The sequence below is a fragment of the Oncorhynchus tshawytscha genome, linkage group LG12 (assembly GCF_018296145.1).
Source record: "Oncorhynchus tshawytscha isolate Ot180627B linkage group LG12, Otsh_v2.0, whole genome shotgun sequence".
In the NCBI taxonomy this organism is placed as follows: Eukaryota; Metazoa; Chordata; class Actinopteri; order Salmoniformes; family Salmonidae; genus Oncorhynchus; species Oncorhynchus tshawytscha.
The window spans coordinates 51,617,902-51,762,080 of record NC_056440.1 but is presented as its reverse complement, the minus strand read 5'-3'; the positions used below and the strand labels follow the sequence as shown (position 1 = coordinate 51,762,080).

The following is a 144,179-nucleotide window of genomic DNA, read 5'->3' as shown; positions in this document are numbered from 1 at the left end:
AAGCGGTCTTCTGGTCAGACTCCGGAGACGGGCACATCGTGCACCACTCCCTAGCATTCTTCTTGCCAATGTCCAGTCTCTTGACAACAAGGTTGATGAAATCCGAGCAAGGGTAGCATTCCAGAGGGACATCAGAGACTGTAACGTTCTTTGCTTCACGGAAACATGGCTAACTGGAGAGATGCAATCCGAGCGGTGCAGCCAGCGGGTTTCTCCACGCATCGCGCAGACAGAAACAAACATCTTTCTGGTAAGAAGACGGGCGGGGGCGTATGTCTTATGGCCAACGTGACATGGTGTGATGAAAGAAACATACAGGAACTCAAATCCTTCTGTTCACCTGATTTAGAATTCCTCACAATCAAATGTAGACCGCATTATCTACCAAGAGAATTCTCTTCGATTATAATCACAGCCGTATATATCCACCCCCAAGCAGACACATCGATGGCTCTGAACGAACTTTATTTAACTCTCTGCAAACTGGAAACGATTTATCCGGAGGCTGCATTCATTGTAGCTGGGGATTTTAACAAGGCTAATCTGAAAACAAGACTCCCTAAATTTTATCAGCATATCGATTGCGCAACCAGGGGTGGAAAGACCCTGGATCATTGTTACTCTAACTTCCGCGACGCATATAAGGCCCTGCCCCGCCCCCTTTCGGAAAAGCTGACCACGACTCCATTTTGTTGATCCCTGCCTACAGACAGAAACTAAAACAAGAAGCTCCCACGCTGAGGTCTGTCCAACGCTGGTCCGACCAAGCTGACTCCACACTCCAAGACTGCTTCCATCACGTGGACTGGGAGATGTTTCGTATTGCGTCAGACAACAACATTGACGAATACGCTGATACGGTGTGCGAGTTCATTAGAACGTGCGTTGAAGATGTCGTTCCCATAGCAACGATTAAAACATTCCCTAACCAGAAACCGTGGATTGATGGCAGCATTCGTGTGAAACTGAAGGCACGAACCACTGCTTTTAATCAGGGCAAGGTGTCTGGTAACATGACTGAATACAAACAGTGCAGCTATTCCCTCCGCAAGGCTATCAAACAAGCTAAGCGCCAGTACAGAGACAAAGTAGAATCTCAATTCAACGGCTCAGACACAAGAGGTATGTGGCAGGGTCTACAGTCAATCACGGACTACAGGAAGAAACCCAGCCCAGTCACGGACCAGGATGTCTTGCTCCCAGGCAGACTAAATAACTTTTTTGCCCGCTTTGAGGACAATACAGTGCCACTGACACGGCCTGCAACGGAAACATGCGGTCTCTCCTTCACTGCAGCTGAAGTGAGTAAGACATTTAAACGTGTTAACCCTCGCAAGGCTGCAGGCCCAGACGGCATCCCCAGCCGCGCCCTCAGAGCATGCGCAGACCAGCTGGCCGGTGTGTTTACGGACATATTCAATCAATCCCTATACCAGTCTGCTGTTCCCACATGCTTCAAGAGGGCCACCATTGTTCCTGTTCCCAAGAAAGCTAAGGTAACTGAGCTAAACGACTACCGCCCCGTAGCACTCACATCCGTCATCATGAAGTGCTTTGAGAGACTAGTCAAGGACCATATCACCTCCACCCTACCTGACACCCTTGACCCACTCCAATTTGCTTACCGCCCAAATAGGTCCACAGACGATGCAATCTCAACCACACTGCACACTGCCCTAACCCATCTGGACAAGAGGAATACCTATGTGAGAATGCTGTTCATCGACTACAGCTCGGCATTCAACACCATAGTACCCTCCAAGCTCGTCATCAAGCTCGAGACCCTGGGTCTCGACCCCGCCCTGTGCAACTGGGTACTGGACTTCCTGACGGGCCGCCCCCAGGTGGTGAGGGTAGGCAACAACATCTCCTCCCCGCTGATCCTCAACACTGGGGCCCCACAAGGGTGCGTTCTGAGCCCTCTCCTGTACTCCCTGTTCACCCACGACTGCGTGGCCATGCACGCCTCCAACTCAATCATCAAGTTTGCGGACGACACAACAGTGGTAGGCTTGATTACCAACAACGACGAGACGGCCTACAGGGAGGAGGTGAGGGCCCTCGGAGTGTGGTGTCAGGAAAATAACCTCACACTCAACGTCAACAAAACTAAGGAGATGATTGTGGACTTCAGGAAACAGCAGAGGGAACACCCCCATCCACATCGATGGAACAGTAGTGGAGAGGGTAGCAAGTTTTAAGTTCCTCGGCATACACATCACAGACAAACTGAATTGGTCCACTCACACAGACAGCATCGTGAGGAAGGCGCAGCAGCGCCTCTTCAACCTCAGGAGGCTGAAGAAATTTGGCTTGTCACCAAAAGCACTCACAAACTTCTACAGATGCACAATCGAGAGTATCCTGGCGGGCTGTATCACCGCCTGGTATGGCAACTGCACCGCCCTCAACCGTAAGGCTCTCCAGAGGGTAGTGAGGTCTGCACAACGCATCACCGGGGGCAAACTACCTGCCCTCCAGGACACCTACACCACCCGATGCTACAGGAAGGCCATAAAGATCATCACGGACATCAACCACCCGAGCAACTGCCTGTTCACCCCGCTGCCATCCAGAAGGCGAGGTCAGTACAGGTGCATCAAAGCTGGGACCGAGAGACTGAAAAACAGCTTCTATCTCAAGGCCATCAGACTGTTAAACAGCCACCACTAACATTGAGTGGCTACTGCCAACACACTGTCAATGACACTGACTCTACTCCAGCCACTTTAATCATGGGAATTGATGGGAAATGATGTAAATATATCACTAGCCACTTTAAACAATGCTACCTTATATAATGTTACTTACCCTACATTGTTCATCTCATATGCATACGTTGATACTGTACTCTATATCATCGACTGCATCCTTATGTAATACATGTATCACTAGCCACTTTAACTATGCCACTTGGTTTACATACTTATCTCATATGTATATACTGTACTCGATATCATCTACTGTATCTTGCCTATGCTGCTCTGTACCATCACTCATTCATATATCCTTATGTACATATTCTTTATCCCCTTACAAGGTGTATGACGGTAGTTTTTTTGGAATTGTTAGTTAGATTACTTGCTCGTTATTACTGCATTGTCGGAACTAGAAGCACAAGCATTTCGCTACACTCGCATTAACATCTGCTAACCATGTGTATGTGACAAATAAAATTTGATTTGATTTGATTTGAGGCCTGATCACTGACAACAATGAGACGGCCTATAGGGTGGAGGTCAGAGACCTGGCCGGCTGGTGCCAGAATAACAACCTAACCCTCAACGTAACCAAGACTAAGGAGATGATTGTGGACTACAGGAAAAGGAGGACCAAGCACGCCCCCATTCTCATCGACGGAGCAGGTTGAGAGCTTCAAGTTCCTCGGCGTCCACATCAACAACAAACTAGAATGGTCCAAACACACCAAGATAGTCGTGAAGAGGGCACGACAAAGCCTATTCCCCCTCAGGAAACTAAAAAGATTTGGTATGGGTCCTGAGATCTTCAAATAGGTTCTACAGCTGCAACATCGAGACCATCCTGAGTGGTTGCATCACTGCCTGGTACGGCAAATGCTTGGCCTCTGACCGCAAGGCACTACAGAGGGTAGTGTGTATGGCCCAGTACATCACTGGGGCTAAGCTGCCTGCCATCCAGGACCTCTACACCAGGCGGTCAGAGGAAGGCCCTAAAAACTGTCAATGACCCCAGCCACCCCATTCATAGACTGTTCTCTCTACTACCGCATGGCAAACGGTACTGGAGTGCCAAGTCTAGGACAAAAAGGCTTCTCAACAGTTTTTACCCCCAAGCCATAAGACTCCTGAACAGGTAACCAAATGGCTACCCGGCTTACTTGCATTGAGTGCCACCCCCCCCAAACCCTCTCTTTATGCTGCTGCTACTCTCTCTTTATCATATATGCATAGTCACTTTAACAGTGTCTACATGTACATACGACCTCCAATTGGGTCGACCAACCAGTGCTCCTGCACTGCACTCCTCCTGTGAATTTCTTCTATTATCATCAAATTAGATCTGGGCCCGGTTTCCCAAAGGCATCTTAAGGCTAAATTCCGAGTTAAAACCTTTGTAGGAGTGTTATCTCTGGGCCTGGTTTCCCAAAGGCTTCTTAGATCCATAACGATGAACTTAGCCAAATAGATCCTTTTGGATACCCGGTCCGGAACTGTTGCCTAACACCATTGTCACTAAAGTTGCACTTAAACGCTTGTAAGGTAACGACTGCCTCAGACCAATTTTTGAAGCAGTTAAGTCATTAGATGATAGTTTACCCTCCCATGTTAATTTATAGACATTAGATCTCAACTAAACATTGAGGGTTTGTGGTTTCCCAGACAGTTTAATTTAAATCTGCACTAGGCTAATTCTACTTAAATTAATACAGATTGAAAAAATAGTTTTCAGATACATTGCTTAACTTCAGATTAATTAGTTCTAGACTAGGGAGTCCTAGAACAAGGTAAGTAAGGACTAACCAGTTAATCTTTGTGTATCCTGATTAGACTAACGATGTGCACTTGGTGATGCTTCAAAAACCAATACATAAGTATTGTGTGGAATTGGAGCAAGTCACCTAAACCAAACAATGGATGGAGATAAAAGAAAACGTTCAAAGAATTTCAGCAACTTTGAAAAAAAAACTCCTTGAAGCGAATTGCATCAAACCACCGAATTATCGAGAACAAACAGCATGATTCATCACCAGTAAACAAAAGGATGCTACAACAACTTGAGGTAAGATACTTGTCATGGAAATTACCATCAGGGACACCTGAAGTCAATATTAAATGAATAATTTATCAGCAAGCTGGAGAGGTTCCAACAAACTCATTAACATTTGTTTCATGCATGTGATTGACCAATACCTCACAAGGCTTCTCCAAGCTGAGACCTTGAAACTGAGACACCCCTTTCAGTTCTCAAAAAAATGTTCTGGGTGTACTGCCAAATTGCTAATCTAATATTGAGGATTCCTCTCAGGCACGATGAATCAGTCACTTGCACGAACCCAGTCGAATTGGTTATTAGAAAAGCACAAACATATTTTCCTTCACATTCCCTCTTATCACTGATAATTATCGTTACATTTTAAGGTAAGCATTAGATTATAGCTTCTATTAAAGTAAGCGAAATCAATACATAAAACCAGACACTTCATTCTTTCGAGCCCTTCACTCTGGGTTCTACAATCTAAAATACAGACAAGGGATCTGTAGACTGATTGTTTCCATAGCTCTTACCTATAAAACCATTGCATTAGAAGGTTTTAACTTAACTACATAAGCTAGGTTTAACCTATTTTAGATCTATAATATTGCTGCCACAATTGTAACGGCAATAAGCTATCCAATATCCACAAGTATGTTGAAGATAGAAACATGGTTAACTAAAGTTACTAGTCAAGCAAGTTAGCTAGCTGGTTCGTTTGTAACTGTATCAAGTGCAAGCAAGATAGCTACATTCGATTTGATTAATTTTTTTCTCAGATGAGTTATTTAAATATTTCCAGCCACAGCAGCAAAAGAGAAGGGAAAAGCAGGGACAAGAGTGTCAGGTAACGTTAACTTAGCTATCTAATGTCAAATCAGCCTGAATTAAATGTAACTTTTTTAGTAAGCTAACTCTTTAAATGCTTAAGCTGTCATTTTAACAAGACAGAGAAGAGGCAGAATCCCGGGAGTGAAGTTTGGATGCACGAGGGAGGGAGCCAAGAGGGGAGATGGAAGGAGAAAATGAGAGAGGAGAGCAGATGGAACAAAGGAAAGGATAGAGCCAGGAAGAGAGATGGAGGAGAGAAGGATTAGATAGAGGAGTAAGGCCAAGTGCTCACCAATGTCAATCCGAATGGGATCCTAAGTGGCTTTAAATTGACAGACTGAAGCTGTGGCTATATAATAAGCCACAAATTTCCTTTAATTAGGCTAAGGGCTACAAATGTTTAGTTTGTACTAGTCCACAGCATTGTGTTTATTTCTGAGCCAACTCCACCAGGACCTCGATGATCCAATGGGTCTGGGTGCATTCAACATCAAGGAGGAAAGGGAGATGCCAGGTGGAGAAGACCAAGACAAGGGAGCAGTTCTGGGTTTGGTTCAGAGAGGAGGTAAAAACATTTGCTTTCTAATGCTGTGATGAAACCAATGTTACATCATATGTGTTGGATAAACGAAAACAAACAGCTATTGCTAACTTTCTTTTCATGTAATTAGGTAATGGATCCATATCTTGTTGGCCTCCAGGACAGCCTAGACTGGAGGATCCAACACTTGGAGATTCTGGGGGCCTTCAGTGTGTTGGGACCTGTGTTCTCTAGTGAGAGGATAAACACCTTTAACCTGACCCTCCTCTCCAGCCACTTCTTGCAAGCGCTAGAGGCTGCCAGAGTGGCACTCTTACAAGCAACATGTGCTATTTGGAACATTCAAGGTATGGCATGAGTGTGACAATCTTTTGAAGAGAACATTTTAGGCCAGTGTTGCCCAACCCTTTCCCCTGTTGAACTACCACTCTGCTGACTCTTCTTTAATGTTGTACATCTTTTTCATGTATTTCAGGGGTTGGACCAGGGGACTACAATGACAAAGCTTCCCTCATAGTTTGATGAGTGGGGGCAGTCTACCCCTGCCTTAGCAGGCTGGCATCAATCACACTGACTATACTAGTCTTCTGTTAATTGTGAGGGACTTATCTTCAATGAAATGAGGAAGAACATTTACATGTTAAAGTTGATCCTCTTTGTCCCTCTCCCTTGTCTTATTATTCTTTCTGTTATTGTAGGTCAAAACAGACTTGAGGAACAGACTGTAGGGAGAGCATCAAGCTGCCTGCATACAGCGCTCCATCAACGGCCCTCCCATCAAGAAGCTCAATTACAGGAGGGTGTTGGAAATCTTTTTCCAAAAGCCCAGAAGAATAAAGTGCTCTGACAAAGGCTGTAAACTACAGTTGAAGTTGGAAGTTTACATACACTTATGTTGGAGTCATTAAAACACGTTTTTCAACCATTCCACACATTTCTTGTTAACAAACTATAGTTTTGGCGAGTCGGTTAGGACATCTGCTTTGTGCATGACACAAGTACTTTTTCCAACAATTGTTTACAGCAGATTATTTCACTTATAATTCACTGTATCACAATTCCAGTGGGTCAGAAGTTTACATACACTAAGTTGACAGTGTCACGTCTGCTCCCGCTCATCCCTTCCCCTGGCACTTGAGGGCGCCAGATTACCCTGCATCACAAGCTCCTGCCATCCATCACTCACACCTGCCCTCCCTCTTCACTCGCATCAGTGTTTTTGGACTCACCTGGACTCATTGCAACTGCACATGGAGACAAAGATCATGCTTTTTGGAGAAATGTCATCTGGTCTGATGAAACAAAAATAGAACTGTTTGGCCATAATGACCATCGTTATGTTTGGGGGAAAAAGGGGGAGGCTTGCAAGCCGAAGAACACCATCCCAACCGTGAAGCACGGGTTGGCAGCATCATGTTGTGGGGGTGCTTTGCTGCAGGAGGGACTGGTGCATGTCACAAAATAGAAAATTATGTGGCTATATTGACGCAACATCTCAAAACATCAGTCCGGAAGTTAAAACTTGGTCGCAAATGGGTCTTCCAAATGGACAATGACCCCAAGCATACTTCCAAAGTTGTGACAAAATGGCTTAACCTTAAATTGCATCCTGTATACTATAATCCTTTTACCAATACATTGTTGGACCCCATAACACCCCAAAAAGTTTTCCCCCACAGCTAACACATTTTTCAGAGGAAACACTAGTTTACATATTGCATTTCAATCTCACCCAATGTCTCTAGCCTTTCTAGTAAGGGTGATCAGGCCTCACCAGAAGGTCAGGTTTGAGGTCATTCCACCTCATTGAGTGTTTCTTTCCCCGTACCTTATTTCCACTGAGGAAGCTCAAACTAGGGAGACTGCCTACTTTATGGAGACAGGAGTTTTGATGCGTAAATGGGCAGGTCATAACACAGTTAGTAACTGGAGTGAAGTGTGTCAAATGGTTGTTCCTACACAGTTCTGACAGCAGGTGCTATGACTCGCCCATGACCAGACGTGGTCTGGACATTTGGGGATCATGAAGACTTATAACCTAGTCCTTCAACACCTTCAGCTCTGCCCGATTACCGTGGTCGGGGAACCGTTTGAACGAGTGATAATCGATTGGGTAGTTCCGTTGCCAAAAACCAGGTCAGGTAACCAGTTCTTACTAACAATAATGTGCAGTGCTACTCGATACCCAGAGGCTATCCCTCTCCGTACGATAATGGCTAAGACTGTGGTGAAGGCACTAGTGAAGTTCTTCTCTAAGTTTGAACTCCCTAAAGTAATCCAAACTAATCAGGGAACCAACTTTGTCATAACTGTTCTCAAATGTGTAAAGACACTGTCTTTCCCATCAGGTCTCCAGTCCGTATCATCCGGAGAGTCAAGGGGCTCTCGGACGCTGGCATCAGACGCTAAAGGCAATGCTACGCAAGTATTGCATGGACACCAGTACCGATTGGAATGAGGGGGTGCCCTTTGTCCTATTTGCAATCAGGGAAACAATACAAGAGTCCTTAGGTTTCAGCCCTGCTGACCTTGAGTTTGAACACACCCCACAGGGTCCGCTAAAAGTTTTGAAGGAGCATATCTTATCTCCTACACTCAGTAGCGCCCCTAAAAATGTGTTGGATTATGTCAGTAAAATGCGGGAGAGACTGCACGCCGCATGTGCGTTAGCCCAAAAGTCTCTCTCCTTGTCTCAAATATGCATGAAGTTACATTATGACAAAGAGGCTGTTGGTCGATATTTTGCACCAGGGGGATCAAGTTTTAGTTTCGTTGCCAATCCCTGGCTCCCTGGCTCATCTCTGTCGGCACGTTTTTCTGGGCCATATCTTGTGGAAAAGAAACTCTGTGACACCAATTATGTTATAAAGACCCCAGATCGTGGGCATTCTTCCCGTGTGTGTCATGTTAACATGCTGAAAGCATATTACGTGCGTGATTCTCCAGACAATTCCTCAGGTAAGCCGGTCCATCCCACCGTCTCCAGTGTGGCTGCGGTGGTGCTTGAAGCCTGACTGGGACCTAGAAGAGGATAAGGAGGACGGGTTGTAGTTACGTCATATGATACAGGAGTGTGAACGCTTATGTAATTCAGAGACGCTGAAAAAGTTAACCTCTCAAATGAAACATTTGGATAGGGATCGAGGGAGATTATCAGTGGTCTTGTATGTCTTCCATTTCCTAATAATTGATTTCCACAGTTGATTTCTTCAAACCAAGCTGCTTACCTATTGCAGATTCAGTCTTCCCAGCCTGGTGCAGGTCTACAATGTTGTTTCTGGTGTCCTTTGACAGCTCTTTGGTCTCGACCATAGTGGAGTTTGGAGTGTGACTGTTTGAAGTTGTGGACAGGTGTCTTTTATACTGATAACAAGTTCAAACAGGTGCCATTAATACAGGTAATGAGTGGAGGACAGAGGAGCCTCTTAAAGAAGAAGTTACAGGTCTGTGAGAGCCAGAAATCTTGCTTGTTTGTAGGTGACCAAATACTTATTTTCCACCATAATTTGCAAAGTAATTAATTTAAAATCCTACAATGTGATTTTCTGGATTTTTTTCCTCATTTTGTTTGTCATAGTTGAAGTGTACCTATGATGAAAATTACAGGCCTCATCTTTTTAAGTGGGAGAACTTGCACAATTGGTGGCTGACTAAATACTTTTTTGCCCAACTGTACATGGCACTTTTATACAAAGCATTCACATAAAAATAATACATTACCAAACATAAACTCTTTAATTCCAACCCTTCTCAACCCATCACACCTATCAGCATAGACCACCCTCGTTTGGTTTCCATGTGCCATATATTTTTTAAATTGTGCTGTGATGTTTTACCAAATGTTTTAACCTTTTTAATTGTATAGATCCAGAGATTGTGAGCTAAAGATGAAAACCTTTCCTACGAGTATTGTTATATTATTTATTGACTGACTATGGCTTTCCAAATCACCCAACACTGCTATTTGTAAAGTTCATTTTAAGTGTATGTTGTGATTTTTTTAACCATTCCTGAACCTGTGACCAGAAACAAGCTACATAGGGACAATACCAGAATAAATTATCTATTGATTCTGTCTCTTCACAGCAAAATCTAGAGAGCTGAGATTGTTGTATGCCTCATATACAGTGGGGAGAACAAGTATTTGATACACTGCCGATTTTGCAGGTTTTCCTACTTACAAAGCATGTAGAGGTAATGTAATTTTTATCATAGGTACACTTCAACTGTGAGAGACGGAATCTAAAACGAAAATCCAGAAAATCACATTTGTATGATTTTTAAGTAATTAATTTGCATCAATGATCATGAGGAAGGTGAGGGATCAGCCCAGAACTACACGGCAGGACCTGGTCAGTGACCTGAAGAGAGCTGGGACCACAGTCTCAAAGAAAACCATTAGTAACACACTACGCCGTCATGGATTAAAATCCTGCAGCGCACGCAAGGTCCCCCTGCTCAAGCCAGCGCATGTCCAGGCCCGTCTGAAGTTTGCCAATGACCATCTGGATGATCCAGAGAAGGAATGGGAGAAGGTCATGTGGTCTGTTGAGACAAAAATAGAGCTTTTTCGTCTAAGCTCCACTTGCCATGTTTGGAGGAAGAAGAAGGATGAGTACAACCCCAAGAACACCCTCCCAACCGTGAAGCATGGAGGTGGAAACATCATTATTTGGGGATGCTTTTCTGCAAAGGGGACAGGACGACTGCACCGTATTGAGGGGAGGATGGATGGGGCCATGTATCGCGAGATCTTGGCCAACAACCTCCTTCCCTCAGTAAGAGCATTGAAGATGGGTCGTGGCTGGGTCTTCCAGCATGACAACGACCCGAAACACACAGCCAGGGCAACTAAGGAGTGGCTCCGTAAGAAGCATCTCAAGGTCCTGGAGTGGCTTAGCCAGTCTCCAGACCTGAACCCAATAGAAAATCTTTGGAGGGAGCTGAAAGTCCGTATTGCCCAGCAACAGCCCCGAAACCTGAAGGATCTGGAGAAGGTCTGTATGGAGGAGTGGGCCAAAATCACTGCTGCAGTGCGTGCAAACCATGTCAAGAACTACAGGAAACGTATGATCTCTGTAATTGCAAACAAAGGTTTCTGTACCAAATATTAAGTTCTGCTTTTCTGATGTATCAAATACTTATGTCATGCAATAAAATGCAAATTAATTGCTTAAAAATCATACAATGTGATTTTCTGGATTTTTGTTTTAGATTCCGTCTCTCACAGTTGAAGTGTACCTATGATAACAATTACAGACCTCTACATGCTTTGTAAGTAGGAAACACTGCCAATTTTGCAGGTTATCAAATACTTGTTCTCCCCACTGTACGTACAGTCCCTGTGGGGACGACGTCATTGATGCACTTATTGATGAAGCCGATGACTGAGGTGGTGTATTCTTCAATGTCATTGGATGAATCCCGGAACATATTCCAGTCTGTGCTAGCAAAACAGTCCTGTAGTGTAGCATCCGCGTCATCTGACCACTTCTGTATTGAGCGAGTCACTGGTACTTCCTGCTTTAGCTCTTTCTTGTAAGCAGGAATCAGAAAGATTGAATTGTGATCAGATTTGCCAAATGGAGGACGGGGGGGAGCTTTGTATGCATCTCTGTATATGGAGTAAAGGTGGTCTAGGATTTATTTATTTTTGGTTGCATATGTGACATGCTGGTAAATATTTGGTCAAACTGATTTAAGTTTGCCCGCATTAAAGTTCCTGGCCACTAGGAGCGCCACTTCTGGGTGAGCATTTTCTGCTTTGCTTATGGCCTTATAGAGTTGGTTGAGCGCAGTCTTAGTGCCAGCTTCGCTTTGTGGTGGTAAATAGACGGCTACGAATAATACAGAAGAGAACTCTCTTGGTAGATAGTGTGGTCGACAGCTTATCACAAGGTACTCTACCTCAGGTGAGCAATACCTTGAGACTTCTTTAATATTAGACATTGCGCCCCAGCTGTTATTGACAAATAGACACACACCCCCACCCCTCATCTTACCAAAGGTAGCGTCTCTGTTCTGCCGGTGCATGGAAAATCCCGGCAGCTCTATATTGTCAGTTTCTTTGTTCAGCCATGTCTCGGTGAAACATAAGATGTTCCAGTTTTTAATGTCCCGTTGGTAGGATAATCCTAATAGTAGGTCATCACTTTTATGAAGCAAGGAGAATGGAAGGCATTGGGAGTTTACTCGCTTGCCTCTGGCTTCTCAGCTGAATCCCCTTTTCCGGCGTCTTTTCTTCACGCAGAAGGAGTGGATCTGGGACTGTTCCAGTGAAAGCAGGATATCCTTCTTGTCGGACTCGTTAAAGGAAAAAGTTTCTTCCAGTCCGCGGTGAGTAATCACTTTTCTGATGTCCAGAAGTTTTTTTTCAGTCATAAGAGATAGTAGCAGCAACATTATGTACACAGTAAGTACAAAAATAAGTTACTAGGGGCCAAGTCGACGTTCTTCATCCTCCTGAGTTTGAAGAGGGCCTTCTCCACCACACTGTCTGTGTGGGTGAACCATTTCAGATTGTCAGTGATGTGTAAACTGAGGAACTGAAAGCTTCTTCAGCTTCTCGTCGATGTGGATGAGGGCGTGCTCCCTCTGCTGTTTTCCTGAAGCTCCTTTGTTTTGTTGATGTTGAGGAAGAGGTTATTTTCCTGGCACCACTCCGTCAGGGCTCTCACCTACCTGTATGCGGCCTCATCATTGTTGGTAATCAGGCCTGCTACCGTTGTGTCGTCTGCAAACTTAATGATTAAGTTGGATGCGTGCGTGGCCATGCAGTCATAGGTGAGCAGGGAGTACAGGAGGGGGCTGAGCACGCACCCTTGTGGGGCCCTTGTGTTAAGGGTCAGCGAATTGGTACCTTCACCACCTGGGGGCGGCCAGTCAGGAAGTCCAGGACCCAGTTGCACAGGGCAGGGCTCAGACCCAGGGCAACAACTAAATAATGAGCTTTTAGGTTATTATGGTGTTGAAGGCTGAGGTATAGTCCATGAACAGCATTCTTACGTATTCCTCTTGTCCAGATGGGATAGGGCAGAATGCAGTGGGATTGCATCATCCGTGGGTCTATTGGGGTGGTATGCAAAATACAGTGGGTCTATGGTGTTGGGTAAGGTGGAGGTGACTAGCCTCTCAAAGCACTTCATGATGACAAAAGTGAGTGCTGTGTGGCAATAGTCATTTTATTCAGTTACCTTTGCTTTCATGTGTACAGGAACAATGGTGGGCATATTGAAGCAAATGGGGACAATAGAATAGTATAGGGAGAGATTGAATATGTCCGTAAACACTCCAGCCAGCTGGTCTGCGCATGCTCTGAGGACACGGCTAGCGATGCCATCTGGGCTGGCAGCTTTGCGAGGGTTAACACGCTTAAATGTCTTACTCACGTTGGCCAAGGAGAATGAGAGCCCACAGTCCTTGGGAGCATGCCGCGTCGGTGCCACTGTTTAATCCTCAAAGCAGGCGAAGGTGTTTAGCTTGTCCGGGAGCAAGATGTCGGTGTCCGCGACGTTGCTGGTTTTCCCTTTGTAATCCGTGAATGTCTGTAGACCCTGCCTCATACCCCTCGTGTCTGAGCAGTTGAATTGTGACTCCACTTTGTCTTTGTACTGACGTTTTGCCTGTTTGATTGCCTTACAGAGGAAATAACAACACTATAACAACATGTTTAAATGTGGTGGTTCTTCTTTCAGTTTTGCTCGAATGCTGCCATCTATCCATCTATCCATCTATCCATGCTGCCAACTTCCCCTATACACATCCTGATGAACTCAGTCACCGTGTCCGTGTATACGTCAACGTTATTCTCAGAGACTACCCGGATAATATCCCAGTCAGCGTGATCAAAACAATCTTGAAGTATGGATTCCAATAGGTCAGACCAGCATTGAATAGACCTTAGCACGGGTACTTCCTGTTTGAGTTTCTGCAAGGGAGGAGCAAAATGGTCATTATCAGCCTTGTAGGCGCCCGGGAAGTTGGAGTAGCAGTGGTCGGGTGTTTTAGCAGCGCGCGCAACCACAGTCAATGTGTTGATAGAACTTCGGCAGCGTTCTCCTCAAATATGCTTTGATAAAATCCCCAGATACAATAAATGCGGCCTCACAATGTGTGGTTTCCAGTTTTGCACAATGTCCAGTGTAGCTCTTTGAGGGACGTTGTGGTATTGGCTTGAGGGGGAATATGACTATAACCGAAGAGAATTCTCCTGAAGTAATACGGTCGGCATTTGATTGGGAGGTATTCTAGGTCAGGTGAACAAAAGGACTTGGGTTTCTGTACGTTATCCCAATCACATCTTGAGTAGTTAATCATGAAACATACACCACCTTTTTCCTTCTTCCCATCGAGTTCTTTATTCCTGTCTGTACAATGTACTGAGAACCCAGCTGGCTATATGAACGGGGAAAGTATATCCTGAGAGAGCCATGATTCCGTGAAACAGAGTATGTTACAGTCCCTGATGTCTCTCTGGATGGAGATCCTCACCCTGAGCTCATCTACTTTATTGTCCAGAGACTGAACATTAGCGAGTAATATACTCGGAAGCAGTAGATGGTGTGCACGCCTCCTGAGTCGGACTAGAAGTCCTCTCCGAATACCTGAAGAGGTATTCGGAGAGGACTTCTAGTCCAACTGGTGTCTTGGAGCAGCCTCTGGGAGAAGGTCAACTGCCCTGTAGGGTACGAACAAAGGTTCCAATTCGGAAAAGTCGTATTCCTGGTCGTAATGCTGGTGAGTTACCACCGCTCTGATATCCAAAAGTTATTTCCAACTGGATGTAATAACACAAAAAACGTTCTGGACTAATAATGTAAGAAACAACACACAATTAAAACAAAATACTGAAATGTTGCTTTGGTGCTAGAAACAGAGCTGCCATGTCTGTCATTGTCTGCCTCAACCATGGGAACATCTGGGTCATCCTCATGTTCAACACTAGGATCTGGGCAGCCATGCTGTTTGAGGTAATTGTGAAGCACTGCTGTTGCAATTATGACAATGCAGATCCTCCAGCATGACAATGCCACCAGTCATACTGCTCATTCTGTGCGTGATTTCCTGCAAGAAAGGAATGTCAGTGTTCTGCCATGGCCAGCGAAGAGCCCGGATCTCAATGGCATTGAGCACGTCTGGGACCTGTTGGATCGGAGGGTGAGGGCTTGGGCCATTCCCCCCAGAAATGTCCAGGAATTTGCAGGTGCCTTGGTGGAAGAGTGGGGTAAGATCTCACAGCAAGAACTGTCAAATCTGTTGCATTCCATGAGGAGGAGATGCACTGCAGTACTTAATGCAGCTGGTGGCCACACCAGATACTGACTGTTACTTTTGATTCCCCCCTTTGTTCAGGGACACATTATTCCATTTTTGTTAGTCACATATCTGTGGAACGTGTTCAGTTTATGTCTCAGTTGTTGAATCTTATGTTCATACAAATACCTACACATGTTAAGTTTGCTGAAAATAAACATAGTTGACAGTGAGAGGACATTTATTTTTTATGATGACTGAATTGCACATCGCCAATATTCAACAATGCAAAAACAATGCAAAATATCCAACAATGCAAAAAAAAATCATACGAATAAGAAATCAAAAGTAACAAGTAATTAAAGAGCAGCAGTGAAATAGCAAGACTATATACAGTGGGGTACCGGTATAGAGTCAATGTGCTTGGGCATTGGTTAGTCGAGATAATTGAGGACTATGTACATGTAGGTAGAGTTATTAAAATTACTATGCATAGATGATAACAACAGAGAGTAGCAGTGGTGTAAAGGGGGGGGGGGGCAATGCAAATAGTCTGGGTAGCTATTTGATTAGATGTTCAGGAGTTTTATGACTTGGACCTAGACTTAGCACTCCGGTACCGCTTGCCGTTTGTTTGCCGAGAGAACAGTCTATGACTAGGGTGGCTGGAGTCTTTGACTATTTTTAGGGACTAGCCGTTCCTCAGCTATTGTATGTGTGTTGAAGTCGCCTACCACTATTAGCTGCCAGTGTACAGTATAGCGCATGTGCCATTTTCTGCTATTGCTTGTATACATTTGCTGCTATTTATGTCATATCATAAACATCATATCACATCACAATGCTAGTCCAACAGGTCGAGGCCATGGAGAGGCCCCCCATGAGGATGCTGTCACCCTAGCCAACCAGCCCAATGACAGAGGTGCAGCGACAACGAGTGCCCGAGCCTGCCCTACGACTGCTACCGAGGCCCAAGTCATTCCAGCAGCCGGCCAAGCTCCACACTAGACCCCATAATATAACTTTAATAACAAAAAAGGGGCGTGTTTACCAGAGGAATAAATATAAACAAGACATTTTCTAGAGCCAACTCAAGGTCGGGAATACAGGAGAGGCTGACAGTAGCTAAATCAGAGTAGAACATGGTTTGTAAAAACCATTGAGCAGAAAACATTTTAAAATGTGTCTATTTAATTTAACAGGGATTAGTATTTTGCTATTTTGTATCTCCAATACATACTATGGGACAATGAACACTGAGATCATATGCAAATACTAGACATATTTTTTGTTGTTGTAAGAATTAAATCAGTCAATAAAGAGTTAACAGGATTTTTCACATTTTGCCATGTGGGTTTTGAGATCAATTGAGTCAGATTAAAATCAATGCATATACTCTTAAATTGATTTGAGGCCGGGGATAGCCAATGCAGATTAATATCCCCTAAAATGACCAACTCCGAGGACAGAAAAGGTGTTAAACACTCAAATATTGCACCAATAGCATCCACCATACAGCAGGGGGGTGGTAAATCCAAGCAACAAATAAACGTGTATTCTGGTTTATGGACACATCTACAAACAGGAGCTCAAATTTCTTGGGAACAGAAATATTGAAAGGTTGAGAAGCCATGACATTTGATTTTACATGTATGGCATGGGAGGGAGGTTTTAGGGGGAATTGGGTAGGGGGAAGCGGGTAGTGTGGAGGTCAGTGTGGCCGGCGAAGCTCAACTCTGCGTGAGGCTTCTTTTACTGTGTACAGCTTGGGCATAGCGCAGTGTATCTGCATGTAGTTCTTGGGAGAGGCTGTTCTCCAGTCTCTGTGAAGTGTCTGGGTATAATAATAATTTAAGAATTAGCACTACTAGCTACCATAGCTTGCTAGCTAGCGTTTGTTGAAAGATTCAACATTGTGTGTGCAGCAGTAAGTAGGTAGATAGTTGGTTAGCAGCATGATTTCAGTGACTGGCTCAGCTAACATTAGCATTAATGTTGGACAAATTTATGCTAGCTTTGGTGCCATAGTCAAACGTCAGAAATAGTGTTCATTGAAGCACAAGAATCCTTAGCTAGATGTAAAATGGGGTAACTAAGACTTCCTCGCCAAAAAAGCATAAACATTATTGACATATTTATTGTTTTAGCATAGATTAATTCCGACAGTTGAGGCAGAAATGGGTTTCATCAGACGATAACACCGAGGTCATATTTATGAATGTTAGACTGCACATTGTAGCAGAACTACTTTCGAGCTATCCCGTTACCCTTTGCGAGATACGAGACAGATCAGGACAGGTGGAATCGACGTGCTATCTCACGTAACGGCTGAGATCCTTTTAACACCGGAAATCCACCTAGTGTTACTGTGGTCTTTTTAAAAGTCAATAAACGTACATAGTGTGAAATGTGGTTTCCCTAAAGTTATTACACCCTAAACCTGAATCTGAAATTACCTTTAGGATCTTTCTTTGGGGTTCTAATCTCCCGGTGTACATGCACCGAACATCAATAGGCTGGAGCCACCTGGAAGCTCTGTGCATGTACATATAAAGAGAACTAAATAGGAAACTCAACAGTGTGTTAGGCCGAGAAACATTATTTATATGGCTGTTTTATTGTTGTTGAAAGCTTGAAATGTACACAATGAGAAGGGACCTTGTTTCTAACACACACACACACACACACAATCACCCTCCCAGACATTCCTGCTATTTTGATACATTGTAAAAAATGCAGTATTTTCCCACACTCTACCCCAGCCAGGTGCAAATTGGGGGAGGGACACAACAAATAAATAGCTTTGCATGTATAAATCCTTACTACAATCAATCAGTGGGCAAAAATAATCTCTGCTCAGAGGGCCTTAGAAATAATTTTTGCAGAGAGAGAAGCTGGTGTGGAAGGAGCGTCTTCCACTTTGGAAGGTGAAGAACTTTCTGAATATGAGGATCATGTCTCTGTCAATTCAGAGTCTGACAGTGAGTTGGGAGAAGAGGATGAGATTGACACTCAGCCAGCCCCAGGGCCAGCCCGTCAGCCTGCAGTAGGATAAATATGGATGTCAAAAAATTGTGAAATTGAATGGTCTTCTTTCCCAAGGAATGAGCCACCCTGCATGGCTTCCAATGGGATAAGGATAAAACCAGGGCTGTTGCGGATGGCAGTTACTCATGTGCAGCACATTTAAAAAATATATATATATATTTCACCTTTATTTAACCAGGTAGGCTAGTTGAGAACAAGTTCTCACATAAAGTCTTCTTTTGAACTGTTCATCCCAGACACCATCCAGAAAATCATTCTGGACTGCACTAATTTGGAGGGAAGGTGTGTTTTTGGAGAGAGATTGAAGGAGATGGACCAAACTCATTTACATACATACTGTCACGAATCTCGCCGAAGATGGTGCCTATTCCTGTTCGGACGGCGCTCGGCGGTCGTCGTCGCCGGCCTATTAGCTGCCATCGATTCCCTTTCCGTTTGTTTCTGTTTATTGGGTTTAATTGGGTACACCTGTTTTAAGTTAGTGTTTGTTTGTAGGCTATTTAAGGGCACTAGGCCCGCTGGGTATTTGTGCGGGCTTGTTCTCTGTTATCTGGTGTATGAGTGTTATCTATATTTTTCCGGACAGTTTTAGTCCGTTGTATTTTGGACGGGTTGTTTCATGCACCCTTGTGTTTTGCATGTCCGTGGCTCCACAGTCTTTGGAATAAAATATCCACGTATGGAATTACCTGCTCTCTGCGCTTGACTCCTCCACTCACCATTCATAGAAGATGTAACACATACTTCGGGCTTCTTATCCTTGCTGGTGTTTTCAGATCGAATGGGGAATCCACAGAATCCCTGTGGGATGCAGAAACTGGCAGAACTTTTCCACATTATTTCCAGTATTATCCGCTTCGATAACCGAGACAACAGACCAGCTAGGCGGCAGAAAGACAAGCTAGCGTGTTGACCGCATTCCCATGTTTTACAACTCGGGGTCCAACGTTACTGGTGATGAGCAGCTTATGCCATTTAGGGGCCGCTGCCCCATCAGGCAGTACATACCGTCTAAACCCGCAAAATATGGAATCAAGATCTGGGCTGCCTGTAATGCTGCTTCATCATATGCTTGGAACTTGCGAGTGTATACGGGGAAGCCAGATGGAGGAGCCCCTGAGAAGAACCAAGGGATGCGGGTTGTCCTGGACGTGACACAGGGACTCCGTGGTCACAACTTCACATGTAATAACTTGTTAACTTCGCACAAGCTGGAACAGGTGCTCCTCAAGAGGAAGCTGACGATGGTAGGAACAGTATGAAAAAACAAGCCAGAGCTCCCACCTCAGTTGTTGAATACACAGAACAGGCCTATCAATTCCTCTAAATTTGTGTTCACGACTGACACGTCCCTAGTGTCCTACGTGCCAAAGAAAGCCCCCAAAAATGTGGTACTCATGAGTACTCTGCATAGGGATGAGAGAATCTGGCCAGAAACATCAAAAAACAGAAATCATAACGGATTACAATGCCACAAATGGAGGGGTGGACAATTGAGACAATCTGGGTGACTGGCTACAGCTGCAAAAGAAGAACCCTATGCTGACCACTTGTGATATTCTTCAACATCTTGGACATCTCAGAGTACAACGCGTTTGTCATCTGGGGCCTGTTGCACAAAAGTAGAATTAAGACACCCGGGATAAATGACTCAGCTGAGCTCAATGAAGCCAAAACATGTGCGTCCAGGCTTAGTTGGTTGCACAAAGACCAAGCCAGGATGAGCAGACACGGATTCATTAAGCCAGGTGAAACCAATCCTGGATAGGTGCGCGCTCACGGCTCACTCAAATAGACCCCGCCACAGATCACAGATTAACTGATTTACCATGGCAACTAGAGCCGCGTACTTTTCCCCGTCGGAAGCACAAATCCTCATGGAGGCATACGAGGAGGTAAAAGATATAATTAAGAAGAAAGGCAACACCGCCACAGTGATAAAGCAAAGAGAAAAAGCGTGGCAAAGTATTGCAGACCGCCTGAATGCGTAAGTAGTGCACAATTACACACTCACCGCTCCGCTGAAACATCACAATTACAATTCAAATATTTAATTCACATCTCCAAAAATGCAGTTGTACTGTAATTATGAAACGGTTAAATGTTTTATTGAAATGCACTGCAGATATGAGTGAAATTGTGTAAAGTAACTCCATCACACTGTATAAAGCTATGATAAATTTTTTGATATTTTTACTGAAAACAAGACAAAAATACCAAGTAATTTTTTGCAGTGTGACTCCATTAAGTGTGTGTGTGTGTGTGTGTGTGTGTGTAGATTAAACATGAACGGGCCAAAACGGACATGGCAGCAGGTCAAAATCAAATACAAGAACATTCTGCAGAATGGTATGGTCCCTGACTAATATTTAACAAAGCACAAGCATATATTGTACCCAGAAGGTGCCTGCTCACACATTGTCTGTACTGTTTTAGCAGTGAAAAAGAATACCCACAGACAAGGCACGGGTGGTGGGTCACCAAAGGCTGACCTTACCCCAGCAGAGGACATGGCCTTGGAGCTAAATAAAGGCAGGCCCGTCTTAGAGGGGATCCCTGGGGGAAAGAGATGAGCATAGGTTCCTCCCAAGATGCCACCCGCTTCATTCAAGGTATGTCCTTCCATCTCTACATGGGATACAACCACATTCATATTGAATCAATTTGGACTGTCTGACTTTGGTTTACCTATTGCCTTGCAGTGTCTGGCAGCACTGTGTTCCTGTTAGAGCCACCAGCACAAGCACCAGACGATGCTGATCCAGTGAGTACTCCATCAAAGGCATACTGTAGGCCTGGCATGTCTTGTCTACTAGCTTCAATATGAATCCGATTAAATGTGATAGGGTGAAGGCCCCAGTGCAGCAGCAACAGCACATGATGGAGACGATGATGAGGAGGAGACCATCTCTCTGGATTCCAGAAGGCATGAGGTATCATGTTAAGACTGTGAAAGTACTATTTACTCTACAATGGTGAGGAGTCCTCATCAAAATCAAAAATCTAATTTCTTTTACAGGACCCAGATGCTATACAGTGGGAAAACCAGCCTGGCAACAGTGCGTATTAATAAAAGGACACCACATCCTGCCAAATTCCAGCTGCGCTAATTGTATTGTGTTCACAGAGCTCACAAGCTATCAGAAAGTTGTATGGCAACCACCTCCGGCGCCAAATAGAACTGGCAGACATAGACATTCAGTACAAGAAGAAAAAGATGGAAAATCTTGCACTGGAGTTCGAAATAAAAAAGAGGACAATTAGGAAACTGGACCTTGAAATAAAAAAACTTGAGAGGGAGGTGAGATATGCCTTCAATGTACACTGTATGCTAACTGTAACACAAATGTATTAATCATTATTTTTCTTTCCTCCCCCAGCTCCAAGAAGATGACACAGCTCAAAATAAAAATTAGGTATATTCTCGTAAAGTCAAGTGAGCCATGACATATGAGCTCTTATTGTGAGCACACAGGACGGTGGCATCTTTCTAAGGTTTTTTTTATTTTCCCAGCAATCAGTACAACCAAGTCATCGTTATAAGGCATCGCCCTCTTTTGCCCACCCCCCCAGCACCAGGTGTGGCCACTAGCCTATATGAAGGCCCAAAATTGTGTGTTCCTTTCTGCTCTGACAATGGCATGCCCATTTGTGCGAGATGTGGTGGATGAAGAAGCACTTGTGCTGAGGAGAGCCTTCAGGTGAGAAAGGGTCTTCAGGGACCAGTTGGACCCACTGGCCTTCCCTGATGACCATCTATATGAAAGATACAGGTTTTCTGCAGATGGCATCAGGTATCTATGCAGACTACTGGGTCCCAGGATTAAGCACCGCACTGCACGGAGCCATGCACTGAGTGTGGAGCAAATGGTTTGTGTGGCCTTGTGCTTTTTTGCTAGTGGAGCCTTCCTGTACTCAGTGGGGGATGCTGAACAAGGCCACAATTTGCCGCACAATAAGGAGTGTGTGTCTGGCTATCAAAGCATTAGCAGATGTCTTCATCTCCTTCCCTGGCCACAGAAGACTCTGTGACATCAAAGAGGAGTTCTATAGGATTGCAGGTAAGAGGATCTACAAATTACAGGACAACTGTTAACACATAGTAGGATACTCATTACTTTGTGTGACAGGTTTCCCCAATGTCATTGGTGCAGTGGACTGCACACACATGGATAAAAGCCCCCTCAGGTGCCCATGAGGCCGATTTTTGTGAATAGGAAATCCTTTCACAGCATTAATGTTCAGGTGAACATAACTTTTTGATATTGTCCATTGACGAACACTCTGCATTGCCAGTGATGTGCATTGATTGGTGTAATATTCCTCATCTTATGATTTCAGATGGTCTGCAATGCTGACTGTGTGATCAGCAATGTTGTGGCAAAATGGCCTGGCTCAGTCCATGACTCCAGAATCTTTCGGGCCTCTGAAATCTATCAGTGCCTATCACAAGGTAAGCCACACAACCCCTATTTATAACCATCATGGCTGTGTCAAGAATATCACTGTGTTTATGAGGTAGTAATGATGAGATTTTGTGTTGACAGGTGAATTCTCTGGTGTGTTGCTGGGAGACAGGGGGTATGGCTGCCAGCCTTTTCTCCTGACACCTTTCACAGACCCCCAGGAAGCACCGCAGGCCTACAACCATGCCCATGCCAGGACCAGGGCCAGAGTTGAAATGACCTTTGGCCTCCTGAAGGCACGCTTTCACTGCCTTCACAAATTAAGGGTCAGCCCTGTTAGGGCATGTGATATTACTGTGGCTTGTGCTGTCCTCCACAATGTGGCCTGCCTGAGGAAGGAGAGGGCCCCCAGAGTGCCACCAGCCATGGACTGGGACAATCTGGCAATCTTCCCTGATGACGACAGTGGTCAGCTGCTGAGGGACCAATATGTGTTGAATTATTTTAGTTAGTATGTGTGCTTTCAATTTTGGTTAAATATGTCCTGCGGTGGCAGAGGAATTTGTTTTTTGGGTTCGTTTTTGACGAATTTGGCCTCTTATGATGTTTGTGCGGTATACTGTGTGTAATACAAGGCTGCAGGGAGGCTACTGCATCCATTCATTTGTCTGTTCAGTTGATGTGTATGGATTTGTCCTGCATTTATTTTAGTGTGCAGACATGCAGGGTGTGTTATATACAGACCTTTGAATGTGTATGTATCATTTTGTATAATATGCTTGGATTCTGTGCTTTCCATCTTGTAGAGTCACTGTGACTTCAGTTTCGAAAGGAGCTGATGGTTTACCTGCTTTGTTTTGTCCTTATTCAATAAAGGAACATAATGTTACACATTGTTTTTATATTCATATGGAATGTGTATTTGTTTATATGACAGAGTACTAGGGCCACACTGAAGAAAAAGGATAAAGTCATAAATTTATGAGGCTGGTTCTTTCTGCAGAAAAGCTACATATTGTTTTTACAGTTTTGATACTTATGACAATGTGATACTTAATATTCTGGCACATCAGCATGTCTTTGTTTATGAAACCATACTGAAGTACAATTTCACGAAATGCCCCACATCTGTCATTTTAACAACTGTCCTCCTTTAAAACAACTGGTTACAATATTATGACTTGTGTTTTTTTCCCTCTGTGGCCCTAATATTCTATCATTTTATATATAGCCTTATAGTCTATGGGAAACTGTAAATTATCTAATGATAGCAACATCTAAAAATCATTTTTTATCCAAAATCATTGAAATTAATGATCACAAACATTTAAATAATAGTGGGTCTAGTTATATGTGATAACAATGTATAGTGAGCAGTGAAATAACTATTGGTTTCCATTTGTGGTGACTGCTGACTGACATTAGGGATGAGATTAAATAGATCCTGAATTTAGCCTGGTCTGGAGCAGGCTAGCTCCACAGAATAAATCTCCATGGTAATTTATACCATAACATATCCTCCTGCCCCCTATCCATCTTTAGTGCAACCGGATTACGGATCAATTGAGCCAGGATCACCAAGATATCCTGGCTTAATCCCTTATCCTAGTTTTGTGCAACAGGCCCCTGGATGGCATTGAACCCAGATTGGAACAGAGGGAAGCTCCAGAGGAGACGGAACTTTCTTGAGTAGGGCAAGGCATTAGTACGACCTCAAATCCAGAGTAGGCAACATATCCCAAGGACAACAGTTTATGCAGCCATCGGGAGGAGGATTCAGACTGATGCTGGTGCCCCATCCACCCGACCCACAGAACCAACAACTCCAATACTGGAAGTGTCAGTGATGTTGTTGCATGTGTATATGTCTGACTCTCCTACCTTGGCCTGAGAAATACTGCACCAAACAGCTTTGTTTAATGTGAAAATATATGACTGATTTCTTGATTTATCTTAGATTAATTCGGACGATTTTGAGGAAGTGTATACTGGCTATGTTGTTGCTTCAGCATCTCAAGAGGGACAAACGGTAATAATGCAGTAAAAAAAGGAAGCATGCGAGGCACAGACGTTCGCTTCGGCAAGCTGAGTTGTGCTAAGAGCAACAGAACAAAGTATGCGGTCGCCTTTATGATCAGCGGTGCTTAGCGGAGCCTCCTGAATAGATTTATAGGCATTGGTTAATTTTGTTGAAGCAAAGATCAATTGTTTTACTATGCCTTATAGCACATGTAACATATTGCTGATAAGAAGGCTGAGTCTTTTTGAGCTTACCAGTGATTTTGACTCTGTTCGAGTGACATTGGCTGTGGGTGGAATATACAGTAGAATGATAAAGAACTGACCGAAATCTTAAGGAGCTCCACATCTGATGAGCAGTGTGATCTGCTCCACGCTTTCTCGAAATAAATGCAAAACCCGCCTCTGTGCTTTTCCCCATTGCTCGCATAGACTCTGTCAAGCCTGTATGGTGTACCGAATGTCCAAACTAAGCTCGGAATCAAGGACCATCTCATCTAACCATGTTTGAGAAAGTAAGACAGATAAGGCTGGCCTCTCGGTATGCCCATTGGAACATAACGTTGGCATGTAGTGCATCCATTTTATCACAGAGAGATCTTTGTTTGTAAAGAAGTATTCATACAAAGAGCTATGTTTTAAGTGAAATATTAGCTTTTGTCTGAAGCGGAAAAAGACAGGAAATTGTAAAGCTATTTTTACATATGCACTAACAAGGGTTTTCAGCATAAACAGCTTGACTACTGCTCGAGTATAGTAGCTCTATTGATCTACTGTACTTTAACAACAGATGTACTCACATTGGATGGGTTCATTAGGATTCAAACCTTCTCTCAAATAGCCTAATACGTACTCTTAGAGTAGGTTTACCCCATTAATGTACCTGGCAATGTAAACATGATTTTTCATGTAAGACATCATCCCATTTCACTCATTTAAATCTAGAGGTTTTCCCGGACACAGATTAAGCCTAGTCTAGGACTAAAAAGCAAGATAGGTGGAAAATCACCAGCCATAATTATTTCTAGTCCAGGACTAGGTGTAATCTGTGTCCTCAAAACCGCTCGTAATCCTTCATTTGACCTAGCCTAATAAATAAACCGACAAAGTAGTTGACAGCTTTTAACATATTTTGAAACTATACCTGGTTTATATTCCTGTTATAAAGAATGGAGTAATGCAAACTTAGATTTTGGTTTATGATAGGGTAAGACATAACTTATAGTATTTAAAGCACAGATACACAGGTTCAAAAGTGGTGTGGCAAACTTTCTACGTGTCTTTTCTGGGGCCGGCAGTTTTTCCTGATCTCATGACCTTGTCAGGTAAACCTTTGGTTCCTATTTATAAGCTATGACTGGTTCCAAAGCTAACTTTTTCTCTCACTGGCACGACCAGGCCAGCTGGCCAAAAATCTACTGGCCAAACAGCAATTCTACTGGCCAGGACATGGTGTAGTTTTTAATGCAATGGGGTCATGCAGGGCCTATAGGTTGGCATGCTTTCTCTCTATTTGCAATAGGCTATATTAATAATAAATAAATACAAATAATTTGGTGGGTTCTTATGTTTGTCCACCCCCAAATATTTACTTCTTCAACTCAATTGTTTGTAAACAATGTAATTTTTTGTAATTGGCATGCTGACTGCAGGAATCTCCACCAGCTGTTGCTGGAGAATTTACGGTTAATTTCACTACCATAAGCCGCCTCCAATGTTGTTTTAGAGAATTTGGCAATACATCCAACCTTATAACCGGCCTTATAACTGCAGACCACGTGTAACCACGCCAGCCCAGGACCTCCACATCCAGTTTCTTCACCTGCAGGATCGTCTGAGATCAGCCACCAGGACAGCTTATGAAACTGTGGGTTTGCACAACCAAAGCATTAATGCGTGCTTGTCGTCTTCACCAGGATTTTGACCTGACTGCAGTTCGGCGTTGTAACCAACTTCAGTGGGCAAATGCTCCCCTTCGATGGCCACTGGCACGCTGGATAAGTGTGCTCTTCCCGGATGAATCCCGGTTTCAACTGTACTGTGCATCATGTGGGCAAGCGGTTTGCTTATGTCAACGTTGTGAACCATGGTGTTGGTGGGGTTATGGTATGGGCCGGCATAAGCTACGGACAACGAACACAATTGCATTTTATCGATAGCAATTGAAACGCACAAAGATACCGTGACAAGATCCTAAGGCCCATTATCGTGCCATTCTTCCACCGCCATCACCTCATGTTTCAGCATGATAATGCACAGCCCCATGTCACAAGGATCTCTACACAATTTATGGAAGCTGAAAAAGTCCCAGTTCTTCCATGGCCTGCATACTCACCAGACATGTCACCCATTGAGCACATGTTGGATGCTCTGGACTGATGTGAACAACAGCGTGTTCCAGTTCCCACCAATATACAGCAACTTCGCACAGCTATTGAAGGAGTGGGACAACATTCCACAGGCCACAATCAACAGCCTGATCAACTCTATGTGAAGGAGATGTTGCATTGCATGAGGCAAATGGTGGTCACACCAGATACTGACTGGTTTTCTGATCCACGCCCCTACCCTTGTTTTTAATGGTATCTGTGACCAACAGATATATCTGTATTCCCAGTCGTGAAATCCATAGATTAGGGCCTAATTGATTTATTTTGGCAGATTTCCTTATATGAACTGTAACTCAGTAAAATCTTTGAAATTGTTGCATGTTGTGTTTATTTTTGTTCAGTGTATGTAAATGCATTGTTTATACATTCTGTCTGTATATTCTGTATTTTATGTTTATTGTGTACATTCTGTTAATTGTGTATATTCTATTTATTGTTGCAGCAACATTTGACCATGTAACATTCCTGGTACATGCAAATGTACTTGGTGAATAAAGGTGTTCATGATTCTAAATATTATTTCCATTATACCCATTTTCACCAGATTTTACCTTTGACCATCGAAAATGCCCTTAAAAATCTAAATTTAACTGACAGCAGATCAATTATGGATGACAGCCTGTAACAAAAATAAATTCAAGCACTCCTTTCAGGCTGGTCTACTATTATACTGGGTTATATTTGTAAATAATTTCACTTGTGCATGCACTAGACTAGTAGGCTAAATGGTATTTAGTTGTACTCTGCCTTCATCTTGTGGCAACATTAATAAACTAACTTCCAGCTGTCTTCATTACTCCATATATCACGGAAAAGTTACTGTAAATTAATAAAAGGTTTGAATTATTTTATGAGCCGTGATAATATAGCAAAGTACAAATTAAACACACATTTGCATTTCTATTGAACTGCGGTGCTTTGAATTTCTGTACAGTCGTACATAATACGACGTAGCCAAAGATATATATAACTAACCCAAGATAGTTCATCTGTGTAGTTTACAGTGGGAGCAAATGAAGCAGAGTGGGCAGAACAAGCAAGGACGTGGCCAAAGCCATGCACGAGGTAGAGATCCTATTGGCGAGTTTTAGCATATATTTGCATATTTCTGTAAGTGAACGCCTCTTCTGAAGTGCGCGTGTGCACAAACTCAATTCGACCTTGCACTCTTTCTAAACAACACCATTTTAAAATACTTTGGCATAGCGTTTGTCTATAAAACGTAGTCCACTGTGTTCGTAACATATTATAGTTATGGGAACATAAACATGTATTGAGATCAGATGTTTCTTCGATGAGAGAATTTGCAGAATGTCGGCCCAGTTTCACTTAGTTCCATCCTCTTCTCTCACTCCCATATATGGTGGTGAGAACACGTTCTGAACCGTTGCTTAGCTGTTTGGCCCTGACTGACGTAGCTAGACGCTCCCAGTCGAGACGTTTTTGGAGGGGCTCTTTACTTCTTCACTTCAGTGGCCGTGCCTTGCTGCTCACCAACAATCTAGCACTCCTCGGTCTTCTTCTAGAGGTAGATATCCAAGCAAAATGACCGACCAAGGCTTATCAGACGAGGCCGCGGCAGCAGCGTGCAAAGATGGAAACCCACTTACGAAGGTGAGTAGCTATATCTAGCAGTCCACTCTTGAATTCTGTCCAAGTGGAACTCGCAATACTAAAGTTAGGCACATTGGCCGGTTACGCAGTTTCATAGCTTTTACAGCTGGGCTCATGCGCAGGTGAACGTCGTCTGCCAGATGCAACGTTTGCAAAAGTGAAATAGCTTTTGCTGTTTGCGTCTTATTTATAGACTTAGTGCATTCTACTGATACACCGTCCGCAGTGCTACTAACTATGAAACTCTATACTTCGAAGTGACATTTGGACTTTGTAGGGATACATCCGACCATGTTTGTTGTGCCTATGCTAGCACTGATAGTGTATGCAACTGCAAAACAGGAACTCGGTGTACATTTTTTGCCCACTCTTCTATAGAAATTGACACACACTTTTATAGGCTTTACATTGACTTACTTTACTCCATTTCTGTTATGTAATGATGCCGTATTGGTATTGTTTATTTGCCAGTCAGAGTCTGTGATAAGCAAGTCCGTGTTGAGCGCTTGTGTAGGCCAGAGCGTCCCTGTATTACTGATACTTGACTGTATATCATGCTATTAAAAACTCACATCTACGGTGTTTAGTCGCAACAGTTTTTTAATAAGAACTTAAATGTTTCGTTCTCGTACACCTTTCCGGACATTAAGAAACGACGTGCTACCTTTTTGTAGCATTTCTATGTTCTATAACACCAGATCGGTTGCTCAGCAACAACACAGCTGCTTGCACCACGCTGCCAGTCGTAAGAATTGTATGCGAACAAGCCTAGGCTATTGTGTGTGTATATAGCTTACTGTGGTCAATCAATACATGCAAACAGGTATTTTGATTAGCTAGCTAATGTTACCTAGCTAACGTTAGCGTGCTTGGACAAAGTCCAGCAGCTAGCCTCTGACTGTAACTAGCTAAAACCAGTCAGCTGAAAGCTAACCTAGCTAGCTAACGAACGGGCAAGTACGTTAAAGGTAGCTACCCAATGAATGTGTTTTTTTTGCTTATCTAGCTAAGGTAAAGTTATACCAGTCGGATGAGAGCTGAAATATGCTAGATCCCGGCCCAGGCGGCATCCCTAGACGTGTCCTCAGAGCATGCGCAGACCAGCTGTCTGGAGTGTTTCCTGACATTTTCCGTCTCTCCCTATCCCTGCCTGCTGTACCCATTTGCTTCAATATGTCCACCGTTGTTCCTGTACCCAAGAAAGCGAAGGTAACTGAATTAAATGACTATCGCCCCATAGGACTAATTTCTGTCATTATCATGATGTGCTTTTGAGGCTCCACCTTATCTGACACCCTAGACCCACTGCAATTTGCATACCGCCCCAATAGACCCACAGATGATGCCATCACACTGCCCTATCCCATCTGGACAAGAGGAATACCAATGTAAGAATGCTTTCCATTGACTACAGCTCATCAACCCCGTCCTGTGCAACTGGGTCCTGGACTTCCTGACGGGCTGCTCCCAGGTGTTGAAGGTAGGAAACAACACCTCCACTTCGCCAATCCTCAATGCAGGGGCCCCTCAAGGGTGCGTGCTCAGCCCCCTCCTGTACTCCCTGTTCACCCATGACTGCGTGGCCACACATGCCTCCAACTCAATCAAGTTTGCAGACAACACAACAGTAGGCCTGATTACCAACAATTACGAGACAGTATACAGGGAGGAGGTGAGGGCCCTGGGTGAGTGGTACCAGGAAAACTCAACAAAACGAAGGAGCTGATCGTGGACTTCAGGAAACCGCAGAGGGAGCACGCCCCTATCCACATCGACGGGGCCGCAGTGGAGAAGGTGAAAGCTTCAAGTTCCTTGGCGTACACATTATTGATGTTCTGAAATGGCCCGCACAGGCAGTGTGGCAAAGAAGGTGCACCGGTGCCACTTCAACCTCAGGAGACTGAAGATATTGGGCTTGGCCCCTAAAACCCTCACAATTTTACAGATCCACAATTGAGAGCATCCTGTTGGGCTGTATCACCACCTGGTACGGCAACTGCACTGCCTGAAACCTGCAGAGCTCTCCAGAGGGTGGTGTGGTGTGGTCTGCACAACACCTCACTGGGGGCAACCTACCTGCCCTCCAGGACACATACAGCACCCGATGTCACAGGAAGGTCAAAAAGATCATCAAGGACCACAACCACCCGAGCCACGGCCTGTTCACCCCGCTATCGTTCAGAAGCCAAGGTCAGTACAGGTGCATGAAAGCTGGGACAGAAGCTGTTTTCTAACTCAAGGCCGGCTTCCACACGGTTACGCAACCCTGCATCTTAGTGGCTGCTGCCCTATAAACAGAGACTTGGAATCACTGGCCACTTTAATAATGTTTACATACTGCTTTATTAATCTCATATGCATTGTATTTGAGCAATGTTGGAGTGGCATTTACTGAAACTAATATTTATATTTTTCTTCCAGTCTTTTACTTACATTTTTGTGTTGTAAATTGTTAGATACTAATGCACTGTTGAAGCTAGGAACACAAGCATTTTGCTACACCCGCTATAAATACGCACACAGTTGAAGTCGGAAGTTTACATACACCTTAGCCAAATACATTTAAACTCAGTTTTTCACAATTCCCGACATTTAATCCAAGTAAAAATTCCCTGTCTTAGGTCAGGTCTTATTTTAAGAATGTGAAATGTCAGAATAATAGTAGAGAGTGATTTATTTAATCTTTTATGTCTTTCATCACATTCCCAGTGGGTCAGAAGTTTACATACACTCAATTAGTATTTGGTAGCATTGCCTTTAAATTGTTTAACTTGGGTCAAACGTTTTGGGTAGCCTTCCACAAGCTTCCCACAATAAGTTGGGTGAATTTTTGGCCCATTCCTCCTGACAGCTGGTGTAACTGAGTCAGGTTTGTAGGCCTATTTGCTCGCACATGCTTTTTAGTTCTACCCACACATTTTCTATAGGATTGAGGTTAGGGCTTTTGTGCTTGGGGTCATTGTCCATTTGGAAGACCCATTTGCGACCAAGCTTTAACTTCCTGACTGATGTCTTGAGATGTTGCTTCAATATATCCACATTTTCACATTTTCATGGCAGTTTCGGAGCAGTGGCTTCTTCCTTGCTGAGTGGCTTTTCAGTTTATGTTGATTTAGGACTCGTTTTACTGTGGATATAGATACTTTTGTGCCTGTTTCCTCCAGTGTCTTCACAAGGTCCTTTGTTGTTTTTCTGGGATTTATTTGCACTTTTCGCACCACAGTACGTTCATCTCTAGGAGACAACGCGTCTCCTTCCTGGGCGGTATGACGGCTGCGTGATCCCATGGTGTTTATACTTGCATACTATTGTTTGTACAGATGAACGTGGTACCTTCAGGTATTTGGCAATTGCTCCCAAGAATGAACCAGACTTGTGGAGGTCTTCAATGTTTTTTTTGAGGTCTTGGCTGATTTCTTTTGATTTTCCCATGATGTCAAGCAAAGAGGCACTGAGTTTGAAGGTAGGCCTTGAAATACATTCACAGGTACACCTCCAATTGACTCAAATTGTAGAATAATAGTGAAGGCATCAACTATGAAATAGCACACATGGAATCATGGAGTAACTTTTAAAAAGTTGTTCAACAAATCAAAATGTTTTGGTTTCTTCCAAGTAGCCATCCTTTTCCTTGATGACAGTGTTGCACTCTCTCAAGCAGCTTCACCTGGAATGCTTTTCCAACAGTATTGAAGGAGTTCCCACATATGCTGAGCACTTGTTGGCTGCTTTTCCTTCACTCTGCGGTCTGATTCATCCCAAACCATCTCAATTGGGTTGAGGTCGGCGGATTGTGGAGGCCAGGTCATCTGATGCAGCACTCCATCATTTTCCTTCTTGGTAAAATAGGCCTTACACAGCCTGGAGGTGTGTTGGGTCATTGTCTTGTTGAAAAACAAATGATAGTCCCACTAAGCCTAAACCAGATGGGATGGTGTATTGCTGCAGAATGTTGTTGCAGCCCTGCCTTGAAATCTGAAAAAAATCACAGACCGTGTCACCAGCAAAGGATCCCCACACCATAACACCACCTCCTCCTTGCGTTATGGTGGGAAAAACGCATGCAGTGATCATCTGTTCACCCACTCCACGTCTTGCAAAGACACGGCTGTTGGAACCAAAAATCTCACATTTGGACTCATCAGACCAAGGGACAGATATCCACTGGTATAATGTCCATTGCTCATGTTTCTTGGCCCAAGCAAGTCTCTCCTTATTGTTGTCCTTTTGTGGTGGTTTCTTTTCAGCAATTGGACCATGAAGGCCTGATTCACGCATTCTCCTCTGAACAGTTGATGTTGAGATGTGTCCATGATGCATTTATTTGGGTTGCAATCTGAGGTGCACCAGAGGTACCTCTGGGTCTTCCATTCCTGTGGCTGTCCTCATGACAGCCAGTATCATCATAGCGTTTTTGCGAATGCACTTTTTCAGTATTGACTGACCTTCATGTCTTTAAAGTAATGATGGACTGTTTCTCTTTGCTTATTTGAGCTGTTCTTGCCATAATTTGGACTTAGCCCTATTTGGTTAAAGACTGTCTTCTGTGTACCACCCCTACCTTGTCACAACACAACAGATTAGCTCAAACACATTAAGAAGGATAGAAATTCCACAAATGCACTTTAAACAAGGGACACCTGTTCATTGAAATGCATTCCAGGTGTCTACCTCCATGAAGCTGGTTGAGAGAATGCCAAGAGTGCAAAGCTGTCATCAAGGCAAATGGTAGCTACTTTGAAGAATCTCCAATATAAAATATTTAGATTTTTTATTTTTTTTGGTTACTTATTTGGTTGTCTTCACTATTCTACAATGTAGTAAAAATATAGAAAAACCCTTGAATGAGTAGGTGTTCTAAAACTTGACCGTGGGTATATGTATAATTTCCATTTTAACTTAATGATTTCTACCCATTTTGATTTATAAACTAGGCTCAGAAGGGATTTATTTTAACTGTAGTTCTCGATCAGAACCCAAAATACAAGCTTGGTTAACTCTGATGTTAATAAAAAAAAATAATAATAATTCTCAAAACATGGTTAAAAGGATAATTTTCATACCATGGATGGTCAGTCCTTGCATTAACTCTGTCTATAGATTTTAGTGGTTACATTTCTCCAGCCCTATCCCAGCTTTTTACCCGAACAGGGCTGGGAAAGCACTTTATTGTTTCAATTGCTGATTGGTGCTTTAAGAGGGTGTTACTTTGTCAAGGTAACTTAAACAAAAAAACACCATACAATTTTTTTATATTTTTTTCAATTTTTTTATCTGAACAATTGTTCATTTTGCTGTAAATGGCTATTTTATGGTTGTAAGTGAGAATTAACTAACATATTTTGCGGTTCTGAGTAATTATTTCTTCAGTAAGGATTACTATACATGTATTCGTGACCTTGGCTATAGAAACTTGTTGATTGTATGATCAATATATTTATGGTGCTGCTAAATATTTCCAATAGATTTTTTTTATTTATTTCACCTTCATTTAACCAGGTAGGCTAGTTGAGAACAAGTTCTCATTTGCAACTGCGACCTGGCCAAGAAAGCATAGCAGTGTGAACAGACAACAGAGTTACACATGGAGTAAACAATTAACAAGTCAATAACACAGTAGAGAAAAAAAAGGGAGTCTATATACATTGTGTGCAAAACGCATGAGGAGGTAGGCGAATAATTACAATTTTGCAGATTAACACTGGAGTGATAAATGATCAGATGGTCATGTACAGGTAGAGATATTGGTGTGCAAAAGAGCAGAAAAGTAAATAAATATAAACAGTATGGGGATGAGGTAGGTAAAATTGGGTGGGCTATTTACAGATAGACTATGTACAGCTGCAGCGACCGGTTAGCTGCTCAGATGTTTGAAATTGGTGGGGGAGATAAGTCTCCAACTTCAGCGATTTTTGCAATTCGTTCCAGTCACAGGCAGCAGAGAACTGGAACGAAAGGCGGCCAAATGAGGTGTTGGCTTTAGGGATGATCAGTGAGATACACGTGCTACGGGTGGGTGTTGCCATCGTGACCAGTGAACTGAGATAAGGCGGAGCTTTACCTAGCATGGACTTGTAGATGACCTGGAGCCAGTGGGTCTGGTGACGTATATGTAGCGAGGGCCAGCCGACTAGAGCATATAAGTCGCAGTGGTGGGTGGCATAAGGTGCTTTAGTGACAAAATGGATGGCACTGTGATAAACTGCATCCAGTTTGCTGAGTAGAGTGTTGGAAGCAATTTTGTAGATGACATCGCCGAAGTCGAGGATCGGTAGGATGGTCAGTTTTACTATGGTAAGTTTGGCGGCGTGAGTGAAGGAGGCTTTGTTGCGGAATAGAAAGCGGACTCTTGATTTGATTTGATTTTCGATTGGAGATGTTTGATATGAGTCTGGAAGGAGAGTTTACAGTCTAGCCAGACACCTAGGTACTTATAGATGTCCACATATTCAAGGTCGGAACCATCCAGGGTGGTGATGCTAGTCAGGCGTGCGGGTGCAGGCAGCGAATGGTTGAAAAGCATGCATTTGGTTTTACTAGCGTTTAAGAGCAGTTGGAGGCCACGGAAGGAGTGTTGTATGGCATTGAAGCTCGTTTGGAGGTTAGATAGCACAGTGTCCAAGGACGGGCCGGAAGTATACAGAATGGTGTCGTCTGCGTAGAGGTGGATCAGGGAATCGCCCGCAGCAAGAGCAACATCATTGATATATACAGAGAAAAGAGTCGGCCCAAGAATTGAACCCTGTGGCGCCCCCATAGAGACTGCCAGAGGACTGGACAGCATGCCCTCCGATTTGACACACTGAATTCTGTCTGCAAAGTAGTTGGTGAACCAGGCAAGGCAGTCATCAGAAAAACCGAGGCTACTGAGTCTGCCGATAAGAATATGGTGATTGACAGAGTCGAAAGCCAAGGCCAGGTCGATGAAGACGGCTGCACAGTACTTAGTACCTTGAGCGTGGCTGAGGTGCACCCGTGACCGGCTCGGAAACCAGATTGCACAGCGGAGAAGGTACGGTGGGATTCGAGATGGTCAGTGACCTGTTTGTTGACTTGGCTTTTGAAGACCTTAGATAGGCAGGGCAGGATGGATATAGGTCTGTAACAGTTTGGGTCCAGGGTGTCTTCCCCCTTTGAAGAGGGGGATGACTGCGGCAGCTTTCCAATCCTTGGGGATCTCAGATGATATGAAAGAGAGGTTGAACAGGCTGGTAATAGGGGTTGCGACAATGGCGGCGGATAGTTTCAGAAATAGAGGGTCCAGATTGTGAAGCCCAGCTGATTTGTACGGGTCCAGGTTTTGCAGCTCTTTCAGAACATCTGCTATCTGGATTTGGGTAAAGGAGAACCTGGAGAGGCTTGGGCGAGTAGCTGCGTGGGGGGGGCGCGGAGCTGTTGGCCGAGGTTGGAGTCGCCGGGCGGAAGGCATGGCCAGCCGTTGAGAATTGCTTGTTGAAGTTTTTGATAATCATGGATTTATCGGTGGTGACCGTGTTACCTCAGTGCAGTGGGCAGCTGGGAGGAGGTGCTCTTGTTCTTCATGGACTTCAGTGTCCCAGAACTTTTTGGAGTTGGAGCTACAGGATGCAAATTTCTGCCTGAAGAAGCTGGCCTTAGCTTTCCTGACTGACTGCGTGTATTGGTTCCTGACTTCCCTGAACAGTTGCATATCGCGGGGACTATGCGATGCTATTGCAGTCCGTCACAGGAAGTTTTTGTGCTGGTCACGGGCAGTCAGGTCTGGAGTGAACCAAGGGCTATATCTGTTCTTAGTCCTGCATTTTTTGAATGGAGCATGCTTATCTAAAATGGTGAGGAAGTTACTTTTAAAGAATGACCAGGCATCCTCAACTGACGGGATGAGGTCAATGTCCTTCCAGGATACCCGGGCCAGGTCGATTAGAAAGGCCTACTCACAGAAGTGTTTTAGGGAGCGTTTGACAGTGATGAGGGGTGGTCGTTTGACTGCGAATTCGTAGCGGATACAGGCAATGAGGCAGTGATCGCTGAGATCCTGGTTGAAGACAGCGGAGGTGTATTTGGAGGCCCAGTTGGTCAGGATGACGTCTATTAGGGTGCCCTTGTTTACAGATTTAGGGTTGTACCTGGTGGGTTCCTTGATGATTTGTGAGATTGAGGGCATCTAGCTTAGATTGTAGGACTGCCTGGGTGTTAAGCATATCCCAGTTTAGGTCACCTAACAGAACAAACTCTGAAGCTAGATGGGGGGCGATCAATTCACAAATGGTGTCCAGGGCACAACTGGGAGCTGAGGGGGGTCGGTAGCAGGCGGCAACAGTGAGAGACTTATTTCTGGAGAGAGTAATTTTCAAAATTAGTAGTTTGAACTGTTTGGGTATGGACCTGGAAAGTATGACATTACTTTGCAGGCTATCTCTGCAGTAGACTGCAACTCCTCCCCCTTTGGCAGTTCTATCTTGACGGAGAATGTTATAGTTGAGTATGGAAATCTCAGAATTTTTGGTGGCCTTCCTGAGCCAGGATTCAGACACGGCAAGGACATCAGGGTTGGCAGAGTGTGCTAGAGCAGTGAGTAAAACAAACTTAGGGAGGAGGCTTCTGATGTTGACATGCATGAAACCAAGGCTTTTTCGATCACAGAAGTCAACAAATGAGGGTGCCTGGGGACATGCAGGGCCTGGGTTTACCTCCACATCACCCGCGGAACAGAGGAGGAGTAGTATGAGGGTGCGGCTAAAGGCTATCAAAACTGGTCGCCTAGAGCGTTGGGGACAGAGACTAAAAGAAGCAGATTTCTGGGCATGGTAGAATATATTCAGGGCATAATGCGCAGACAGGGGTATGGTGGGGTGCGGGTACAGCGGAGGTAAGCCCATGGCAGTATAAGACCACAAATGAAATGTATGAAGGTTACTCATCCCTGGAAGCACCCCCTAATTTTAACAGGTTACTATAATGATTGACATAGTAATAACAAACAATCTTGAACATTAATGCAGTAACCTATGGTCCAGGATAAACACATTTCCTATTGTGTTCAATGCCAAATCAACCAGCATCGAGCCACTGCCTTGTCGCACAAGTAACGTAAACTCGCCCCATTCCGTACAAATGTGCGGAACCACAACATTCAAACGAGGCTACAAAGAAAACTACTGGTACTGTAGCGACTGCGTTGACGTCAAAATCGGGGGTGTGAACTGTTTATATTCAAGTGTTGATCGACATGCTAATGGCTCTATAGTACTGGAGAAAAGTTCAAAACTGACCCTCCATTACATCTTGACGTGTCATGTCGTAACGTACAGCACGCACAAAGCAACTATTTCTGTCTTACAATCTCTTTCCACCAGGTGTAGCACCTCTATCATCCTTTAAAAACAAGAAATGGACAGTGACTGGGGTAAGGGGGGGGGTGTGTACCTAGTCATTTTTGCGTCATTGCATGGATCATCATTCTCAAAGCTGCTGTTCACAAACCTTCAAATAGGTATGTAATGACACATTATATAAACTCTTTATAGTGTTTTTACATTTTAGAGGCGATAAGTTGGACAGATCGAGTGAAAAAAAGCAATTTTCCCACACATCTCTCCTTCTCACTATCACGCATTAGTTTAGCTTCCCCACCCAACATTTTAAAAAAGACCCGACGGGGCTCATTTTCTGCTTGAATTATGCAGAAACAGGCAGCGTTTAGGTCATGTAATTGATTATGTTGGAAAGGGGAGAAATTGTGCTTTACAATGGTATTGACATTAAAGTTGATCTGGAATTATTACGTATTTGGGGCGCTAGAATAAGGGCAATTGTACGGACCAAGGCGATGTACGAGTTTACGTTTGCTAACTCAACTAGCTCCGCCAAAAGTTTGGTGTCGGCAGCAGCGAGCACTCTGCCTTCTCACGCAAGCGGGGGCATGTTGAGGTAAATTTACTAACTGCGAGGGTTCCATGATATAATTTTTTTGCGGGCTGTGTAAGATGCACTCGTCTTTTCTGAGGCTGTTTACTCGCACTGGCATAAGATGTATTAAGATTTTATAATGCATGGATACTCTGGTTGAGGTTAGATCATCTGAGTGGTGATTATTTGGATGGGATTCAATACCTGCTATAGTTATTTTTTGCTCTCCCAAAATCAACACAGGCCTAAAATAAATAAATGTATAAATAAAACTGAAGTAATGTGTGACCATTTTATAAAATCATGGGGCAGTCTGACATAAAATAGCATGCAACCAATCATATTGCTGCTTGTAGCCTAAAATTATGCTTTGAGGTCTTATGCTGACATCTATTGGAAATATTTAGCAATTAAAGGTTAATTCACATCAAGACATTGGCGAGGAAGCTGAGAAATAAAGTATTTTTCTTATTAATTTCTGAGATCAGTCTCAAGTGCCCTACCTTACTCGGTCATACCCAGTTCAAACCACAGTTGAAAAATAATATGCGTGTCTTGTTTATGAAGTATTCTGCCTTTGCAACAATAAATATCCTAAAATAACTAGTAAAAAAAAACAGTAAATTGCTTAGGTTTTGATTTTTTTTAAAGTAAATGCAATTTAGTACTATAATGGCTTTTACGAATGTAATACTACTAAAATAGTTTCTAAAGGTGTTCTAGGCTACCCTACCATAGAATTAATGCTAAATAGGTGATACTTAGGGTATCTGTCTAGTACTTTGTGACACCTGCTGATGTAAAAAGGGCTTTATAAATAAATGTGACTGTCTCTAAGGCAAACCGTATGGGTTTATAGCTCTTTCGCCTCCCAGAGGCGTTCTTTTGGTACTACATACCTAATTAGCGACACTTGCTTGGCTCATAATCTGAGGTAGCACCTGTGTCAGATCTACAAATCAATGAGCTTGCCCTATCCATTTGGTTTCCAGCTCAGTGAACCTGCGCAACATTCACTCAATTCGATGCCTACGAACAAACAGATTTTATAAACATATCAAATTACCCAGCAGGCATTTAGACACCAAATAATTTAAAACATTTATTCTGGCTGTTTTTAAATCGGCCACAATTTGAAAAGGAGGACAGGGACATGCTTTTTGTCTAGGTTTTACAATTTTTCTGCAGAAAAAAAAATGGTTAAGCATGACCAGAAAATCTTTAACGTTTGATGGCTATGCGCCAGCCATCGCTAGCACTGTGGGTCACCACGACGTGTTCCCAAGAGAACACCAAGTAGCTGTAACTTTGTTAACATTGTAGTCTTACCTCAGGTAACTTACTATTAACTCGGGCAGGTCTAATTGCCAGCAATAGCGAAGCTGGTATTGTGGCACAGAACAATGGGCTTGGAATAGAATGTTCGGCAGGTGAGTTTGTGCCAAGGTGCTCAATAGAACTGTTAGGAGCTGGCAGGGTACGAAAAATGCCCTAAAGTAAAGACTGTTTTTTTTTTTTTTTGCGACTACATCAAAATTACAGAAAGCATCTGGGACATGGTAATATTATGAAACTGGGCTCCATGGCAGATGCAATTTAAAAAATAAAATAAAAAGTTAATCAGAAACTCTTAAAATGTGTGCAGCATACTATATTTAGCCAAATAAGGTTTCTCATATTAAGGCTGAAGCCGTGTGTAAACTGCTGATCTAGACACTTGCCTGTAATCGGAGCACAAACAAATATGCACAAATAAGCTGTGCTAGCAAGCTAGGCATTGTTTGCTAACGTGTATGCACCACAATATATTATAACCAAAGTTTGATGGTTTTAAACTTAGACTAGCTAACTGCCATGTTGCTCACGTTCATTTGCATTGCACAGACCAAGCTACGGTAAGATGAGGTAGCCAGATTTCAGACAGGACAAACACTGCAGGTAGCTACGCTACATTTCCTCAACTAAGAACCAAGACCACACAAACCATAGCCGAGAGAACAAATTGTAAGGTGTTCTGAACCCCATACAGTAAATGGTTGAACCCCAAACACACATTGTAAACAGAACCTCAGTTGTGCATGCTAGCATCAACTCACCAGACTGACAGCATCGCTGTTTCAGAAATGTGTAGAATAAATTCCAGCTCCAACAAACTCTTTCCTGCATTCTTGTCATTATTATCCAAATTTGAAACTGATCAAACTGTACTGACTGATCAACCGTGTCAAGTTACTTTTAAAGTGTGTTCACAGAAAATTTGAAGTCGCCATGCACAAGTAAAATGTAGTCGGCTGCACATGGTGCACCAGGGTAAAACATCAGAATCATTGCTTGCAGGACATGCTGTTTGCCAGCCTGGTCTCACACTCAAGATGTGTAAAGTGTCTAGCAACCATGAGATTTGAGTGTTCAAATCGCATCATGGACAACTTTAACATTTGAGCTAAATACCAACTTTGAAACTACTTACTACTTTTATTGCAACTACATACTACTTTGCAAATACTTAGCATGTTAGCTAACCCTTCCCCCAACCCTTTAACATAACTTCTAACCTAAACCCTAGCCTAGCTAACATTAGCGTTGGCCACAAATTGAAATTTGTATCGTATGCATTGGAAATGTATAACATATTGTGCAAATTGTAACATAGGGGAGAAATGGATGATGGACATCCACATTTAATATATATCATACCAAATGAAGTATTTTGGTTTACATTGGATTTACGTACAGAAGGATATGAGATCAGGTTGCAGCAGTGTGAGGTCAAAAGGAAATGAGATGTTTGACCATTCTTTATTTAATAGTTTAGACAGCCCACTCCCAACACACATTTATTAAAATATATTAGGTGACTCTTAAAGTCTTTGGGTTTGAAGTGGCAGTGAGTGTGATGGTGCATCTCACTAGAGACCAGCTTTCAAGGCCTTGATACATTGGATATTTTTTAGGCAATGTTGCTGGCAACGGAGTGGGATATGAGACATTTGAGCAATTAGCACATGGACATGAATAATAGATTTCATACGAATCATATGTTAACTACATTTTCCCATTTATTTACTCCTCTCCTATAGCTTCTTGTTGCCTGTTGACTGCCACATCTGTACTGGAATTTCTTAGTTTATAGACAAGCAACAGAGGTGTTGCCGCTGCCCTGGGCATCCACTCAATCTACTGCCAGGCAAGTCAATGGCAATGCAGACAAAAGGATAACTAGAGTTAGAAAATGTTTTACTTCAAAATTATAAGCTAGGAAGTGTAAATGGTATTCATCAAGATGGCAAGCTTGTTAAATCATACAAAAAATAATCCAATCCAGAACTAAATGTACAATCTACATGGCTAGCAGAATAACAGATCTTATAGCCTTTAGCCATACCCTCATCCTACTCCCCTGTTCCTCTGGTGATGTAGAGATTAACCCAGGCCCTGTGTGCCCCCAGGCGCTCTCATTTGATGACTTCTGCAACCGTAAAAACCTTGGGTTCATGCATGTTAACGTCAGAAGCCTCCTCCCTAAGTTTGCTTTATTCACTGCTTTAACACACTCTGCCAACCCTGATGTCCTAGCCATGTCTGAATCCTAGCTTAGGAAGGCCCCCAAAAATTATGAATTTTCCATCCCCAATTACATTTTCCATCAAGACCGAACTGCTGAAGGGGGCAGAATTGCAATCTACTGTGGAGAGAGCCTGCAGAGTTCTTTCATACTATCTAGGTCTGTGCCCAAACAATTTGAGCTTCTACTTTTAAAAATCCATCTCTCCAGAAATAACTATTGACTTCATCCTGTCAAAGACTGGCTTTTCCATACACATTTGCATCCTGCAGCACTAATTCCAGAACGTTTTGGGACATTAAAGTCCATGGAGACTTTACAGTGCCCACTGCACTGAGACTAAGAAACACTGTCACCACTGATAAATCCACGATAAGCGAGCATTTCAATAAGCAATTCTCTACGGCTGGACATGCTTTCCACCTGGCCCCCCCGCTTCTCCTTCACCCAAATCCAGACATCTGATGTTCTGAAAGAGCTGCAAGATCTGGATCCCTACAAATCAGCTGGGCTTGACAATCTGGACCCTCTCTTCCTAAAATTATCTGCCACTGTTGTAACCCCAATTACTCGTCTGTTCAACCTCTCCTACGTATCACCTGAGATTCCTAAAGATTGGAAAGCGGCCACGGTCATCCCCTTCACAGGGGGAGACTCTCTCTAGACCTAAACTGTTACAGACCTATAAAGCCAAGTCAACAAACAGATCACTGACCATTTCGAATCCCACAGTACCTTCTCCGCTATGCAATCTGGTTTCCGAGCTGGTCACGGGTGCACCTCAGCCACACTCAAGGTCCTAAACAACGACATAACCGCCATCGATAAGAGAGAGTACTGTGCAGTCGTCTTCATCGACCTGGCCTTGGCTTTGGACTCTGTCAATCACCGCGTTCTTATCGGCCGACTCAACTGCCTTGGTTTCTCAAATGACTGCCTCGCCTGGTTCACCAACTACTTCTCTGATGGAGTTCAGTGTGTCAAATCGGAAGGCCTGTTGTCCGGACCTCTGGCGGTCTCTATGGGGGTGCCACAGGGTTCAATTCTAGGGTTGACTCTTTTCTCTGTATATATCAATGATGTCGATCTTGCTCCGGGTGATTCTTTGATCCACCTCTACACAGACGACACCAATCTGTACACATCTGGCCCTTTGGACACTGTTAACAAACCTCCAAACGACCTTCAACGCCATACAACACTCCTTCTGTGGTCTCCAACTGCTCTTAAATGCTAGTGAAAAGAAATGCATGATCTTCAACCGATCGCTACCCGCCCTCCCGACTAGCATCACTACTCTGGATGGTTCTCACTTAGAATATGTGGCTAGACTGTAAACTCTCCTTCCAGACTCACATTTAAGCATCTCCAATCAAAAATAAAATCTAGAATCGGCTTCCTATTTCGCAACAAAGCCTCCTTCACTCATGCTGCCAAATTTACCCTGGTAAAACTGACTATCCTACCGACCCTTGACGTCGATGTCATTTACAAATTAGCCTCCCACACACTACTCAGCAATTTGGATGTAGTCTATTAGTGCCATCTGTTTTGTCACCAAAGTGCCATTATACTACCCACCATTGTGACCTGTATGCTCTCGTTGGCTGGTCCTCGCTACATATTCATTGCCAAACCCACTGGCTCCAGGTCATCTACAAGTCTTTGCTAGGTTTAGCTCCGCCTTATCTCAGCTCACTGGTCGTCATAGCAACACCCACCCATAGTACATGCTCCAGCAGGTACGTCTGAAGTTTACATATACATTTAAACTCAGTTTTCACAATTCCTGACATTTAATCCTAGTGAAAAATGTCCTGTTTTAGGTCAGTTAGGATCACCACCATACATTCATCTCTAGGAGACAGAATGCATCTCCTTCCTAAGCGGGATGCCGTCTGCGTGGTCCCATGGTGTTTACACTTGCACACTATTGTTTGTACAGATGAGCGTGGTACCTTCAGGCATTTGGAAATTGCTCCCAAGGATGAACCATACTTTTTTTCTGAGATCTTGTCTGATTTCTTTTGATTTTCCCATGATGTCAAGCAAAGAGGCAGTGAGTTTGAAGGTAGGCCTTGAAACACATCCACAGGTACAACTTCAATTGACTCAAATGATGTCAATTAGCCTATCAGAAGCTTCTAAAGCCATGACATAATTTTCAAGAATTTTCCAAGCTGTGCAGTCGACTTAGTGTATGTAAACTTCTGACATACTGGAATTGTGATACAGTGAAATTGTCTGTAAGCAATTTGTTGGAAAAATTACTTGTCATGCACAAAGTAAATGTCCTAACCGACTTGCCAAAACTATAGTTTGTTAACAAGACATTTGTGGAGTGGTTTAAAAACTAGTTTTAATGACTCCAACCTAAGTGTATGTAAACTTCCCGACTTCGACTTTATATTTCACTGGTCATCCCCAAAGCCAACTCCTCCTTTGGCTGTCTTTCCTTCCAGTTCTCTGCTGCCAATGACTGGAACAAATGGCAAAAATCACAGATGTTGGAGACATATCTGCCTCACCATCTTTAAGCTGCTCTGACAGCTGATGCTTACCGATCGCTACAGCTGTACACATCCCATCTGTAAATAGCCCATCCAACCAACTACCTACCTCATTCCTGTACTTTTTTCTGCTGTTTTGCACACTGGTATTTCTACTTGCACATCCTCATCTGCACATCTCACTCCAGTGTAAAATTGATCAATTGTAAGTACTTTGCCACTATTGGTCTATTTATTGCCTTTCATCCTTACTTAATTTGCACACACTGTATACATTTTTCTTTTGTGTTATTGACTGTATATTTGTTTATCCCATGTGTAACTCTGGTGTTCATCGCTTTGCTTTATCTTGGCCAGGTCGCAGTTGTAAATGAGAAGTTGTTCTCTACTGGCCTACCTGGTTAAATAAAGGTGCAAATATTTTTTTTATATAAATAACTGGGGAGTTGACTAATGCGCAACACCTGTTGAATATGGCAAGTGTTTGAAGGTTATCAAAAAACGGAATTAAATTGTTGCTAGCAGCACAGTTGGTCACTAACGTTCTGGATAACATGAAAACAGCCTAACTTTAGCCCGTTTGGGCTCTTGATTGCCTTCGTGAGGTCAGAACGCTCGCATCAACCCGACTCCTCGGCCAGAGTCCAGTGTGCGCTCTGAATTTCCGAACAGCACAGAGCGCACTCTGACACACTGGAGGCAATTTTAGGAACGCACCCTTTAAAGGCGCTACATGGTCATTTCGATATCTACATTGGCCATGCAACATTTGCGTTGTTTTGGCCTCTGCAGAAGTCAGGGCTATCTGGCTATGCCTCCGGAGGCTTCGCGATTGCGTCACACCATCCATACAGCGTCTCCAACCACATTTTCGGATCAAGCATGAATTGTCTCTTTATGCCAATTCAAATGCTCGAGGTACACATGGTACTTTTGTACACTATCAATACTTAAAATGTATGCTCTGTTCCAAATCTGAGTTCTCCCACCTGTTTTCATAATAATGCTGCCATTTATAAATGAGGCCATGTGCTCTTTTACTTGAGTTGGACAGCTGTGTACTACATTATTTAGGACAGTACTACATTATTTAGGACATTTTTGTAGCTCAAGTTCTTTATTCAAGGATTTAGAGCACCTATCCAATTTCAGATTTGTAAATAAGTCTTAATTGTACAGAAGTGTTTTACATTTATGACTATTTTACAGGTGTTTCTCAGCAGTTTAATTTTGAAGTGTTTGTACCAGGAGTTAACATTGCTCTTGATGATCCACAGCGGTATGCAGGCTTTTCTGCCCAGTGCTACCACACCTGATTCTACCACTCAGCTGTTCATCAAGACTTCAGCTCTTCAACGAGACCATCAATTAGGTGTGGTTAGATCTGGGCTTGAACAAAAAACCCTGTATAAACCTGTAGCTTGTCAAAAGCAATTGTGGCCATCCCTGAGTTGTATTTACAAAGTTGACTATATCTGATGAATGTACATGTGGTTGTACATTAAAAAGTTTTTTTTTTGTTCTAACTCAATTTTGTTTACAGGTAATGTACTACTAGTCATTTTCCCAGTGGAAAATCAGCTGTTAATATTAAATCAATACTAACTACATCATTTCTGACACCAGTTGTCATTATTGTTTAAGTTGACTTTTATTGCTGTATTATGTTGCATCATCACCAAGGTTTTCCAGCATTCAGCTTTGACCTACTACAGTAGCTGTGTTGGTATTGTACTTCAAACTATGTGTGGGCAGTTTGCTTAGGATTCAAACCTTCTCAAACAGCCCAATTCATAATCTTCAGAGTGATAAAGGCATTTACAGTGTCCTGTTGATAAAAGGATGGGGGGTTGCCTGAGCTGCAGACAGCTGTAATGGTCCTCTAATACAGGACGATTTAATGGCGCAGTGTACAAAACATTTTTATTTATTTAGGACAGTATGTCAAATCCTGCAAAGCACGACTGTCTCGGAATGTACAGCGTGAGACTCCCATTACTGTTACGAAACATAATGATTAATCTTAGATCATTGTAGTTAGGAGTATGTTTGCTCCGAAACATGTCGGCAAGCATGAACGATTATTGAAGGAAATCAAGTTGCCACCGCGAATTTACAGGTGTACCTGTTTTTCAATGCTCACTTCTTTTTGAGGTAAAACATAAGTGCTAGAATTAAGAATAATTCTTAGAATTGGGAATTCTGTGGTGTTCCAGGATTTCATGATGCAGCAGACCATGCTGAGGGTGAAGGATCCAGTGAAATCCCTGGATTTCTATACCAGGATCATGGGAATGACGTGAGTGCCAACCGTTGCCCCACCATTGGATCACGAAATACAGTACCTCTACTCTTTCAAATAAAACTTTGACTAGATTAATTTCATGACAGTTTTAACCAAAGTGAATAGATTTAGGATGAGCAGTAATAGAAATAGGACGAGCTGGAGGCACTTATTTACTAACTTGACAGTTACTTAGTAAAATGCTACAATAAGCTAGCTTTGGTACCTGACTGGTTCTGCACTTCTTGGAATGAAGATGACAAGTTGGCTAAAGTATTAAACAAATGGCATAACCCTGAAATCAGCCTGAACTCTGCTCAACACGTGGCACACGTATTGAGCGCAGCTGTCAGGATGGTTCATGAGACTATCGACTGGCAATAAGCAAATGGGAAAACACTACAATCCTCCTGACGCGTCAATAGAGCAGATACTTTGTCATTTTTCAATATGTGGTGCTGTTTCTCCCCTCATGCAGTCATACAACATGGGTAATTTCATTGTCCCTTCCCTCCAGGTTACTCCAAAAGTTTGACTTCCCCTCCATGCACTTCTCCCTTTACTTCCTGGGTTACGAGGACAAGAAGGAGATCCCTGCTGATGTGAAAGAAAGAACGGCCTGGACCTTCTCCAGACGAGCCACCATTGAGCTCACACAGTAAGGCCGCTTTGGATTTTGGGCGATAGGCAAAAGCGCTCCTCACTATTCACAAGAGGCCTGGGCATGATCAGAAGGTCTACTCTTACTCCAGTCCTAGAGATATCCTTGAAATGGTTTTTAGTGTGGGCGTGGTGTGAATAATCAGAGGAGCCAGGGGGGCTCAACTCCCCTGAAGGAGACGTTGGCTCCCCTAAATGCAACAAAAGTAAAACTGGGGGATCTTCTAAATAATTCCAATTGAACCATTCTCTAATTTGTTTAAAATGCAGTGGTAAATATGAAAATTAACGAACACCCCCACCTCTCTGTCATGGTTTAAACCATTTTATTTGTGGCGGCGGTGTCCATGCAGATACATTTTTTTGCCTTGGCTGAGATTTTCCTTTGTACTTCCTTTTTTTCGCAATTTTTGTTTTGACATGCGTCCTCGATTTTAAAAAAATAAATAAACTGCATTAGATGTACAGTGCATTCGGAAAGTATTCGTACCCCTTGACTTTTTCCACATTTTGTTACGTTACAGCCTTATATTAAAATGAAGTACATTTTCCCCTCGCTCTACACAATACCCCATAATGACAAAGCAAAAACTGGTCAAAATCTGAAATAATCACATTTACAGATGTATTCAGACTATTTACTCAGTACTTTGTTGAAGCACCTTTTGACAGCAATTACAGCTAGAGTCTTCTTTGGTATGACGCTACAAGCTTGGCACACCTGCATTTGGGGAGTTTCTCCCATTCTTCTCTGCAGATCCCCTCAAGCTCTGTCAGGTTGGATGGGGAGCGTCGCTGCACAGCTATTTTCAGGTCTCCACAGATGTTTGATTGGGTTCAAGTCCGGGCTCTGGCTGGGTCACTCGAACATTTAGAGACTCATCCCGAAGCCACTCCTGCCTTGTCTTGACTGTGTGCTTAGGGTCATTGTGTTGTTGGAAGGTGAACCTTCTCCCCAGTCTGAGGTTATGCGCACTCTCTATGAGCAGAATTTCATCAAGGATCTCTGCACTTTGCTTAGTTTCTTTTTCCCTCGATCCTGACACGTCACCCAGTCCCTGCCGCTGAAAAACAACCCCACAACATGTTGCCACCACCATGCTTTACCGTAGGGTTGTTGCCAGGTTTCCTCCAGACGTGACGCTTGGAATTCAGGTCAAAGAGTTCAATCTTGGTTTCGTCAGACCAGAGAATCCCTTTAGGCCCTTTAGGTGCCTTTTGGCAAACTCCAAGCAGGCTGTCATGCCTTTCTTAATTGAGAAGTGGCTTCCATCTGGCCACTCTACCATAAAGGCCTGAGATGCAGACATTAGTTGTCCTTCTGGGAAGTTCTCTCATCTCCACAGTGGAACTCTAGAGCTCTGTCAGTGACCATCTGGTTCTTGGTCACCTCCCTGACCAAGGCCCTTCTTCCCTGATTGCTCAGTTTGGCCGGGCGGCCAGCTATAGGAAGAGTCTTGTTGGTTCCAAACTTCTTCCATTTAAGAATGATGGGGGCCACTGTTCTTGGGGACCTTCAATGCTGCAGAAATGTTTTGGTACCATTCCCCAGATCTGTGCCTCGACACAATCCTGTCTTGGAGCTCAACAGACAATTCCTTCAACCTCATGGCTTGGTTTTTGCTCTGACATGCATTGTCAACTGTGGCACCTTTTTGTATAGACAGGTGTGTGCCTTTCCAAATCATGTCCAATCAATTGAATTTACCACAGTTGGGCTCCAATTAAGTTGTAAAAACATCAAGGGTAATCAATAGAAACAAGATGCACCTGAGCTCAATTTTGAGTCTTTGTAAACGGTCTGAATACTAATGTAAATAGGGTATCTTTTTTAAATTCTTAATACATTTGCAAACATTTCTAAAAAGCTGTTTGCTTTGTCAATATGGGCTATTGTGTGTAGATTGAGGGAAAAATGTATTTAATCCGTTTTAGAATAAGGTTGTAATGTGGCAAAGGGGTCTGAATACTTTCCGAATGCACTCTGATTTATCATTGTTAAATCAGCTGTTTAGCGCTCATTGCTTTGTTTTTCAGGTGCGTGCAGGTTAACTTTTTTTATTTTATTTTTTAACTTGAATACCTGATCGACTATTATTAGACAACTAGCTACAGCTAGACAACTGCATCCTAGTATATGTTAATGACATTAGGCCGATAGTTTACTCTTTCGGTCAGAAGCATTACATTTTGTAATGGCATTGGCATACATTATTTTGGATTTGTTTGCCCATGAGAATTGTTTTTACGGCAAAATGTAATTAAATGTTACGCTTACAGTGCATTTTTGAAACCTCCAAGATATGATTCGTACAGGGTTTAAGTTCTCTTTAAATTGCTAAATGCTTAATAATGACATTGTCGATAAGGAAAGGTGTGTGACAACACTAATCTGTGAAGACTCCACGCATTAACTCATGAATTACGGACAACTCATGAACTACGGTGTAAAACATGTTTTGAATCAATTCTTGTGTTATATTGAATGTGGGCTACCTATTCTGCGTTTGTTCCTGTTTGCCTTGGCTGAGATGGTAGGCTACCGGCAGTGGTATAGCCCACTTTTTAAATTTAACTTAAAAAGCCATTGAAAGCAGGGTGAGCGTTACTTTTTTGACCGCGACTGGCGAATCAGTCAATGCTACATCACTGGCTTCTGGTAGGCCTATTTGAAGTTCACAGTAATACACATTGTAGCCTAGCCTAATAGGTTGACCTTGTGTTTAGGGTGACCTTCCTGTTTTTCCTAGAATGGTTTCAGGCTCAGGCTACATTTATTTTCAATTTGTCAGCAAGACACGCGTCTATTACCATTCATCAAATGGCATGAGTAGACATGCAGTTTCGATGCTGGAATTGTTTTGAAATGGACGTACATGCATACTTTAAAGTGATTTGTTTGACAATCAGATAAATGTCATGATGGGTTGTGTTCATGCCACATTAAAAGGTATTTTTTTAAATATCGGATGTGTGATCTTACATTCCTATAATTTGATCGTTTTGTATTGCATTGTTTTTTTTCTGTGCCTCCTAGTAACTGGGGCTCTGAGAGTGATGCTAGCCAGTCTTACCACAATGGCAACTCGGACCCTCGTGGCTTTGGTGAGTCTACTCTGCACTGAAGCTCAGTAATCATCCCATAGTACCTTGCCGTACCACTGTACATAAAGTCTATTGGAATAATAATTTTTTTCAGTTATAATGCATTGTAAGACTTCTCATTGACATGTTTGACCCACTTTTGTCTTATTGTATATCTGTAAGAAGGACACTTTTTAAAAGGCCCATGCATGCTTATAACAAGTTATAAAGCATTATATCTGCAGGCTTCATTGTTACCCACCCTGCCATTTATATCTTTTGGATTGTTATTCATCCTAATGGATAGTTTTTGTTCAAGACTTAGATATACACCCCCAGCTGTTCTCCAAGTCGATGAGTTGATTAACTGCATAAGTGGCGTGAACTAGTTAGTCAGCAATGTGCTATGTTCATTCTCTCGCATCATAGGACACATTGGAATTGCGGTGCCTGACGTCTATGCTGCCTGCAAGCTGTTTGAAGAGCAAGCAGTTACCTTTGTCAAGAAGCCTGATGATGGTAAGAGTAGCCCCTCAGTACTACTCACACTTGGCTTTTTTTGTAAGCAAGATTTGGGTGTGAAACATTTTGCTTGGTGTCATAAAATATTTGAGACAAGATTGAAAAAGTGGGTTAAAAAGTGTGCATGTGTTTGGACACCTACTCATTCAAGGGTTTTTATTTTTGTAGATAATATTGAAGATATAAAAACTATGAAATATCACATGGAATCGTGTAGTAACCAAAAAAAGTGTTCAACAAATCTAAATCAATTTTAGATTCTTCAAAGTAGCTGCCCTTTGACAGCTTTGCACACTCTTGGAATAAGTAGGCGTCTTCAAACTTTTGACTTGTACTGTATATGCAGTGCAAGTCAAAGAAGTTTGATAACATGACAATTCCCATTATTTGCTTGACTATTCCTTCTGGATACTTTCCTTCTGGGTTCCACAAAAATGAAGGCCCTAAGAAACCACCTCATGCTTTCACCCAGTCTTCCCCGTCAGACCCCAGGCTCCCAGAGGTGTTCCCAAGCCATTTTGTCATTTTCACTTTGATCCCGATCTCCTTCCTCCATAGCCACCCGATCGATATACACGTGCGTTGGTCTTAATTATCTTTACTTTAAGATGAGGTAAAGTTGATTAATTCAGCACTGAAGCACTGAGTCATCTCACACTGCAGGAGATGTGATGCTATTATTACAGCAAACTTCCCCTTCGGTGATGTGGCCTCCTGTATACAGGGATCTGTGGCTATTCTTTTAAGCGTTGTACCTTCTTTGACAAACCCATCACTAAAAGTTGACAATAGTGTCTGAAATGACAACACTATCTCTGCTACTCACCATGATCTGGGTATGTGTGACATTCAATTAAATTCATAGTAGTCTCTTGTGCACCGTTAGCTGTCCTTCCTCTCCTACAAGCCATCCCCTGTAACAATATACATAAAGTGGTATAGTTCCCCAGAGACTATTACCCACTTCCTTAATTTATGACCCCCACTTCCCTGTAATGTTAATGCCTTGGTTTTTGGGACTCCACAGAATACACTGTCGGTCCTGCCAGACTCTGCAATTATAACAGCCTTACGCAAACATTCTGTCTCAAACACAGGCACCGCATGTACCTCGCCACCTGCTACAAATACATTTGTACATAAATCATTCCATCTCACCCATAACACATTAGTCACGACTACTAATCCACTTCTATAGTTATGAACATACTAAAACATTCAGGTCAAATAGTTCATTTCCACCAATCCTTCCTTTGGAACAATGATCACTCTTATGTTCCACGACACCTAGAAACATATTGACTTGAACATGGAAGATAGACAATACATGTTTAATAATTTCACACTACCCTTGATGCTACTAAGACTGGGGAAAGAACCATTTGTTCTGTTCTATGCCCATGGAATGCTAGTCTCCAAGCCAGTCTCCTTCCTCATCCTCGGGTGTTAACGCAAGACCGACTATGAGCCTTGTATGTAATTAATTGTACTATATCATCCATTAATCCATATGTATTGATGCGCATTAACATTAGGTTTCAGATGACAAAAACATCTGGTAAAACAAAACCCCTTCATCCAGTATCCCCTCATGGTTGGCCCAAGCTATCATATAGTGGCTTCTCTAATAACCTCTCTCTGAGGACACTAAACGATAAGGTTTCACAAGGAGAAAAACCCTCCCTCGACCCAATAATTTCGAGCAGCGCATCCTCCCCTCACATTGTGCTCTCCTCACAGCTTAGGAGCAGCAGCTCTCTTTTTCCTTTCCGAATCAAATGTTTTAATTATGATCAATTATACAACCCAAATTTAGAAAGACTCAACGTTAAGCACCAAGGGACTGACAATCACAGGAATTCAAGCCCCTCAACTTAGCACACATCACGGTTAGAAAGTACATTTACAAACGGGACCATATTACCGATAATAACTTCTCATTACAACCCCCATTTGTCCCGGTTTTACTGTCGCATGTGCCATGCTAATGACAGATCGGTATCTCAATGCATTTTTACTTTAAATTACTATGCTTTGTGCTGACCTCCACAAACAACCTGATACCCCAAATAAAGTATTACGGGCACAGTTTACCCACCCCCTTCTTCAGCACTCATCATTTTAGCGTCTTCATTGGTTCTTCAGATAGTTTATCTTCCAAACGGCACATGGGTAACTCATGCCTGTCACAGTTGATGCCATGATAATGTCCCGATTTTCAATATCTGAGGACATTTTCAGATTTTTCCAAGTACACGAGTCTCTCACCTGAGCCGCTACCACCATTCTGTACAGTCTATTCTGTCTGGTTATTTTTCCCACCAGTACATCAGCAGTATGAGAGGAGTTTGACCTTGATCTCACTCCACATGCACAGCCTCATGCCATACTACTGCATACATGCCTGCTGCTCGTACTCAAGTTGCTGGCTCAGACTCGGGTCACAGGTAGGAGTGGTGAGAAACAAGGTCGTAGTGAACGCTTTTGTCACTATTCTTCAGCCGGTTAGGGAGGGTTGAGGTTCACAATGTTCTTGGTCAAATTATCCACCCTATGCATCAAGATACCATCTGTGGTCACCTTTGCTATCTCGCAGTTACCGGGTCAGGGAGTTTGAGCTCTAACCCTTTGGGAGAAATCCCAACAATACAGCAGACCCAATCTGGTGAGATTTGTATCGAAACAGAGACAAGAACAACAGCAATACACATCACAATCCATTTGGAGTAACTGTTAACCATTACTCGCATGTATTTTCCTTTTTATATGCAGACTGAAAAAAATACATTTGCATATTTACCAATGGGCAGGGTCCCAGGGAACTGGTTATTTCCCCTTGAACACTTGACTGTCATCGTGATTAAAAAACAAACACTGCCTGCTAAATCAAAAATAAACTAATTAGAATTACAGCTCTAACTCCATAAGGAAATAATTGTATCCCAAAAGGTAATGGTAAAATAGACAGATGTCCCTCATTCATATTAAACTTAAATCTCACAATTTCTATTGAGGTTGATCAGGCCTCACCAGAAAGCCAGGACCAAGGTCATTCAACACCATTAAGTGTTTTCTTTCCCTGTACGTCTTCAATAACCTTTTAACAACGTTTCAAACATTTTCCATCATTCTGCAAACCCAGTTCACAACCAATTTTTAAGACCCCATACAATAATTCAAACACGATATTAACACCATTAACACATATTCATAACCGATGAGGAGGTTGTGTATGGTAAACACTCGGGCTAAAACACACACATAGCCAGGCCTTATCTGGGAGCTCCCTTTTACGGCCTAATCCGGATACTTTTATACTTAACTGCAGAAGTCCACTAACTGCTCTCCCAAGACCACAGTCTCGGGAAACATTCCAAAGAGATAATGACACCCCCTCTCATGGAAGAGAAAGTGTACATTTCGTTAGCATTCACTATGCTGCATCTTAATCAGAAACCCAAACGTTTTAATGAAACCAAACATTTTAAGTTCACTGTCCACCCTCCAATCATCGCTGTCAGAGCAGCGTACCGATCACTGTACCCGTACACAGCCAATCTGTAAATAGCATGCCCAACTACCTCATCCTTGTGGTGTTATTTATCTTTTTGCTCTTTTGCATGCCTGTATCTCTACTTGCACATCTATCACTCCAGTGTTAATGCTAAATTGTAATTATTTCACCTCTATGGCCTATTTATTGCCTTGTTTTCTGAGTTTGCTAGGAGTGTTTGGCCTGGTAATTTTATTTTGTCTTTTTAGAGTCTATTTGCATGGAATTTCGCATAGATTCTCAAACCCCAAGACGTACAAATTCTGTCAATGTACTCACGTACCCAGTCTTTTTGCAGCTGAGTACATCTGCTAATTTTGGGTTTATCGGTTTCTTTTTTGTTGATAGAATGCTGACTTCAAAACGCTGGTGTATTGAGCTTGGGATTTTTCATTCATGTCGTTGTACCATATTACAACAGCATCGGCATACAACAGCATACAACAGCATCTTTATTTGATTGGAATTTTCACTCCGTAGGGAAATGCTGACCAATTTGCAACAATGTTATCCATATTTGAGCCCAATTAGTAGATTCCTTGTGCGCTTGGTTTAGTGCATCAATGGCTTTATTAAACTTTTCTTCTAGCCCTGCTTTAAAAGGAGAATCCCAGCTGTCAGTCTCCATTTCAAAAGTTATTCCGACACCTCTCCGGACGGTGTCCAGGGTGTTTAGATCTTCTGCAAATGTATTACTGGAGGACACAGGTGACCTAATGTCTTCTTCCAGTGTTATGCCTCAAATATCACTGTTGTTGACAACACACATTACCAAAATTATTCAGTTGTCTCCACAATCTGTCACGGTTCCTTGCCCCAATGGGGCATAAATCAACCACTCTCCTTATTGCTACTGCTAATACACACAATGTTCGAATATCTTCTTGCTTGAATTATTTTTCTTTTTACCATTAGTGTGGCTCTCATGAACATGCTGTGCTCCAGTCTAAAATATTAGGGGGCTAAACCCTCCTAGGTATGCATGCCTGCAGTACCTAGTCCTACATCCTACATCTGGGTTGAGGTCGGGTGATTTGTGGAGGCCAAGTCATCTGATGCAGCATTCCATCACTCATTCTTGGTCAAGTATCCCTTGCACAACCTGGAGGTGTGTTTTGGGTTATTGTTCTGTTGAAAAACAAATGATAGTCCCACTAAGTGCAAACCAGATGGGATGGCGTATCGCTGCAGAATGCTGTGGTAGCCATGCTGGTTAAGTGTGTCGTGAATTCTAAATAAATGACTGACCGTGTCACCAGAAAAGCACCATCACACCACCTCCATGCTTCATGGTGGGAACCACACATGTGGAGATCATCCGTTCACCTACTCTGCGTCTCAAAGACAAGACCAAAAATCTAATTTGGGAAAAAACATTTTTAAATTTGGACTCATCAGATCAAAGGACAGATTTCCACCGGTCTAATTGGTCGTGTTCCTTGGCCCAAGCAAGTCTCTTCTTATTGGTGTCCTTTTAGTAGTGGTTTCTTTGCAGCAATTTGACCATGAAGGCCTGATTTCACGCAGTCTCCTCTGAACACTTGATGTTGAGGTGTGTTTGTTACTTGAGCTGCAATTTCTGAGGCTGGTAACTCGAATGCACTTATCCTCTGCAGCAGATGTAACTCTAGGTCCTTTCCTGTGGTGGTCCTCATGAGAGCCAGTTTCCGCATAGCGCTTGATGGTTTTTGCAACTGCAAAAAGAAAGAAGAAACATTCGAAGTTCTTGACATTTTCCAGATTGACTGGCCTTCATGTCTTAAAGTAATGATGAACTGTCATTTCTCTGATTTATTTGAGCTGTTCTTGTCACAAAACTGATTGGCTCAAACACATTAAGAAGAATAGAAATTCCACAAATGTACTTTTAACAAGGCACACCTGTTAATTGAAATGCATTCCAGGTGACTACTTCATGAAGCTGTTTGAGAGAATGCCAAGTGTGCAAAGCTGTCAAGGCAAAGGGTGGCAACTTTGAAGAATTTTAAATATAAAATACATTTTGAATTCATTTTTGGTTACTACATGATTCCATGTGTTATTTGATAGTTTTGATGCCTTCACTATAAAAACCCTTGAATGAGTAGGTGTCAACTTTTGACTGGTACTGTATTATATTTATGCCAGATATATAAACAGACTTGAGGATTGTTGTGCTAGCTAAGCTGCTGGGATTCCTCAATGGTGTTAGTGTTCATAGCTTAGCATGTTGCCAAACGGGTGAGGGAATCATCATATTTGTCTAGAGTTCTCTGTAGTCAGGTAGTTAAAACAGGATTGGGTTACATGTAACCATTACGAGAACTGCCTTGGCAACATGACAGATACTTTTATGTGAAATCAATGGAGGCAGTTTTGGTCAATAACATTACCACTTCATGGCCACATTCAGAGGCATGTTCTATATGACATATCAAAGTTCACAACGTTGGGCCCTGCTGAACGTGGCCCAGGTGTTACTGTTGGTGGGTATGATTAACACCTTTTCAATGTGTTGCTTCAGTCACAGGGAAATCATCATCCTGGTGTTTTTATGGTTATTTATGTATGAAACCAGGAAGAGTCCATTTACTGTTTGGAGTTTAGTTTTTGTAAATTCAATGAAGTAAATGGATAATTCAATTCTATAAATATATTTTCTTAGATGCAACAGTTCATTTAGGATATTTCTTACTCTGGAATTACTTTAAATCAGCTCATGTGGTCTTTGGATGTTTATATTCTATTCTTGCTCCAATGTGTATCCTGACAATTTTAATCAGGAGCATTTCTACCTATCTTATGGTGTTTTGTCTTCTACTCCATTCTCGTCTCTCTCTATCGCCCTCTGCTCTTCTCTCAGGTAAAATGAAGGGGCTGGCGTTTGTACAGGACCCTGATGGCTACTGGATCGAGATCCTCAGCCCCAACAACATGGTCTCCATCACCTCTTAAAGAGGCAACAAGGACCCCCCAACAATTTAGGAAACCCCCCAGTTCCATGAAGGATACTTATGGGAGTAGCAGTGACACGACATAAGGACAAGGCACACTTTTCTATTGTCTTGAGAGCTCGTGGCAATGAAATGCAGCCCGGCATTGGGAAAAGGGCCAATCGTAAAGAATTAGGGTTGTATTTCTCATTGAGTTTAATGGCTGAGCGCAGGTTTGGCGGACATTTTGTTTTGAGTATACAGCGATGCCTGACTTAACCTAATGTGCAGTAAAGCTAAACACCACTGTTCAAAGCTACAGTTACTGTTGTCGTTTTTTCTTTACTTAAACTCTGTTTTACATGAAGGTAGAGTCAGCAATATAACATTAGTGGTAGTCTTGGCAGATTGGAATTCTGCTGTGGACCCTGCCACAATGCTGTCTGAAATGTCAAATTGTGGAGTTTACCTTTTTACGGTAGACTTATGCAATCATCAAACCTGTCTTTCGGTTTTACTTGTCCTGGGCCCGGTTTCCCAAAAGCATCTTAAAGAAAGGCTAAGTTTATTGTTAGGATCCCATAGTTCTAATGTTCTAACGATGAGCTTTGCCGGAATATGCTTTTGGGAAACCCGGCCCAGGGACTGTATCCACAAAGCGTCTCAGAGATGGAAAATTTGGTCGTAAGGGCTGAGAAGAGACATTTTACACCTAATCTTATGCTAAAAGCTATGCATGAAGCCTCTAGTCATAGGGGTCCTACCTAGTCGACATATGTAGGACACCTCATGAGGAGTTGGAGTTTAGTTAAAAGAATGTTTTGATATTTCTGTATGAATAATCTGGATCTACATGCTTTTGAAAATGATTTCGTATGATAATCCTTCATTGTTTTGTCACCTACACCAGAGAAGTGCAGTGAAATGTGCTAATTTACAGGGTCAGCCATAATAGTACGGAGACCCTGGCGCAAATTAGGGTTATGTGCCTTGTTCAAGGACACCGACATTTTTCACCTTGACAGTTTAGGTAATCGAACCAGTGACCTTTAAGTTGCTGGCACAACACTATAACCGCAGGTTAATAAATTAATACTTATTTTGATTATTTAATTAACCTTATCCTACATCTTGTGTCAAATATCCATTTGTAGCGCAATAACATGTTTTAAAAAAGTGCCTAAATTGGGCCTTTAACTTTGATTCTGTAAGATGAAAAATGAAATGCAACATTATTGGCAAGGGAAATACCAGCGGTACCAAAGCGCGTGTTGATAAAACTAACAGCTGCAACTTTAGTTTTAGAAGTGGGGGGGGGGCATCATTTTTATTTATTTTTTCAGGGGTAGATCAGCTTTTATATTGCAGATTGTGGTTTACAGCAATGTAATGGTCTGCATTTCCAATCCCCCCAATTTATTTGGAATATATATTTTCCTTTTATTAACCCTACCATTCCTCCACTAATTGAAGTAAACTAATGGACACTTAGGTTTCGACTTCCGGCTTATACATACTATATACATTTCACGGACACAGTATATTTGACGATAGTTGTTTTGTTTTTAGTTCTATCCTTCAGCTCCACTCAAGCCCTCCCATATCTGAACACCATTGCCATCAATTTTTTTCAACTGTGCTGTTTCACAAGTTCGGCGTCTCTTTATTCTCATAGATTATACATATTGTAAATTACGTCCCTGCCTGCTTCTGGATTTACTGCCACCTGTACGGACACGTGTAAGAGAGAAAGGGTGAGAACATACAACTGACAAGTCCAAAATCGATGTCTACCTCTCAACATAGATGTTATTTAACTAGGCAAGTCAGTTAAGAACAAATCCTTATTTACGATGACTGCCTGGGATTTAAATAAATACAATAGAAATATAGGACCAAACACATTACAAGAAGAGACACAACACTACATAAAGAGAGACCTAAGATGACAACATAGCAAGGCAACAACATAGCATGGTACAAACATTATTGGGCACAGTAAACAGCACAAAGGTCAAGAAGGTAGAGACAACAATACATCACACAAAGCAGCCACAACTGTCAGTGTCCATGATTGTCTGAATGAAGAGATTGAGATAAAACTGTCCAGTTTGAGTGTTTGTTGCAGCTCGTTCCAGTTGCTAGCTGAAGTGAACTGAAAAGAGGAGCGACCCAGGGATGTGTGTTCCTTGGGGACCTTTAACAGAATGTGACTGGCAGAATGTGTGTTGTATGTGAAGGATGAGGGCTGCAGTAGATATCTCGGAGGGTTTTATAAATAAGCATCAACCAGTGGGTCTTGCGACGGGTATACAGAGATGACCAGTTGACAGGAGTATAGAGTGCAGTGATGTATCCTATAAGGAGCATTGGTGGCCAATCTGATGGCCGAATGGTAAAGAAAATCTAGCTGCTCGAGAGCACCCTTACCTGCCGATCTATAATTGCTGTCTCTGTAATCTAGCATGGGTAGGATGGCTGAATCAGGGTTAGTTTGGCTGCTGTGGTGAAAGAGGAGCGATTACGATAGAGGAAACCAAGTCTAGATTTAACTTTAGCCTGCAGCTTTGATATGTGCTGAGAAAAGGACAGTGCACCTTCTAGCCATACTCCCAAAAACTTGTATGCGGTGACTACCTCAAGCTCTAAACCGTCAGAGGAAGTAATAACACCTGTGGGAGGAGGGACATTCTTCTTACCAAACCACATTACCTTTTTTATTGCTCTGTGCATCTAGTACCCGGGTGCGTCTAGTTTAGTTTTTAGATGCACACACTAATATATTTGCCTGTGCTGTTATGTATGACTGTCTACACCCCAGCCATCTTCGGTTAAAGTGTTAGACGCCCATCTAGGGTCAGCTGAGTCACTGGGACTGACTGACCTTTGAGCGCGGCCCACACACACAGGTCGGCCAGTGTCAGGCTGTGGCCCACCAGGAATGTGCGCAGAGCCACGGCCATGTCCAGCTCCCCAAGGCCGTAGCAAGGCCCGACTGGCCACACACTCGCTGCGTACTGAACTCCATCCAGTGGTCCACCTGGAGAGAGACAGAGGAGGGGATGAAGGGGAGGGTATTGAAAAGTAGACCGGTTGAGCAATAGTAAGGACGGGACCGAATGGCGCACAATCTGAAATGCCTTGGATATAGCTGCATCGCAACTGATAAGGCTCAAGTAATAATAAGTTGATCCATTAAATAACAGTGAATGGCTGAATTAATTTCGTGCGGGCCTCCCGAGTGGGGGATCGGTCTAAGGCACTGCATCGCAGTGTTAGCTGCATTACTACAGATTCTGGATCGATATCGAGCTGTGTCTCAGCCGGCCGCGACTGGGAGACTCATGAGGCGATGCACAATTGGCCCAGCGTCGTCTGGGTTAGGGGAGGGTTTGGCCGGCAGGAACATCCTTGTCCCATCGCGCTATAGCAATTCCTGTGGCGGGCCAGGCGCATGCACGCTGACATGGTCGCCAGGTGTGCGGCGTTTCCTCCGACACATTGGCGTGGCTGGGTTATGTGTGCATTGTGTCAAGAACCAGTGCGGCTTGGCTGGGTTGTTTTTCGGAGGACCTTCGACAATCCTGAGTCCGTACGGGACTACCAATTGGATATGATAAATTTAAGGATATTTTTTTTATATAGAAATGTATTTAGTGGGGTCTCCATAACACGGCGAGAGCTAAATCTAATAATGCTGGGTAAATTATATTGATCGGATGACTATGACTTTGTAAATCACCCAGCAGTGCTATTTGTAAAGGGGGACAACTTGGCAGGGGCTCTGGGGGTCCTCCTGTTTTTTGAGGCAACTTAAGCACATTTCCTGCATTTCTACACAATCTAATATGGCCCTTCAAGCCATCTATTTAGAACAAAAAGCAAGCAAAAATGCCCACAGTCATCAAGCTAGGTAAGAGGTTATTAAATGTTTAATTGATTGTTAAAGACTGAACTAGATCCATGATAATTCAATAATCAATATGGTGTTGCAACTTTTCCCAACAAATGAACTCATACAAATAAAGTATAAAGACAACCTTTGATTCTCAAGACATCCAAATTTCAGCCAGACCGCCCAGCCAACCCAAGCCTCCTACATGCCCGACCACCACAAGTTTAATCAATAACTCAACTTTCTCCCCAACACAACTTCCTTCCCATCTTTTTCTCAAGGGAAAGTTTTGGAAAACAAAAGTTGAGTTAAAACGCATACACTATAACAGTGCACCCTCCATACAATTAATATCATAGGCCTAATAGTACTATGGAGCTATTTTTACTTGCACCGAATATACAGCTGGGTCACCCAGTCCTGCTCCTAGGGGTCCATGGCCCTGCAGTGCACCCAACACGCCACACTCAGCTTTAGGATCTTAGTGAAACATTCCTTATTGGTTTCATGTGTGTTAGGCGAGGGCCAGAGTGACAACAGTACAGCAGATCCACGGGGCCAGGACTGAGCTGCCCAGCAGCAAGGGATTGCCTAAATCTCTTGACGTGGGTATGGTTTCAATAGACACTTTTTTTGTACAGTATCCAAAGGCATCCAGACCTTATGAAAGTTGCACAGTATACCCTTAATCTTAAAACAAATCTAGTGATACTGAACATAACATTTCTTCCATACATTGTGGGATGAAAACCAACTTTCCAATTAATGGCAATGCATTTATTAGCCACCACAAATGCTAGGTTACACAGTTTCTTCTGATTAAATGTCCTGTACCAACATTTCCAAGCAAACAAAAACAGGGAGAATCTGTAGACAGAGTATCTCAGCCTTTGTCAGAATTCAGCCAGCCTTCAAAAGACCACAACATATGCAAATGTGTCCCCTTTTGTGCTTTACACCTCCAGCAGAATAATACCATTTCTGAGTGCATGATATTCAGTCTTAAACTGCAGTAATTTATGTCTGAGATGATATGAACATGACTGGGCATTCTAACATATCTGTATCCATTCATCATCAATAGTGTCTTACATTTGTGTGTCATCGGGTAAAGCCTCTATCAAACCTTGATACGGTTTGAAAATAGCATCCGTCTTGTCCAGTGTTTGCTGACAGAGAGAATTAAGTGTTGTCTGCAAAAATTCACCTCACCTCTGTCAGAGTCTGGTCTTCCCTGGCTGCCTGACTCTGCTGAGACCCCTGTCACCATCTGATCCTCCTAAAATGTGGCATGACAAAGAATTACCTTGGTGTACATTTATACATTGATTCTATTGTTGGATTATACAATGGATCAATAACTGAAATGCCCATTATTCCCAGACTGTACAGTGGCTTGTGAAAGTACTCACCCCCTTGGCATGTTTCCTATTTTGTTGCCCTACAACCTGGAATTAAAATATATTTATTTGTAGGTTTGTATCATTTGATTTACACAACATGCCTACCACTTTGAAGATGCAAAATATTTATGTCCAAGACATTTAAATGTTTCCCCTTAAACCACTCGACTTTTGCTTTCGCAGTATGGTTAGGGTCATTTTCCCGCAGAAAGGTGAACCTCTGTCCCAGTCTCAAATCTCTGGAAGACTGAAAAAAGGTTTCCCTCAAGAATTTCCCTGTATTTAGCACCATTCATCATTCCTTGAATTCTGACCAGTTTCCCAGTCCCTGCCGATATATTAAAAAAAAAAAAAACATCCCCATAGCATGATGCTGCCACCACCATGCTTCACTGCGTGGATGGTGCTCTCGGGGTGATGTGTTGGGTTTGCGCCATGTGTTGGGTTAATTGGCCAAAAAGCTACATTTTAGTCTCATCTGACCAGAGTACCTTCTGTATGTTTGTGGAGTCTTACACTTTTCCAAACACCAAACGTGTTTGCTTATTTTTTTTCTTTAAGTAATTGGAATTTTTCTGGCCACTCTTCCGTAAAGCCCAGCTCTGTGGAGTGTACGGCTTAAAGTGGACCTGTGGAGCTTTGCAGCGCCTTCAGGTTTACATTTGGTCTCTTTGTTGCCTCTCTGATTAATGCCCTCCTTGCCTGGTCCATGAATTTTGGTGGCCGGCCCTCTCTTGGCAGGTTTCCATTTTTTAAATAATGGATTTAATGGTCCTCTGTGGGATGTTCAAAGTTTCGGATATTTTTTTTATAACCCAAACCTGATCTGTACTTCTCCACGACTTCGTCCCTGACCTGTTTGGACCGCTCCTTGGTCTTCATGGTGCCGCTTGCTTGGTGGTGCTCATTGCTTAGTGGTGTTGCAGACTCTGGGGCCTTTCAGAACAGGTCTATATCTACTGAGATCATGTGACAGATCATGTGACACTTAAATAAAATCAACCTGTGCCCACCTAACTAATTATGTGACTTCTGAAGGTAATTGGCTGCACCAAATCTTATTTAGGGGCTTCATAGCAAAGGGGGTGAATATATATGCATGCACAACTTTTCCATTTTTATAGAATTGTTTTAAAACAAGTGTTGTTTTTTTCTCGCTTCACTAATTTGGACAATCTTGTGTGTGTCTATTACATGAAATCCAAATAAAAATCTGTTTAAACTACAGGTAGTAATGCAACAAAAAAGTTAAAACTCCAAGGGTGATGAATACTCTATGTGCTGCATCCTCTCAGGCACACCCTTATCATTAACCCGTGGTGAGTTATTCACAATTTTCGTTGAACAAATGTTTTATATGTAAGATGGTTAAATAAAGAGCAAAATGATCGATTATCCGGCCGCGACCGGGAGGTCCATGGGGCGACACACAATTGGCCTAGCGTCGTCCGGGTTAGGGAGGGTTTGGCCGGTAGGGATATCTTTGTCTCATCGCGCACTAGCGACTCCTGTGGCAGGCCGGGCACAGTGCACGCTAACCAGGTCGCCAGGTGCACGGTGTTTCCTCTGACACATTGGTGCGGCTGGCTTCCGGGTTGGATGTGCGCTGTGTTAAGCAGTGCGGCTTGGTTGGGTTGTGTTTCGGAGGACGTATGGCTTTCGACCGTCGTCTCTCCCGAGGCCATACGGGAGATGTAGAGATGAAACAAGATCGTGAGTTGGCTTCAAACCAAGACAGGCCATTCCTTTATCATTTGTTCAGAATGTGTCCTTTCCCTCTCCATTCTGCAGGACTACCTTCTGTATGGATCCAGGTGTGACTGTCACAGCTGCAACATAACTATTCAACATGATAGCGTGAGTAGTTATTGGACGTTGAGTGTTTCCTTGAACTATGAATACTGCTCCAGTGTTAATGTTATGGTGTGGCATTGGGTGTGCCGTGTTTTGGTAGCTTTCGTTATACTCAGGGGACCTGACTCAGACACAGTGTGGCAGCTTTATCCACCTGGTGGCCTGTAATTGGCTATAATAAGAATGGAGGCAACAGAGACAATGGGAGGAAGTCCTGCAAAGAGCTAATCTTTTTTCCATACTTCCTTATTGGCGCGTGAGTGTCATTTATGGTTTAGGTTCACATGCCACTTACCGGAGGTCCTCCTGTGTGTTCCAGTCTCCTGACCCCTGAAGCAACACTGCCACCACAGCTGCACCTTCAGCCCAGACAAAACGTTATACTCCGCTAGCGTCTCACGTAAACAAGGATGGACATTTCAAATTCCTTCATTAGAGTGTGACCACTTACGTTGTTAATCACATGCCATTTATCCTACTTCCACTTGTGTGTTCCAGGCTGCCTGTTGCCGGAGCTCCGGAGACTTTGATTAACTGACTACAGTGAAGCTGCAGGCCGCTGTTGTCACCAGGCTAAGTTCCCACACTTTCTTAGCAGAAGATCCGAGATGGACAAACTTAGCAGAAAATCAAATGGTACATTAGTACAGCATATTGGTTAAAGTCAAAGATTCTGTTTTTTATATTTTACTCTCTACATTTGGTTATGTGTTGTCTGACTAGTACACCCTACTGTCTTTCAGTTGGCTTTAGTTCTGCATTGACTGAACACATCTTTATCATCGAGTTTAGTTTTAGCACTACATACATACAGTACATTTGAAATGTTCGGTATTCTAGTGTCCCTGTGTGTCTACTCCCACTGTCACTGAGGTCGCTGAGCCATTGGTGAGAAACAGGGCATCGGTCAACGTAGCTGACCTGTAGAATTTCACCTCTCTGAGGCTGCAGCCAAGGGAAAATAGCTAAGAGATCTGCTGATGCTCAAGGTTAGTCTTCCTTCCTGTGCCTTTCCTAATGATCTTCAAAAATAATTGTTTGATTGACTGAAGGCTACTTGGATGCTTTTTAAAAAAATTGTCATTACCATGATATATATATATATATATATCTCATGGTAATGACAATTTTTTTTAAAAGCATCCAAGTAGCCTTCAGTCAATCAAACAATTATTTTTGAAGATCATTAGGAAAGGCACAGGAAGGAAGACTAACCTTGAGCATCAGCAGATCTCTTAGCTATTTTCCTTGGCTGCAGCCTCAGAGAGGTGAAATTCTACAGGTCAGCTACGTTGACCGATGCCCTGTATATATATATATATAATGATATCCTTTTACTTGAGATGCTTTTCATACATTTGAATGACTAATCTGTCTGTGTGTATCCCCACCAAGAAGAACTGTAATGGTAACATGTCTTTGGACATGGTGAAGGAGGAGACACGGGCATCCAGGACAAGCTGGAAGGAGATGCTGCTCTCCTTGAGCACGGGGCTGAGGACAACTCTCAGGTGAAGGAGGGAGACACGGGCATCCAGGACAAGCTGAAAGGAGATGCTGCTCTCCTTGAGCACGGGGCGGACGACAACGCTCAGGTCAAAGGAGGCTCATCTCCCTGCGCAACACAGCCTAATATGGGGTGAGTCACTACAAAGAATACATCAGGCCCTTGAAGACGTTTTACATACTGTACGGTTTGCTATAAGGTTTTTACAAAGACATAGATGACGCATACAAAACACATACTCTGACATTGGCCTATGTAACGGCTTGGATGTCATCAGGCTTTAGAAGACATTGTATTCATTGTTTAGTTCAGAAAACCATCGCTTCCATCACCTAAAATATCACACATTCTGTGATGAGACAGTGGAAAGCCTGCGTATTAGTGTGAATGTCATCAGTCTTTAGGCATGTCATGGGGATATTAAATCATGTCCTCTGTCTCTCTTGCTTTTTTTCTTCTGTCCTCTTCTCTCCTCTACAGCACATGCACATTGCGGCCCTCCTGATCAAGTACAATGTCCGTTTGAATACCACAGACAAGTAGTTAGCCTTCAACCTGCTCCGCATGGCAGCGCAGAATGTAAACATAGTGAATGTTATCTCTATTTGAACAAGTCTTCGACTTGCAATGACGTAGTCTGGTCACAATAATTCCAATCCAATATATTTTGACACACATGGCTAGAGAAACCCCTTGTCACCCAGTACCTCTCCATCTGATCATGTTCTCCTCCTTCCTCATACTGAAGATAATGTATATGTGCCCTGTTGATAGACACTATGCCCCGAGAAGTGGGATCACCAGCTCAAACTGTCCAATCTCTGGAGTGGACAACAGACATTTCTCAAATCTGTGCTTGACTCGGCCCATGTGCCACCCAGCCAAATGGACTAACGCATGAATCATTTAGCTGAACATTTTGTGTGTATTTCATACAAGCTTGCAGGTTGTCATTTCTTTGCAACTCACAGAAAATGTGTAATCATATTCTGTAATCATGTTCCTCAGGGCTACAATGTTAAAAGTCAGACTCCATTCCCTTATACACTGGAAGTGAACTGATGTACAGTGGACCAGCAGCAGTCAGTTTGTAACCTGACACCACTGGAGGTCTTGATGGTATTTGTGAACAAGAAATAAAACAAGTTGGCACTCAGTAAAAGCACAAAGCTTTTGGGAACTATTTACAGGTAACATATATAAAAGAATACATATAAGTAGGACCAGATCAGCCTATAGTTTACAGCAACATGAACGTGACCATATCCCTGGCCAACGCCAGGGAGCTCCCTCATCCCAATACCACTCCTCCTCCTGTATGTCCTACTCGCCCATTAGGAGTGCCCACTGAAGCTCCCTTGTCTTCATTTGTTCAGGGTTTGGGAGGGCACTGGGTAAGGTCCGCATGCTTCCCAGCCAAAACACGCCACCTCATCGGCGATTGGTCAACAATAGAGACTCTTTAATGAAGTGCCTGATGTTGTTCAACGAGAGACGACTCGAAATGCTGCACCAAACATCCTAGTCAGATGCAAAATTGTGCGACTAAGATCTCCTCGGCAAAAATGTTGTGCCCGAACAGCTGGGAAAAACTTAACGAAGTCCAAAACGATCAATAATCGTCACAAAATGTTGTCATATATGCACTGTTATTTGAACTGTTTCGGCTTGGAAGCAAGCGGACACTTTTAAGCCATCCTCACATAAAACATAATGGCCCTGGCCTATTTCTGCGTTTTTCACCCCTTGAGGCAATTCTATATATTTTTAGATGCCATCCACCATAGCCTTAAAGAGTTTATACAGTGAGGGGAAAAAGTATTTGATACCCTGCTGATTTTTTTGTACATTTGCCCACTGACAAAGAAATGATTAGTCTATCATTTTAATGGTAGGTTTATTTGAACAGTAAGAGAGAATAACAACAAAAAAATCCAGAAAAACGCATGTCAAATGTTAGAAATTGATTTGCATTTTAATGAGGGAAATAAGTATTTGACCCCCTCTCAATCAGAAAGATTTCTGGCTCGCAGGTGTCTTTTATACAGGTAACGAGCTGAGATTAGGAGCACACTCTTAAAGGGAGTGCTCCTAATCTCAGTTTGTTACCTGTATAAAAGACACCTGTCCACAGAAAGAATCAATCAATCAGAATCCAAACTCTCCACCATGGCCAAGACCAAAGAGCTCTCCAAGGATGTCAGGGACAAGATTGTAGACCTACACAAGGCTGGAATGGGCTTCTAGACCATCGCCAAGCAGCTTGGTGAGGAGGTGACAACAGTTGGTGCGATTATTCACAAATGGAAGAAACACAAAAGAACTGTCAATCTCCCTCAGCCTGGGGCTCCATGCAAGATCAACTCGTGGAGTTGCAATGATCATGAGAACGGTGAGGAATCATCCCAGAACAGGATCTTGTCAATGATCTCAAGGCAGCTGGGACCATAGTCACCAAGAAAACAATTGGTAACATGCTACGCCGTGAAGGACTGAAATCCTGCAGCGCCCGCAAGGTCCCCCTGCTCAAGAAAGCACATATACATGCCCGTCTGAAGTTTGCCGATGAACAGCTGAATGATTCAGAGGACAACTGGGTGAAAGTGGTGTGGTCAGATGAGTCCAAAATGGAGCTCTTTGGCATCAACTCAACTCACCGTGTTTGGAGGAGGAGGAATGCTGCCTATGACCCCAAGAACACCATCATCACCGTCAAACATGGAGGTGGAAACAATATTAGTTCACCGCATCAAAGGGATGATGGATGGGGCCATGTACCATCAAATCTTGGGTGAGAACCTCCTTCCCTCAGCCAGGGCATTGAAAATGGGTCGTTGATGGGTATTCCAGCATGACAATGACCCAAAACACACAGTCAAGGCAACAAAGGAGTGGCTCAAGAAGAAGCACATTAAGGTCCTGGAGTGGCCTAGCCAGTCTCCAGACCTTAATCCCATAGAAAATCTGTGAAGGGAGCTGAAGGTTTGAGTTGCCAAACGTCAGCCTCAACCTTACTGACTTGGAGAAGATCTGCAAAGAGGAGTGGGACAAAATCCCTCCTGAGATGTGTGCAAACCTGGTGGCCAACTACAAGAAACGTCTGACCTCTGGGATTGCCAACAAGGGTTTTGCCACCAAGTACTAAGCCATGTTTTGCAGAGGGGTCAAATACTTATTTCCCTCATTAAAATGCAAGTCAATTTATAACATTTTTGACATGTGTTTTTCTGGATTTTTGTTGTTATTCTGTCTCTCACTGTTCAAATAAACCTACCATTAAAACTATAGACGGATCTTTTCTTTGTCAGTGTGCAAACGTACAAAATCAGCAGGGGATCAAATACTTTTCCCCCTCACTGTGTGTGTGTGTGTGTGTGAGTATATATATATATATATATATATATATATATATATATATATATATATATATATATATATATGTATGTATGTGTATGAGAGAAGCACATCATAGACAAGGGCTATTAGTTTTATGTGAGGATGCGGGATGTTGAGATTGATTAAATTACATAGTTTTTAGTTAAAATATTCCTTTGTAAATAGATATCTGAACCAGTGTTACTCTGATTAAGCAATTGTTGATTGTTTTGAAAACAGGATATAAAGAACCTCATGCTGAACTCATTGAATTGACAGGCTGAAGAGTTCTGGCAGGGGTAAGAGAGGATGGTCCACCTATATTCACAGAAAGCCGTATCAGACATCACTCCTAATATTGGTTTGACATCACTCACAATATCAGTGGCTATATATGTTGTGAGCGTCTTATAGAATCCTGGTGGAGTTGATAAACTAATAGTACAAAAAGCTTTTATCATATTCTGTATGTCTATATTTTAGCCAGGTGACTGTACTGATTAATTGGGACACAGCTTGAATTATACATTGGTTTGTTAAATCGGTATATCAAAACTTCATACGTTTTTACTAACTTTATTTTGCATTGTGTTAAACAGAATATATCATACAAATGTCTCCTGAGGTGCACATACAGTTGAAGTCAGAAGTTTACATACACTGAAGTTGAAGTAATTAAAACTCATTTTTCAACCACTCCACAAATGTATTGTTGACAAGTTTAGTTTTGACAAGCCGGTTAGGACATCTACTTTCTGCATGACACAAGTAATTTTTCCAACAATTGTTTATTTCACTTATAATTCACTGTAACACAATTCCAGTGGGTCAGAAGTTTACACTAAGTTTACACTAAGTTGACTGTGCCTTTAAACAGCCTGGAAAATTCCAGAAAATGATGTCCTGGCTTTAGAGGCTTCTGATAGTCTAATTGACATAATTTGAGTCAATTGGAGGTGTACCTGTGGATGTATTTCAAGGCCTACCTTCAAACTCAGTGCCTTGTTGCTTGACATCATGGGAAAATCAAAAGAAATCAGCCAAGACCTCAGAAAAAAAATGTAGACCTTCACAAGTCTGGTTCATCCTTGGGAGAAATTTCCAAATGCCTGAAAGGTACCACGTTCATCTGTACAAACAATGGTACGCAAGTATAAACACCATGGGACCACACAGTCGTCATACCGCTCAGGAAGGAGACACTTTCTGTCTCCTAGAGATGAACGTTGTCACGTTCGTCATAAGAATTATCAGACCAAGGTGCAGCGTGGATATGGTTTCCACATATTTATGAACTGAAACGCACAGAAACAATAAAGAATGAACGAAACGCAAAGACAATGAAGTGCTCACAGGCAACGACACATAACCAAGATCCCACCAACACAGGTGGGAAAAATAACTATTTAAATATTATCCCTAATTAGAGACCACGACTACCAGCTGCCTCTAATTGGGAATCATACAAAACACCAACATAGAAACAAGAACACAACATAGACATAGATATACTAGATCACCGCCTAGTCACGCCCTGACCTCATACACCATAGAGAAACAATGGCTCTCTATGGTCAGGGCGTGACAAACGTATTTAGGTGCGAAAAGTGCAAATCATTCCCAGAACAACAGCAAAAGACCTTGTGAAGATGCTGGAGGAAACGGGTACAAAAGTATCTATATCCACAGTAAAACGACTCCTATGTCGACATAACCTGAAAGGCCGCTCAGCAAGGAAGAAGCCACTGCTCCAAAACTGCCATAGAAAAGCCAGACTACGGTTTGCAACTGCACATGGGGACAAAGAAATGGCCTCTGGTCTGATGAAACAAAAATAGAACTGTTTGGCCATAATGACCATCGTTATGTTTGGAGGAAAAAGGGGGAGGCTTGCAAGCTGAAGAACACCATCCCAACCGTGAAGCACGCCGGTGGCAGCATCATGTTGTGGGGGTGCTTTGCTGCAGAGGGACTGGTGCGCTTCACAGAATAGACTGTATGAGGAAGGAAAATGATGTGGATATATTGAAGAAACATCTCAAAACATCAGTCAGGAAGTTAAAGCTTGGTCGCAAATGGGTCTTCCAAATGGACAATGACCCCAAGCATACTTCCAGATTTGTGGCAAAATGGCTTAAGGACAACAAAGTCGAGATATTGGAGTGGTCATTACAAAGCCCTGAACTCAATCCATAGAAAATTTGTGGGCAGAACTGAAAAAGCGTGTGCGAGCAAGGACGCCCACGAACCTGACTCAGTTACACCAGCTCTGTCAGGAGGAATGGGCCAAAATTCACCCAAGTTATTGTGGGAAGCTTGTGGAAGGCTACCCAAAACGTTTGACCCAAGTTAAACAATTTAAAGGCAATGCTACCAAATACTAATTGAGTGTATGTAAACTTCTGACCACTGGGAATGTGATGAAAGAAATAAAAGCTGAAATAAATCATTCTCTCTACTATTATTCTGACATTTCACATTCTTAAAATAAAGTGGTGATCCAAACTGACCAAAGACAGGGACTTTTTACTAGAATTTAATGTCAGGAATTGTGAAAAACTGAGTTTAAATTTATTTGGCTAAGGTGTATGTAAACTTCCGACTTCAACTGTATAGAGCAAGCTAGAAGCACTGTCCTCATAGTCCTGAATTACTTGCATACACAAAATGTTCTTCATGTTTCCAGTGGTTGTGACAAGGTTGTGTGGTGGTGCTTAATGCCTGCAGATTTCCCCTCCCCCACTGATCCACGACCCTGCTCTTAGCTCGCGCTGGAATGCATGTGCAAGCTGCTGCACACACTGTGCTCGGCTGGGCTCCAGTGCTAGTGCACATGTACTAATGGGATCCTGAAACTTGAACTAGTAAGATATCAGCCCCCACGAATCAGCGTACGCAAGTAGATTTTGGTCGGGTATCTTGGAGGCTGTCTCTAGTTCTTATTATAGCTCAATGGGACAAAAATGCTGTCTTCTATAGCAGGTGGCGTTGTTTCGTTTCTTTCGCTCACCAAGCAAGGAGTTTTTGTATGGAGGTCAATGAGAGGGTGTCGAATTTGGTTCACAAAAGATGTAATGGCTTATTTGCTATGTGAGATTTATTTGATCTCATAGACATTTTGTACACTTTATATCGGAGTTCTCTCAAGATGGCAATGCATATTCATGACATGTGGCTAGTAACAGCGTCTCTCTCCATTGAATACTTGCTGTTCAACACCATATTCAATAAGGTACTAAAATAACGAGATTTATCCACCAATCCTAAGTGAGTAATAGGTGGAAGCTTGACAGCCTGCTGTTCTGCTCTTTGGACAACAAATCTCATTGTTAGGGTGGAGACATACACTACCGTTCAAAAGTTTGGGGTCACTTAGAAATGTCCTTGTTTTTGAAAGAAAAGCACATTTTTTTGTCCATTAAAATAACATCAGAGGGGAGCGGGTGCTGCGCGAATGGGGACAAGAGCTGTCACTTATTTTTTCTCAAGAAAAGCTACTAGGGTAGCTGTAAATGTGAAAGTAGACCAACTGAAGGGGAAGATTCCCGGTGTTTGTGATGCTTTTCATTTGGTGCTGATGGGTTCGGATTTTTTTACTTTAAATATTATTAATCATTAGTTATAGTAGAGACATGAAGGGTGCCATAGTCTGGTTTCTACACCAGAAGTTAATGGGTATATGTAGGAGGAATGTATATGGCGGATGCAGTTAAGCTTGGAATGTACTGAGTGAGGGAAAGAATCACATGTGGCAGGAACTGATAAGGATGGAGATATGTGGATTAGTAAGGAAGGGGGTTGAGGTCAGGTCACATTAACATTTACGGGCCCTGTGGTTTCACGTTCACAGCACACACTGGAAGCTCTGGCCAATAAGTGGGGTTGTTCCGAATGCTCTGACCTCACAACTAGTCCAGCACCCAAGCTAACATTGGCTAGCTACTTCCAGACACATAATGAGAGAACACCCCACTCTGACAATTTTACTCGCCCTAGCAGAGCTGGTTAGGCTTTTTTCATGTTATCCAGTGTGTTGGTGACTAACTGTGCTGCTGGCAACAATTGAAATACGCTTTGTTGCCAACATTTACTGACACCGGACATATTCAACAGGTGTTGAGCATTTAAAATGCATCAGTTATTCTGCGCTCTGGCACACTAAGATGAGAGTCTTTTGTTAAGAAATCTACAGTGGGGCAAAAAAGTATTTAGTCAGCCACCAATTGTGTAAGTTCTCCCACTTAAAAAGACAAGAGAGGCCTGTAATTTTCATAATAGGTACACTTCAACTATGACAGACAAAATTAGGAAAAAAATCCAGAAAATCACATTGTAGGATTTTTAATGAATTTATTTGCAAATTATGGTGGAAAATAAGTATTTGGTCACCTACAAACAAGCAAGATTTCTGGCTCTCACAGACCTGTAACTTCTTCTTTAAGAGGCTCCTCTGTCCTCTACTTGTTACCTGTATTAATGGTACCTGTTTGAACTTGTTATCAGTATAAAAGACACCAGTCCACAACCTCAAACAGTCACACTCCAAACTCCACTATGGCCAAGACCAAAGAGCTGTCAAAGGACACCAGAAACAAAATTGTAGACCTGCACCAGGCTGGGAAGGCTGAATCTGCAATAGGTAAGCAGCTTGGTTTGAAGAAATCAACCTTGGGAGCAATTATTAGGAAATGGAAGACATACAAGACCACTGATAATCTCCCTCGATCTGGGGCTCCACGCAAGATCTCACCCCGTGGGGTCAAAATGATCACAAGAACGGTGAGCAAAAATCCCAGGACCACACGGGGGGACCTAGTGAATGACCTGCAGAGAGCTGGGACCAAAGTAACAAAGCCTACCATCAGTAACACACTACGCCGCCAGGGACTCAAATCCTGCAGTGCCAGACGTGTCCCCCTGCTTAAGCCAGTACATGTCCAGGCCCGTCTGGAGTTCACTAGAGAGCATTTGGATGATCCAGAAGAAGATTGGGAGAATGTCATATGGTCAGATGAAACCAAAATAGAACCTTTTGGTAAAAACTCAACTCGTTGTGTTTGGAGGACAAAGAATGCTGAGTTGCATCCAAAGAACACCATACCTACTGTGAAGCATGGGGGTGGAAACATCATGCTTAGGGGCTGTTTTTCTGCAAAGGGACCAGGACGACTGATCCGTGTAAAGGAAAGAATGAATGGGGCCATGTATCGTGAGATTTTGAGTGAAAACCTCCTTCCATCAGCAAGGGCATTGAAGATGAAACGTGGCTGGGTCTTTCAGCATGACAATGATCCCAAACACACCGCCCGGGCAACGAAGGAGTGGCTTCGTAAGAAGCATTTCAAGGTCCTGGAGTGGCCTAGCCAGTCTCCAGATCTCAACCCCATAGAAAATCTTTGGAGGGAGTTGAAGGTCCGTGCTGCCCAGCAACAGCCCCAAAACATCACTGCTCTAGAGGAGATCTGCATGGAGGAATGGGCCAAAATACCAGCAACAGTGTGTGAAAACCTTGTGAAGACTTACAGAAAACGTTTGACCTCTATCATTGCCAACAAAGGGTATATAACAAAGTATTGAGAAACTTTTGTTCTTGACCAAATACTTATTTTCCACCATAATTTGCAAATAAATTCATAAAAAATCTATAAACAATCTACAATGTGATTTTCTGGATTTTTTTCCCCTCATTTTGTCTGTCATAGTTGAAGTGTACCTATGATGAAAATTACAGGCCTCTCATCTTTTTAAGTGTGAGAACCTGCACAATTGGTGGCTGACTAAATACTTTTTTGCTCCACTGTAGCTAGATGGCTAGCTAGGTAAACAATGGATCCCAACGCATGATGGAACGTTAGTTAGCGAGCCAGCCAGCTAACATTAGCTAGCTAGCTAGCAGTACACTTTAACAATGGACCATAATCACAACTCATGACGTTACTACCATTCATGAATCTGCAGGTAGCAAACCAACCAGGTTCTATGGCTATAGCTAGTCAAGCAAATGTGTCTGAGATATGAATAATAAGATCATACACATAATGTTAGTTAGCCTCCCAGCCAGCTAACATTAGCTAACAGTAGACCTGAAAGGAAACCACTCTTGTCAAAATTGTAAACGTGTAATATCTGAATCTTACCAGTACACATCCATGGTTGGACCCATCTCCTGTCTGATGCCATTCATGGCTGCATTAGTTTGACGATGTAATCCAGACTGGTGTTTTCTCCATCTCCTTAGCTATCAAACTTGAATCCTACTGATTTCAAAACTCGGTCCTCCAGAAAGTGGAGAGCATACACATACTGTGCCTTGCGTAAGTATTCGGCCCCCTTGAACTTTGCGACCTTTTGCCACATTTCAGGCTTCAAACATAAAGATATAAAACTGTATTTTTTTGTGAAGAATCAACAACAAGTGGGACACAATCATGAAGTGGAACGACATTTATTGGATATTTCAAACTTTTTTAACAAATCAAAAACTGAAAAATTGGGCGTGCAAAATTATTCAGCCCCTTTACTTTCAGTGCAGCAAACTCTCTCCAGAAGTTCAGTGAGGATCTCTGAATGATCCAATGTTGACCTAAATGACTAATGATGATAAATACAATCCACCTGTGTGTAATCAAGTCTCCGTATAAATGCACCTGCACTGTGATAGTCTCAGAGGTCCGTTAAAAGCGCAGAGAGCATCATGAAGAACAAGGAACACACCAGGCAGGTCCGAGATACTGTTGTGAAGAAGTTTAAAGCCGGATTTGGATACAGAAATATTTCCCAAGCTTTAAACATCCCAAGGAGCACTGTGCAAGCGATAATATTGAAATGGAAGGAGTATCAGACCACTGCAAATCTACCAAGACCTGGCCGTCCCTCTAAACTTTCAGCTCATACAAGGAGAAGACTGATCAGAGATGCAGCCAAGAGGCCCATGATCACTCTGGATGAACTGCAGAGATCTACAGCTGAGGTGGGAGACTCTGTCCATAGGACAACAATCAGTTTTATATTGCACAAATCTGGCCTTTATGGAAGAGTGGCAAGAAGAAAGCCATTTCTTAAAGATAGCCATAAAAAGTGTTGTTTAAAGTTTGCCACAAGCCACCTGGGAGACACACCAAACATGTGGAAGAAGGTGCTCTGGTCAGATGAAACCAAAATTGAACTTTTTGGCAACAATGCAAAATGTTATGTTTGGCGTAAAAGCAACACAGCGCATCACCCTGAACACACCATCCCCACTGTCAAACATGGTGGTGGCAGCATCATGGTTTGGGCCTGCTTTTCTTCAGTAGGGACAGGGAAGATGGTTAAAATTGATGGGAAGATGGATGGAGCCAAATACAGGACCATTCTGGAAGAAAACCTGAGGGAGTCTGCAAAAGACCTGAGACTGGGACGGAGATTTGTCTTCCAACAAGACAATGATCCAAAACATAAAGCAAAATCTAATGGAATGGTTCAAAAATAAACATATCCAGGTGTTAGAATGGCCAAGTCAAAGTCCAGACCTGAATCCAATCGAGAATCTGTGGAACGAACTGAAAACTGCTGTTCACAAATGCTCTCCATCCAACCTCACTGAGCTCGAGCTGTTTTGCAAGGAGGAGTGGGAAAAAATGTCAGTCTCTCGATGTGCAAAACTGATAGACATACCCCAAGCGACTTACAGCTGTAATCGCTGTAAAAGGTGGCACTACAAAGTATTAACTTAAGGGGGCTGAATAATTTTGCACGCCCAATTTTTCAGTTTTTGATTTGTTAAAGTTTGAAATATCCAATAAATGTCGTTCCACTTCATGATTGTGTCCCACTTGTTGTTGATTCTTCACAAAGAAATACAGTTTTATATCTTTATGTTTGAAGCCTGAAATGTGGCAAAAGGTCTCAAAGTTCAAGGGGGCCGAATACTTTCGCAAGGCACTGTAACATTAGCTAGGTAACAGTACACTTTAACTTGACATTAGGTTTATGCAGTTTTACTACGCAATTTTAAAAAACAAGTTAAAGCTGCGTTCGACACGATTACCTAAACATACTGACCAGCTCCAATATATATATGTGCTATATGGTCGACCAATCCAAACTCATCTCTCGGCATGTCCAGCCCACTCATTATCGCAGCCAATCATGGTTAGCGGGAAGGTTGCTCACTTTTTCTGTGGCTAAACCAACAAGGCTTGTCATTTAACAATTGTATTCGTATTTACAGATGGCATACAAGTTTGATATTAAGGCACATGAAAGTTCACATGTTCAATAAGGCATTTCTGACAAATGCATTTTGATAAAAAAATATTTTTTACTTTCAAACAGCTCACCTGTTAAGTTGTGACTTGCGACATACGCCTAGTTTCCTGAATCGGGTCACATATGTCTTTGTCTGTTCAGTTGTTCGATCTTTTGGGCGAATAAACTTGGTTGGAGCTTTCATAGCATCCTTCAATTTCTTACTCTGATATTTAGAACCTAACAGTGCGACACAGACAGGATGGCATGAGTGGTGAAAGAGAAGAGTCATAGTCTGTTCCTTTTGAGTTGAGTCTTTGCCTGACAAAGTGATGTTTGGATATTTCAGTTATCCCGTACAAGTTTATGTGCCAAATCCATTACGTTGTTACAGGTATCAAGCTTATGGGCATGTGGCAGCAGTGTGTAGGAGGGAGGTTCCAAGGTGTGAGAAGTGTGCAGAAGGGCTTGATTGAAAGGAATGTGTAGTATTGGGGAAAGAAGCAGTATGTGTTAATTGTAGGGGTGCTCATGGGGCTGGCGATCAGAAGTGTCCGGTGCGAGAGAGGCAGGTTGAGGTTGCCTGGGTTAGAGTAGTGCAGAGGGTGTCCTATGCTGAGAAAAGAAAAGTGGAGGAAGATGGTTCAAGGGGGATGGATCCTCAGAGGATTTTGGCAAGACAGATCTTCCAAAGGTGGAGGAGTGGCAATCTTTACCAAGGATCACCTTCTGTGCTCAGTTGTCTCTACCAAGTCTGCCCCCAAACAATTTGATTTGCTGGTTTTAAGCATTAAACTTTTAAATAGCTCTTTGTTGACTGTTGCTGGGTGCTATCGTCATCCATCAGCACCAGCCTGTACACTACCTGCCCTAAGCTCTCTCCTGGCCCCTTATACTAAGTCTGAATTTGTCCTGCTAGGTGACCTAAACTGGGACATGCTTAAACCACCTGACCAAGTCCTAAAGCAATGGGACTCCCTAAATCTTTCTCAGATTATCACCAATCCCACAAGGTATGACTCCAAACACCCAGAAAAGGCTACTCTCCCCAACATTATCCTCACAAATGATCCTGATAGGTATCAGTCTGGTGTTTTCTGTAATGACCTTACTGATCACTGTTTTACAGCCTGTATTCGTAATGGCTGCTCAGTGAAACGACCTGTTCTGATTTGTCATAGACAGTTGCTAAAAAACCTTTAATGAGCAAGCCTTCCTTCATGAACTGCCCTCTCTAAAATGGTATAGAATCAGCTTGATCCCCTCTGTCAAAGATCCTTGGACCTTCTTTTTTGATATTTTCAGTGGTATTGTTAACAAACGCCTCCCATAAAGAAAATGAGAATTACAAACAGGTTCAGCCCCTGGTTCGACTGTGATCTTGCAGAGTTACTCCATCTCAAGAATTGCATTTGGCGAAAGGATCGGCACATGTATACTCAGGCTGACTGGCTCTCATTCAGGCAAATGAGAAACAAGTGCACTCAGGCTATCCGGAAGGCCAAAGTTCATTACTTTAAGGAGCAGTTCTCTCTCTGTGGGTCTAACCCCAAGAAGTTCTGGAAAATGGTTAAAGACCTGGAGAATAAACCCTCCTCATCACAGCTGCCCATGTCCCTTAATGTTGATGATGTGGTTGTTATTGACAAGAAGCACATGGCTGAGCTCTTTAATCACCACTTCAGTAAGTCAGGATTCCTATTTGACTCAGCCATGCCTCCTTGACCGTCCAACATGTTCTCATCTCCCACCCCTTCTAATGAGACTATCCCCGATGCTTCTCCCTCCTTTCCCCCTGCCCCTCTACAAAGTTTCCCCCTGCTGGCAGTCACTGAGTCTGAGGTGCTAATGGAGCTCCTTAAATTTGAACCCCAAAAAACATCTGGGTTAGATGGTTTAGACCCTGTCTTCTTTAAGGTTCCTGCCCCTATCATCGCAAAGTCTATCTCCAACCTTTTTAACCTCTCTCCTTTCTGGGGAGGTTCCCATTGCTTGGAAGGCAGCCACAGTTTGTCCTTTATTTAAAGGGCACGATTAAGCTGATCCTAACTATTATAGGCCTATTTCTATTTTGCCCTGTTTATAAAAAGTGTTGGAAAAACTTGTCAATAATCAACTGACTGGCTTTCTTGATGTCTATAGTATTCTCTTGGTTATGCAATCTGGTTTCCGCTCAGGTTATGGATGTGTCACTGCAACCTTAAAGGTCTTCAATGATGTCACCATTGCCCTTGATTCTAAGCAATATTGTGCTGATATTTTTATTACCTGGTTAAAGCTTTTGATAAGGTGGACCATTCCATTCTTGTGGGCCGGCTAAGGAGTATTGGTGTCTCTGAGGGGTCTTTGGCCTGGTTTTCTAACTACCTCAGAGTGCAGTTTATAAAGTCAAAATCTGCTGTCTCAGCCACTGCCTGTCACCAAGGGAGTACCCCAAGGCTCAATCCTAGGCCCCACGCTCTTCTCAATTTACATCAACAACATAGCTCAGGCAGTAGGAAGCTCTCTCATCCATTTATATGCAGATGATAGTCTTATTCTCAGCTGGCCCCTCCCTGGATTTTGTGTTAAATGATCTACAACATAGCTTTCTTAGTGTCCAACAAGCTTCCTCTACTCTTAACATTGTTCTGAACACCTCCAAAACAAAGGTCATGTGGTTTGTTAAGAAGAATGCCCCTCCTCCCACAGGTGTTTACTTCCTCTGACGGTTTAGAGCTTGAGGTAGTCACCGCATACAAGTTTTTGGGAGTATGGCTAGAAGGTGCACTGTCCTTTTCTCAGCACATATCAAAGCTGCAGGCTAAAGTTAAATCTAGACTTGGTTTCCTCTATCGTAATCACTCCTATTTCACCCCAGCTGCCAAACTAACCCTGATTCAGATGGCCATCCTACCCATGCTAGATTACGGAGACATAATTTATAGATCAGCAGGTATGGGTGCTCTTGAGCAGCTAGATGTTCTTTACCATTCGGCAATCAGATTTGCAGATTTACTCCCCTGTAAACTGGTCATCTCTGTATACCTGTCACGACCCACTGGTTGATGCTTATTTATAAAAACCTCTTAGGCCTCACTCCCCCCTATCTGAGATATCTACTGCAGCCCTCATTCTCCATATACAACACCCGTTCTGCCAGTCACATTCTGTTAAAGGTCCCCAAAGCGCACACATCCCTGGGTCGCTCCTCTTTTCAGTTTTCTGCAGCTAGCGACTGGATTGAGCTGCAACAAACACTCAAACTGGACAGTTTATCTCAAGCTCTTCATTCATAGACTCAATCATGGGCACTCTTACTGACAGTTGTGGCTGCTTTGTGTGATGTATTGTTGTCTCTACCTTCTTGACCTTTGTGCTGTTGATTGTGTCCAATAATGTTTGTACCATGATTTTGTGCTGCTACCATGTTGTGTTGCTACCATGCTGTGTTGTCATGTTTTGCTGCCTTGTTGTCTTAGGTCTCTCTTTATGTAGTGTTGTCTCTCTTGTTGTGATGTGTTTTGTCCTATATTTATATTGTATTTATAAAATAAAAAAAGAAGAGCCCAGACCCCTGTCCCCGCAGGAGGCGTTTTGCCTTTTGGTAGGCCGTCATTGTAAATAATAATTTGTTCTTAACTGACTTGCCTGGTTAAATAAATAAAACATTTACATTTGGACTCATCAGACCAAAGTACAGATTTCTACCGGTATAATGTCCATTGCTCGTGTTTCTTGGCTGAAGCAAGTCTCTTCTTATTATTGGTGTCCTTTAGTAGTGGTTTCTTTGCAGCAAATCGACCAACAAGGCCTGATTCACGCAGTCTCCTCTGAACAGTTGTGATGTGTGTTTCTTGAGCTTTGTGAAGTATTTATTTGAGATGCAATTTCTGAGGCTGGTAACTAATGAACTTATCCTCTGCAGCAGAGGTAACTCTGGGTCTTCCTTTGGCGGTTCTCATGGGAGTCAGTTTTATAGCGCTTGATGGTTTTTGCGACTGCACTTGAAGAAACTTTCAAAGTTCTTGACATTTTTCAGATTGACTGACCTTCACGTCTTAAAGTAAGGATGGACTGTCGTTTTATCTTTGCCTATTTGAGCTGCTCTTGCCATAATGGTCTTGTTTTTTTTACCAAATAGGGCCATCTTCTGTATCCCACCCCTCCTTTGTGACACCACAACTGATTGTCTCAAACATATTAAGAATTTTGACATTTTTAAAACTATTTAATTTACCCTTTATCTCCCCAATTTTGTGGTATCCAATTGGTAGTTAGTCTTGTCTCATCGTTGCAACTCCCGTACGGACTCGGGAGTGGCAAAGGTCAAGAGCCGTGCATCCTCTGAAACACAACCCAGCCAAGCCGCACTGCTTCTTGACACAATGCCCGCTTAACCCGGAAGCCAGTCACAACAATGTGTCTGGAGGAAACCACGTACACCTGGTGACCGTGTCAGCGTGCATGCGCCCGGCCTGCCACAGGAGTCGCTAGAGCGCGTTGGGACAAGGTTATCCCTGCCGGCCAAACCCTCCCCTAACCCAGACGGCGCTGGGCCAATTGTGCGCCGCCCCATGGATCTCCTGGCCACGACCAGCTGCCACAGAGCCTGGACTCGAACCAGGATCTCTAGTGGCACAGCTAGCACAAATTCACTTTTTAACAAGGCACACCTGTTAATTAAATGCATTTCAGGTGACTGCGAGTCAGGCCTAATCACCCAACATCAGTGCACAATGTCACTAATGCTTTTGTGGCTGAATACTGCAGGGACTTGCTTCCAATGTTCCAACATCTAATAGAAAGTCTTCCCAGAAGAGTGGAGGCTGTAATAGCAGCAAAGGGGGACCAACTCCATATTAATGCCCAGCGATGGTTATCAACTGTACCACAGAGATGGAACGTTAGTCACAGAAAATAAAGGTTGTGGCGGGTGTACGAGATTTGACGTCAGAAGATTTAGAGGGTGTGTTGAGTGGTGGAGTCCCATCCTCCCAGGCCATTGGCCTGAGGTAGGACCAGATAGGTTTAAATAGTGGAATAGGGTGGTGGGTTTTCAATGAATGTAGGATTAGATGGCAGGGCATTTTCTATTTATATTTTCCCTTTCCCTTTATTCCTTGCAAAGTATAAGGGACCCCAGTCTAATTGGTGGCGGTAATGCAACATGTATTGGATTCCAACTGCCATTAAACCTCATTATATCCAAATCTCTGGTTGATTGTACTGCTGGTTTAGACTTTGTCTGGGCAGTGTCTTAACATCATCCTACAATCTTCTCTGAACTGGGATTTTTCTTATTCTTAAAACAGGTTTTAACAGGATTCCTAGAACCTTTTCCAAGATTCTTTGTAGATACGGGCCCTGGAATCTATCTGGTAAAGAAACCACAATTTCTGAAGACTTTCAACACTTGTGTTTGAAGTGTAGTAGGATTTCATAGAATCTGCAGAGAATTTGCAGCAACCAGCATACCACCCTGCATTCCACTGCTGGATTACCACTGATGCTAAGCAGGGTTGGTCTTGGTTGGTACCTGGATGGGAGGCCAGATGCTTCTTGAAGTTGTGTTGGTGTGTGAGTAGGAGGCACTCTTTCCTCTGATCCCAGGGCAGTTATTGGGGACATTATCCTTTGTGGGGTTCTGTCTTTTGGATGGGACATTAAAAGGGTGTCCTGACTATCTGTGGTCACTTATTGTAAGAGTAGGGGTGTTAAACAAATCAAATCAAATGTATTTATATAGCCCTTCTTACATCAGCTGACATCTCAAAGTGCTGTACAGAAACTCAGCCTAAAACCCCAAACAGCAAGCAATGCAGGAAGCACGGGGGCTAGGAAAAACTCCCTAGAAAGGCCAAAACCTAGCGAGGAACCAGGCTATGAGGGGTGGCCAGTCCTCTTCTGGCTGTGCCGGGTGGAGATTCTAACAGAACATGGCCAAGATGTTCAAATGTTCATAAATGACCAGCAAGGTCAAATAACAATTACAGTAGTTGTCGAGGGTGCAACAGGTCAGCACCTCAGGAGTAAATGTCAGTTGGCTTTTCATAGCCGATCATTCCGAGTATCTCTACCGCTCCTGCTGTCTCTAGAGAGTTAAAAACAGCAAGTCTGAGACAGGTAGCACGTCCGGTGAACAGGTCAGGATTCCATAGCCACAGGCAGAACAGTTGAAACTGGAGCAGCAGCACAACCAGGTGTACTGGGGACAGCAAGGAGTCATCATGCCAGGTAGTCCTGAGGCATGGTCCTAGGGCTCAGGTCCTCCGCGAGAGAGAAAGAAAGAGAATTAGAGAGAGCATACTTAAATTCACACAGGACACCGGATAAGACAGGAGAAATACTCCAGATATAACAGACTAACCCTAGCCCCCCGACACAAACTACTGCAGCATAAATACTGGAGGCTGAGACGGGAGGGGTCAGGAGACACTGTGGCCCCATCTGATGATACCCCCGGACAGGGCCAAACAGGTTGGATATAACCCCACCCACTTTGCCAAAGCAGAGCCCCTACACCACTAGAGGGCAGTGGCAGTCTATCTTAACCCCAGTGTCTTGGTTAAATTCCCAATCTGACCATCATTGTACATAAATTATGTACAATATTTTAGCTGATTCAATTTCAAAATGCTTTATAGTCAAATATAAAAATGCATTAATTTTATGCTAGAAATATTTTTTGCGAGCACACATTTTGCTGGTAGGTAGGATATGTATGTATCCTCGCCACAGAGGCGCTCATAAATGACTGATTACGTAACTGCCGCATTTCATTACTTAACAACATCCGGTTAGCATCCATAGCTACTTGTTTGCAACTAAAATCCCTGTGCTTGATATTGCATCTATGTTATTTGACTTTTGCCACTGACAGTGTTCAGGTTTGCTAAAAGAAGGTGCTGTTACTTGAAAGGGGCAGACAAGATAACGACTTCAGCTCAGGTAAGGAAATCGATTTATTTGCTAGTTACCTTAGCAGAGCAAGCTAGCTAACCAGAGCTAGCTGGCTAACTCTGGGAACTTATTTACGTCGATAAGCCTCCCGCGGCGTATGGCTATTTAATAGTGTCAGTGATTGAACTACACGCAAATGTCAGTGAGATAAATAAACTGGCCAGTTAACGTTAGCTGGAAGCGACCTCAGTTGTACTAACTATGGGGTGACTAACGTCAAGATGGCGACAAGTGCGGTCGCTACAACCGTGTCCGCCTAATTTAAACTTTAATATCCTTCAAACTTTTTTTTTTTAGAGGCCATGAAAAAACTGTTTAAAAATAGGACTATAAAATAGTCCCTCCATTAGTCGAAAGAACCTTCTAACGTGTCGCAAGAGGAAAATGTAAAGAAGGCTAAGCTAGCCACAAGGATGCTGTGAAGAATAGAAACGTTAGCTAGTTACTGAACATGATTACTCGACAGACATCCCCTTGGCTCTGACTCATCTGAGGACGACATGCTTACTGATGAGGAAGGGGTTTTGAGTGACTCTGATATCGCAGACCCAAATAAAGCCCTGCCCACAAGATGAAGCGAAATGATATCGCTCTTTATGATCTGCATGCGAACATCATCCAAGGAATTACGCGGTTAAAATCGACGAGAGGGCTGACAACCTGGAGAAGATGGTGAGGGAGAACGCATTTAGCGAGATTCAAGTTATCAACAAACGGGGTTCCAGAAGAGACCAACGAAAATGTAAAGGTGATATCAGCCTGAATGTGGCACCTGAGCTTTGAAAGAAGTACATGGATAATGCTGTGGATGTTGCCCATCTCCTTGGAGGTCAATAAAATAAATGGTCCCGCTCGGTGAATCCTGTTTGCATCCCGTTTCGCGAGTTTTTGTTGTAAACCGTTGAATCACTTCAACTTCACAGAGAAGTTTTTACTTTCTATTATTTTATTTGACTTAATGGATTTGAAGCTGGTTACTGTTTTCTATTTTGGAAAGACTGCGATGCGCATCTTATTTTTGTACAAGAGACTCATTCATGCTCGGAAGACAATACTTTTTGGAAATGTCAATGTCATGGTTAGCGAACGGCTCTCTTGATTCAGCGGGGGTTGCCATTCTAGCCCACAATTTTAAAGGCAACGTTTTAGTGTCTAAAGGACAGTGGTTATTGATATTCCTGATAGACAATGTGTAATACACTGAGTGTACAAAACATAAAGAATTTACCTTCCCTTTTGCCCTCAGAACGGTCTCAATTCGATGGGCTATGGACTCTACAAGGTGTCAAAAGCACTTCATAGGGATGCTGGCCCATGTTGACGCCACAGTTGTGTCAACTTGGCTGGATGTCCTTTTGGATGGTGGACCATTCTTGATACACACGGGAAACTGTTGAGAATGAAAAATCCAGCAGTGTCACAGTTCTTGACACAAACCTGTGTACCTGGCACCTACTACCACACCCCTTTCAAAAGCACTTAAATATTTTTCACCCTCTGAATGGCACACACATAATCCATGTCTCAACTGTCTTGAGTCTTAAAAATCCTTCTTTAATCTGTCTCCTAATCTTTTCATGCATAAAATTAACTTCATGGGTGAAAAAAAACTGAAAAATATTTTTCTCATTGATTTTAATATATTATATAACATCCCTAATAGGTATAAATAGCACATTTTCAAAGTATCTAGTGTTTGTCAATGTAACTCGTCTAGTGTAAAATGCTTTTTTGTGTGTCTCTGGTTTTATGCTTTTGTGTGGTGTTTTGCACCAAATTCGTGTGACTCAATACAAAAAAAAACAGCTAGCTAGTACAAGTCATCTAGTAGAGTGTCGGGTAGCTAATGTAATGTTGATGTCAACAATTTGATATCTAGTTAGCTAACAGTTGGTATGATCAAAGTGATAGACCATAGCCTGTTGTTTCCAATGGTAGCAAATTAATCATAGTGGGCAGAGCCAAGCACGAGCTAGTGGGATCCTATTGGTGTGTTCTTGCATTTATTTGCATTTATTTCTGTTAGGGAACGCCTACTCTGAAGTGCACGTGTGCAGTAACTCAATTAGCCATGCACTCCTTCTAAACTCAATTTTTTTTTTTTACTTTGGTAATGGGTGAAGTTTCCAAAACGCAGTCCACTCTGTTTGTTACAGATTTTGGTTTTGGGAAACAGAAAACTGTATTGAGATGAAATGTTTAATCGATGAGAATATTGGCCGAAATCTATCTTGCTCCATCTTCTCCCACTTGCTGCCCACTGGGCTTCTTTGCATCACCATATTTGGTAGTGAGTGGAAACTCCAACCGGATGCTTTAGTTATAGAGCAATGAGAGACATTTCACAGGATCTATCTGTGGTATGGCTGTGATAGGTTTACTGTATGTTCTCCATCAGATAGCTATGTCATCATTGCCATCTCACACCCCTAGTTTCATTGCCAAATGATCAGAACTTGGACTGCGCGAATAGCATGACCTACTGTATGTTTGACAAGTGAATTTTATTAATAGCTACTTCCTCAATAACAAGGTTACTTTCTTGTCTTGAGACGGACCTTTTGGAGCCCTTGACACACTTTAATTAGTAAAGGTGGTGTCTTATAGGCCTAGATTAACCTAACCTAATTGTTACTTTTCAGGAAATGACCATACTGTGCATGATATCCAAATTGCAGTTGTGGTTCTGATTTAATCAGTGACTCATTCAAGAATTCTGATCGCTTTGTAGCCTATAGGCATATCTCAGATACCAATGCCAAGAATGTGTTCAATAACATTCTCTAACCCACTTAGTCACGTGACTTGGCTTTGATTTAAACTGAAATTCATTGAAAAATAAGCAGTGAATGTAAAATGACTCCTCTCTCTCTCTCTCCAGATGTGACGGTGCCGTCTTGCTGTATGCCATGAGTAACAGCCACCCCCTGCGGTCACTGACCTCGGTTTCAGAGATAGACCACCTGCACCTGCTGTCGGAGCACCTGGGCGCTCTGGTGTCTGGCGAGGAGTACAGTGATGTCACCTTTGTTGTCGAGGGGAAGCGCTTCCCTGCCCACCGGGTCATCTTGGCGTCACGGTGCCAATATTTCAGGTAACTAGTAACTAGGGCTGGGACTGTTATTGGTCAGCCAAATTACTGCGGTTACCGTAATACATTTTTAAAGAGTTATTTTTTTAAAGACTCACATTTTATCCTTCCCTCTGTTCATGACTGCATGTGCTGCTGCAGGAGAGGGGTGATGCCTAGGCAACCAAAGACTTGTTTGCTACAACATCTGGCATGTTTCAGCTAGGAGCAACAATGTTTCATGTCCATGTTAGTGTAGAGACCATATTCCAGCAGAAACAGACTCAACCACACAAATCACGGCTGTCTGCTTTGTCAGTTGTTATGAGGCTTATTTTCTTTTCATGACGGTCTTCATCCATAATCGTTGGTAACACAGTTATACGGTAATTGTGCCAACCCTACTAGTGACTACAGGTTATTTTAGTAAAAGTCTCTGAAGTCTAAACCATGAGTAGGCAAGGCTGGGTCGTGTTCATTTAGGGCACGAAGATTAGCGCATTCTAGCCAATTGGTCAAGGTAATCCCTCCCTGTTTGTTTGTTTGGTGCCTAAGGAACATGACACTGGTCATTGTATCATAACCAATGTATCCATTTGAGATTGACCCAACTAGCCTATTTGAATCAGGTGCTGCAGTGCTGGGTTGAAATCCTCCCATAGCTCTTCAGGTTGAAGGTGCTCCCAACCCCTTCTTTACACAAACCTGACAAGCATCCCTCCATCCCTCCACAGAGCCATGCTCTTTAATGGCATGAAAGAGTCCCAGCCCCAGGCCGAGGTGCCCCTGGAGGACACGCAGGTCGAGGCATTCTCCATGCTCCTGCAGTACCTGTACACGGGCCGGGTGAGCCTGAGTACCGCCCGCGAGGACGTTTTACTGGACTTCCTGGGCCTGGCGCACCGCTACGGCCTCCAGCCACTAGAGGACAGCACCTCTGAGTTTCTGCGCACGGTGCTGCACACGCAGAATGTATGCTTGGTGTATGATGTGGCCAGCCTCTACTGCCTGGGGGGCCTGGCGCAGGCGTGCTGCGCCTACATGGACCGGCAGGCGCCCGAGGTGCTGGCATCAGACTGCTTCCTCACTCTCTCTAAGGTGAGACAGTGGCAAACGTGGAAGGGAAGGGTGATATGCAAATACCTAGTTATAAAGTGCTGTATATGGATAAAAGGTAAAGCTGTATGGAAAGAACTTAAAGGTATGATGAGATGGATGGCTGGACAAACGAACAGTTGAAAGAAGTTATGATGACGGTATGGTTGGATGGATGAAAGTATGATGCATGGATGGATAAAAGTTGACACTATATTATGGTGGATGGATGAAAGCATATTTTGATGGATTTAGATGAAAAGGGTCCATGTCCTTTCTCTCCCTCTGCAGACTGCTCTTCTGGCTGTGGTGCAGCGGGACTCGTTTGCCGCCACCGAGCGGGAGATCTTCCAGGCGCTGTGCCGCTGGTGCCGGCACAACTGTAACAACGAGGTGGCAGCGCAGGAAGTGATGTCGGCAGTGCGCCTGCCCCTCATGAGCCTGATGGAGATGCTAAATGTGGTGCGGCCCTCTGGCCTCCTCAGTCCCGACAACTTGCTCGACGCCATTCAGACGCGCTCGGAGAGCCGCGACATGGACCTTAACTACCGAGGCATGCTCAGTGAGTAACTGGTCAACTATCCAGCCATAATAACACTATTAAACGTGGACATCAATCTTTGCCAAAACTGTGGTGGTGTGTCTACTTGTTGAAATTACACGGAACAAAAATTAAAATGTAACATCTAACAATTTCAAAGATTTTATTGAGTTACAGTTCATATTAGGAAATCAGTCAATTTGAAATAAATTCATTAGGCCCTAATCTATGGATTTCACATGACTGGGAATACAGATATACATCTGTTGGTCAGATGCCTTAAAAAAAAAGGTAGGGGCGTAGATCAGAAAACCAGTTGGTATCTGGTGTGACCACCATTTACCTCATGCAGCACGATGCTTCTCCTTCGCGTAGAGTTGCTCAGGCGGTTGGTGGTTGTGGCCTGCGGAATGTTGTCCCACTTCCAATGCAATTATGTTCGTTGTCTGTAGCTTATGCCTGCCCATGCTATAACACCACTGCCACCATGGGGCACTTTGTTTACAATGTTGACATCAGCAAACCACTCGCCCGCACAACACCATACACGCCATCTGCCCGGTACAGTGGAAACTGGGATTCATCCATGAAGAGCACACTTCTCCAGTGGCCATCGACAGTGAGCATTTGCCCACGGAAGTTGCCAAACTGCAGTCAGTTCAGGACCCTGGTGAAGACTACAAGCACGCAGATGAGCTTCCCTGAGACGGTTTAAGACAGTTTGTGCAGAAATTCTTCAGTTGTGTAAACCTACAGTTTCATCTGCTGTCTGGGTGGCTGTTCTCAGATGATCCTGCAGGTGAAGAAGCCGAATGTGGTCCTGGGCTGGTGCGGTTACACGTGGTCTGAGGTTGTGAGGCCGGTTGACCGTACGGCCAAATTCTCTACAATGATGTTGGTGGGGGCTTATGGAATTGAAATAAACATTCAATTATTTGGCAATGGCTCTGGTGGATATTCCTGCAGTCACCATGCCAATTTTCGTCCTCGTTCAACTTGAGACATCTGTGGTGTTGTGTTGTTTGACAGAACTGCACATTTTTAGTGTCCTTTTATTGTCCCCCAGCACAAGGTTTACCTGTAATGATCATGCTGTTTAATCAGCTTGTTGATATACCACACCAGTAAGGTGGATGGTTTATCTTGGCAAAGGAGAAATGCTCACTAACAGGGACATATTTTGTGGGGGGAAAAATATTTGCTAAAAGCTTTTTGTGTGTATTGGAAATTTATGGGATCTTTTATTTCAGCTTATGAAACATGGGACCATGTTCAGTATAGATAGAGAATGATTAGTAAATGTGAAGCGCATTAACTGGGTAGCATTTTTTGAGCAAATAGTGATGGTATCTTCTGTGAGGATGGGGTTATGCTTCCCCTTTCACCTCTTTCTAATGCTTTTGAATACAACACTAGCTGATACCAAAAGTGACCTACGGTGCCCCTTGACCCCCCCCACCAGTCCCTGAAGAGAACATTGCCACCATGAAGCACGGTGCCCAGGTGGTGAAGGGCGAGCTGAAGTCGGCCCTGCTGGACGGAGACACACAGAACTATGACCTGGACCACGGCTTCTCCCGGCACCCCATCGAGGAGGACGGGCGAGCAGGCATCCAAGTCAAGCTGGGCCAACCCTACATTGTCAACCACGTACGCCTGCTGCTGTGGGACCGCGACAGCAGGTAACACCATTGACAAATTGTTGGTGGTGAAGGTTTCTTTCTTTTTTTCTTCTTGTAATTGCACATCTCCATGATGATATTATTGGGGTTCCTTAGACAAACACTTCAGCCAATTTCAGATCTGATCTTTGCATTGCAACTGCAAAAGAGAACCCCGTAACCCCTTTCAAACCTGGGTGAAATTCTTCATTCATGTTAGGCAGTCTGAATGTTCACTATTCTGCTTGCATTTTCTTTTTTGAAATAGATTTTGATAGATTCTGTTTCCATATATTTATGCATCTGTTGGATTGTGTCAAGAAGTTAGTATGACCCTAAGCATGGATTTGTGATACTGTACATCACTCTTTCTCTCTATCTAGGTCGTACTCTTACTATGTGGAAGTGTCTATGGATGAGCTGGACTGGGTGCGTGTAGTGGACCACTCCAAGTTTCTCTGTCGTTCCTGGCAGAGTCTATTCTTCACAGCGCGTGTCTGCAGGTAAACTAACACACAGAGACCAAACCGCAAAGCAAAAACTTGCTTCCCCCTCTCTTATAAATGAGAATTTTGAAAATCATTGTAAATAAGAATTGGTATTGAAGGGAGTTGCCTGGTTAAATTAATGAAGTTGACATTTTTCAATGGGGGTAAAATGACAACTGTGTATGTATTTGGTTAAATATGACGGTCTAGCATAATAATGCACCTATAGACTAGTGTGATATGGTATCTTTACATTCATACAATTCGGCTACTTGTCTCATGAGCTGTTTTGTTTTGTCTCACAGGTATGTACGCATTGTGGGGACACACAACACCGTGAACAAGGTGTTCCACCTGGTGGCCTTTGAGTGCATGTTCACACAGCGACGATACATTCTGGAGAAAGGACTCCTGGGTAAGGATGTTTTTCTGTCAGTTCTTGGGGATATTTTCATAGCTTTTCTATTAGGGATTGGGTAAAATATGTCCCCAGATCAGTTTTCTTTGTTTAGTATGCCAATACTGAATGTCCATAGAGATACTAAGGGCTGGTTTACTGAACCTATATGGAAACAAAAATATAAACGCAACAGTTCATAAAATAAAATCAGTTAATTGAAATAAATAAATTAGGCCTTAATCTATGGATATCAGTTGACTGGGAATACAGATATGTATATTTTGGTCACAGATACCAGAAAAAAGATATTGACTGGCTTTCTGATCCACGCCCCTATCTGGTGTGACCACCATGTGCCTCATGCAGCACGACACATCTCCTTCGCATAGAGTTGATCAGGCTGTTGATTGTGGAATGTTGTCTCACTCCTCTTCAATGGCTGTATGAAGTTGCTGGATATTGTCTGGAACACGCTGTCGTACACGTCGATCCAGAGCACCCCAAACATGCTCAATGGGTGACATGTCTGGTGAGTATGCAGGCCATGGAAGAACTGGGATATTTTCAGCTTCCAGGAATTGTGTATAGATCCTTGCAACATGGGGCCATGCATTATCGTGCTGTAACATGAGGTGATGACGGCAGATGACTGGCACGACAATGGGCCTCAGGATCTCATCACGGTATCTCTGTGAATTCAAATTGCCATCGCTAAAATTAAATTGTGTTTCTTGTCCGTCCGTTGGTTGTCTGTTCACAATGTTGACATCAGCAAACCGATCTCCAACACAATGCCTTACACGCTTTCTGCCATCTGCCTGGTACAGTTGAAACCGGGATTCATCCATGAAGAACGCACTTCTCCAGCGTGCCAGTGGCCATCGAAGGTGAGCATTTGCCCTCTGAAGTCAGTCATCACGCCGAACTGCAGTCGGGTCAAGACCCTGGTGAAGAACGACGAGCACGCTGATAAACTTCCCTGACACTGTTTCTGACAATTTGTGAAGAACGTCTTCGGTTGTGCAAACCCACATTTTCATTACCTGTCCGGGTGGCTGTTTAGAGACGATTCCGCAGGTGAAGAAGCCTGATGTGGATGTCCTGGACTGGTGTGGTTACACGTGGTCTACAGTTGTGAGGTTGGTTGAACGTACTGCCAAATTCTCTAAAACAACATTGGTGGTGGCGTATGGTAGCAAAATGAACATTCAGTTCTCTGGCAACAGCTTTGGTGGATATTCTTCCAGTCAGCATGCCAATTGCACACTCCCTCAACTTGAGGCATCTGTGTCATTGTGACAAAACTGCACATTTTAGTGGCCTTTTATTGTCCCAGCACAAGGTGCACCTGTGTTGATCATGCTTCTTGATATGCCACACCCAGTCAGGTGGATGGATTATCTTGGCAAAGGAGAAATGCTCAATAGCAGGTGTTGTCTTTGGCTATGCCGGATTAAGTGAAATGACATGCTATTCTATAAAATTAATGTTACCTGATTGAGCTAATCATGTAAATGTAATTAACTAGAAAGTCGGGGCACCAAAAAATAATATTTATAGAGCTGTTATCTTCCGAATAAACTCTTAAAGACCTAGTAATATGTTACATCAATAGCAGTCAATATTAATCGTCACCTTATTATTATTCAGTCTCATCTGAAAGCTGTAAATTCTTTATCTTCACGAACCCTGGCTAACAAGTTGAATCAGCAATACAAAATTGGGTTTAATTATTTATTTACTAAATACCTAACTAATCACACAATCTCATATACACAGAATGAATCTTACCTTGATTACAAATTATGTCATAAAGGAAAACGTCCCTGGCGGGCGGAACAGATATGACAGCTGGTTACACAAAGAAAAGGGGGCTGGGTTTGAGTAAAAGCGCGGGAAGACTTGAGGAACAAAGGAAGAAGCCATGCTATCGTAAATACAGTATCTTATGCATTCTAAATTACTGCCCAAAAGAGTCTTTTGAAGAGTGTCTCTGGTGGGGAATGGGATAAGTTGTAGTGTCGTCGTTGTGTGGTAGACGGGATACTGTCTGTCCTCTCCTAGCCCACGTTTACAGCGGCCGCTGCTAACTCAACGGCTAGGAGGTATCACTTCTGTAGCGAATAAGAGTTCAAGTTCATACCATTCGCAACCATAGCTCACGCTGAGGTTGGCTTCATTCTGTAGTTACTATCTGAATCCTTTTGACTTCGGACCGTCATCCTAATGTACCCGGAATAGGAGGTTACATTTTCGTCAAGGCTTTATGTAGTGGTGGGAGAAGGGTGTGTTTCATAGTTTATAGCCCATGTCTCTTCACAGGGGAGGGCCACTGATTGAGCAGAGCAGTAACCTTATGAAAACCCAATCTCTCATTTGGAAGCTAAAATGACATTTAATCTTTTCACCAATAATTTTATATTTAGACATTTGAATTGCACAACAATTCCATGTGAATCTGATAACTATAATGTGTTGACTTTCCCAGATACAGTTTAGGTCGTCCTGTCATCAGTCATAATGTCTCAGAACGACAACCGAACTGACATCATATTCATTAAGTACCAACGCATATTTTCAACTGGTTATATTACTGAAATATGGTTCCTTTCCTTCCACTTGTTTGATGTTCCCAGACTCTGTTTAACAAAGGCTATTCAAGAGTCCCTCTGTAGAGTCCAGAGAGAGGGAAGGGAGAAAGGTACAGTGCCTTGCGTAAGTATTCGGCCCCCTTGAACTTTGCGACCTTTTGCCACATTTCAGGCTTCAAACATAAAGATATAAAACTATTTTTTTGTGAAGAATCAACAAGTGGGACACAATCATGAAGTGGAACGACATTTATTGGATATTTCAAACTTTTTTAACAAATCAAAAACTGAAAAATTGGGCGTGCAAAATTATTCAGCCCCTTTACTTTCAGTGCAGCAAACTCTCTCCAGAAGTTCAGTGAGGATCTCTGAATGATCCAATGTTGACCTAAATGACTAATGATGATAAATACAATCCACCTGTGTGTAATCAAGTCTCCGTATAAATGCACCTGCACTGTGATAGTCTCAGAGGTCCGTTAAAAGCGCAGAGAGCATCATGAAGAACAAGGAACACACCAGGCAGGTCCGAGATACTGTTGTGAAGAAGTTTAAAGCCGGATTCGGATACAAAAATATTTCCCAAGCTTTAAACATCCCAAGGAGCACTGTGTAAGCGATAATATTGAAATGGAAGGAGTATCAGACCACTGCAAATCTACCAAGACCTGGCCGTCCCTCTAAACTTTCAGCTCATACAAGGAGAAGACTGATCAGAGATTCAGCCAAGAGGCCCATGATCACTCTGGATGAACTGCAGAGATATACAGCTGAGGTGGGAGACTCTGTCCATAGGACAACAATCAGTCGTATATTGCACAAATCTGGCCTTTATGGAAGAGTGGCAAGAAGAAAGCCATTTCTTAAAGATATCCAAAAAGTGTTGTTTAAAGTTTGCCACAAGCCACCTGGGAGACACACCAAACATGTGGAAGAAGGTGCTCTGGTCAGATGAAACCAAAATTGAACTTTTTGGCAACAATGCAAAACGTTATGTTTGGCGTAAAAGCAACACAGCTCATCACCCTGAACACAACATCCCCACTGTCAAACATGGTGGTGGCAGCATCATGGTTTGGGCCTGCTTTTCTTCAGCAGGGACAGATAAGATGGTTAAAAATGATGGGAAGATGGATGGAGCCAAATACAGGACCATTCTGGAAGAAAACCTGATGGAGTCTGATGCAAAAGACCTGAGACTGGGACGGAGATTTGTCTTCCAACAAGACAATGATCCAAAACATAAAGCAAAATCTACAATGGAATGGTTCAAAAATAAACATATCCAGGTGTTAGAATGGCCAAGTCAAAGTTCAGACCTGAATCCAATCGAGAATCTGTGGAAAGAACTGAAAACTGCTGTTCACAAATGCTCTCCATCCAACCTCACTGAGCTCGAGCTGTTTTGCAAGGAGGAATGGGAAAAGATTTCAGTCTCTCGATGTGCAAAACTGATAGACATACCCCAAGCGACTTACAGCTGTAATCGCAGCAAAAGGTGGCGCTACAAAGTATTAACTTAAGGGGCCTGAATAATTTTGCACGCCCAATTTTTCAGTTTTTGATTTGTTAAAAAAGTTTGAAATATCCAATAAATGTCGTTCCACTTCATGATTGTGTCCCACTTGTTGATTCTTCACAAAAAAATACAGTTTTATATCTTTATGTTTGAAGCCTGAAATGTGGCAAAAGGTTGCAAAGTTCAAGGGGGCTGAATACTTTCGCAAGGCACTGTATTTATGGGGGGGGGGGTCATTAACCTTACCCACAGGCCAACGTCATGATCAGGGATGTGAACAGATTTGTGTGAGCTGAGCTTGTGCGAATGAAAGATTTCTGTGATCTTTTATTTCAGCTCATGAAACCATGGGAACAACACTTTACATGTTGCTTTTATATTTTTGTTCTGTATATTTTGAGCCTATTACTGGATTAAAAAGCACATACTGAAGCATGTTTCTAGTCAGCACATGTATTCAAAAGGTCTCCGTTGGAGTGCTGATCAAGGATCTGGTCCTCCTTGTCTATCTTATTCCTTATGATCTACAAGGCTAAAATGGATTCAATATCACCACTCATACTTTTACTTTGGGAATTTCCAGTACTTGACTTAGTCCCAGTTTTCCAGACCCCAGTTGATTTTCTTGTAAGAAACCTCTTTTGGGCCTTAACAGCCCAATGTGATTAAGCTACTAGCCAAATCCCTCACTCACCATTCCCTCAACACCCCCTATTCAAGTCCCCGACCGTAGCGTGGCAACCATCGCATGCGGGGCCAGTGTGATCGAGGGTGTGAGCCGGAGCCGCAACGCCCTGCTCAACGGGGACACCTCCAACTACGACTGGGACTCGGGCTACACCTGCCACCAGCTGGGCTCAGGGGCCATCGTCATCCAACTGGCCCAGCCCTACATGTTGGGCTCACTCAGGTAAGGGGGCTGTGCCTGAAATGGCACCCTATATAGTGCACTAATACAGTGCACTACTTTAGCCAGAGTTGATGCCATTGTCATCCAGCTCAGGTTGGGGGAGTGACCGAGACCCTGCCCTCAGCATCAGTCCAATTGTTTGTGTGTGTTTCTGGACAGACTGCTGCTCTGGGACTGTGATAACCGCAGTTACAGTTACTACATCGAGCTGTCCACCAACCAGCAGCAGTGGACCAAGGTGGTGGACCGTACCAAAGTGGCTTGCAGGTGAGAATGTGAATCCCCCTGTTTTAATGTATTCTTCTCTTGTCCCTCTCTTCTCTGCTGGTCTCTGTTATTTGCTTACTGTTTATTTATTTTATTTTTTGTGGACAAGGAAAAAGAATGGAGCCTTTTTTTAATAGGGTTGTGAAAATCCCTGTTTTTGTGACAAAAAAAGAACTCGAAGCAGACCAAACTATTTGGTCCTTTAAAAACCGTCTTTATGTCAAATGGTATGTGCTATAGCTTAGACAGTAAACACGTCACTCAACATAATGTTAGTTTCCAACATTAGAAACTAGAAATTTTAAATCTGCTTCATGTTTAAAAAATAATGTATGACCTCTTCATGTTTGGTTTCCTTGCCACACTTTTTCTGAGTATCATGATACTTGTCACAAGCCTACTTTTTGGTTGTCAAGCTTTTGGCTGCTCTGCAACTACTTAAATGTTGCAGGAGTAGCATTTTATCTAACAATTTTAGATTGGCCGTAAAAAATTTTTTTAAAGACAGTCACTTAAGCTTATGACCATATCGATCAAACTAAAGATTTGTTGGTCAGATCGGGGCGGCAGGGTAGCCTAGTGGTTAGAGCGTTGGACTAGTAACCGGAAGGTTGCAAGATCGAATCCCCGTGCTGACAAGGTAAAAATCTGTCGTTCTGCCCCTGAACAAGGCAGTTAACCCACTGTTCCTAGGCCGTCATTGAAATTTAAGAATTTGTTAACTGACTTGTTAAATAAAATAACTTTAGAATTTAACAAGAAAAGACAACAATGCGTTACTCACTGACTCACTATATATTTAAGGACTAAGCTTTTTGTTTACATTGTTCAAAATCCAACTACTCTGCTCTAATTTATTGGACACTTTGTCAAATGCAATATGATGGAATGCATCCCAAATGGCATCCTATTTCCAACAGGTCCTGTAAGGAATGGAGAGCAATTAGGGACATAACCATAGAAATATTAACTTTTTATTTATTAATTGGCCCATCCTCCTTGGAGGACAAAAGAATATCAACATTGTTTGTCTTGGTGTTGAAGGTCTTGGCAGACGCTGGTGTTTGACAAGCACCCCGCCTCCTTTGTGCGCATCGTGGGGACCCACAACACATCCAACGAGGTGGGGAGAGATGAGCAGGCTCGGGAAGTGAGCTGAACCTCGATGAGTGACACACCCCTAATGGTGTCCCAATGCTGTCTCTCTTTTCTTATTTTCTGTCTTCCATCCCTTTCTTTTTTTCCTCTTCCATTCCTCCCCCTCTTTCTCACTCACCCTTTCTCCCTTCTACATGCTACCTAATTTTTCATCCATCCAAAGTAACACACCCGCCTTTCTTTCTCGGGTCATTTTGAATATGATGTCTGACCACACCATGTAGAAAAGCATTTTAACAATCAAACATGTGTAAGCAGTTGATGTTGTTCTTCAATAAAACAGATCCCAAAGCAAATCAGGTGAATAAAATAGGTTTATTCAAAGAGAACAAATCTTAGTTATGCTGCAAAGTAGGTAATTCTTCCAAGTCCTCAGCGATTCTCCTCCACAGAACAAAGTGACAGGATATAATTTATAACCCAACCCTAGCCTGTGGTTGACCAATTAGAATTTATTGCAATAAAATGGGGCCAATACCAAGTATCCTGTTTCAGTCTCAATGTATAGACAATTTGAACCAATAAGAACTTGCCACATGTGTCTCGGACTGAAATTCCTCCCGTGTCTCTGACCCATTACTCTTCAGTTCCCCATTACAGAAAAACAACTATTTCCATTGATCATTAATTCCCTCTTGACCTTACGTCCTCTGCGTTGTGTATTTATCTTTGGATATTCTTAGACATGCATAGCTGTAAAAGTAACCAAATTGTAAACATACTTTCTGACTTTCTGAAATAATGAAAATCACAGCACTTGCACTGTATGTATTATTTGAATCTGTATTATAACCTCTCTGTCCCTCAGGTGTTCCACTGCGTCCACTTCGAGTGCCCCGCCCAGCTCGACACAGAGGTCAAAGAGGGCAGCCCGAACTCTAAGTCCCAGCAGCCTCCGCTACAGCCCGAATCACCCTCCCAGTCCCAGCTCCAACTCCCCACCCGGCCTTCCTCTGCCTCCTCGTCCTCACACTCCCACCCCCTCTAAGGCGTTTGCCAACCCCAACCTCCCCCTTAGACTCCAGGAGAAAACCACAGACACTACCTTAGGCATCTCAATCCACACAAGCTTCTTTTGTGATGTTACTCAACATAATATGCTGCTCAAATGAAATAAATATATATTTATATGAAATTAAACCCTTGTTGTTGAATGTGATGTTTAAGTTGATGTTGTTCCTGACAAGGGAAAGTTCAACATTTCTTTTTACTTTTCAAGAAGCAGCTGATTCTTCATTTTAATTACCAATTTAACCATCCCATCCATATTCACTCCATTTACAATGCTTTCTCCATGTGTTTGGAGACTAAAGCTACAATTGTTCTTTTAGCTCTCAACTCCAGTGTTTCAGATTTGATGACAAGACAGAATTCAATAACAAGCATGAATTAATAAAGCATTTATGCAATCAAATGTACATTTCATGGAATCAGATTTACAAACTGGGCTAGACTTTAGATCAAATGATGAACCCTAAATGGTAGGTATGGAGGTGGTGAGCTTTGGGCCAATCCGGAATGGACCCCTAGACGCTATGCCATATGCACTTGTGGACATCCTACTAAATTACTTTCGATTCTGTAACTCTATGCTTGTGGAGATGTGATAGAAGTTGACCGGTGCACCACAGTATGAGTCTTAACCTAGTGGTCAAACAATGAAATTGTTCCAATAGTTTTTCCCATGGGGGATTTTAGAAACACTTAAAATGTGTTTCGTGTAGGCTTACCCTGGTGTGCCGTTTTGATAACCGTGTAAATCTCTAGGAAAGTGTGACTTGTCAATATATTTGCTTGTATTTTACCCCCCAAAAAAATGAAATGCTTATCAGCGGCTAATGTGTTCATATTTTCTGAGATGTGAATACCAAGTATGTCTACTTCACCACCATTTTTATTGGTAAACTACAAGGTAGTGTAAACATTTTCTTTTAACGATCCAATACTTAATATGGTACACTTATCATAATTAGGGTTTAGTCCTTGAGATACTGGTAAAGTGATCAAGATATTCAATGAGACTGCAGGGATCCAGATTGCAGATTTTGACACTTTTTTTTTTTCTTCCATCCCCTGGATTTCTAACCCCTTGATGTTCTTGTTGGATCTAATTTTAATAGCTAGCATTTCAATGTTCAATTGTTTCAAGTAATTGTCGTATATTATCTCCAATATATCTTCCATGTAAAAAGCCTGTCTGATCAGGATGAGAAATATCTGGTAAAACCTTTTTTATTCTATGCACTAATGCATTTCACCAGGATTTTCGCATCACAACATTGAAGTGTAAGAGGCATCCAGTTTAAATGGACTGAATCTGTATACTTGTTTAAAAAGTAATGAAATTAGACCACTTTGTTTGAGTACCTGAATGGCGACCATTTTTATAGGAATAATTAAAACATGCTAATAAAGGATCTTTGAGTACATAATAAAAGGTCTGATATACCTCTACTGGTATAACCTCAAGCCCTGGGTTTTTTCCAGACTGAAAAGATTGAATTGCCTAAAAGTTCCTCCTCTGTAAATTGGCCATCACACAGGTCTGAAGTGGTCAACCCTCAGAGTATCGAATGAGACGAATGTATTATCAACAAATATCGAGCTGTGTGTCGCAGCCGGCTGCGATTGGGAAACCCATAAGATGGCGCACAATTGACCCAGCATCGTCCTTGTTAGGAGAGGGTTTGGCCGGCCGAGATGTCCTTGTCCCATTGCGCTCTAGCGACTCCCGTAGCGGGCCGTGCGCATGTACGCTGACACGGTCGCCAGTTGTACAGTGTTTCCTCCGACACATTGGTGCTCCTGGCTTCCGGGTTAAGCGAGCAGTGTGTCAAGAAGCAGGCTTAGCAGGGCCGTGTTTCCAAGGATGCATGGATCTTGACCTTCATCTCTCCCGAGTCCGTACGGGAGTTGCAGCGATGGGACAAGACTAACTAATAATTGGATATCACGAAATTGTGTCGAAAAAGTGGTTTAAAAAAAAGCACCATGATGATTAAGTGTCCATATAGCTGCACCATAATATTTGCACTGTTAAGCATAGTGTAGCTGCAACTGTGTAAACCTCCAATTGTCCTAATAATCCACCCACTAAATCCTCCCACCATATCTAGGTCTCTGATCACTAAGACCATCTACCTGACTCATGATGTGCCTTTGCATCCTAAGGCAAACCCTTGACTGCCAGAGGGAGATATGGGCAGTCCCATGATAACATAATTAGATTCTGCCACCCTTCACTCAAACATTCAAAGCCCCATAGGTCCAACTTTCACTGTAATAGCTATTGTAAATTGGACAGTGCAGTTCGATTAACACGAATTTAAGCTTTCTGCCCATATCAGATATGTCTATGTACTGGGAAATGTTCTTGTTTACTTACAACCTTATGCTAATCACATTAGCCTACATTAGCGAAACCGTCCAGCGGGGGGGACACCAATCCTGTAGATCGGAGGTTAAACTGATTAAAGTTAACGGTAGAACCAACACTAACTGGCTTATGGAAGCACTTCTCTAAGCGAGAAGTATATTTTATATTTCTATATGAGCTATTTATGCTACCTTTTTTATTCTTGATCCTAATGATATAGGCATGGGTGTAAAACAGCCGAGGTGATAGAGCAACAACCCTGGAATAAAAACAAAATGTGTATGGGTGGAGAGAGGGTTGGTTTTACAGGTTTACTCGCTCTGGATTGTCAGTACTGCATGTCTTCTTTGCTATCGTGCCATGGGTGTGTCAGGGTCGATTGTAAGTTAAACTTAGGTATTCCTTTATGAGTAGTGTGATGCCAAAGGCACATTTTTACTGGCAGTCAGTAGTGTGTTAGAATCTATGTTCCTTTTTCCTTCCTTTTTGTCGGAATAAAACAGTATATAATGAGGACTACATGAAATATGTCTTGCATGTAATGGACATAAAGAACTGGATGTGCAATATTTGTATTTCTTTTTCTCTTCATTTTTTTTTTTTCAAACAATTGGATCCAATGAACTGACATGCTTATAGCCTTGCTAGGACCCTCTAAATATGAGCATGGATCTATAATATTGTGCTGTTATTATTTATATTAATATAATCTATCATTGTAATTAATATTTTTTCTGACTGTTTTCCATGTTATTTGGTTAGTTCTCTTAAAAAGCACCCTAATTGATATGCAATAGACGAATACCATGTTTGAGGAGAGTGCACAGTTATGAACTTGAACATTTATTAATAAACTAATTAGGCACATTTGGGCAGTCTTGATACATAATTTTGAACAGAAATGCAAATGGTTTATTGAATCAGTCTAAAACTACACATACACTACTGCCATCTAGTGGCCAAAATCTAAATTGCGCCTAACCTGGACTATTGCATTTTGGCCTTTCTCTTGCATCTCAAAGATGATGAAAAAAAACGCATGTTTTTTTAACTTTGTATTATCTTTTACAAGATCCAATGTGTTATATTCTCCTACATTAATTTCACATTTCCACAAACTTCAAAGTGTTTCCTTTCAAATGGTATCAAGAATATGAATATCTTTGCTTCAGGTCCTGAGCTACAGGCATTTTAGGTTCTTTTTTTATTTTTTACGTGTCCGGTCCTTAAGAGGTTTTAACCAGCCCGCCACACACTAATAGAGACAACAACCCTGTTGACAATAACCAATCCTTTTGCCAGTGTGTATTGGAACAATAATACGTCTTTTACATTTTTAATACAGATCTCTTTGTTTCTTGTGACCTATAACTAGCATCTCTGTTTTGTCAGAGTTTAAAAGTAACACATATGCCACCATCCACTTCCTTATGTCTGAAACACAGGCTTCCAGGGTAGGCATTTTGGTGCTTCACCATGTTTCATGGAAATGTACAGCTGTGTGTCGTCTTCATAGCATTGAAAGTTGACATTGTGTTTCCGAATGACTTCACCAAGAGGTAGTATATACTGTACAGTGAAAACAATAGTGGTTCTAGTATGGAACCTTGAGGAAATTACCATGGATTTGTCAGAGGACAAACCACCCACAGAGACAAACTGATATTGTTCCAACAGATAAGACCTAAACCAGGCAAGAACTTGTCCATGTAAACCAATTACGGTTTCGAATCTCTCCAAAAGATTGTGAAGGATGGTGTCAAAAGCGGCACTAAGGTCTAGGAGCACGAGGATAGATGCGGAGCTTTGGTCTGACACCATTAAAAGGTCACTTACCACCATCATGAGTGCGGTCTCAGTACTATGATGGGGTCTAAAACAAGATTGGAGCGTTTCGTAAACATTATTTGTCTTCAGGAGGGCAGTGAGTTGCTGAGCAACAGCTTTTTCAAAAATAATTGAGAGGAATGGGAGATTCGATATAAACCGGTCATCTTTTTGATTTTCCAGGTCAAGGTTTAGCTTTTTCAGGAGAGGCTTTATGATGGTCACTTTTAGTGAGTTTGTTACAGGGAGCTGTTTATTATGTTCAACATATATGGGCCAAGCACAGGAAGTAGCTCTTTCAGTAGTTTAGTTGGAATAGTGTACAGACAGCTGGAAGGTTTAGAGTCCATTACAATTTTTTTTGAATGTTTAGATAGAAACTGGATAAAACAACTTGAGTGTCTCCATTGATCCGAGGTCCTGGCCGTTCTGTGCAGATGTAACGGATGTGAAACGGCTAGCTTAGTTAGCGGTGGTGCGCACTAAATAGCGTTTCAATCGGTGACGTCACTTGCTCTGAGACCTTGCAGTAGTAGTTCCCCTTGCTCTGCAAGGGCTGCAGCTTTTGTGGAGCGATGGGTAATGATGCTTCGTGGGTGACTGTTGTTGATGTGTGCAGAGGGTCCCTGGTTCGCGGCCGGGTATGAGCGAGGGGACGGTCTAAAGTTATACTGTTACACAGACTCAGGACAACTGAGTTTTGGAGAAATATGCATATTCAAAGAGGAGTACGTAATTTGTTTTGTAATGATCATGATCATTTCGTCGAAGAAGTTAATGAATTCATCACTGCTGAAGTGAAGGCCATCATCACTTGAGGAATGCTGCCTTTTAATTAGTTTTGCAACAGTATCAAAAATAAATGTTGGTGTCAGTCTGACAATGTTTCAAGTAAACACGAAGCCGACCCAGTTGTTGGACAATCAGCAGCAGACGCACTCCTCGTATCCTTCACCTTTTTCAGATTGCAACCATACCGGTCCAGAATTGTTCTCCATTTTTCTTTTCGGTATTGGTGTTCAATTTTTTTGATATCTCCCACCAGCTATTATCTTTTGCATTCCTATCCGAAAACAACCACATCGAAGGATTGTAGAGGTTATCGTATCATCTCACTTCCTTGCACAGATGCTCCTTAAAACTGGATAGACATAATTGTGCGTAGCAAAGGTTCAAATTAAAGCCCAAAAAAGGACGCTTGCAAGTAGAATTGCAAGTAGAATAGCAGTATCAGCAAAGTAGCAGCACGTCCACCTCTTCTGTGTTTGTACCATAAGGGATATCAGAAGGGATGTGAGGTAGACACAGGGCGGGACTTCCGTTGAAAAAGTTTTTGCAAGGAATGATACGGTTTATCTCAATTTCCAGGTAACAAAAAACTGCATCGAATGGTGGAGCATATTATAAGGAGCCACGACATTGCAGCACTGCGGTAAGCACCGTAAATTTTGTCTCCGTACTGTATGGGTTTCAGAGGAGGCTGGCGGGAGGAGCTATAGGAGGACGGGCTCATTGTATTGGCTGGCATGGATTCAATTGAATAGTGCCAAACACAACTTTACATTAAGCAGGGCTGGTTAAAACCCTGGATGAGAGCCCAAATGGATAGCTGTAGATAGAACAACTTTCCAGAAGGAGATGCGGCCCAGCCTATAGCTTTTATAGTGGATATATCGTTGAAGATTTGATGTTGTTTTAAAGACACAATTTCAACATATTTTTTACAAGATTTGTCTATGTTGAAAATTGGTTATAATAATATAATCCAGTGGCTGAAATTTCACCCTCAACACAACAGTCCATGTTCATTACTTTTTTATGTAATTTGTCACAATTTGTTGACAAATTACATAAAGCACTTAAATGAGCAGGCCTTCATACCCTACCTGGCATCTGTACATTGGCCCAGAATTGACCTTATCGCCTAGCTTGGTCCTATTTTCTCACAGTCCTTAATAAACATGCTCCACTCAAGAAAGTTAGAACCAAAAATCGCTACAGCCCCTGGTTTAGCACTGAACTGTCTGAGCTAAAACACCTGCTCTGGCGCAAAGCAAAGGCCTCCATGATTGTCAACTCTTTAGGGAAACAAGAAACAAGTGCACTCAATCAATCAGGAAAGCAAAAGCAGGATATTAGAAACAACAATTCGCTGCCTGTGGTTCTGACCCTAAGAAGTTTTGGAACACTATGAAAACCTTGGAAAATTTAAACTCATAATTTTAGCTACCTACTGCACTTAACTGTGGGAACACTATCACCTCTGACAAAGTCAGAATGGTTGAGAGCTTCAACAAGCACTTTGTCAGGGCTGGCAACGCCTTTCATTCTACTATGCCCACTCCCACGGCCAGCCATGCTGCCACTGTCCCCAGTAGAGGTCTCCCTCAGAGAAACTTCCGCTTCTCTTCCAGCGGACCGTTGCTGGAGGCTCCGGACTGGGGGACCGTTTCTGAAGGCTCCAAACTGCGGACCGTCGCTGGAGGCTCCGGACTGCGGACCGTTGCTGGAGGCTCCGGACTGCGGACCGTCGCTGGAGGCTCCGGACCGTTGCTGGAGGCTCCGGACTGGGGACCGTCTCTGAAGGCTCCGAACTGTGGACCGTCGCTGGAGGCTCCAGACTGCAGACTGTCGCTGGAGGCTCCAGACTGCAGACTGTTGCTGGAGGCTCCGGACTGCGGACCGTTGCTGGAGGCTCCGGACTGTGGACCGTCGCTGGAGGCTCCGGACTGTGGACCGTCGCTGGAGGCTCCGGACTGTGGACCGTCGCTGGAGGCTCCGGACTGTGGACCGTCGCTGGAGGCTCCGGACTGGGGACCGTCGCTGGAGGCTCCGGACTGGCACCGTTGCTGCAGGCTCCTTGCCTTGGATCGTCAATACAGGCTCCGGGACATGGATCATCACTGGAGGCTTCGTGCCATGGATCATCACTGTAAGGTGAGGTCTGTAAGATGACATACACAAAACACAAAACAACTACCCACAAATCAAGTGGGAAAAACAGGCTACCGAAATATGGATCTCAATCAGGGACAACGATTGACAGCTGCTTCTGATTGAGAACCATACCACGCCATACCAGAACCATACCAGAACCATTCAAGCAGCGCCAGCGTGACGGCTCCGGCAGCTCCTGGCTGATGGACAGCTCTGGCAGCTCCTGACTGACGGATGGCTCAGGCAGCTCAGGACAGATGGGAGACCCTGGCAGCTCAGGACAGACGGGAGACTCTGGCAGCTCAGAACTGACGGGAGACTCTAGCAGCGCTGGGCAGGAGGTAGACTGAAACAAATGAAACAGTTCTGTAAGGTGACATACACTAAACAGAAAACAACTACCCACAAATCAACCCACTCCACCATAGTCTTTGTCCGCCTCTTAGCCCGCCTCCGTGGCCTCTTTAGAGCGGCAACCCTCGCCGCCGACCTCGGACTGGGGACCCTAGCCACGGGTCTCGAATGGACGGGAGACTCCGGCAGCACCGGACGGACGGGAGACTCCGGCAGCACCGGACAGGCGGCAGACTCCAGCAGCTCCGGAGAGAAGGGCGATTCCGGCAGCGCCGGCGTGAAGGGCGATTCCGGCAGCTCCTGGCTGACAGACGGCTCCGGCAGCTCCTGGCTGACGGGAGACTCTGGCAGCTCAGGAAAGACGGGAGACTCTGGCAGCTCAGAACAGACGGGAGACTCTGGCAGCACTGGGCAGGAGGAAGACTGAAACATGAAATGAAATGAAACAGTTCTGTAAGGTGACATACACTAAACAGAAAACAATTACCCACAAATCAAGTGGGAAATGCAAGCTACCTAAATATGGTTCTCAATCAGGGACAACGATTGACAGCTGCCTCTGATTGAGAACCATTCCAGGCCAAACACAGAAATAGCAAATCATAGAAAAACTAACATAGACAACCCGCCCAACTCACGCCCTGACCATACTAAAACAAAGACATAACAAAAGAACTAAGGTCAGAACGTGACAGTAGGAAGACTGTATAGTACACCTACCTGTTATCTTAGCTAACATTTATGCACCAAATCGGGATAACAGTTCATTCTTTACAAATGTATTTTCTCAATTGCTAAATATGGATACACATCACCTGAATTGTGTACTGTCGCCCAATCTGGATCGTAGCTCTCCTAGCGTATCATCTACATCAAAGACGGTACTCGCAATTCAGCTATTTCTTAAGACATAAGCAAATCTGATGCGTGGCGTTTCCGCAATCCCACCGCTAGGGAGTATTATTTTGTCTTGCCATTTCATAGACGACTTTTTCCTAGACAATAGATTTCTACCACTTATCACGGAGTGTGATTACCAAGCTATAGTAATTTCAGATCCTTTCCCCCTTACTATGATACTACTTATACCAAATACACCGCCTAATTATCACCCTTGGCGGCTTAACTCTACTGCTATCAGATGAAACCTTGGTTGCTTTTATATCATCTCAAATTGAGCTGTTTCTTGAGCTTAATCAAGATCCTGGAATATCTCCTACAACAGTATGGGAATCACTGGAGGCTTATCTAAGGGGACAAATTATTTAGTACAGTCCAAGATTAAGGAAGTGCAATATTCAACACCTAGGAGACCTTACAAATAAAATCTGGGATTTGGATATGGAATATTCACACTCTTCAGACCTACTAAAACAACGTTTGACACTTCAGACAGAGTATGATCTTCTTTCAACTCGACAAGCTGAGAATCTTATTAGTAAATCTTGATACCGAAATGATGAACATGGAGAGAAATCAGGGAAAATGTTAGCACACCAACTGCGTCAGAGAACCTCAAATCAAACCATACCTGAGATAAATGTCGAGCTGGGTAACAAATGTATTGATCATTTAGAGGTCAATTCATGCTTTCATAACTTTTACTCACAATTATACACTTCAGAATCCACTGGTAATGCTACCTTACTCCACACCTTCTTTGAGAACTTACAGTGCATTCGGAAAGTATTCAGACCCCTTCACTTTTTCCACATTTTGTTACGTTACAGCCTTATTCTAAAATTGATTACATACATTGTTTCCCCTCATCAATACCCCATAATGACAAAGCGAAAACAGGTTTTTAGATTTTTTGGAAAATGTATATACAAAAAAAAACCGGATACCTTATTTACATAAGAATTCCGACCCTTTACTACGAGACTCGAAATTGAGCTCAGGTGCATCTGTTTCCATTGATAATCCCTGAGAAGGTTCTACAATTTTTTTTAGGGGGTGGATCAGCTTTAATATTGTAGATAGATTGTTGCTTCCATCAATGTAATTGTCTGCATCATTTCCAATCCCTTGTGTATTTTTTGGGTAAATATATATATATTAACACATACATACACATAAATATATATACACATACATATACACATCTTTCTAGAATATACCTTCCTTTATTATTTCCTGCAAACCCTATCACCCCTCCCCCAATTGGAGTAAACTAATAAACAACAACACTTAGGCTTCTACTTCCTGCTTATACATACTACATACTATACATATTTTACAGACACAATCTATTTTACAATAGTTATATTTAGTTTGTTTTTAGTCCTGGCCTTCCTCTATTTCTGATGAGATCTGTTTTATTACATTTTTTACAGAAAAGTTGTTTGATTTAGTTGATATTTTGGTAGTTTGGTAGTTGTTTTGATATTTTGTTCTCTTTTTGGGAAACCTGTTTCCATCCTGCACAGTAGGTGGCGGAATACACATTCAATTGTGCGATCACCAATACACCAAAGAAGAAGAAGAAGAAGTACATGTGAGAGCAAAAACCATGAGGTAGAAGGAATTGTCCATAGAGCTCCGAGACAGGATTGTGTTGAGGCACTGATCTGGGGAAGAGTACCAAAACATTTCTGCAGCATTTAATGAAGGATTGGACTCTTCTTTTGGAAGGGATTGGACCCTTCTTTTCAATTTCCGCCTAAAATGACATACCCAAATCTAACTGCCTGTAGCTCAGGACCTGAAGTAAGGATATGCATATTCTTCATTTTATTTGAAAGAAAACACTTTGAAGTTTGTGGAAATGTGAAATGAATGTAGGAGAATATAACACATCAGATCTGGTAAAAGATAAAACCGTTTCAGACTGATACATTCAAGGATGATTGCTCTACATAATATTTTTAATCAAGTCTCAAAGGTGTCAAAAGATGGCGTTGACAGAGATGGTCGCCTCGCTTCGCGTTCTTATGAAATATTTAGTTTTTTAATGTATTATTTCTTACATTGTTACCCCAGGAAATCTTAAGTCTTATTACATACAGCCAGGAAGAACTATTGGATATAAGAGCAACGCCAACTTACCAACATTGCTACCAAGAATATAACTTTCCCGAAGCAAATCCTCTCTACGGACCACCACCCAGGACAATGGATCTAATCCCAGCAGCTGACCGAAAACAAAGGCGACGCAGAAGGGGCAGACGGAGTGGTCTTCTGGTCAGGCTTCGAAAGCGGGCATATCGCTCTCTGCTCCCAAGAATACTACTCGCCAATGTCCAGTCTCTTGACAACAAGGTAGAACGAAATTCGAGCAAGGGTTTCCTTCCAGAGAGACATTGGAGATTGTAACATTCTCTGTTTCACGGAAACATGGCTCCCTCGGGATATGTTGTCAGAATCGGTTCAGCCACCGGGCTTCTCCACGCATCGCCCTCAGAGATAAACACCTCTCTGGGAAGAGGAAGGGCGGGGGTGTATGCTTTATGATGAACAACTCTTGGTGTAATAATACCAACATACAAGAACTAAAGTCCTTCTGCTCACCCAACCTAGAATTCCTTATAATCAAATGTCGGCCATTCTACCTACCAAGAGAATTCTCGTCAGTTATAGTCACAGCTGTGTACAGTCCCCTTCAAGCAGACACCAAGACGGCCATGAAGGAACTTCACTGGACTATACGCAAACTGGAAACCATACATCCTGAGGCTGCATTTATTGTTTATACAGTGCCTTGCGAAAGTATTCGGCCCCCTTGAACTTTGCGACCTTTTGCCACATTTCAGGCTTCAAACATAAAGATATAAAACTGTATTTTTTTGTGAAGAATCAACAACAAGTGGGACACAATCATGAAGTGGAACGACATTTATTGGATATTTCAAACTTTTTAACAAATCAAAAACTGAAAAATTGGGCGTGCAAAATTATTCAGCCCCTTTACTTTCAGTGCAGCAAACTCTCTCCAGAAGTTCAGTGAGGATCTATGAATGATCCAATGTTGACCTAAATGACTAATGATGATAAATACAATCCACCTGTGTGTAATCAAGTCTCGTATAAATGCACCTGCACTGTGATAGTCTCAGAGGTCCGTTAAAAGCGCAGAGAGCATCATGAAGAACAAGGAACACACCAGGCAGGTCCAAGATACTGTTGTGAAGAAGTTTAAAGCCGGATTTGGATACAAAAAGATTTCCCAAGCTTTAAACATCCCAAGGAGCACTGTGCAAGCGATAATATTGAAATGGAAGGAGTATCAGACCACTGCAAATCTACCAAGACCTGGCCGTCCCTCTAAACTTTCAGCTCATACAAGGAGAAGACTGATCAGAGATGCAGCCAAGAGGCCCATGATCACTCTGGATGAACTGTCATATATTGCACAAATCTGGCCTTTATGGAAGAGTGGCAAGAAGAAAGCCATTTCTTAAAGATATCCATAAAAAGTGTTGTTTAAAGTTTGCCACAAGCCACCTGGGAGACACACCAAACATGTGGAAGAAGGTGCTCTGGTCAGATGAAACCAAAATTGAACTTTTTGGCAACAATGCAAAATGTTATGTTTGGCGTAAAAGCAACACAGCTCATCACCCTGAACACACCATCCCCACTGTCAAACATGGTGGTGGCAGCATCATGGTTTGGGCCTGCTTTTCTTCAGCAGGGACAGGGAAGATGGTTAAAATTGATGGGAAGATGGATGGAGCCAAATACAGGACCATTCTGGAAGAAAACCTGATGGAGTCTGCAAAAGACCTGAGACTGGGACGGAGATTTGTCTTCCAACAAGACAATGATCCAAAACATAAAGCAAAATCTACAATGGAATGGTTCAAAAATAAACATATCCAGGTGTTAGAATGGCAAGTCAAAGTCCAGACCTGAATCTAATCGAGAATCTGTGGAAAGAACTGAAAACTGCTGTTCACAAATGCTCTCCATCCAACCTCACTGAGCTCGAGCTGTTTTGCAAGGAGGAATGTGAAAAAATTTCAGTCTCTCGATGTGCAAAACTGATAGAGACATACCCCAAGCGACTTACAGCTGTAATCGCAGCAAAAGGTGGCGCTACAAAGTATTAACTTAAGGGGGCTGAATAATTTTGCACGCCCAATTTTTCAGTTTTTGTTTTGTTAAAAAGTTTGAAATATCCAATAAATGTCGTTCCACTTCATGATTGTGTCCCACTTGTTGTTGATTCTTCACAAAAAAATACAGTTTTATATCTTTATGTTTGAAGCCTGAAATGTGGCAAAAGGTCGCAAAGTTCAAGGGGGCCGAATACTTTCGCAAGGCACTGTAAATAAGTGCATTGGCGACGTCGTACCCACTGTGACATTAAAACCTACCCTAACCAGAAACCATGGATGAATGGCGGCATTCGAGTAAAACTGAAAAAGTGATTCACCGCATTTAACCATGGAAAGAGGTCTGGAGATATGTCTGAATATAAACAGTGTAGTTAATCGCTCCGCAAGGCAATCAAAAGTGAAATGCCGGTACAAGTACAAGGTGGAGTCGCAATTCACCGGCTCAGACATGAGATGTATGCGGCAGGGTCTACAGTAAATCACGGACTACAAAAACAAAAACAGCCAAATCACGGATACCGGCGTCAAGCTTCCAGACGAACTAAACATGTTCTTTGCCCGCTTTGAGGACAATACAGTGCCACCGTCGCGGATCGCTAACAAAGACTGCGCCCCCCCCCTCCTTCTCAGTGGCTGGCATAAGTAAAACATTTAAACATGTTAACCCTCGCAAGGCTGCTGGCCCAGATGGCATCCCTAGCCGCATCCTCAGAGCATGCGCAGACCAACTGGCTGGTGTGTTTACAGACATATTTAATCACTCCCTATCCCAGTCTGTTGTCCCCACATGCTCCAAGATGGCCACCATTGTTCCTGTTCCCAAGAAGGCAAAGAAAACTGAACTAAATGACTGTCATCATCTGTGCTTTGAGAGTCTAGTCAAGGATCATATCACCGCCACCTTAGACCCACTTCAGTTTGCATACCGGACAGGTCCACAGATGACGCACTCGCCATCACACTGCCCTATCCCATCTGGACAAAAGGAATACTTATGTAAGAATGCTGTTCATTGACTACAGCTCAGCATTCAACACCATAGTACCCACCAAGCTCAACATCAAGCTGGAGGCCCTGGGTCTCAACCCCTCCCTGTGCAACTAGGTCCTGGGCTTTCTGACAGGCCGCCCCACAGGTGGTGAAGGTAGGAAACAACATCTACAGTTCGCTGATCCTCAACACTGGGGCCTCACAAGTGTATGTGGTCAGCCCCCTCCTGTACTCCCTATTCACCCACGACTGTCATCAAGTTTGCAGACAATACGACAATAGTGGGCTTGATCACCAACATGAGACAGCCTACAGGGAGGAGGTGAGGGCACTCAGAGTGTGGTGTCAGGAAAACAACCTCTCACTCAACGCCAACAAAACAAAGGAGCTGATCGTGGACTTCAGGAAACTGCAGAGGAAGCATCCCCCTATCCACATTGAAGGGACAGCAATGGAGAAGGTGGACATTTTTAACTCCTGGGCGTACACATCACAGACAAACTGAAATGGTCCACCCACACAGACAGTGTGGTGAAGAAGCAGCAGAAAACAGACAAAGAACCTCTTCAACCTCAGAAGGCTGAAAAAATTGGCCTGTCACCCAACACCCTGACAAACTTTTACAGATGCACAATCGAGAGCGACCTGTCTGGCTATAGCAACTGCACTGCCCTCAACTGCAAGGCTCTACAGAGGGTGGCGCGGTCTGCAGAAGCTTGACACCTACAGCGCCCGATGTCACAGGAAGGCCAAAAAGGTCATCAAGGACAACAACCACCCGAGCCACTGCCTGTTCACACCGCTATCATCCAGAAGGGGAGGTCAGTACAGGTGCATCAAAGCGGGGACCGAGAGACTGAAAAAGAGCTTCTGTCTTAATGCCTTCAGACTGTTAAACAGCCATCACCAACATTGAGTGGCTGCTGCCAACCAACTGACTCAACTCTAGCCACTTTAATAATGGAAGAATTGATGTAAACAATTTATCACAAGCCACTTTAAACAATGCTACTTCATACAATGTTTACATACCCTACATTACTCAAGTCATATGTATATACTGTACTCTATACCATCTACTGCATTTGCCTATGCCGTTCGGCCATCACTCATTTATGTATTTTTATGTACATATTCGTATTCATTCCTTTACACTTGTGTGTATAAGGTAGTTGTTGTGAAATTGTTAGGTTAAATTACTTGTTAGATATTACTGCATGGTCGGAACAAGAAGTACAAGCATTTCGTTACACTTGCATTAACATCTGCTAACCATGTGTATGTGACAAATACATTTGATTTGATTTTGATTATGAACTTGGATGCATTTCAATCACAAAATTATAGGCATGACACAAGATAAGATTCCAAACAGATGTAAATAACAAGTATTGCATATCCAGCAAGCTAGCTAGCTAAGTTTACTAGCAAAACAGTGAGGTGAAACAATACTATATCAATTTACTTTATTAGATCTGGTTTTACTATAAAAATATTTGCCTTAGCATGTCTGATAGACGTGGCTGTAGGTAGATACTGTCTGCGTACCTACCTAGGCTCATTTGTACAGTCTGGTCCCTGTGCAAAGGTCGAGGGTTATACCATATTTCTTTCTATTAGGCTAGATATTGTTGTAAATGTAATCTCTGTGTCTGTGCACTTGTACAGTGCATTTGGACCTCTTGACTTTTCCCACATTTTGTTATGTTACAGCCTTATTCTAAAACTGATTAAATGTTTGTTTTCTCTCTGACTTATATCTACACACAACATCCCATAATGATGCAATTGTATTACAAAAAAAACCTGAAATATCACATTTACATAAGTATTCAGACCCTTTACTCAGTACTTTGTTGAAGCACCTTTGGCAGCGATTACAGCATTCTTGGGTATGACACTACAAGCTTGGCACACCTGTATTTGGGGAGTTTCTCCCATTCTTCTCTACAGATCGTCTCAAGCTCTGTCAGGTTGGATTGGGAGCGTCGCTGCACAACCATTTTCGTTGCTTAGTTTAATTGTCCCGTTGGAAGGTGAATCTTCGCCCCCAGTCTAAGGTCCTGAGTGCTCTGGAGCAGGTTTTCATCAAGGATCTCTCTGTACTTTGCTCCGTTCAGCTTTCCCTCCATCCTGAGTAGACCCAGTCCCTGCCGCTGAAAAACATCCCCCACATTATGATGCTGCCACCACCATGCTTCACTGTACGGAAGGTGCCAGGTTTCCTACAGACATGACGCTTGGCATTCAGCCCAAAGAGTTCAAGCTTGGTTTCATCATACCACAGAATCTTGTTTCTCATGGTCTGAGAGTCCTTTTGGTGCATTTTGGCAAACTCCAAGCAGTCTGTCATGTGCCTTTACAGAGGAGTTGCATCCGTCTGGCCACTCTACCATTAAAGCCTAATTGTTGGAGTGCTGCAGAGATGGTTGTCCAGCTAGAAGGTTCTCCCATCGCCACAGAGGAACTTTGGAGCTCTATCAGAGTGACCATCGGGTTCTTGCTCACCTCCCCGACCAAGGCCATTCTCCTCGATTGCTCAGTTTGGCTGGGCGGCCAGTTTTAGGAAAAGTCTTGGTGGTTCCAAACTCCTTCCATTTAAGAATGATGGAGGCCACTGTGTTCTTGGGGGACCTTCAATGCTGCATACATGTTTTGGTACCTTTCCACAATCCTGTCTCGGAACAATGCCTTCCACCTTATAGCTTGGTGTTTGCTCTGACATGCACTGTCAACTGTAGAACCTTATACAGACAGGTGTGTGCCTTTCCAAATCATGTCCAAAAAAATGAATTTACCACAGGTGGACTCCAATCAAGTTCTAGAAATGTCTCAATCAATGGAAACCGGCTGCACCTGAGCTCGAGTCTCATAGCAAAGGGTCTGAATAATTATGTAAATAAGGTATAATTTTTTTAGACCTGTTTTCACTTTGTCATTATGGAATATTGTGTGTAGATTGATGAGAGGAAAAATACATTTAATCAATTTTAGAATATGGCTTAAAAAATTAAAAAAGTCCTGGAGTCTCGAATACTTTCCCGAATGCACTGTATGCATGTACAATTAGTCTACCTTAATGTTGATCCCTCTCGCTGGCATGGTGCAACTGTTGTTCAAACTGTACAAACTAAGTATAATTTTGTTCAGAATCCACATCTTCATGGAGTGGATTCTGGATACAAAAATATAATTTCTTTCTGCGTGTGTCATTGTAGCTGAACTGTACCCCTCTCGGAGTATTAGACATTATACTCGTTTTCAAGCAAGATGACTCATGAGGAGCTAAATGGCAGTTTGGTCAAAACACTCCTCCCACAGCTTTACAAGTATTCCCTGAACTTACTGTCTGTCTCTTTGGAATGGCAATTTCATAATGACCACCTCTCCCATCATCTGCTGATCACCAGTTCTCTTAGCTACCGATTGTTACACCAGATAATGTGATTTAACCATTACTATCCATTACTGGGAGTTATAGGAGAGATACTGTTTGGTGTAGCACAGATCATTTTTTGACCAACCTTAGCTATGCTGTCTTTGTCCTCTATTCGGAAAAACACGAGTCTCATAAAATGATGTCTGTGTTTAGTTGCAAGGGGTCAGTTTGAATTTAGAAAATGCTCCGTTGTGAAAATAAATACAAAAATCAGATGGCTCATTCATCACAAAGCCCACTGATATTGCCAACTACTTTAATGACTTAATCTTTGGCAAGATAAGCAAACTTAGGGATGACATGCTAGCAACAAACGCTGACACTACACATCCAAATATATCAGACCAAATTATGAAAGACAGGAATTCTACTTTTGAATTCCGTAAAGTCAGTGTGGAAGAGGTGAAAAAATGATTGTTGTCTACCAACAATGACAAGCCATCGGGGTCTGACAATCTGGATGGAAAATTACTGAGGATAAATAGCAGATGATATTGCCACATCTTCAATTTAATCCTACTAGAATGTGTGTGCCTTCAGGCCTGGAGGGAAGCTAAGGTCATTCCGCTACCTAAGAATAGTAAAGCCCCCTTTTCTGGCTCAAATAGCCAACTTCTGGGAAAAATGGTGTTTGACCAGATACAATGCTATTTCACAGTAAACAAATTGAAAACAGACTCTCAGCACGCTTACAGTGGAAGGACACTCAACAAGCACCGGACTTACACAAATGACTGATGATAGGCTGAGAGAAAATGATGATAAAATGATTGTGGGGTCTGTCTTGTTAGACTTCAGTGCAGCTTTTGACATTATCGATCATAGTTTTCATTTCGAAAAACGTATGTGTTATGGCTTTACACCCCCTGCTATAATGTGGATAGAGAGTTACTTGTCAAACAGAACACAGAGGGTGTTCTTTAACCTGTTAGTGATCCCTTTGCGCGCCAATCCCTTTAGCGGGATCGATTTGACAACATCCAGCGCCAAATTCAAACTACAGAAATATCAATATTCAAGATAACCAAAAATATAAGTGTAGTACATCAAAATAAATCTTAACTTCTTGTTAATCCAGCCGCAGTGTCAGATTTCAAAAAGGCTTTACGGCGAAAGCAGACCATGCGATTATCTGAGGACCCGCATACAAACACATGAAAATAATTATCAACCAGGCAGGTGGCGACACAAAAGTCAGAAATAACGATATAATAAATGCCTTACTTTTGAAGATCTTCTTCTGGTGGCACTCCAAAATATCCCAGAAACATCACAAATGGTCCTTTTGTTCGATAATGTCCTTCTTTATATCCCCAAAATGTAAATTTATTTGACGCGTTTGATTCAGAAATACACCGGTTCCAACTTGCCCAACATGACTACAAAGTATCTAATAAGTTACCTGTAAACTTGGTCCATACATTTCAAACAACGTTCCTAATCCAACATAAGGTATCCTAAAACGTAAATAATATATCAAATTTAAGACGGAATAAACTGTTTCCAATACCGCATTAAAAACAACGTGAAGCGCGTTCCAGTTCATGCGCACCAAACAGTAGAATCCACCTGGAGTGACACTCACAAAGAACAGCCGTACTTCTTCATTTCTCAAAAGAAAAACGTCAGCCAATTTCTAAATACTGTTGACATCTCGTGGAGGCTATAGGAACTGCAACCAGGTTCCTATTAAATAGGGCTTTCAATAGAAAACCAATGGGAAAAACTATGACCTCAATTTTGTCCTCGGGGTTTCGCCTGCTAAATCAGTTCTGTTATACTCACAGACATTATTTTAACAGTTTTATAAACTTAAGAGTGTTTTCTATTCGAATCTACCAATTATATGCATATCCTAGCTTCTGGGCCTGAGTAACAGGCAGTTTACTTTGGGCACGCTTTTCATCCGGACGGGAAAATACTGCCCCCATTCCTAAGGAGTTTAAAAAAAAGCTTGCCTTGGGGTAGGGACGAGGTAGAAGTCTTTTAGAGACTTGTATATATTTAGCAATGAGTATGCTGATAGGAACATCTCTGAAGTACATCCAATGGCTTTATCGAACGAGGACAACCATACACCCACAAAAACGTATATTACGCGATCAGTATAACATAGACCCTTCGCAAAATGCCACCAAGCAGGATTACATGTATTTTTAGATCTCGCCCCACGCCAACCTTTTTTTTATAGCGTGCTATCGACTGTGCCCCAAAAGCATGCTCGAGCGGCAGAGTTGACATCTGCGCTTATAAACCCAGGGTCATACACTACTCCCTCCTTTCAAAGAGCGGGTCCTCGCGCTAGCTTGCGACTCTATGTCTTATAGAAATGTGCTCACTGGTCAAGCACACGCACTGTCGTGGATGCGAGGTCCGATCACTTCTGAATCCAATGTAATGAAACAGGCAAGGGGCAGGTCTCGAACCCTCGACCTTCTAGCCTGAAGTCCAGCGCGCTATCGACTGTGCCCCAAAAGCATGCGCGAGCAGCTGAGTCGGTATCCACGCTTATAAACCCAGGGTCGTTCCACAACTAAGAAATCTGGGAAACCCAGAACTGCAATCTTCCGCCAGCTACTCAATTAAGTTCTGGGTAGAGATGTAGCGAAAGCAGGTCAGTAGTTCCACCCCACTCTCTCTGCAAGTTTCGGGCAAATCTACGGGCCAAATGGTCCCTCCCCTTCCGAAATTCGATAGCCTAATCAGGTATGAAAAACATTTCACAAGAACAATGTTCCTCATTAGTCATCACATCCATTTATGTTACCTGTGTCTGTCCACGAGACATAATTTCCAGAGCTGCGGCGTATAGCTGGATCTACACAACTGATGCTGTAGGATGTAGACTCATCTAGATTACTTTTGCATCCTGAAAATATCTGACAAACTTTGATTTTGGAGTATAATGTCCCTTTAATGCTTATAGAGCTTTGTTGAGGACATCTTCCCCTTCAGCTCATCACCATTTCTGTCACCTTGTCGGTCAATATTATCATGCAATATCATCAAAGCAAGTCAACAACAAGACAACAAGAGACAGCACAAACAGATTCTCACCTGGCTGTGCACAAGCTAAAGCCTCTTTCACTTTCTCAAGTCCCCAATCAACTTTAGATCTCCACGAAATCAAAAACAACACAAAACTTTAGGTCGTCTCCCACCAGTTTTAATCTCCACGGTTTCACAAGCTTTGATTTATAAGTGGATGGAACCAACGAGCACGGCATTAAAGTCCTATCTCCGGGGGAAATAATAAGGTGGCGCGTCAATCAAGCGTGGCGGCCTGGTGAGTGACAACATAATGCCACTTTCATTAAAGATGGAGGAGAACACAAAAACAGCTACCATCACAGAGCCGCAATTACCGCCAGTCTCCGACAGCTAGCGTAATCAGGGGACCTATCGTTGGGGGGGTCTCGTGGGAGGAAAGGGAGCCATAAGCATTGAGAGACAGCTAGAGAGAGGCTGTGTTTGAAAAACGTTTCTAAGTTGTTACCCCAGGTAGTGGTCTGATACAGAGAGACGGCAAGAGAGAACTGGTAAATGCGATGGTCCACACTTTGCTCTCAGTAAGCACTTTCAATGTCATGCATCTGATTTACACCAACTTGAAGAAATGTAGTTGCCTCCCACACACACACACACACACACACACACACACACACACACACACACACACACACACACACACACACACACACACACACACACACACACACACACACACACACAGTCAGCTGTAGAGAGTTAGCAGTGTTCTCCTCCTTGGTCTCAATTGCCATGTGGAGTGTGAGGAGATGAGCTTGGTAGGTCATTGACAAGTATATTGGTTGACAGAGATATAAACTTGAGTGTTCGGAAATGTATTGTTTAATAGGGAAGAGTCACTATTGAGAGGATCTTGATGCACTTTTGGTCATTGACAAGTATATTGGTTGACACTGAGACGCGTTGTGTCCATTTGAATCGGGGATGCTACTGGATAGAGTCTGATACATGGGTACCTTTATTTCATACAATAGTTGTGAGCAGAAAACCAAAGTCTTTCGCATTAGGTTGTACAACAGGCCCAGATGGCCATTTCATTGGCCACACCTCCTGTGGAGCTACTGGTTCTGCAGGGGTTTGTTCCATCCCTGCTTTAATACACCTGATTTAGCTAATCAAGGTACAAACGAGCAGCTGATTAGTAGAATAATCTATGTTAGAACAGGGTTGAAGCAAAAGCTGGCAGCCAGTAGCTCTCCGAGAAGTGTGGTGCCACGCCTGTTCTATCTCTACAGCAAACCCTTGCCTCACTTTTCTCCTTCTATACTTCAATAAAGAAAATAAACACCATGTATTTTCCGCATCTTCGACTGGTGATTACTGCATGATGATTCACAGATAACACTAGTCAAGTGTATTGAACATCTACCCAGGGATGTAAGCCCAGTTTGTCAGTCATTAGTCAATTTCTTATTTCGCATACACAACCATGGTGTTCAGTTGTTTATAGCCTACATACTGTATATACATACGCTATATACACAAAAGTATGTGAACACCCCTTCAAATTAGGGAATTTGGCTATTTCAGCACCAACCGTTGCTGATAGGTGTATAAAATCAAGCACCCAGTCATGCAATCTCCATAAACAAATATTGGCCGTACTGTAGAATGGCCTTAATGAAGAGCTCAGTGACTTTCAACGTGGCACCTTCATTGGATGCCACCTTTCCAACAAGTCAGTTTGTCAAATTTCTGCCCAACTAGAGCTGCCCCGATCAATTGTAAGTGCTGTTATTGTGAAGTGAAAACATCTAGGAGCAACAACAGCTCAGTCGCGAAGTGGGCCACACAAGCTCACAGAATGGGACCGCCGAGTGCTGAAGAGCATAAAAATTGGCTGTCCTTGATTGCAACACTCACTACCGAGTTCCAAACTGCCTCTGGTTCATGAAATGGCTTTCCATGGTCGAGCAGCTGCACACAAGCTTAAGATCACCATGCACAATGCCAAGCTTCAGTAAAGCTCGCAACCATTGGATTCTGGAGCAGTTGAAACGTGTTCTCTGGAGTGATGACTCACTCTTCACCATCTGGCAGTCTGACAGACTAATATGGGTTTTGGCGGATGCCAGGAGAATGCTAACTGCCCGAATCCATTTGTGTCCACTGTCAAGTTTGGTGGACGAGGAATAATGTCTGGGGCTGTTTTTCAAGGTTCGGGTTAGGCCCCTTAGTTCCAGTGAAGGAAATCTTAACACTACAGCATACAATGACAGTCTAGACAATTCTGTGCTTCCAATTTTGTGGCAACAGTTTGGGGAAGGCACAGTTTGGACAATGCCCCTGTGCACAAACAAGGTCCATACAGAAATGGGTTGTCGAGAAGAACTTGACTGGCCTGCACAGAGCCCTGACCTCAACCGCATCGAACACCTTTGGGATGAATTGGAACGCCAACTGCAAGCCAGGGGTAATTGCCCAACGTCAGTGCCCGACCTCACTAATGCTCTTGTTTCTGAATGGAAGCAAGTCCCCGCATCAATATTCCAACATCTTGTTGAAAGCATTCCCAGAAGAGTGGAGGCTGTTATATAGTAGCAAAGGGGGGACCAACTCTATATTAATCCCCTTGACTTTGGAATGAGATGTTAGACAAGCATGTGTCCACATACTTTTGGTCATGTATTGTATATCAGTTACTTATACAATAACAATGTTGTCCTAATTGGCTATGTCCCTTTAGTATTCAAAATATTTCTGAATGATCTTTCCTCCATTACTTACATTCTATTTATTTGCCTCCTGAAATCTCATTAGAGTAGAAGGGGAGGGACTTAGAGCCCTAAACAGTTCTTAAATCCAGCCTGAGGAAGAGGAGGGAGGGCTGAGGAAGGAGGGTTAGGGAAAAGGAGTGAGGTAATATAGTTGCTTCCTTCCTGTTAATGACTCATTCCCATCAAGTTTCACACGTTGATTGTACATTAACATGCAAATTGACATGCATAATGCCAGAGTGTTCAGAAACACAAACCACTTGACAGGTGATTTAAAGGCAAGATTCATGACACTCCTATCATTGTGATGTGGACCAATTAAGAGGTGAAATTGAGTTCACACAAAAATGACCTGTAGACCTGACAACAAATCAAATATCCAGATCCGATAAAAAATATGATTTAAAAACTCAATTGAAATAGCCTTTTAGTCATGCAGGACTATACTTAAAGGGGAAATCAGCTAAAGGATGGGTCTGTAGAAATTGAACCACTCAAATTAGTAGGCAGAGCTATGGGTGCTTGGACTGACCATCCGTGAAATCAAAATTATAGTTTTAACCATGTTTTAAACATATACAGTTTACAAACAATGGAGTAAAACAAATGCATAGTTCTGATGGGGAATAACAGTTGAACTAAACTCATGAGGGATTTATAAGTTATATTCTTTTAGAATGAATGGCTATACAGTATATCATTCATTTAAATCCAAAAATGGATGTTCCAGTCCCTGATTACCCCTTTAATCTATGTCCAGGAAATTTTCTATGACTATAAATTATATCATTGAGCAGATTCTCCAATCCTCCATGAATGCTGAGCTAAAGATCACTTTGTCAGTTCCTATGGTAACACCACAGAGAATGAAAGAGGAAGCATCCCTATATCGTTTCCATTATGGTGACTTTGAGCGCAAAGGCAGCACCAGAGAGGAAGAGTCGAAGCGAGAGGATTTACTCTGCCCAAAATCTGACCGTGTGAGATGACTATTTTTGTATGAAGGTCTATGAGAGAGTGTTGAATTATGTGAGGCGTATATTATCAAAATACATTTTGTAATGTTTAGGCTGTTGCTAATGTACTGGTATTTAAGTGGATGCACGTGGCATTCCAGAAACGACTAATTGGCTAGAATGGTCACCCTGATCTTTCCTGCTTTCAAACATTGAGGGCATGTTGACGCAATCTCATTTGCACTTCACACTGCCGTTTCTCACCTGGACAAAATGAACACCTATGTGAGAATGCTGTTCATTGACTACAGGTCAGCGTTCAACACCAGAGTGCCCATGAAGCTCATCACTAAGCTAAGGACTCTGGGACTAAACACCTCCCTCTGCAACTGGATCCTGGACTTCCTAACAGGCCGCCCCCAGGTGGTAAGAGTAGGCAATAACACGTCTGCCACGCTGATCCTTAACACTGGGGCCCCCAGGGGTGTGTACGTAGGGGTGTGTACTTATTCCTTGTTCACCCACAACTGCGTGGCCAAACACGACTCCAACATCATCATTAAGTTTGCTGACGACGCAACAGTGGTAGGTCTGATCACCAACAACGTTGAGACGGCCTATAGGGAGGAGGTCAGAGAACTGGCAGTGTGGTGCCAGAACAACAACCTCTCCCTCAATGTGAGCAAGACAAAGGAGTTGATCGTGGACTACAGGAAAAGGCGGGCTGAACAGGCCCCCATTAACATCGACGGGGATGTAGTGGAGTGGGTCAAGAGTTTCAAGTTCCTTGGTGTCCACATCACCAACAAACTATCATGGTCCAAACAAGACAGTCGTAAAGGGGGCACGACAAAATCTTTTCCCCCTCAGGAGATTTGGCATGGGTTCCCAGATCCTCAGAAGGTTTTACAGCTGCACCATCTAGAGCATCCTGACATGTTGCATCAACGCCTGGTATGGCAACTGCTCGGCATCTGACCATAAGGCGCAACAGAGGGTAGTGAGAACGGCCCAGTACATCACTGGGGCCAAACTTCCTGACATCCAGGACCTATACAAAAGGCGGTGTCAGAGGAAAGCCCATAAAATTGTCAGAGACTCCAGTCACCCAAGTTATAGACTGTTTTCCCTGCTACCGCACGGCAAGAGGTACCAGAACGCCAAGTCTAGGACCAAAAGGCTCCTCAACAGCTTCTACCCCCAAGCCATAAGACTGCTGAACAATGAATAAAATTGCCACCGGACAATTTACATTGACCCCCCTCCCCTTTGTACACTGCTGCAACTCGTTGTTTATTATCTATGCGTAGTTACTTCACTCCCACCTACATGTACAGTCATGGCCAAAAGTTTTGAGAATGACACAAATATACATTTTCGCAAAGTTTGCTGCCTCAGTTTGTATGATGCCAATTTGCATATACTCCAGAATGTTATGAAGAGTGATCAGATAAATTGCAATTAATTGCAAAGTCCTTCTTTGTCATGCAAAAGAACTGAATCCCCAAAAAACATTTCCACTGCATTTCAGCCCTGCCACAAAAGGACCAGCTGACATCATGTCAGTGATTATCTCGTTAACAGAGGTGTGAGTGTTGACGAGGACAAGGCTGGAGATCACTCTGTCATGCTGATTGAGTTTGAATAGCAGACTGGAAGCTTCAAAAGGAGGGTGGTGCTTGGAATCATTGTTCTTCCTCTGTCAACCATGGTTACCTGCAAGGAAACACACACTGTCATCATTGCTTTGCACAAAAAGTGCTTCACAGGCAAGGATATTGCTGCCGGTAAGATTGCACCTAAATCAACCATTTATCGGATCATCAAGAACTTCAAGGAGAGCAGTTCAATTGTTGTGAAGAAGGCATCGGGGCACCCAAGAAAGTCCAGCAAGCGCCAGGACTGTCTCCTAAAGTTGACCAGCTGCGGGATCGGGGCACCACCAGTACAGAGCTTGCTCAGGAATGGCAGCAGGCAGGTGTGAGTGCATCTGCACGCACAGTGAGGTGAAGACTTTTGGAGGATGGCCTGGTGTCAAGAAGGGCAGCAAAGAAGCCACTTCTCTCCAGGAAAAACATCAGGGACAGACTGATATTCTGCAAAAGCTACAGGGATTGGACTGCTGAGGACTGGGGTAAAGTTATTTTCTCTGATGAATCCCCTTTCCGATTGTTTGGGGCATCCGGAAAAAAGCTTGTCCGGAGAAGACAAGGTGAGCGCTACAATCAGTCCTATGTCATGCCAACAGTAAAGCATCCTGTGACCATTCATGTGTGGGGTTGCTTCTCAGCCAAAGGAGTGGGCTCACTCACAATTTTGCCTAAAAACACAGCCATGAATAAAGAATGGTACCAACACATCCTCTGAGAGCAACTTCTCCCAACCATCCAGGAACAGTTTGGTGACGAACAATGCATGTTCCAGCATGATGGTGGAGCACCTTGCCATAAGGCAAAAGTGATAACTAAGTGGCTCGGGGAACAAAACATCTATATTTTGAGTCCATGGCCAGGAACCTCCCCAGACCTTAATCCCATTGAGAACTTGTGGTCAATCCTCAAGAGGCGGGTGGACAAACAAAACCCCACAAATTCTGACAAACTCATGCATTGACTATGCATGAATGGGCTGCCATCAGTCAGGATGTGGCCCAGAAGTTAATTGACAGCATGCCAGGGACTTTCCACGTGGCAACGTCATAGGATGCCACCTTTCCAACAAGTCAGTTTGTCAAATATTTGCCCTGCTAGAGCTTCCCCGGTCAACTGTAAGTGCTGTTATTGTGAAGTGGAAATGTCTAGGAGCATCAACGGCTCAGCCGCGAAGTGGTAGGCCACACAAGCTCACAGAACGTGACCACCAAGTGATGAAGAATTATCTGTCCTCGGTTACAACACTCACTACCAAGTTCCAAACTGCCTCTGGAACCACAAGAACAATAACTGTTCATCGGGAGCTTCATGAAATGGGTTTCCATGGCCGAGCAGCCGCACACAAGCCTAATTTCATACGTAATGCCAAGCATCGGCTGGAGTAGTGTAAATCTCGCCGCCTTTGGACTCTGGAGTAGTGGAATCCCGCTTCACCATCTGGCTGTCTGACGGACAAATCTGGGTTTGGTGGATGCCAGGAGAACACTACCTGGCCCAAATGCATAGTGTCAACTGTAAAGTTTGGTGGATAAGGAATAATGGTCTGGGGATGTTTTTCATGGTTCGGGCTAGGCCCTTTAGTTCCAGTGAAGGGAAATCTTAACGCTACAGCATACAATGACATTCTAGACGTCAGTTTGGGGAAGGCCCTTTCCTGTTTCAGTATGAAAATGCCCCCGTGCACAAAGCAAGGTCCATACAGAAATAGTTTGTCGAGATTGGTGTGGAAGAACTTTACTGACCTACACAGAGCACTGACCTCAACCCCATCGAGCATCTCTGGGATGAATTGGAAAGCCTACTGCTAGCTAGGCCTAAATACATAATGCTCTTGTGGCTGAATGGAAGAAAGTACCCACAGCAATGTTCCAATATCTAGTGGAAATCCTTCCCAGAAGAGTAGAGGCTGTTATAGCAACAAAGGTGGGACCAACTCCATATTAATGCCCATGATTTTAGAATGAGATGTTCTACGAGCAGGTGTCCACATACTTTTGGTCATGTAGTGTATTTCATGATATCCAAATGCGATCATAGTTATGTGGAATCTCAATCACTGAAGAGGGTCTAACTGAACTACAGCCTGGGAGGCATATGTGTATGATGCATGTTGCTTACCGAAACAAAAACCGGAAACCGAAACAAAAAAGAAAGTGAATAAAGTCAATACAATTTGTGTCCCTTTTTGAACGAAGTTACTGGGTATGAAGTATCACATCATCATCACACATCTCACTGGCGACACTAAATCTGTTTAAAAGATGTTCAGACATTGGAGCATCTCTCCCTATCAAGCATATTCCGTGTGATACCATAATGTGCAGTACATGCGCGCATGCAATTTCTATAGCACGTATGGCTTGACTGTGGATTTTCATTTGCAGGATAGGTTGACCACAGTAGCACCTGGGGGGTCTCTGTTGTCACTGTAATGTTTATGATCTTGTTTATAATGCATTTTCTCTAGTTCTCCCAGTTTGCTATCTTGTTGTAGTTGAAGTAAAAAGGAGGAAAGGATGGGAAGGCGGTCACTTCTGACGTCATGGCTGACAGAGAAGCTGAAGAGTTTGGCATCCAGATCCTGGAGCAGAGGACAAGGTCGAGGATGTCTGCAGTGGAGGTGGAGGAGTGGATGTGTGTAGGTTTGTGGTTGTTGATGATGGTGAGGTTTGTACTGTCAAGGATGCCCCTTAGTGCTCTTCGTGAGCGTTTTGTGGGGTTGCAGTTAAAATCGGTGTGTTTGGCATTAAAATCTCCCATAATGATAGCGTGAAAGTTGTTTTGTGATATAACAGTGCTTTTCTGAGAGGGTTATTGTAGGTGGACAGTAGCTACAAGGAGTGAGGTATGTGCGTTTAAAATGACTATTGCTGCTATGTACTCATTGTTGTCTAGATCTTCTCCTGTGTGAGACCATGGCACTGGTACACTTATTGTCCCCTCCCCGCTCTCCCCACCCACCCTGCCTCGACCAGACAGAATTAGCCAGTGAGATGTCTTCGCTTCTGGGGCACAGCCTCTGCGGGGCAGGGGCAATAAGTAGACCTGAGTGGCCCTGCCATGACAAATTAAGGAGTGGGGTGTCTTGCTTTCTCTACCAGTCCTCAATGGTGCTGGTAGAAAAAGTCCTCAATGATGCTGCCCATGCTAATACAGGCGTTTGGCCACTAGAGGCCTCTATCATCCTCTATGGGTAAGACACATCTGGCCATTTTAGGAGCTCAGAGAAGACAGGCAAAGATCAGAAATTATCGAACACAGTGGGCTTGTTTCTGGGTCACTCCGGGATATTCTCCTTTGAATAAGATTAATCTGTGTTGGGGAAACCGGCCCAGTTTGTTTAAAGTCTAAGGTTCATTATTAAAACAGTAAGCCTACAATCGCAAATTTTCAACCAATTTTTACACCACTTGTACTACCACCAACCTTGCTCTACATTTGATCCATGGCAGCCTAAATCTTAGAAGGCACTGGTCATACTTGGTCTGGAGGATTCTCCATACCACCAGGCTGTCTTGCGAAAACAATGATGTGATGATGTGATTGTTACTGTAGCTAGAACGAGCTGTGGCACAAGCAGCCTAAGAAAATAAAAGTTTTCAGTCAGACATTCACACTTCCATACAGAGTTGATATTTCTAGCCAACATTTTGAATTGAGAAACATTGCTTGATTTGACACTTTGGCTTTAGTTGTAAGCAAGTAGAAATGCATGCCAGTTGTTATTGCTCCTGCTCGAGAGTCTACACATTCTGGGTGAAGCGAAACAACGTCATCATCTCACTGGCTTATTCTCTGGTGAGCTCTAATTGGCTATTGCTGATTACAATTCTCAAAACCTGTTGTTGCACATCTCACACTACAAGAGCATTGCATATTTTGTGCCGATAAAAATATTGGGGGTCTGGGACTGCTCAAAGACGGGATTGGTAGCCCTCAGATTGCATCTCTGACCCGTTTACATTAAACGAGCTTCAGTGAGAGCCGCACGCTCCGAGTTGGCAGCGACATGGGGATTTAGTCTCCGATCTCAAAAACCTGTCTGGGACAGCTAAATTGGGGCTAAAATCATGTTGTGTGACATCCTTTTACAATGGCACAAACAGATTCTCGGCTGGCAGTGGACATGCTAAAGCCCCTTTCATTTTCTCAAGTCCCCAATAATCTTCAGATCTCCACAAAATCCCAAAGGAATGCAAAACTTCAATACATCCCCCCCAGTTTTAATCTCCACTAGAGCCTGACTTTATTGAACACTAGCCAGGTAAAACTTGATTCAAACTAGACTAGAGAACGATTGTGATGTAGTTCAGTCCTTTCAGATGACTGGGCGAGACCTGAGAAATTCTCCACAAGAGGGTGCACCAGGATAAGTAGTGGTGGCTGATGTGAACGGCTCTCTGTTCCGTTATAAGTGAGCGCTTGGTAGTAGAGCTCACAGCCTGAATGAATCCTTGTCCAGAATCACAAAACAACCCCTAACCCATTTTCCCTGGGCAGTACAGGCCCTACTTGGTCTGAAAGAATGGATAATGGTTGTCTCTCCACATAGCCCTCTGATTTTTATTTAATTAAACTAAGCAAGTCAGTTAAAAACAAATTCTTACTTACAATGACAGCCTAGGAACAGTGGGTTAACTGTCTTGTGCAGGGACAGAATGACAGATTTTTACCTTGTCAGCTCAGTGATTTGATCTAGCAACCTTGCAGTTACTGGCTCACTGCTCTAACCACTAGGCTACCTGCCACCCCAGACTAGTGGAATTGCTTACTTATATCCAATCCCAGATCTAAACAAATCCAGAGTGGTTATTTCTGATTTCTACATTAGCTGAATATAACCATAGGATGTCATAAGGTCAGTGTTACTGGAGCAAACATCTGGCATCTTATAGTTTTTCTGTTTAGGAGTGTTTTATTAAAGAATGTGAAACAATGTTGTCTCTGGTTGCTCCTTTTCATTAAATCATGCATATCTGTTCTTTATTTGGCCTAAAATAAATCTGTTAATATGGGCAGAATATTATCTTACTGCATTTTCATCAGATATGAAAATAAAACATTTAATGAGGAAGAAATGTATCTGATAAATAGCAGACATTTGGTACATTTCAATTTAAAAAACTGTCACATGACTATAAAAATGGAAACATTGTGATTATAGAGACACAAAGTAACAATAGCCTACGTTTAAAGGACTCTCATCATCATCATCATCATCATTCACATAATTCCAATTCAATCAAGTCACAATTATCAGCTTTGGTATTGACATCAGTGAGGAGGATTTCAGAGTGAGGAGAGACACATGGGTAGGCCCAGCACCTGAAAATAAAAATAAAAAATAAATTTTTTATGCTTTTTACTCATTTTAACAGTGTAATAAGTCCATATAGTACAACATCACAAAATAATTTAATTTAGTCTCATTATGATTCGGAAAATGTTGGCTATTTAAAAAAAAAACTGAATAAAATATGTTTAATTAACTCTATAAGCTATTATACTAAAAATCTATCCAATGTTCAACTTTTTAAAACTATTTTGATACTCTCCTCATGTCTTTATAATATGAATGAGAATGTAGACATTCACAAGACTATAATGTTGTAAAGCTCTGCACAACCATGGCTGGCGAGACACAGGCGAAGCCATGGAATAATTTGAATTACAAGGAAATTAAAATGTTAAGCTTTTGAACATCTTTAAAAAATGCTATAGTTCTACATTTTTACCGTGTATAGTTTGGACTATCCTTTTCATAATTTACAAGACTTCAAAACATTCTAGAAAATCCTTACGTGCTATCACAACAGCTGTTCACTTTACTGTCATTTGGAAAAGGAGCTTCTGAATTAGCTGATGATTGTTGAAACAGGCATCAATATCAAAGTCTACTTTCACAGGTAAATTAAATTGATAATTTACCTTACCTATTATATTGATAGGCAAACAACACTGCAAGGATCTAAAAGGGTTTTATTTCACACCATTTTTTGACCTAAAATGTTATGTCTTACATTCCCATGACGCCCAAAAGATGTTATAGTTTTATGAGGTCATACTTAAATGTAAATAATAATAGGCACACAAACTAAAGAAAACTATTTTTGTATTTGATTAACTTATTAAGATTCTCACCAAGAGACAGACAGACAGTTGAGACAGACAAACAGTAGAGTGGGCTGTACATTGCACAAAAAGAATATATGCTATTTTAAGAGATTTAACAGAATGATTGCAAATGTCCACTGTATGCTGCTAATGAATAAAAACTAGGCCCAATTGATTACCTTTGAAACTATCCTCTTTAAACTGCTGGATCTGAATAAATGAGTTGGATGGATGGCTTCGATAGTCCAGCTATCGAATGGCAAGTCGTTCCTATGCTAATAACCAAAATATTATTGTTAAAAAGATCTTGCACTGCTACCCTCAGCATTCATTATTCTTAAAGGAGGTCAGAACAAACAATGCAACCTGAATTCATCTTCTCTGTGCTAGGAAAAAATATCCTGACGCATGAAGGCTACACCTACAGACGTGAACGATAGACCACAAATAAGTCATTCTGGAAGTGCACTGAATATAATGCTATCGAATGCAGAGGTCGTACAACCCTCACTGACGGGGTTATCTGGAGAACACAACCACAAGGAACAATTCTCGGATTCGGATCAGAAAGGTGATGGATGGCCTGAAGGAGGGAAGCCAGGAAGACCAAGTTGTGGACCGTGGTTCACATGACCTGCCTGCGTCTATTTGGGGAGAAATGCCCTCTGAAGCATCCACATTAATGTAGAAGTGTTTAGAAAAATGTTATATTCTTATCTACGATAAAAGTGACTCCAAAATGACACAATACATTACTTACCATTCATTTCTATTGGGCACAAAATAATGAAACAACCAAAACAAAAATAAATTGCATCCAGCAATGCTTGATGAAGTCATTGCATGCTCTGAATATGGGACCACATTCTTAACTTTTTACTACTTTAATACACATAAGTGAATCTGTCCCAATAGTTTTGGTCCCATTAAAATGAACTTTAACATCACAGTCATTATATCATTTAAAATCCAAAGTGTTGGAGTACAGAGCCAAAACAACAAAAAATGTGCCACTTTCCCAGTACTTTTGGACAGGGTTGCAACTTTGGTTTTATAAGTGGTGGGGACATAATAAAACACATTTACAGTAACAGTCAAAAGTTTGGACACACCTACTCATTCCAAGGTTTTTGTTCATTTTTACTATTTTTTACATTGTAGAATAATAGTGAAGACATCAAAACTATTAAAAAACACATATGGAATCATGTAGTAACCAAAATCCAAATATATTTTATATTTGAGATTATTCAAAGTAGCCACACTTTGCCTTGAAGACAGCTTTGCACACTGTTGGCATTCTCTCGACCAGCTTCATAAGGAATACTTTTCCAACAGTCTTGAAGGAGTTCCCACATATGCTGAGCACTTGTTGGCTGCTTTACCCTTACTCTGCAGTCCAACTCATCCCAAACCATCTCAATTGGGTGATTGTGGAGGCCAGGTCATCTGATGCAGCACTCCATAATTGTCTTTCTTGGTAAAATAGGCTTTACACAGCCGGGAGGTGTGTTTTGGCTCATTGTCCGGTAGAAAAACAAATGATATCCACTAAGCACAAACCAGATGGGATGGCGTATCGCTGCAGAATGCTGTGGTAGCCATGCTGGTTAAGTGTGCCATGAATTCTAAATATATCGCTGACAGTGTCACCAATAAAGCACCCCCACACCATCTCACCTCCTCATCCATGCTTTACGGTGGGAACCACACAGGCAGAGATCAACCGTTTACCTACTCTGCGTCTCACAAAGACATGGCGGTTGGAACCAAAAATCTCAAATTTGGACTTATCAGACCAAAGGACAGATTTCTTGGCCAAAGCAATTATCTTATTATTATTGGTGTCCCCTAGTAGTGGTTTCTTTGCAGCAATTCACCCATGAAGGCATTATTCACGCAGTCTCCTATGAACAGTTGATGTTGAGATGTGTCTGTTACTTGAACTCTGTGGAGCATTTGTTTGAGCTGCAATTTCTGAGGCTGGTAACTCTAATGAATCCTCTGCAGCAGAGGTAACTCGATCTTCCTTTCCTGTGGCGGTCCTCATGAGAGCCAGTTTCATCATAGCGCTTGATGGTTTTTGCGACTGCATTTGAAGAAACTTTCAAAGTTTTAGAAATTTTCCGTATTGACTAACCATCATGTCTTAAGGTAATGATGGATTGTCATTTCTCTTTGCTTATTTGAGCTGTTCTTGCCATAATATGGACTTGGTATTTTACCAAATAGGGCTATCTTCAGTATACCACCCCTACAATTCCAGGTGACTACCTCATGAAACTGGTTAAGAGAATGCCAAGAGTGTGCAAAGCTGTCATCAAGGCAAAGGGTGGCTACTTTGAAGAATCTCAAATATAAAATATATTTAGATTTGTTTAACTATTTTTTGGTTACGACATGATTCCATATGTGTTATTTCATAGTTTTGATGTCTTCACTATTATTCTACAATGTATAACTAGTACAAACATAGAAAAACCCTTGAATGAGTAGGTGTGTCCAAACTTTTGACTGGTACTGTATATACACGCTCACCGGACAGTTTCCCTTCAGAACAGTCTGAAGGGAAACTGTGGGATGTTGGTCCATGCTGACGGGATGGTATCACGCAGTTGTTGCATATACGAAGGCGGTACACCACCGTTGATACCAGGCTGGATGGGTCCATGGAGTCATGAAGCTTACGCCAAATCCTGAATCTGCCATCAGCATGATGCAACAGGCACTGGGATTCCTCGGAGCAGGTAATGTTTTTCCGCTCCTCAGTTGTCCAGTGTTGGTGATGGCTTTCCCACTGGAGCCGCTCCTTCTTGTTTTTAGCTGATAGGAGTGGAACCCGGTGTGGTCGTCTGCTGAAATAAGGATTGATGAGTTGTTCCCTTCCGAGATGCCCTTCTGCACACCACTGCATCGTTATTTGTCTGTTTGTGGCCCGCCTGTTAGCTTGCACGATTCTTGCCATTCTCCTTCGACCTCTCTCATCAACGAGCTGTTCAACGTCCACAGGACTGCCGCTGACTGGATGATTCTTGTTTGTTCATTTTAAATATTGTCAGTTAATCATTCCACTTAAACTGGCTGGCTAGTTAGCTGACAAACAAACATATATACTGTGCAGATATATCTATACATTTTTATAAATCCTGAGGCCAGAAATTCTAGAAGGTCCTGACGGTTCCCCACTGGTAAACATTAAAGTGTTCAATGACTCTGTGGGGCAGAAGTCTCTAAGGTGCAGGGTAGAGTACTGGGTGGTATTCGGCTTGTAACAGTGTCTACGGCTAGTGGTGACTGTTTAACAGTGATGGCCTGGAGATAGAAGCTGTTTATCAGTCTCTCGGTCACAGCTTTGATGTACTTGTACTGTCTCCGCCTTCTAGATAATAGTGGGTTGAACATGCCCAGCTTGGTGAGATATGATTGACTTTACCCTTCCACGCAGAGGACAGTCATATTAATCATTATTGCCTTGCTCTCTTCATTATAGTGGATTGAACTCTATCCAAGCTTTATTTTAATGTGGTTTGACTTGCATCATCTAAATTCACTGACCTTCTGAAACATGACATAGGGACTCTCCTCAACTGTGACCCCTGATGAACTTCCATTACAACATCAAACTCATTCCACATTCTCTCTGTTTTCTCTCTTTCTTCTTCACACCTCTTCTCACCCTATCCTCATCTCTCTCCCGTTTGCCAGGAGGTTTGTCTCTCTCCATATTCTCTTTGATCTCCCCTGCCCTCCCTCCTGCCTTCCCTCCCTCCTTGCTCAGTTTCGGCGAATCAGGCCCCCCCACAAACTTTGTCCTCAACTACGGTCAAACCCAAGTAGCTGTAGCTAGCGCAAACTATAGGCGGGGACGTGTCCCTATGCATTACACATTTCTGTATCTCATCTATCTGTTCTGCAGCTTTTCCCCACAACCATACTGAGGGGGGTGGAGGCATACAACAAATAAACTCCCCCGCTCATTAATTGCAGGGTGCACTGCTGCAATCTCCTGTGTTTCCCCCTCCGTAGTTTCTGGCTGTTTAGAGCTACTTTGATCAGCAGATAGAGTGATGGGAGAGAGGCCCGCCCTGCAAGCTTGCCTGTTGACCCCCCGCTTCCTTGCACAAGAGAGAAAGCGAGAGATGAGTTTGGGGGCATTTTGCTTCACATGTGTGTGGCTCTGCAATTCCAAGTCAAACAGCTGTTGTTTCCTCCCTCATGCCATGCATCCTTTCAGATATTTACCCACAAAGCAACCTTCTTATATGCCCCCGCAGGAGGCCTTTTGGAAGTCATTGTAAATAAGAATTTGTTCTTAACTGACTTGCCTAGTTAAATAAAGGTAAAATAAATATGTGAGTGGTGCTACTAAACATTACCAAGAACCTGATCACTTAAGCCTTGGCAGTATATCCCAGCTGCCTCTCAACAAACCATACACTGGCCTTGTAATAACAGTCAATAGGCACTTCTGAAGAACAACGAGAGAGTTCCATACCAGCATGGGAGAAAAACTCTAATTTCGATCAGTGCTCATGCAATACATCACACACCATTGCACAACCAATTGCATTCCAGAATTGAGCATGTGTATGTATAGAACCAGTGAAACGAATGGCCTGGCTGCTGTAAGGTTGGGGTATCCCTCTCAGGAGGGATACAGCCCGCAAGAACCCCCTTATCTCACTGGAGGATTTATAACCACTAAAACGCCACTTGCTTACGCTGTCAATAACTGTCGGTCCTGGTTGTCTGGGGAGGGTATTAAAAGATAATAAAGGGTCTCATTTATGGACAAACATGTACCCTTAAGGATTTACCATGCAATCCATGGTGACGCTGTTTTGGCAGAGCCTGCATCTGATATTAGCCGTCATGAATCAACTGTTGTTATTGACATGGGTTTTCAAAGCATAAACAAGCTTAATCAGCTGGCATTGTACATGAACAATGATTTGCGTGGGCTGGTATAATCATATTCACTTAGCCAATCCAGTACAATGTTGTGTTAGGCCAGACATGCTACTGGCAAGATTGTGTCGATGCTATCCGTCATCTCAGATGTGATGTAGTTATCTGATCTGTTCTCAAATAAAATCTTATTTGTCACATACACATGGTTAACAGATGTTAATGCAAGTGTAATGAAATGCTTGTGCTTCTAGTCCCGACAGTGCAGTAATGTCTAACAAATAATCTAACAAATTCACAACGACTACCTTATACACACAAATCTAAAGGGGTGAATGAGAATATGTTCATATAAGTATATGGATGAGCAATGGCCTTGCAGCATAGGCAAGCTGCAGTAGATGGTATAAAATACAGTATAAACATGTGATATGAGTAATGTAAGATATGTAAACATTATCAATCTGGAATTATTTAGAGTGCATTATATAAAGTGACTAGTTGTTCATTTATTAAAGTGTCCAGTGATTGGGGCTCAATGTAGGCAGCAGCCTCTCTGAGTTAGTGATTGCTGTTTAGAAGTCTGATGGCCTTGAGATAGAAGTGGTTTTTCAGACTCGGTCCCAGCTTTGATGCTGGTGTGAACAGCAGTGTGAACAGGCAGTGGCTCGGGTGGTTGATGTCCTTGATCTTTTTGGCCTTCCTGTGACATCGGGTGCTGTAGGTGTCATGGAGAGCAGGTAGTTTGACTCCGGTGATGCGTTGTGCAGATTGCACCACCCTCTGGAGAGCCTTGCGGTTGAGGGCGGTGCAGTTGCCGTACCAGGCTGTGATACAGCCCGACAGGATGCTCTTGATTGTGCATCTGCAAAGGTTTGTCACTGTTTTTGGTGACAAGCCACATTTCTTCAAGCTCCTGAGGTTGAAGCGGCGCTGTTACGCCTTCTTGACCACACTGTCTGTGTTGGTGGACCATTTCAATTTGTCTGTGATGTGACCGCTGAGGAACTTAAAACTTTCCACCTTCTCCACGGCTGTCCCTCCAATGTGGATAGGGGGGTGCTCCCTCTGCTGTTTCCTGAAGTCCACGATCATCTCCTTTGTTGTGTTGATGCTGAGTAAGAGGTTGTTTTCCTGACATCACACTCCGAGTGCCCTCACCACCTCCTTCTAGGCTGTCTTGTCGTTGTTGGTAATCAAGCTACTGTTGTGTCGTCTGCAAACTTGATGATTGAGTTGGAGGTGTGCAAGGCCATGCAGTTGTGGGTGAACAGGGAGTACAGGAGGGGGCTGAGCGTGCACCCTTGTCGGGCCCCAGTGTTGAGGGTCAGTGACGTGGAGATGTTGTTTCCTACCTTCACCACCTGGGGGCGGCCCATCAGAAAGTCCAGGACCCAATTGCACAGGGCGGGGTTGAGACCCAGTGCCTCCAGCTTGATGATGAGCTTGGAGGGTACTATGTGTTGAATGCTGAGCTGTAGTCAATGAACAGCATTCTTACATAGGTATTCCTTTTGTTCAGATGGGATAGGGCAGTGGGCAGTGTGATGGCCATTGCATTGTCTGTGGACCTGAATGGGGGAAACTGCATTCAATATGCAAACTGAAGTGGGTCTAGGGTGGCAGGTAAGGTGGGGGTGATGTGATCCTTGACTAGTCTCTCAAAGCACTTCATAATGACAGAAGTGAATGCTACAGGCGGTAGTCATTTAGTTCAGTTCCTTTGCCTTCTTGGGTACAGAAACAATGGTAGCCATCTTGAAGCATGTGAGGAAAACAGACTGGGACAGGGAGAGATTGAATATGCCCGTAAACACACCAGCCAGCTAGTCTGCACATGCTCTGAGGACGTGGCTAGGGATGCCGTCTGGGCTAGCAGCCTTGCGAGGGTTAACATGTTTAAATGTTTTACTCACGTCAGCCACTGAGAAGGAGAGGGGGGCGCAGTCTTTGTTAGCAATCCGCTACGGTGGCACTGTGTTATCCTCAAAGCGGGTAAAGAAGGTGTTTAATTTGTCTGGAAGCGTGACTTCGGTGTCCGTGACGTTGCTGGATTTATTTTTGTAGACCGTGATTACCTGTAGACCCTGCAGGGGTCTCTGTGTCTGAGCCGTTGAATTGCAACTCCACCTTGTCCCTGTGCTGGCATTTCGCTTGTTTGATTGCCTTGCGGAGGGAATAGTTACACTGTTTATATGTAATTATGTTACGCACGCCTCTATGAAGAGGGAACGCAACACCCTGCTACAACTAAACTCTCCGTGAAGCGAAAAAGGTATGGACTGTAGGTACAAGTAAGAATGACAACAGGCAGAATGTGGTACCGTTTACAAGGACTTTATTCCTTTACACGGTAATATGGGGAAAAGGGGCTGGACGGAACCAAAGCAAAGAAAGTAAATCTCAAAGCCCCCTCTCTATCTTACCTGCCTACCCACTACTTACCTAATTTAGCACCACCTGGTGCCCTAACCAAAATACAAGGGGTGGTCCGCCCAGGTCTTACCTAGTGTGTCTAGACAGCGAATATGCTACGGGTATATGTATGCCCGCGGGCCTCTTGCCTAAGCACTCCCTAGGTGCCTTCCCCTTCCCCCCTGGGAACAAATGAAACAGAATATTAAACAATTTTAAACAAACTAAGAAACAAAAGGATGTCAAATAAGCTCTATCTGAGCAACAAACTCACAGAACATACCACTTTCCAACAAAATCAACCTCTATCACAATCAATCTCAGCAATCCCTACCTCCAGCAAAATCTCTACCTCCAAAAAGAAGAGATCTCCCCCCTGAACAGAACACTGGCTTTTATATAGTGTCAGAAGGAATGGGTAATTGGAGACAGCTGCGTCTTGACGAGGGGGCGGGGTCAGCTCTCCAATTAGCCCTGGAGTCGACCAATCAGCTGCTTGAGGGATTTCAGGAAGCCATTTCCTGAAATAAACACATGTAAATACACAAACTACAACACATAATCTGGGGAACGTAACACGCCCACCACAAAAATTGCAAACCTAGTTTTGCAATAATAAATGCCAACGTATCCCCAGTTAGTAAACCCGTGATAGAGCGTCAGCAACCACATTCGCCGAGCCCTTCACATAAGCTATCTGTACATTATATCTTTGCACAATCAGAGCCCACCGCATAAGGCGGCGGTTCTGGTTGTACATTTGTTTCAAGAACACCAACGGATTATGGTCTGTGAAGACCACTACAGGCAAGGCACTGGAGCCCACATATACCTCAAAGAACTGTAAGGCAAGCAATAAAGCCAGCGTCTCTTGTTCGATTGTAGAGTACCTTGACTGACACGAGTTGAACTTACGGGAGAAGAAACTGACGGGCCGATCCACTCCGTCTTCATCTTCCTGTAAGAGAACCGCACCCACCCCCATAATACTAGCATCTACCTCCAACTTAAAAGGTTTGTCAAAGTTGGGGGCGGCAAGCACTGGGGCACTACAAAGTAGCGCTTTAGCGGACTCAAAAGCGTAGTTACAGTCCTTGGACCACTTGAATGGTACCTTGGGACTAAGCAGAGATGAAAGGGGAGCTACTACCGTCGAGAAATTCTTACAGAATGTACGATAGTACCCTACCATCCCTAGGAATCTGCGCAACTGGCGGCGAGTAGTGGGAGCAGGAAAGGCAACAATTGCTTCCACTTTGCCAGTTACTGGGCGCACTTGACCTCGTCCCACTTGTTAGGTCGATGTTGTTCTCTGAGGCTGACCAGAACATATTCCATTCCGCATGAATCAAACAATCTTGAAGTGTGGCTTCTGATTCGTCGGATCTGCGTTGAATGGATCTCGTATCTTGTACATCCTGTTTGAGTTTCTGCCTATAAGACGGAAGGAGCAAGATGGCGTTGCGGTCAGATTTGCCGAAGGGAAATGCATTCTTTCTATGCCTCCTGTTCTTAAGTTTAGTTTGAGCGTATTTTACTTTCGGTTTTGTACACCAGCTTGGAAAACGGAAAATATATTTCACAGTGGTTTAGATGCTACAATGTTTCTCTACAGTATACTTGCTTGTTTTGTCACATAAACTAAAATTAGACAAACTATTAGAATATTATCAAACAGGAAATGGCTGAACGATTTCTACATCTTTAAAGATGCACTCTCAATCGTTTGGATAACTTCAGCCAGAAGTTTTGAAAGTGGTGCTCACGAGCCAAAAGTGGTTCCTGTTTTTTTAGGTGTACTACGTCATCCATTTCCTGTGATATGCTGCGAATTTTGCAATTTGTGTGATATGTTACGAATACAATTCGTGCAATACGTTACAAATATGTTGTGCTTATGATCCCGGAGTGCGTCTTTAACCATGCAACCAATTTTTATCATCAGCTGCCACTCTTAACAATTTGTTTTCCAAATCATGATTAAGTTGCGCCTAGTGGATAGATGCCAATGCAAGGTTTCATCTGTCAGGTCTACTTTTTAAAGGGGTTGTGCATTCTTAATATTGATACAAGCCTTCCAAGAACAGGACTTTGTAGTTAAATAAGACATTGGTCCTCATCTGGTGGTTACAGTCCCCTGTCATTGTCTCATGTATGGCATCAGTGCAGTTTATTTTGAATTCTATTCCATATGGAATGTTACAATATACACTACATGACCAAAAGTATGTGGACACCTGCTGGTCGAACATCTCATTCCAAAATCCAAAATCCAAATATGGAGTTCCTTGTTCGCTGCAATAACAGCCTCCACTCTCTGGGAAGGGTTTCCACTGGATGTTGGAAACTTGCTGTGGGGACTTGCTTCCATTCAGCCACAAGACCATTAGTGAGGTCGGACACTGATGTTAGGCGATTAGGCCTGGCTTGCGTGTTTGATGGGGTTGAGGTCAGGGCTCTGTGCAGGCCAGTCAAATTCTTCCACACCGATCTCGACAAACCATTTCTGTATGGAATTCGCTTTGTACACAGGGGCATGGTCATCCTGGAACAGGAAAGGGCCTTCCTTTGTTATTGTATGCTGTAGCGTTAAGATTTCCCTTCACTGGAACTAAGGGGCCTAGCCCCAACAATTACAAACAGCCCCAGACCATTATTCCTCTTCCACCAAACTTTACAGTTGGCACTATGCATTGGGGCAGGTAGCGTTCTCCTGGCATCTGCCAAACCCAGATTTGTCCGTCGGACTGCCAGATGGTGAAGAGTGATTCATCACCCCAGAGAACACGTTTCCACTCCTCCAGATTTCAATGGTGGCGAGCTTTACCATCACTTCAGCCGACGCTTGGCATTGTTCATGGTGATCTTACGCTTGTATGAGGCTGCTCATCCATGGAAACCCATTTCATGAGCAGTTCTTGTGAACTCGGTAGTGAGAGTTTCAACCGAGGATGCGCTTCAGCACTCGGCAGTTCTGTTCTATGTGCTTGTGTGTCTTGTTGCTCCTAGACATATTTATTTCACAATAGCAGCACTTACAGTTGACGGGGGCAGCTCTAGCAGGGCAGAAATTTGACAAGCTGACTTCTTGGAAAGGTGGCATCCTATGACAGTGCCACGTTGAAAGTCACTGACTTTTTCTAAGGAGTGCTCAATTTGATACAGTTGAAATGGCCAAATCCACTAATTTGAAGAAGTGTCCACATACTTTTGTGTATATGGTAGGCATAGGGTCTACAGGCAAAGTAATCTGAATGGAAATAACAGACTGCCTCTCAAGCTCTTCAGTGTGATGATGGATACATGAAAACAAGAATGTAGCCTTGCCCTTGCATGACAGCCTTGCCCTTGCATGAAGCATTTCCCCTATAGTCATAAACTTTGTGTCACATGAGTGAGCATTCATTAACCTGTGTAGAATTATTTCATTGGGCCATCACAGCGACATCATGTTCTCACTGACTCCTTTGCACATCAAAGTGTTGCTTACAGTGTGTGACAGCCTGGGTTAGAAGTGTGTCACTTGCATCACAAGACTGTGTTAACCTGCTGAGCTAAAGCCTAAGCATTACTTTGGGGATCTAACGCTAGTCTTCAGGTCTCAGGAAGGGTTATTCATCACGCTAGCATGGTTCATGGAACCACCTGCATTACACATACTAGTAGTTCCCTGAACTAACCTCACCTAATATCTTCCTATTAAATTCATCAAAACTCCTCTGAGAGTGTGTTGCCTGTTTCCCATAGTCCTCCTCAGGGCAGAAAACAACAAGAAGTCACACAGCAGTTGTGACTCTTTTGGCTCTTTCCAAAGTATGACTGAATGTGACTCTTAGTATGATGTATGTACAGGTAACTATCTAAATAAAGGAAACACTTGAGTAAATGAGGGTTCTAGCGGCTCTGTTATGGTGTGGGGTGCTTTTTCCCGGCATGGTTTAGATCCACTCGGCCTCTTTGAGGGCAAGGTAAATGGCAATAAATACACAGCCATTCTGAGTGATCACCTTCAACCTATAGTAAATCATTTCAATTCTGATGGGAGTGGTCTCTTCCAGGATGACAACGCCCCCATTCATAGGGCACGAGTCGTCACTGAATGGTTTGAAGAGCACGAAATCGATGTAAACCATATGCCTTGGCCATTTCAATCAACAGATCTTAACCGAATTGAACACTTACGGGATTTATCGTGGAAGAATGGTGTCATTCCCTTCAATAGATTTCCAGACACTATACCAATTCACATTGAAGCTGTTCTGGTGGCTCATGGTGGCCCAACGTTCTATTAAGGCACTTTATGTTGGTGTTTCCTTTATTTTGCCAGTTATCTGTACATGTCTTTCAGCCATTTGTGTTCTCATTCTCTGTAGTTTATCTAGGTGAGCATTCATTGCAAGTGGGCCGCATCCATCTTTTGATCCGGTGTCTAATTAATTCCTTAAGTGCTTGTATTTATTGTGCAGAGTGTACGTGTGAAGGTGGTAGTGATGGGGGAAATCAGGCTTTGAAGTTTATGCTGTGCAGTCTCTAGAGACCCTCAGGCCTCGGGCTGGATGATGGCGCTTTTGAAGAGAATAAACCCTCGGCAACATTCCTCTCTCTTCTCCCAACCACTACCACCACCACCAACTAACCATCCATCCATCCATCCTCCTACCCACTTCTCCCATCCCCTGCTGCAGTATCTGTAGTTAACTCTGTTGGTTCATGCCATTAGTTACAGTATGTGTATTGGTGGTATCTTACAAGTGTGTGCTGTAAAGACAATTATTTTGGGGTGTAATTTTTTATTTCACTAACTGTTCTGTTTCAGCTGGTATTTCATGAGACATTGTTATTAATTCAACACAATCTGCAACTACTACAAAAAGTTTAAATAAATCCCAAAGAAACCCCAAAGTAATTATGCTAGAGTGATTATCAGTTAAGAACAAAATATTCACCAATTGACAGTGTAAAGTCTGTAATACCAGATTAAAGAAGACTATGAAATAACTGTTAACAACATAGCTAACCATACATCTACTTGAAATCTGACAATGGTAAGTATAGAGGCTGTTAAATTGTAGTATTATCATGATTCCTTATATTTGCCTTGATATTATTAAAGCAATATTAGCTTAGTGCACATCCAAAATTAAATCTAGAATCGGCTTCCTATATTGCAACAAAGCATCCTTCACTCATGCTGCCAAACATACCCTCGTAAAACTGACCAACCTACCGATCCTCGACTTCGGTGATGTCATCTACTCCAACACTCCAACACTCTACTCAACAAACTGCAGTCTATCACAGTGCCATCCCTTTTGTCACCAAAGCCCCACACACTAAGCACCATTGCGACCTGTACACTCTCGTTGGTTGGCCCTCGCTTCATACTCGTCTCCTAACCTACTGGCAACAGGTAATCTAAAAGTCTCCTGCTAGGTAAAGCCCCGCCTTATCTCAGCTCACTGATCACCATAGCAGCACCCACTCGTAGCATGCGCTCCAGCAGGTATATCTCACTGGTCACCCCCAAAGCCAATTCCTCCTTTGGATGTCTTTCCTTCCAGTTCTCTGCTGCCAATGACTGGAACAAACTGCAAAAATCTCTGAAGTTGAAAACACTTATCTCCCTCACTAGCTTTAAGCACCAGCTGTCAGAGCAGCTCACAGATTA

General features: G+C 42.9%; 2 protein-coding genes across 7 annotated transcripts; both read left to right on the top strand.

Annotated features, from left to right (window-relative positions):
- Positions 1 to 28,492: 28,492 nt before the first annotated feature.
- On the top strand, positions 28,493 to 58,132 carry LOC112263455 (lactoylglutathione lyase). The gene is made up of 6 exons (XM_024439704.2): positions 28,493 to 28,835; positions 47,015 to 47,097; positions 47,600 to 47,740; positions 50,780 to 50,847; positions 51,256 to 51,345; positions 57,744 to 58,132. The coding sequence occupies exons 1-6, from the start codon at positions 28,767 to 28,769 to the stop codon at positions 57,833 to 57,835; spliced, it is 543 nt and encodes a 180-aa protein (XP_024295472.1). The 5' UTR covers positions 28,493 to 28,766; the 3' UTR covers positions 57,836 to 58,132.
- Positions 58,133 to 64,690: 6,558 nt separating this feature from the next.
- LOC112263454 (BTB/POZ domain-containing protein 9) lies at positions 64,691 to 99,858 on the top strand. 6 transcript variants are annotated; one of them, XM_042330738.1, is made up of 16 exons: positions 64,691 to 64,968; positions 65,285 to 65,365; positions 65,464 to 65,601; positions 65,839 to 65,954; positions 66,361 to 66,393; positions 66,477 to 66,604; positions 87,900 to 88,112; positions 88,823 to 89,186; positions 89,475 to 89,745; positions 91,187 to 91,406; positions 91,769 to 91,888; positions 92,179 to 92,288; positions 97,104 to 97,293; positions 97,453 to 97,560; positions 98,605 to 98,710; positions 99,527 to 99,858. In XM_042330738.1, exons 4-16 carry the CDS (start codon positions 65,946 to 65,948, stop codon positions 99,704 to 99,706), a joined length of 2,052 nt encoding a protein of 683 aa, XP_042186672.1. In that variant the 5' UTR covers positions 64,691 to 64,968; positions 65,285 to 65,365; positions 65,464 to 65,601; positions 65,839 to 65,945; the 3' UTR covers positions 99,707 to 99,858. The 6 variants fall into 6 exon arrangements, with proteins under 6 accessions (XP_042186672.1, XP_042186673.1, XP_042186674.1 ...); XM_042330739.1 differs by having other exon boundaries at positions 64,691 to 65,365; positions 66,364 to 66,393; XM_042330740.1 differs by having other exon boundaries at positions 64,691 to 65,365; positions 98,605 to 98,683.
- Positions 99,859 to 144,179: the final 44,321 nt, after the last annotated feature.

Coding starts and splice junctions, on each gene's coding strand:
- LOC112263455 (XM_024439704.2), top strand. CDS start 28,767: ATGACCGACCAAGGCTTATCAGACGAGGCCGCGGCAGCAGCGTGCAAA. Junction 47,098..47,599: donor ACCAGGATCATGGGAATGAC/GTGAGTGCCAAC, acceptor CCTTCCCTCCAG/GTTACTCCAAAAGTTTGACT. Junction 47,741..50,779: donor GCCACCATTGAGCTCACACA/GTAAGGCCGCTT, acceptor TGTGCCTCCTAG/TAACTGGGGCTCTGAGAGTG.
- LOC112263454 (XM_042330738.1), top strand. Junction 88,113..88,822: donor TCACGGTGCCAATATTTCAG/GTAACTAGTAAC, acceptor ATCCCTCCACAG/AGCCATGCTCTTTAATGGCA. Junction 89,187..89,474: donor GCTTCCTCACTCTCTCTAAG/GTGAGACAGTGG, acceptor CTCCCTCTGCAG/ACTGCTCTTCTGGCTGTGGT.